A 144,179-nucleotide genomic window follows, 5' to 3' on the forward strand; every position below is an offset into this window, starting at 1 on the left:
TTGAAGGGACACCTCTCTTTACGAAGGGTTATGAGCCTACTCATGTCGGCTTGGACAGTTTGACAATTTTTTACATATGCAAATTTAAAAAATTGATTTTTTTTCAACGGTAAGGAATTAGGAGGCAAGTGAGTACTCATTGGAATAGCTTATGGCCTCCTCTATAAGCCAATATAGTATTCCCTTCAAGATATGACCTCTAATGATGGAAATTTAATTTTTCTTTCATCATATTCATATTTTTTCATAACAACCCTATTAAAGAATTTTTTTTTATGGAATTATAGAATCAAGTGGATTAGAATCTTTTCAATATTTTGACATGCTATTGCATGTGATCTTCATGCATTAGGATTGCATATAAGGACTAGGTTTTCTTTGACATATTCATATATCTAGGGTTACTATATTAGGGCTTCATCACATGGGAATAATGAGCATCATTCAACAAGGCTACTTCTTTCTTAGGGCATCTCCAACAAAGCTTGGGCAATGCATATAAGGGAAAGCTATTGGCTTGCCATCATTAATGACTAACATGGCTAGCTTCAACATTGCAAACATGATATCATAATGACATCATTGCTAGCGCTTCATTATGGCAAGTGCATCTAGAATTTCATTAATATACACATGCTCCTAGGGTCTATTCAAGTTGTTAGGGTTTAGGTCTCCTAGGGTTTTCACAATATCTAGGTTTTGTTTCAAAAATTCAACTATGGTGCTGTCAATGACAATTTTATTCAACAGGTTCTCCCCTGGAAATTGGTTTTGAACTATTGAGTTTTGGATTGGCCTTATGTTTCCTTCCTCAACATGATCATATGAGGTTGGTTACTCCTACACTTCTTGTAAGGCTTCAAACTTCTTCTTTTTTGGTTGCTTGTTGCGGTCCTCATTTGCCTTGAGTCTTCCTATTGTGCCTATTTTTGGGTCCAACCTTAGTGTAACCTTTTTCATCTAACTTATTTTAATCTTCAATTTTGTTTTGCTACACTTTTCTCTGGGGGCAGTGTCTAAATAAGTTCCCTTGTTCATGACATTTCCTACATCGAAAGGGTATATGCTCATAGTCTATATTTGGAACCAAAATTCATCAAGGAAGACTAACTTGATGGCCTCCGCTAGTGCCACTAAAACATCCATGTAAACAAATATTCTTGCATATGAGACATAGTAACAATTTCTAGTACCCTCTGACATTTTAACATATTACCCCAGATCATTCCAATTCCTTTTAGCACCGATGAAAACTCGTAGTCCATGGGTAGTGAGCAGAGTCTTACCTAGACAGGGACCCTGGTGAAGTGCTCCTTCTAAGGAGTGAAATTTTCCTTCCAATACTACATGTAAATACTAGTAGAATTAAAGAAGTATGGCCCTCGTTTGAAGATATGGTCCCTGACTTCCAGGAGGTCAAATATAATAGTGAATAATCGTTTAGATCTTAACCGTGACCGAATTTATCCCTTTGGGTGCCATTAATTTTGAATCCACCTGTTCAATGCTTTTTTTGTGGGCCATATCCCCATGAACTTACAGATGATGACATGCCCCTGCATGAAATATCTATAAGCTGCAACATCTGGGTCCTGAATCTACAACACTGGAATTTTTATTGCCTTAGGTTTGCAGCTGTTGTTGGTATTAGTTTGAGGGCTCTGAGTGTCTTCAACATAGCTTGGTTGGACCTTGCCTCAGCTCCTTCTTTCAAAGTTGAGACTCCCTTTGTTGTATTTCCATTTTATTTTTTGCTCGCACCTATAGCTTTGGTTTTCCTAGAGGAATTGATGGCTTTGTATGTTGTGAACCTTTTGAAGAACAACGTTTCAGGTTCCCTTCCCTTATCCATAACAACGTCTCGAAAGGAGGGGGCCTCAGATCCCCCCCTGCTTTTGTCATGACCTAACCAAGTTGAAAGCTGAGAAACCCTAGCGACAGAGAGAAATTTTTTTGCATCAAAAATCCTGTTCTGAACTTTGTTCCCCAATAAGGGAAAAATATTGTTACTCCCTATGGTAATTTGGTTTTAAGTTCTTGTATCAATCTAAGGTAGCATTAGAGTAGCATCATTTCCCTATAAGTTGGTTTGATCTAAGTTTTTAAATTCTATAATTCCCTTAACACATGAATTTGAGGAGGCAGGGACCACTCTACAAGTTAGGCATTATTATTATAGATTTTATTGTAACTATTCAAGTATTTTCCATGATTTCTTAAATTCTACAAATCAATTAATTAATTATGTTGCATATTTATTGTAATTAAATTAATTTTATTTCTGCAAATGAGTTTCCTAAAAAAGATGCATTCATAGGCTCTTTATTTGTTGAACATTGGTTTGTTGCTTGAATGCTAGATTTGTTGCATGTCAAATTATACATCTAACCCTTAATTGAGAATTCAATTAATAAAGTTACTTCCATTGAGGTTAATCCCATTATGGGTTATTTATTCAATATAATTCTTTGATTTCAAGGTTCATCAATGATGTTATTTACACTTAAACAAAATCCTTTGTCTTATTTTGTTCTATAATTGATTTGGATCTTAGGGGGAGCCCCCCAAGATCTACAAAATTGAAATGGATCTTGTGGGGGAGGCCCCCAAGATCTAAAAAATTGAAATGCCAGAAGAAAAGAAGAGAGCACACAATAACAAAACCAAAAAGAAACTTTTTTATTGAAATAGATAATAATTGTAAAGGCTACATTATGGTGGACAATCTGTCCTTTTACAAAATGTTTCTTGTTACTTATAGCCTTTTTTTGTTACAATACCACAGGTAGATTCCATGGGTTGGTAAATATAATGGGTGAATGAACACCATGGGTTGATGCCACTTATAATACCATGGGTGAATGAATACCATGGGTGGATGCCACTTACCATACCATGGGTAAATTCCATGGGTGGATAAATACCATGGGTGGATGAATACCAAGGGTGGATGCCACTTACAATACCATGGGTAAATTCCATGGGTGGATGCATACCATGGGTGGATGTCATTTTCCATTCAGATCATTCCTCCCTCCTTAAGAAGAAATGGTCCCCATTGCATGAAGTTTCCTCCTGAGAAGCCTTTGTTGAATATGAAGAACCACTAAATAGAAGGGTTTTGTGTGGTTAACACATAATTGATCTGAAATTAAACAGGAATGCAAAAAATTACAAATATAATCATAAACACAGAGATGCAGCAGAAAAACACTTCATTTAATTAATGGAAAAACACTAAACTATGCTTACAAACAGAATGGAAATAAGATAGCTCGGGTGATGTTATCTTATCTCTAAGGAGAGATGTGGCAACTACATGCCTCTGAACTGTGTTACAATGAGGCTCAAAGGGCTATTTATTATTGAGAAACAATGGAAAACCCTAAACATCCAAAAACCTAACCCTGGGAGATGAAGCACCAAAATTGTGGGCCACGTTTGGGTAAATTGGTACATCAACATCCCGGGGTCGTATCTTTGGCATATGATCTTCGTTTGGCTATCATAATACCTCATTTCGAAGATCTCAAAGAGAAGGCTAATAAAGAACCAATATGTCAATGTGGGACATTTCATATCTCTCTGTTTTCCTAAAAACTTCGTTTAGGGCCTCAAAATGGCTCTGGAAGTTTAGGACCCGAAAAACAGCCAAAAGTAGTAAACTATGCTACAATTAAGGAAACCAAAAAACTGAAAGAGACAGTGTTGGGGGTCCAAGTGGAATAGGCAGGTGGCCACTAATATCCACCTGGATCATTCCTCCCCCCTTAGGAAGCAATGGTCTCCATTGCGTTGAGTACCTCCATGAGATGGGGAAACTTCTGCTGAACTTGGTCTTTGGTGAACCACTTACCTTGGTGAAGGATTTGGCTGCCTTTGACAACTTGATATAGTTGGATCTTCTGTTGGCAAGTGCTCTTGATCTGTGTGTCTGTGATCTGATTAGTGGTGGCATGTTCCATGCAGTCTGGGTTTAGCTATGTTGGTGTGAGCTTTTTTGCAATGTCAAATGTGTCCAACAATGGTGGGAAGTATGGCCGAAAGCGATCTGCATTGAACACTGGGTGCAAACCAAGGAACAGTGGGATGTTGAGCTTGAAGGCATTATCACCGACGACCTTGGTGATGGTGTATGGCCCATCTTAGAGCTGGCAAAGCTTGTGATGGGGCCCATCAAGGCACTCGTTCTACAAATGAAGCCAAACTTTGTCACCCACGTGGAACTTCTGTGGCACTCGATGTTGATCATCACACTGCTTGTACTTAGCATTGGATATGTCCAATATATCATGGACCTGTTGGAAAATGCATTAAATGCACTCAATGAAATTTTTAGCCCTTTCAGCTTTGGACTACACGTGAGTCGAATCTACCTGAGTGGCTGTAAATGGTATGGCCACATCAGTGGGGCATAATGGCTGAAATCCTAGCCCTACCTGAAAGGGGCAGTGACCTATTGAGCTATGGAGAGCTCTGTTGTAGCTATGTTGGACATAGGGGAGACTTTCATCCCATGTGTGTGAATGCTTCGAGTTGCATAATGTGTATGATTATTCTGTTGACAACCTCTATTTGGCCATCAGTTTGGGGATGGAAAGTCGTGGAGTTAGTGAGTTTTGTATCCATCATTGACCAGAGACTTGACCAAAATGAACTCAGGAATATCCTACCCCGATCTGAGATAATGGAATGTGGAATCCCAAAGTGTAGCCACACTCACTCAAAGAAGATCTTGGCAGTGGCCTCTACTGAGATACTCTTCTTGCAGGTTGCCATGATGGCCATCTTAGAGAATTTATCGATGACCACGAAAAAACAATCGTTGTTGTGCTTAGTAGAAGGAAGGTCCAACATATAATCCATGGAGACAGATTCCCAATACCGGCTAGGAGTAGGTAGAGGAGTATACAAGCCTTGCTTATTGATGGTTGGTTTGGCAATGGCAAAGGCGGTGCAGGATCTAATGTACTTCCCAACATCCTGACAAAGTTTTGGCCAAAAAATACTTCTGCAACACTGCCACTATTTTCTCTACTCCAAAATGTCCAGGGACCTAATTGTAGTGTCCCATATGTGTCCCAAGTGGCATAACAATGCATCCTGAAGGTGAAAATTTGGAACTTTCTTCCCTTCCAAGAGTGTCTGGTATATGCTGTCGAATTCTGGATCGCTCTTGTAAACATGCGGCCACCTTGATGTCTCATGCCCATAGGAGTCGAGCACAGTGATCAGCGCCATGACTGGTGGTCTACTGAGGAAATCAGGGACATTATTGGTGCTTCCCTTCTTATACTTCATGATCAAATGGAACTGTTGCAGATAGGTGGACCATTTCTGATGGCGATCATTTTGCAGCTTCCCTTGTGTCTATATGAACTGTAGAGGCTAATGATTTGTGTGGATGACCGTTTCATTCCCCATAATGTAATGCTTCCATTAACAACATGCCTGCACAATGGAATACATTTCTTTTTGGTAAGTGGGGTCCTTTCGGATTGTTTGAAAGTGTCTCACTGTGGTAAGCAATTGGATGCCCATGTTGAATAAAAACTACCCCAATAGCATAGTCGGAGGCATCTGCCTCAATCTCAAATGGTTGTTGCAGGTCTGGTAACGTGAGCACTGCTGTAGAACAAAGGTAATTCTTCAACTCAGAGAATGCTTGCAGCTAGGTTTCTGACCAAAAGAAATTTTCTTTCGCTCCGCCCTTGGTGATTTGACTTAAAGGCCAAGCGATATGAGAGAATCCCAACACGAACCTGCAGTATAAATTGGCAAGACCCAAAAAACTATAGAGCTCTGTTAGAGTGGTTGGGACTGGCCAATCTTGAATGACCTGTATCTTATATGGGTCCACATGTACACCCTCCTCATCAATGATGTACCCCAGATATTGAACCTGGGTCAGGCCAAAGGTGCATTTCTCCAAGTTAGCACACAGCTTGTGTTATCGAAGGGTTTGAAGGACCTGCCGAATATGGTGGAGGTGTTCTTCCCAACTTTGGCTAAAGATTAAGATGTCATCTAGATACACCACCATGAATGCATTGGTGAAGGGCCGCAAGATTTCATCCATTAGTCTCATGAAGGTTGTAGGGGATTTCGTCAATCCGAACGGCATGACCAACCATTCGAAAAGGCCCTCCCTGGATTTGAAGGTAGTCTTCCACACATCGAAGGGTTCGATATGCACCTAGTGACAACTTGAATTCAAGTCAATCTTGCTGAAATATTTGGCATCCTTGAGCTGGTCCAGAAGGTCATCAATCTGCGGGATTGGGTACATATTATGGACAATAATCTTGTTCAGTGCTCGATAGTCAATACAGAGTCTCCAGGTCCCATCATTCTTTTGTACCAATACAATCAGGCTCCCACAGGGTGATGAGCTTGGCCTGATGTGCCCTTTCTTCAGTACTTCCTGAATCTACCTCTAGATCTCACCGTTCTCCAGAATAGGGCATCAATAGATCAATCCATTGGGTAGCGGTGTGATCAAGGTCAAATCAATGGAGTGCTTGACCTGACAATACAGTGGTACCCCTCTGGGTGAGGCGATAATTTCCCTGTACTCCTCCACGACCTTGTCCATCTATTGTTGCTATTTAGAGGAGCCCTGCGTGGAAGCCGTGGCCATAACCTTCTTCTTGCCTTGGGGACGAATCATAAGGAAAACGAATTTCCTCGTCTGGGAAATGATCTTACTACATTGTTTTGCAGTGATCAAAGAGATGGTTGTAGATGGGGCTACCTCTGGTATCCTATACAACTTATTAGCCAAAGTAATGATTATAGAGTAAGGTATAGACTCATATACAACATGACGCTTCCACAAGTATGGTTGTCCTAACAATACATCATAAACTTCAAGAGGAGCAATGTCACACAATACCTCATCTGTGAAGGGCTTGATGTTATAGGGAAGATGACACTGCTGGCTGACGCGAAGATCTCGTCCTTAGTGAAGCCACCCAATGGTGTATGGCTGTGGATGTGTTGTTGTATTTAGGCCCAGCCGCTTCACGACTTCTACTGAAATGAGGTTCTTTTGGTTCCCGCTGTTGACAATGAAATGCAGCAGAGAACCCTTCACCCACATCTGTGAGTGGAAGAGGCGTTCCCCCTCCTCTGGATCTTCAGGCTCAATTTTATGGATCTTTGTGGTGGCCACGGTGGCACTGGGCTCCGCATCAATGATCTGCTTCCCTTTGTCAATCCCCTTATTGGGTTCTGATTCAAAGTTGGAACATGTGTCTAATTCATAAGCCTTCAGCTCGGCCACTAGTGACTGCTTGGCCTGACACTCACTTGTGCTGTGAGTGGAGCTCTTATGGAACTCACAACATTTTCCCATGTCCTTCTTCATGCTTGTGGTGTTGTTCTTTGCTTGTGGCTTTAGAGGGTTGTCCTGGGTAGCCCCACCTTGACTTGGTCTCTTGTTTTGTGGTTTAGGGGCATCTTTTCCTTGCTTTGGATTCACAACTCCAAAGTCCCGCTTCTTTTGTTTAAACTTCTACTCAATATTTACAGCGTACCGATACACCTTGCCAAGCGAGAAAATGTCCAAGAACTCATGTCGTCCTGGATGTACTTGTGTATACAACCGTGGTACTTGAGCACCAAATGCCACTTAGTATCATTGATCCCCAACTTCGTGCGAAGGGTATGGAAAGTATTTGTGAACTCTCGCACATCTTGGTCCCTTCCCTACCGTAGTGTGGCCCACTTTATGTATTTATCTTCATAGCTCTTGAGAGGGTAATATTGTTCCTTGATGGTGTCTCGGAAAGAATTCCAAGTGGGTGCAGCTGAAAACAGCGAGGGTTCACTCTCTTCCTTTTGTTCACAGTAGGTTTCCCACCATTCCTCGACATGTGGGGTGGCTTTGAGAAGTGAAAATGTAATCTTTTCCCAATTGGAAAAGTCATGAACTAAAAAATATCCTTCCAATAGATTTAACCATTTATCTATGACATCTGCATCTATCAAGCCTTCGAATATGGGAATATCGAAGTTAACTTGTACCTTAAAGGGAGTGGCGCCTCTAGAGTGGCTATTGGATGAAGATGCATCACCTATGGGTAGTCATCAAAGGATTTGGGCAAATTTATCCATCATTGTGTCTCTATGTCACTCGAGAGCTTCTTCAAGCAACATTTTGAAAGGATCTCCTGCTCCCTCCTCTTTCTATTCTCTCGCCATGCGACGTCATCGGGTTTTGCAAGGCTGATCCTGCAATGGTTCAACTGGATCGAGCCCTAATTCCTTATACCCTGACCTCGTTGGGGACATGTAAATAAAAACAAAGAAATAGCAGACCGCTATGATACCACTGATTCAAACTTAAACAGGAATGCAACAACTTACAGATACGATCATAAACACAGAGATGCGGCAGAAAAACACTTCATTTCATTAATGGAAAAATACTGAACTATGCTTACAAATAGAATGGAAATAAGATAGCTCGGGCAATGTTAGCTTATCTCTGAGGAGAGATGTGGCAGATACATGCCTTTGAACTCTATTACAATGAGGCTCAAAGGCCTATTTATTATTGAGGAGCAATGGAAAACCCTAAACATCCAAAAACATAACCCTAGGAGATGAAGCGCCAAAACTATGGGCCTCGTTTGGGTAAATTGGTACATCAACTTCCCAGTGTCGTAACTTTGGCATATGATCTCCATTTGGCTATCATAATACCTTGTTTTGAATATCTCGAAGAGAAGGCCGGAAGAAAGTTACCTTGCTATATTGGGATGTTTCTAGTCTCTCTGTTTTCCCTAAAAACACTGTTTAGGACCTCAAAACAGCTCTGGAAGTTCAGGACCGAAAAACTACCAAAAATAGTAAACTAAGCTACAATTAAGGAAATCGAAAAACTAAAAGAGATAGTGTTGGAGGTCCAAGTGGAATAGGTAGGTGGCCACCAATATCCACCTCGATCAACAGTCGTGGTGAACGAAGCTCTGAGGATAGAGATACCCTGTAATGGTTGTGACCAATTGTGATACTAATAATGTGCAACCTAGAAAATGGACTTCGATGAAGTATGGGTTTTTGGATGACCCATAACCATGAAAAATGAATATTCGAGGATAGAGATACCCTATAATGCTTGTGACCAACTGTGATACTAACAGCGTGTCACCTAGAAAATGGATTTTGATGACAAGGATTGTGTTCGGTTCACCCATAACCATGATGTTGATAGTTGATGAAGTAGAAGGTGCCTACATAGCTTACGGTGGGAGGGCACGTCTCCAAAGAAACCAAGTTAGATGCTACTATGTTGAAACCGATGAATGTGAAGTAGGTGCCTACTGAAGTGGAGTGGGAAGGCACATATCCAAAGTGAACCCACTCTGAATGCTACTCTATATTTAAATTTGACATAACTCAGTCAATATAACTCAAAATATTTATTATAACTTGTTTTTGGAAACAAAATGACAATTCTACATCTTCCCGTGCATTTGAAATCCCTATCTAGACACTCTAAAAACTCAAATTCATGTTGCAATTTTTCTATTGTTACAAAAGTTCTCAAAACTTAGTTGATTTTAAATCAACGATATCTCCCACATCTAAACTCCGATTCGACCCATTTTTTTTCAAATTAGGTGATTTTTCAAGAGGAGCTCAGATATGCAATCGTTTTTTTGAAAATTTGTACAAAAATTGCAAAAAATTATAGGAGAGATGTCGTCCACGAATTACTGTTAGAAAAATTAATGCAACACAACTGATTGTAAATCAGCGATATCTCCCTCATCCGGACTCCAATTTGGCCTATTTTTTTTGAATTTGGGTATTTTTTCGAAAAAAATCTAGATATGTTATTTTTTTTTTGTAAATTTTGCACCCAAAATTTCAGATCTGATCTACAAACTTGCCGCCCAAAAAATTCCTGCAAAAAAAATGAAAAAAAAAAAAACTTCTCGCTTGCCCTAGAAAGTGCTTTGTGGAGGTCGTAGCACGTGCATGAATTTTTTTGAAGATTTTTGCAAAAATTTGAAACTGAAATATGTGTCAAACATTGATTTCCATTGAGTTGTAACCTAGCTCTGATACCACTGATCTGGATCTTGGGGGAGGGCCCCAAAATCAAAAAAATTGAAACTCCAAAAGAAAAGAGGAGAACATACAATAAAAAAACCACAAAGAAACTTTTTTATTAAAATAGATAATAACTGTACAGGCTACATTATGGTGGACAATTTGTCCTTTTAAAAAATGCGACTTGTTACTTAAAGCCTTTTTTGGTTACAATACCATAAGTAAATTCCATGGGTGGGTAAATACCATGGGTGAATGAATACCATGGGTTGATGTCACTTATAATACCATTGGTGGATTCCACTTACAATACCGTGGGTAAATTCCATGGGTGGATGCCATTTACAATACCATGGTTGGATGCCACTTACAATACCATGGGTAAATTCCATGGGTGGATGCATACCATGGGTGGATGCCATTTTCCATTCGGATCAATAATGCATGTTAGAAAAATCATCATTAGAGAATAAATAGTATCCTACACAGATTTTTCATGATCACTTAGAAAATTCCTTTACATACTCCAAATTAAAAAAGTAGAAGTGTTGATAATTAATTACCTTTTAAATGGTGGTTTGTTGGCCAAACATTTTCGACATTATTTCCAAGGAAGTGATAAAAGGTGCATAAGTAACTCTTCCACCAATTTTAGTTTTCACTTGGTATTTAATTTTTCAAGAAGGGTATTGGTTTTGAATTATTTGAACATTCCATACATAGTGTTTTCACTTATCATTATATATATGAATGAATAGAATAAGGAACCCCATTGAACCAATTATAGTAAGAAATAGTTGCAAAACTAATAAAGATATAAGTGAACTCGGAAAAAAAGGATGTCGAGCTAACAAGAATGAAAAACCTATGAAAATTTCTTATTGTAACTAATTGTTCAAGGCTAAAGTATAATACACCCTTCCTTGTGAAGGATAGAGTGATATAAGTGAACTAATTAGTTGGTAGCCTAATTTTGGAGCCAATTCCCAATATACTGGTTCACAATCCTCCACCTTTGAAAGAGTTAGTAATCGTCAATAAACCATCTTACAAAGAATTTTTGAAAATAAAAATGGATGAAAATGTTTCCCCAACCTCACGTTTGATTTTCCAATTAAATGTATTGGAGGAGAAACATCAATGAAAAATATCCCTCTCAATCCTTCTTAACTTTCATGGGTTATTAAGTGAAGATCTTGACACATTTCTTTTTGAGTTTTATTTCTTGTGTCAAAGCTATGACTACATTTTTATGCTAAAAAAATGATTTATTCCTTTCCACACTTAACAATGTAGCCTTATACTATTTCATGGGACTTGGAGAGAAATTTATTGAAACATGGAATGACATGAGGTAGAATTTCCTCCAAAAATATTAATATTATTGTAAAGGAAGATACTTTGACGAGGATATTTTCAAAATTACCTAGAAATAAGATTAAATCTTAAAATATTATGCGAAGAGGTTCCAATACGATTTTTAGAGTTCCAAGGTCAAACTAGACAAAAATACACTATGAACCATTCTTCCTAGAGGAATGAGGGGAAAATGCATACATTTGTTGAATTTAATTATTGGAGGATGTATTTCACGAGAAGAGTACGTTCACATTCATGAAATTTGTAGGGTATCTTCCAAAGGGATTTCCAAGCATGGCAGGAGTGCAAGGGATGTATCCATAAGGATTATGGAATCAACCATGAAAGGAATCACTTGTGTAGAAGTAGTTGACTTTCTAGATACTTTTAAAAGTGATATTTTAAGTTCACTAGCTTCACAGATTGAAACCCTAAAGGTCAAGCAGAAATAGGAAGAGGTTGAAAACAAATTATCCATATTCTACTCAATTGTATGGAAAACCATCCCTTAAGGGAATTTACATTCAATAATATTGATACATATATAATTTGTGAGTAGAACCATCCTACCAACAATTTTCATCCTCTAGTAGGTTTAAAACTAGTATTTCAAGGCACTAATGTGAAGATAAAGCAAAATTGTTTCCTTGATAAAAAATGACCTTGGAAGTTTCAACATTTAGGTATGGGATAAGATACTTCTAAATGTTTTAGTACTTACTAGCATAAACAACGATTTCAATGTCCTCCTCTTTCTTATCCTTGGTATCCTCCCACACCTTGGTAATAATGGCCACGACAAACAACCTCATGTCATCCATGGTTACAACGATGGAGAAGATTGTTTCCTAGAAGCCAAAAACTTTCTCAATAGTCACAATTTCCCTAGCAACAATAGTTACAATTACTTATGAATAGTCCCCCTCCAAGACCTCAGCTTCCATCACAACCCACACCTATCTCCAACAACAACAACAAAATTCTCAACCCACTTACACCACTAAGTGATCAGTTTTCCTACATATTCCATCTTCCTAGTGGAATGTCATGACATTAAGTTGTGACTAGGGAAAACACTCATAGATGAGGTTTCTATAATAATAAATAAACATGATGAAAAAGAATTAGATGAACCTATAAAAACCCACTCTAATGAACAAATTTCAAAGATCATTACCACACCAAAAACTTCCTCCCTTGAAATCACATGCGGGAATTTTTTTTTTTGAATATTTAAAAAAAAACTTCTCTTTGTTGGTCTTACGATGATAGTTACAATGTTTGTTATTGTCGATGATATAGTACATTCATCACAAAAAATTAGTTTTTGTTGGTCTGTTGATCCTAATTGATCTGTTAATATTTGGAATCATGTTCCTGGAGATGTCAGTAGAGCGTCTCCTATATCTTCCAGTCTTCAAACGACCTGATTCATCGAGTTATGTATACTTTCAGTAGTAGACTGACCACCGTTATCGTTGACCATGCGACATCAAAAGACTCTTACATCTATATGTATTCCTATGACAAGTTCCATCAAAGCATGTACACTTTCAATGATAGATCGACCACTTATGTCATTAATTGTGTGACATAAGAAGATATTCCTTTTGTCGGTTGACTGGCATGTGGTAGGCATCTAAATTATGAAGATTTTGGAAAACATTGATAATGTGACTATACCATGTTCCACATTTAGTAAGACCTCCTTTTGTCATTATAATGATGAAATGTCAAGGAAATAGCGACAAAAGGCCATCAACAAATAGCTCAGTTTTTATTAGTGTAATAATAAGGGTTACAATGGTAGAATACTCAAATTTTCAAGGTATCCCCTTGTTTCATAACTTTCTAGTATTGATAGCAAAGAGTAGGGCTTCAAGGGTTCTAAGGACACATGAGTTCCTTGTGCTATAACTCTCTCATATCTATGCAGGGTTTAATAATAGTATTGGATCCAATATCATAGGGATCTAACTAAGGAGGCTCTATTGTACCCTTAGCCATACTATGTAATTACAAAGGTACTAGAGAGTAACCTTCCCAACTGTTGTTTTTGGTTCCACTGTAATAGTAAGGTTGTTGAGTAATTGATCTAGAGTTGGATTTAATACACCTTCAAGGCTTAAAATATATCTAACGGTACATGGAAGAAAAATTATATATATAGGTGTTTCTAATGTGGTACTACTTGAAGGAACTTACCAATAAGGGTTACAAAGGTTTCCAACTAGGTGAAATGTCTTTGACTTCTTATATGTATTCTTCCTTTATTGCAAGTTTACCCAGTGAAAAATAGATTACTATGTTATTTATAAATTCTAGAAAACATCTCTATCTTGAAAATGAATTACTTTAAAATTGTGCTTAAGAAAGTTATTTGACATTGCTTGTGATGTTTAAATTATAAATAGTGAAAGAATAAATTACATTTTTTACTCAAATATGTTGTTGAAAGAAATAGATTTGCAAATACAATAGACAATAAGATCCAAATATTATACATTTATTGATATAGAAGCAATGTTCACTTGCCTCTTTGATGGGGGAACCTCTAATGGGGTAAAGCTAAAATTATGAATGATTTCTACAACATATTTTGTAATGCTGCTACATATTTATATAGGACTTTCTACCTCCTAAACAATTTCTAGAGAGGGAAATTTCTAGTAAGAAAAATCTTCCAATAATCCTTACGATAATTGTTTTCACATTACTACATGGACCTTATTCATAATTGGTTGCATCCATACATAGAAATATGTAGAAAATCATGTAGATTCACAAGCTCATGCAATTTACTAAAGCATGGGACAAGAATCAACTTCTACTTTCAACCAGCGGAAGCCAATAGATCAATGAAAACAATATGAACAAGAAGAATATAAATAAATGGCACATAACACAAGATGTATCTAGGGAATACACTGCTCAAAACGTCGCTATATGTATTTCATGTATTAGAAATATGAGTGAAGATAAAAAAATTGTTCTCACTAGAACAATTCTGCACAAGTATGCTCAACTCTCTTAGCTAACAAGTAAGCTCTTGGCCAACACTTTTCCAATTCTGTAGCTCTCCAAGCCCCTATTTCCTTGTGCAATTCCTATGGATAAATAGCCCATATTAATGGGAATCCAATGCATCCAAAACTGCACAATCCAAACTAGGTCCAGTTCCTGATTGCATGCATGATCTATACAACTTAGTAAATCATACAATTGATAGTACATTGTCCCTACACTCTAGTCTCAATTGGGTCTTTCTCTGAGCTAACATGCATGATTTTCTCATGAGGAAATCTTCAATTAAATGGAGTAGAACTAGTGGATGCATTAGTGCACCAACTCACTGTTAGTCCTCTATTAGTTCCAAAAATAGTTAGAACTAATTTAATTAAACTTAACTCAGTAAACTGAGTGATCTAATTTGCAACTCAATTTAAACTCATATTGAACCACAAAAACTTACGGAGAACATATACATGACTACAAAAATACTTCCAACTTGAAATTCCTAAGATAATTAAGTTAATTAAACTTAATTAACTATTTACAAGTTACTATGAGAATAGAATTCGATTTTAATTCTTAGTTTAATTCAAGGACAATAAAATCGAATTTATTTTTTCCATTTCTCAACACTCCCTCTCAACAAGAAGTGGATTGTCAGCTACCCCGGTCTTGTCTATGTGAAACTCGAATTTAGATCTTGACAATGCCTTTATCAAAATGTCAACATCTTTCTCCTCCATGGGAATGTAATCTAACAATATAATCCACCTCAATACACAATCTCTGAGATGATGATATCAGATATCAATATTCTTGGATCGATCATGAAAAATGTATTTTCAGAGAGTTTGATACAAATCCGATTATCGCAGTAAATCACAGTTGGATTTATCTGTTGACCAAAAAAACCAACTAGGATCTTCCTCGTCCAGATGGCCTCACATGTTTCCTAACTGGCAACCATGTACTTTGCCTCTGCTGAACTGAGTGCAATTGATCTTTATTTCATGTTGTACCAAGGAACTGTCACTGACTCAATACTGAATATCCCTCTTGATGTGCTCTTCCTGTTGGATGGACTCCCTACCTAATCTGCATTGGTGAAGCCTTGAAGCTTCACTCCCTCTTTCCATTTGTACCATAATCCATACTGAGAAGTGTCCCTAAGGTATCTCAGCACATGCTTTTCCACCTTCCAATACAACTTGGTAGGCCTAACCATCACTTGACTAAGCTACTTAACTGGACAGCACATTTCCAGTTGTGTGTTCACCAAGTACATGAGTGAACCCACAAGCTGCCTGTAAATAGTAGCTTCCACTACTTCCCCTAAAGTAGCATCCTCCTTCCTCCAGTTACATGCTAAAGGAGTCCCCATGGGTTTATTGCTCTCCATGGGGAATCTCCTTAGTATCTCGTTGGCATACTTTCCCTAAGATACAAACAAATCCCCATCTCCCTGCCATACCTCCATGCTAAGAAAGTAATGCATAAGCCCCATGTCCTTCATCTCAAACTCTCTTGCAAGGTCCTCCTTGCAAGATTTGATCAGCTAATCATCACCTGTTAATATGAGATCATCAACATAAAGTAAAATGATCAACAACTTACCTTCCACCACTATCTGGTACAGGTTCACATCCTCTTCACTCTATGCGAAGCCCAACTCGGTGAAGTAGATATCTATCCTGGTGTACCAAGCACGAGGTTCTTTATTCAACCCATACAACGCTCTCTTGAGCCAGCACACATGTGACTCATGGTCAAAGGTTTCAAAACCTTCAGGCTTCTCAATGTACACCTCTTCCTCAATCATGTCATTAAGGAAGATTGCGTTCACATCCATTTGATGTATCTTCCAACCCATCTATGCTGATAGTGCCAATATAGATCTGATTGACGAGTACCTTGCAATACGAGCAAAGGTCTCATCATAGTCAATCCCCTCTACCTGTGAAAAGCCACGAGCCACAAATCTAGCCTTATGATTCTCCACACTACCATCTGCAGCTAGCTTTACCTTGCAAAGTCAATGGGAGCTCACCACTAACTTGTCCTCCAATCTCTGGACCACATGCGAAACACTATTACGAATTATGGAGTCATACCCCTCCACCATGGCATCAACCCAAACTGGCTATTGCACTGCTTCCTTGAAGGAATTTGGCTCTGTCACAACACATTTGCCCATAAAGCCATGTATCCAGTGTACCTCTCAGGTGACCTCCTTTACCTGCGCTGAGAATTGGGTACTCCCACATTCTCTCGTGCATCATCCAATAATCTGTCAGCCTCTCTGGTGTGCTTTCTTCCCTCTCTAGAATATTTTGCCTGATCCTCTACATGTGGTTTCTCCACATCAATTTAAGACTCCTCAAACTTAGGAGCTAAAATCTCCTCATCCACATGTAGCTCAAGCTCCCTCTCAAGGGAAACTCGCATGGCCTTCACCTCATCAAATTTGACATCCCTGCGAACCATTGTCATCCTGTTGGTTGAAGAGTACACCCGATAGTTGTGAGGTGTATTTGTGTACCCCACAAACATCCCCAACTTTGCTATCAGTTCAAGCTTCTTCCATGCATCTTTGGTCACATGGAAATATACTGATGACCTAAAAATCCTGAAGTGTCCAACATCTGGCCTCTTACCAGAATAAGCCTCCTCTGGTGTGTTCATCTCAAGTATTCGATGTGGGCTACAGTTCTGAACATAAACCGTTGTGTTGCATGCCTCAGCCCACAAGTGTAGTGGTAGGCCCTGATCATGTAACATTTCCCTCGCTACCCCTACTTTGCTTATGTTATTCCTCTCAACCACCCCATTCTGCTGAGAGTTATGGGGTGTCGTCAACTCCCGTTTAATCCCTTCCACTGCACAAAAGTCCTTAAACTCATTTGAGACATACTCACCACCGTTATCACTCCATAGAGATTTAATCTTCTTTCCCAACTCTCTCTCCACCAATGATTTAAACTCACAAAACTTTGTGAAAGTTTGATCATTTTTCTACATGAAAAATATCCAACATTTATGAGAATAGTCATCAAAAAATATAACATAATACCTATGTTTGGTATGGATATTGTCGATAATGGTCCACACACATCTAAATGGACTCTCTCTAGAATAGCCTCTGCTCATTTGTCTCTGTCATGAAAGGAAGACTTGGTGTATTTTCCCAAAGTACACCCCTTTCATGTATCAACTGGCTCAAGCGTACCTTTCGGAAGACCGGTAGAGATCTGTTGCAATATGTTCAAAGCTCCCTTGTGCCACAACTTTCCAACATCTTAGCTCTGCACCCTTTCTTCTTTTTTTCTCAAAGTAGCACACTCCTCTACCTCCAACTTATAGAGATTCTTCACCCGAATCCCTATCTTCTTTACTTGACCCATGGCTATGTGTCGAAGGAACACCTTTCCTTTCGAGAAGATCACATCACAACCTCTATCTTCAAGCATGACAATAGATACCAAGTTCTTTTTTAGCCCAGGCACATACATAAAATTCTTCAATGTGAGTGGAGCCCCATGCTCCCTCTGAAAGGTAATCATGCTCAATCCAGTAACACTATACTTCCCATCATCACCCATCTCGATATGCATCTGGAGATCTTTCTCCTCCAAGTCATTGAATATGTCTTTGTCACTAGTCATGTGGAATGAAGCTCCACTATCTAAGTACCATACAATTCCCATCATTGATGACACCATGCATGCAATGAGGGAAAAGTCCAATTCGAATTGAGAGGCCAAAGCCTCACCCACCGCTCCTCCTGAGGACTTCTTCTTGGACTTCTTGAGTGGAAAATTTGTAGAAAAATGTCCCAACTCATGACAATGAAAGCACTTACTTTTGTCATGTATTTCTTCTTACCTCCATGATAAGAATCCATTTTGGAATGGGAATCTTTCCCTTTCCCCTTCTCCGCCTTAATGAATAAGGCATAGTTCTCTTCATCATCAGTGTTTGATGAAGAGCCATCCTTGGTGTTCCTCCTAATCTCCTCCTACATCAAATCTGACCACAGTCGTTCCCAATCTTGCAGCTTCTTCCGACCATTGATAGAGTCCTGATAACTATGCCAACTCTTTGGGAGTCTTAGAAGAGCAAGGCTCACCATATCATCATCAGCAACCATGATTCTAACACTTCCAAGTTCATCATGACATTGAGTGAACTTGGTCAAGAATTTTGGAATAGTCTCGCCTTTCTCCATTTTGATTTTTCGAAGTTTATCCTTTAGTGCCAATTTCCTTTGGTCACTGTTGTTCTGATACAAGTCCATCAATGCTTTCCACATAGCATACTAAGTTTTCTTTCCATGGAGACTCGAGTCAATGTGGTCTCGAACTCCCTCAAGGATTATCCACCTTTCCTTTGCCACACACTTCTTCCATTCAGCCAAATTTTGTGCATCCGATGCTGCTGACTTAGGAATTTCTTGATCAACGAATTCCTTTAATAAATTATCCTCTATCACAACCTCCATTCCATCCCTCTATGCTATAAAATTCGAGTTGCCTTCCAAGGCATACTCGAGCCACAAACCGTAGAATGCCATCTGCCAATCCTGAAGTATGTATTTCAAATTCGAATTTCACGTGTAACCCAAAACTAAAAACTTCTAAATCTCCTCTAGTATATTGTTCTCAGCTTTGATACCATGTATAAAATCCTATAGAATCACAAGCTCATTCGATTTACTAAAACATAGGACAAGAATTTACTTCTACTTTCAACTAGTGAAAGCCAATGGATTGATGAAAACAATATGAACAAGAAGAAGATAAATCAATGGCACATAACACAAGATGTATCTAGGGAAATCTAGTGCTCAAAACCCCACTATTTGTATTGCATATATTAGAAATATGAGTGAAGATACAAAGCTTGTTCTCACTAGAACAATTCCGCACAAGTATGCTCAACTCTCTCAGCTCACAAGCTAGCTCTTGGCCAACACTTTGCCAATTCTGCAGCTCTCCAAGCCCCTATTTCCTTTCACAATTCCTATGGTTGAATATCCCATATTAATGGGAATCTAGTGCATCCAAAACAGTAGAATCCAAACTAGGTCCAATTCCTAATTTCATGCATGATCTATACAACTCAGTAAATCATACAATAGATAGTACATTATCCTTGCACTCTAGTCTCAACTGGGTATTTCTCTAAACTGACATGCATGAGTTTCTCATGAGGAATTCTTTAGTTAACTAGAGTAGCACTAGTGGATGCATTAGTGCACCAACTGACTGTTAGTCCTCTATTAGTTCCAAAAACATTTAGAGCTAATTTAACTGAACTTAACTCGGTAAACTGAGTGATCTAATTTCCAACTCAATTAAACTCATACTAGACCCCTAAAACTTAGGGAGAACATATACATGACTACGGAAAGGCTTCCAACTCAAAATTCCTAATCTAATTAAGTTAATTAAGCTTAATTAACTATTTACAAGCTGCTATGAGAATAGAATTCAATTTTAATTCTCATTTTAATTCAAGGAAAAATTAAAATGGAATTTCTTGTTGCCATTTCTCAACAAAATACATAGTAACCTATCTATTTGCATAGGGGATTAGGGAGTTTAAGACCCTACAAACACAGTGAGGAAAACTTTCCAGGGTCCCCCACTCATCCATAGAATATCCAAATGAGGGGGTCTCAACTAAAAATTACAATAATGATTTATAACCTAGTAGGGCTTAGACTTGAAACTAGAGACCACACGCACAATGAGTAAAAATTTCTAAGCCCCCACTCTTCCATAGAATATCCAAATGGATGGGACTCAACTTCCAATTGCAATAATGGTTGATAACCTAGTAAGATTCATTTGGAATTGAAACTAGAGACCTCATGAACTCTTAGAGGAAACAATACATTCGAATTGGTTGAGTTGACTCATTGAACACACACATGCATATATACACAGATCTTAAAAGCATTAATTGGATCATAATCTTTAAGAAATACCATATAAAATTTAGTTATACTAACTAAACAATCTAGTTTTTTATCCATTATATAATTATCATCATTCTCAACATTATATTGAAATTTTACAAATTTTTATCTGATATCATTTTGGGATTCAACTGCGTTAAGTAAGATCATTCACGTATGACCATTTCCATGAGAGATAGTCGTAACTGACTAATTTCTCATGATTTTTGAATAGTTCACTTAGCACTCATTACATCGGGTGATGCTCACAGGGGTGAAGAAGTAAAACCCCCATACTAAATTTTTATCTATTTAAAAAAACTCAAATAGAATATTTTTATAACTTCGGATATGTGGATCATCCAAGGCACATTAACATGGCATACTCCTCTTGTTTTTTTGAACAAGGGTTTGGAATTCACTTGGAACGGAGAGGGAGGGACAATACGAGCAAAGAAGAAGGAGAGAATAGATAATATAAACTCTATACTTAACCTAAATTCCTCTATTTTCAATTGATATTTATCTTTTGTATTATTTTATTTATAAAAGCAATGCTTTTATAATAATTATTTTCAAAATTAATTTACAAACAATACTTTTTAAATATAATATTCACCTCACTTTTAATATAATAATCACATTTCATTTTTCTAAAATAGAATAATTTTATCTCTTTTCTAAAATAGAGACTAAACTTTCTGGTAAGGAAAATTTTCCAATAATCCTTACAATAATTCTTTTCACATTACTAAATGGACCTTATTCACAATCGATGACCTCCATACATAGAAATACTTAGTAACCTATCTATCTACATAGGGGATTAGGGAGTTTAAGACCCTACACACACACAACGAGGAAAACTTTCCAAGGTCTCCCACTCTTCCATAGAATATCCAAATGGGAGGGGGCTCAATTACCAATTACAATAATGGTTGATAACCTAGTAGGGCTTAGACTTGAAACTAGAGACCGCACACACAATGAGTAAAACTTTCTAGCCCCCCCCCGCTCTTCCATAGAATATCCAAATGGAGAGGGCTCGACTTCCAATTGCAATTATCGTTGATAACCTAGTAAGGTTCATTTGGACTTTAGAAACCTCATGAATTCTACGAAGAAACAATTCATTTAAATTGGTTGAACTCACCCATTGAACATACACACACAAATGTTAATAGCATTAATTGGATCATAAGCTTTAAGCAATACCATATAAAATTTAGTTATACTAACTAAACAATCTAGATTTTTATCTATTATATAATTATGATTATTCTCAACATTATCTTGAAAATTTACAATTTTTTATCTAGATCGTGAGAGATTTTTTGGGGTAAATCACATGAAAAACCATTTGTCGAGACGTTTCCAACCAACTAGTGTGGTTCATCGTCAGGAACGCGTAGACAAATGGTTTTTCATGTGATTTACGCCGAAAAATCTCTCACAATCTGGATATGGATCACAGAAGCCTCAACTCTATAATTTTTTATCTATTTAAAAATCTCAAATAGAATGTTTTTATAACTTTGGAAATATGGATCATTTCAGGCACATTAACATGGCTTACTCCTTGTGTTTGTTTGACCCAAGGGTTAAAATTCAATTAGAATAGAGAGAAAGACAATATAAACCAAAAAAAACAATATTGACCCAATTAATATTTATCTTTTATATTATTTTATTTATAAAAACAATGATTTTCTAATAATTATTTTCAAATTTGATTTGCAACGATTTTTTCAAAATATAATATTCACATCACCTTTAATATAATGATGACATTTCCATTCTCTAAAATAAAATAATTTGATATATATATATATATATTCTTCCAAATATACTATTCTTGCGAGAACAAGATGTACTAACCCTTTCTTTTCTTTTCTAATACAAAATGATATCCTAGTTAAGTTAAGGCATAATAACATTACGTTATTCTTTTCAATTTAATAATAAAAAGTAATTGCGTGATTGCGGTGCAAAGTAATTCGTTATGTGGTAATGAGTTAAGGAATCTGGAATGTCATTAACGGCGGTTTGCCTACAAAGTGATTCGCTGCGTTGTATTGATTTAAGGGGCTGTGCTTTAACTCGGCATCACAATTCATAATCAGAATTCATTGGTAGCGATCATAATCAGAATTCAGAATTCATGGGCAGCGATCATAATCAGAATTCATTGGCAGCGATCATAATCAGAATTCATTGGTAGGTGAAGCAGATTTGGGCACATTGGTAGGTGAAGCTGATCCAGCTATTCTTGCAACGTTGAGGCGATAGAATGGAAGTAAGGGGCACACCAGCTACCAGTGGGGTGACGAATCTGGTATTGGTAGGGAAAACCGGGAATGGTAAAAGTGCAACTGGTAATTCCATCGTTGGGCGCAAGGCCTTCAGGTCTCTTTCCGGACCTTTCCCTGTTACAGGAACTTGTCAATTGGAACAAGTGACAACCAAAGAGGGCAGAAAATTGAATGTGATCGATACTCCAGGTGAGTATCTTATTTGTTTATTTATTTATTACTTAATGCGCATGCGCTTCGATTGAACATTTGTATTAATAAAGAGATTTTCGGATTATTTCCTTCTTTTCTTCTTTCTCTCGCTGCGTTTTAATGGTTGAACATTTTCCAACCTTAGAAGGTTCTAGAATTCCTCTTTTGCTTTGATTTGATATCATTTAGACATTGGTAAGAGCAAACGAGAAAGGTTTTTTGGTTTGTGATTTTTTATTTTGGAAGTGGGTCTAGGGATAAAGTTTTTCTCCAATATTGTAGTGGAGCTTTATCACGCTATCAAATTCATTTAGGAGTATGAAGATATCCAACCATGTGGTGTTCTACGTATGGACCATGTAAGGACACTACCAAATGTCACAGATCTAGATTCGAGCAGAGATAAAGGCAATTGATCAAAGTTTTAGCTAGTTGTGATTTTAGGAGTGCACTTATCATCTAGCATCTATTGGTCTCGATGTGCATGCACCATTACCAAATTTGTAGATTTGGATTCTATCAAAGGCAGGACTCATCACAGTTCCATTGTGTTAAACATTTGGGCATCCAAGGGTCAGGCCATGCAAGTGTTTGGTCATTTAAGTATCAAATTCTTAGATCCGGATTCTATCAAAGGCAGGACTCATCATAATTCCATTGGGTTAAATTTCCATTGCATTAAACATTTGGGCCTCCATGGGTCGGGCCATGCAAGTGTTTGGTCGTTTAAGAAAGACCTAGATGCGAGATCTCTAGATCAAGGACTTAGCATAGTTATTAAGACGGAGGTGGACCCCATGCCAAGATATATAGTATATCTAGCTTATCTATGCATCTAGGGGTTGAAGGATGCACAAGTTGTTGGTTAGTTTATAATACGCTGGATACTTGATTCTAGATTGGCACTTGGTTATAGTACATGGTCACACAGTTAGGTAGCATAGCTCCTAGAGCTTACAAAGTTGTGACATAAGGTTAAAACAGTTAAGTGCCTAGTCAAGAGGGAACAATTCCAACCCTAGGTTGCATGAAGCAAAGGGCCCAATGCTCAGTGCTGAATAAAAGCTAAAGAGTGACATTCGGGCATCCAAGATCCGCTTAGTAAAGAGTAAGGTTGTGAAAAAAAAACTAGATATTGGATTTGGTTTCCAATAACATGTTAACCCACGGTATCATTGTATGGTTATATGGAGAAAAAAGCCAAAGAAAAAGGAGCTTAAGTGCTCAAGTGCCATTGATGAATTTGTGGGTTGACAAGCATCAACTTTTTAATACAGTCAAGCAAGAATTTCCATGGGCAAATACCATGGATTGATACCTATACTAAATAAAGGGCCAAAACCATCAAATAATAAGAGAAAAATGGATGAAAGGTAGGCCTAAATGTATGATCAAGTGATGTAATCCCTGAAAACATATAAGAATAATAAAGTAGTTGAGATATGATAACTGTAATTGAGCATCAAATCTGTGTGATGTGATTTGTAGGGTTTAGGGTTGATATGGTCAGCGAGGATGGAAATTCCATTATCAAAGCTCCTCTATTCACTAGAACAAATTATGTGTTTTGGAAGATAAGAATTAGGACTTACCTAATGTCCCTTGGTGAAAATGTATAGGATGTAGTGTTGAATGGATATGAAAAACCAAATGTATTGGTTGATAGAGATGACAAGCTCAAGTTTTCTTATAATGCTAAAGTAATGAATGTAATCTTAAGTGGATGGTATAAATATGAATTTGTTAAATTCATGCATTGCAACACAACCAAGGAGATATAGGATAAGTTGCAAAATTAATATGAAGGCGATAACAAGATAAATAATGTTAGACTCTAAGTTTATAAAATGCAATTTGAATCACTGAAGATGAATGAGGATGAGGACATAGCTAAATTCTTTCTTCATGTAGATGAAATGGTTAAGGCTATAAGAGATGCAAGACCTCAACACAATAACAATGGATCAACTACGTGAAACATTAACTACCTATGAAATGAGAATTGCATAAGGTATATATACATAAAGGGAAACAACCTTTAGAGTTGATAAGAAGATAAAGAAGACTCAAGTTATGGATCTGATGAAGAAGAAGCCAAATTTGTCAAAAGATTAACGAGAGGGTCCGAAAAATACAAAGGTAATTTTCCTTTCAAGTGTTTCAACTGTGGAAAATTTGGTCATTATGCATCTAAATCCCCACATAAGAAATAAAATATGAAAATGATAACAAATAAAAGGATAAGTTTGGGATATTTAAGAAAGAAATAAACTTAAATAAGAAAAGCTTTTATACCCAAGAGTACAACAAGGATGAGGATGAGCAACCTTCTAATGAAGATAGAACAAATGATTTCATTCTCATGCATATAGAAATCCAAGATGAAAGGAAAGATAATTATAAACTAGATGAAGAAGAAGTTGTAGTAGATCTAGAATGAAAATTATTGATTTCCTTATAAGAAATACATAGGATAAGGAAGAAAAACAACAACAAGAAAGGGTTGTTGATGAAATATGAAAAATAAAGGGATGAAAATAGAGACTTACCTCTCCTTCTTCTAAAGGTAGAGCTGGAGGAAGCCAAGAAAATTAAAGACACTTTTTTGGAACAACTAAAAGACAAAGAGAAGGAATATGAGAAGCTATAGGAAGAACTTGTCTCTATTAGGAAGAATTTGGAGAGGCCCAAGCTTATATTAACCAAAATCTAAGATTTGTTAAAGGATATACCAAATTAGACGAAATTTTGAGTGTTTAAAGATGTTCCCTCATAAAAATTTGTCTCGGCTACGAAGGAGAGACAATATCTAAGAAACTTGAAGAAAAAGAACTAATCAGCTTCATTGAAGCATGCAAAGGACATAATGACAATGAAATCCAAGGAAATGATAGCAATCAACAACAAAAAAGAAAAGTAAATGACAACAAGGAAATTAAGGGAAATGATGGTCAAAGTCAACAACAACAAAGAGAAGAAAATTACAAGAAGGAAATAAGAGACATTAATAAAAATCAATGGCAACAAAGGAGGGAAAATTACAACAATTTGAACAACCAAAAAAATCAACGAGAAATAAACATAAGCCTTATCCTCCTCAAAAAGAAATCCATCAAAGAATTGGAAGATCATATCTTCAAAGGAAAAGTTCTCCCAGGTACCAAAATATCTTTTATGGTTATTTATATTCATGTATGAATTTCAGTCATAAGGCTCTAAATTGTAGATCATATTTTAGAAATAATTAGATAAGCTATGAATATTTTCTGTCAACAAGATATAGAGATAACAAATTTGTAAATCTACATAGGAATGAAGAGACAACAATCCCTTTGCTTCTTTATTTGATTATAATGAATGCTATAATTTTCATAAATGTGGATATAAAGAAGGTGATTGTAGAACCAACAAAATCAAATTAGCTCCTCAGATCAAGTAAACACAAGAAGAACCCAAGACATGGAAGAAGAAAAAGGAAAAAAGGAAAGAAGAATGTGGCATTGCCTTATATTCCAAAAACCAAGGTAGCCATTAGAATGTGGAAAATGGTTCCTCGAAACGTATGACTGGTGATAAGAGTAGATTCTTATCACTAAGAGAAGGTAAGACAAATAGTGTTACCTTTTGTTTCTGGGAAAACTAGTGTCTTTTCGATTGACTAGCCCTCTAGGTTTGGCAGCTACCCTAGAAACAACAGTTTAAAGCAATTTGTGATTTCTTCTATGTATAATAGATAAGAGAAAGACAAAGGAACCAACCTGGATCTTCCGCTTAACTCCTTGCTTGATCTCTCTCCCCCTTGATAGAACTTGCAACTCCTCTCCATACTTATCCCGCTTGGAGAGTACCTGTAGAAACACAGTAACAAAGAATCGTCAAAGCATCTTGATCTATTATATCATAATCATTACAGAATCAGAAATATAATGAACATACAATGGCATTCACAAATAATAACATTCACAATTGCACAATTATATGGAAGAAAACTTGAAGAACTTTATTAAATAGAAGGGAGAATTACAACCCAGTTGTCTAATCTAGCATCATCCTCCCAGCATCAAGCCCTTCTTCACCTCATGAAATAGCAAGATCACACCAACAATACAATGCTCTTTCCTCAAACTATCAACACTTACTTACAATTCACAACATTCCAACCTCTGGATCTCTTAGATGAGGGATCCATTTATAGATGTGTGCAAGGGTGTGAGTCATCTCTGGGGTTTGATTAGTGTCATTCCATTTGTTACATTTGGTTTCACAAGATGGGAGATAACTGAAGTTTAGATCTCTTACTCATCCTTGGGCGAATTCAGAGAGGCAAGTATCAGAAGGGAAGTTTCTAGAAGATTCTATGAGCATCCACTTAGCAAATTGTCCCGGACATTTGTCCATCCTCGTTCATCACACCCTATAGAAGGCCTCATCAATATGCATCACACCTAGCTAGTGTAGAAGTCAGTATGCATCGCACCCTGACAGTGGAGCAGTCAGTATAGTCTAGTTTAGGCTAGTTCTAGATGGTTTTTCAGGTGGAACTTTTGGGGAATGATGTAATCAGATGACCATGTTCTTTTAGGGTATGAAACAACTCTTTTAGGGGTTAAAGAGCCCTAGTTTATCGACATATAATATTGGGGTTGAAGTGCCCAAATATGTCTATAACAGTTGCCCCCTAAAGCATGAAGTTGTAAATCTTTGATGTCGGGTGAAATGCTTTAACATGAGGATCTGAGGTTTCGAACTGGAAGGTGACCTGTATAAGATACAATACAATACATCATCAAAATATAATTTTTCATGATCTAGCTAAGGCGGGCATTCCCATGCTCAGCTTTATAAATTCATTTCATGTACATAGAACAGATAATCATCTGCAGTTGCAGACTGGTGATTCTTCAAATGTAGAGTCATCATCCCTGGCTTGGATGACTATCTGGGTAGCTTCTGTGTACATTTGATGTCTTTATATCCCTGAATATATCACAGCCCGGATGGATAAAACTAGATCCAGGGTCTTCAAACTCGTTCAATCCTCGCCCGATGTACAAGTCAATCCATGTGAAAAGATGTTCTGAAGTCGAACATGGAAAGACATCGCCTGATTACCAGCCAATAATGTAAGCTGTCAACAGATGTGAGAGGAATCACCGATAATGATAATGACCCTTAAGGTACTACGGTACAATTCACGTGGTGTGAATATATGATCTGATGTTGAACACCACGCAAAATCTTTCAGTCGAAGGCCATTGATGTCAACCTGTCACCAGAAGTGAGAAACTTGCCATTGAGGCATGCAAGCTTCAAAGCACTAAAAGGGTTGTTTCTAAGTCAACTTCTTGGATAATGAGCTGATGTTGACAAGAAGTGACTCGTCGTAGGAGGGCCTTAATGTATCCCACATCTACAACATGAAATGAAGCAAATGATTTTCTAGAGGTGAAAACGATCTGACGACACAAGGTTCAGGAATGGCGGTCATGAAAAATGGAGGTTGAAGGTATTGCAGTGGATGAGGCATTAACTGGATGGTGAATTCTTAACTGAATGACTTCTCTTGAACATATCGGTGACACTGAGATGGATTGGTAGTGTTAACCTCAAAATTGATGGTGTGAAAGACCAATGGTGAAGTGACCGGTGAACGAAATAACCCAACCCGACTCAATCATGGTGATGGAGTGAAAGTGTCATGTTCAAGAGTGACCTGCTACCATAAAGTTTTCAAGTTTTCTTCCCTTTTTCCCCAGTCATTGCTGACCAGTACCTCTTTATTTTTGTCAAGCTTGAGGAGGATAACATATGCTTGTTCTATAATTTTCCCTTCGGGAAAACCTGTCGCTATGTTTTAACGAGTCTAGTGACAGTGAAACTCGTTCTTGTCTGGGTGGACAAGTTTGTCGCTATTGTTTTAACGAGTTTAACGACAAGGATAACTCGGTCCTTTTCATGTTTAGAGAGTTTGAAAAGGGATGAAAAGGAAACTCCAGCAGTTCTTTTTCATAGGATAATCCCTTAAGTCCAAAAAAGATTAAAATAATACAAAAGGGATGACTTTTCAATCACTTTAACGAGCTGAAAAAGACAAGCGCTAGAAATTTTTCATGAGATAATCTCTCAGGTCCGAAAAAGATTAAAATATACAAGAGGGGTGGCACTTCCAATCACTTTAACAAGCCGAAAAGGCCAATTGCTCGACAATCTTTTCATATTTAACGAGTCTGAAAAGGGTTTAAAGAAGGCTCATTTTTTAGGAACGAGTGGTGTTTAGGGTAGCAACTGGTTCCGGGTAAGCTTGGAACTTCTCAAAAATGGTGATTTCTGGGAAGAGGTTGGCTAATAGGACCACTCGTTGCAGCTGTTCCTCAAAATGGTAAACAACCAAGTGGAAGCGTATGATCAGCCAAAAGAATGGAGGTGATGAGAGGTACACAACCAAGGCTCAAAAGGCTGATAGCATGGCAATCACAAAGTTATTTACTCAAAGATTCATTTTTTAACAAGCTTGAATCCTGGGGGAACTATGCTCGGTGTGGGTTTCATTGTTTTTACAAGCTTGAAACGAACAAACATATGCTTGGCTAAGTTTCTATTTCTACACAAGCTTAAAACTAAAAAGCTAGAAACAACAAAGCTAAAAAAAGCTAGAAAATGACAAAGCTAAAAAGCTAGAAAATGAAAATTGAAAAAAGAAATGAAAAGTTTGCATGCCCCCAGCATGGTGAAAAGGAGAGTCTCCAGTAGCTATATGGAAACTTACTATGGTTATGCAGGATGGTTTCGTCCATAGAGTAGACAAAACACTTCCTTGGCTTCGTCCGCAGAGTAGACAAAGGTGAATGGTGTGTCAGACCAATCACATAACCTATAGGGAAACTTATCTCTATAGGGAAACTTATCTTTTTAGCTGGGTTCATCCGCCAAATAGACAAGGGTGCATGCCCCCTAAGCTTCATTACATTCCCCAGAATACTCGCAGTAATTAGGTGGATGGAATGAAGGTTGAAGAGACAATGTTGATATACAAGGAACATTTAGGGATGATGATCGACTTGGAGCTACGATTGAACCGGGAAATGAAAGCTGGTCAACAGTGACAATTTTTCCTTCATGCAGGAAATACATCACTCAGAAGAGTGTTGAAATGATAGCCTCCATGTTATAAACATAGTCACGTCCAAGGAGTAGATTGTAATCTAACAGTCCTGGGACTACCATCACGTTCAGGTGAACGGTTTTCCTTCCCAAAATTATCGGTAACTTAGGAAGGATCCCTAATGGTTGGCTGGTTCCTTTGTTAAATCCTGACAAATTCTGTGTAACAGGCATAAGCGATGGCGGACCAAGCGCTTTCCAAGCAGTTGAGGAAAGAATACTCACTGATGCCCCTTCATCTATGATAGTGACAGATACAATCATTTTGTAAACTTGTACTACGATCGGAAAGGCACGTAAGATGGAAGGCGAGATCTTGCTAGATGATTCCAATCAAAGGATGTGACTAGACTACTTGGAGGGGGTACCGAATAAACGGTTGAATTATCCCCTTGAGTAGCGGGAACTGGGGGATTTTCCTCCTATTGTGAAGGAACAAGCGGATTGCCCCCAAGTTCTTCTGACTCTGAAGTAACAAAAATAATTTGAACGGTATCATTCTTACTCTCTTCGGGAAGGGTATGATCTTCTGAAGGTAAAACTAGGTCAACTATCACCTCGACCTGTTGACTTTCGTCGAGTACGGACTCAGAAGATTCGCTTTAAGCGATAGGTGCTTCGATCGACTGTTGAGTTAAGTCAGTCGGTTTTTCAACTAGTAAAAGACTTGGGGAGAGTTTCCTGTATCCAGATGTGAGTCGCTGTGGTGAAGCAGGACGGTTATCCAAGAATCTTTTGGCTTGATCCAAAAAGGGACAATGGTGAAGGGTATGGTCTCCTTCACATAACCTACATGGAACTTTGACCTTTCCTTTCTGTCCATGAATTTCATTATTGCTAGTTGATGGTGTACTATCAACATGATCACTAGAGGTTGATGACACCTGATGGTGCAAACAGGGAGACCATTCTCTCAAGATCTGAGGAAGGCAAGGACAATCTCGATGAAAATGGTCTCCTTTGCAAATTATGCAAGGGAATCTGGGTTTAGGAGATCTAATGTGCGGATTTTCACCAGATGATTCATGGTTGCCCCCTTGTTGAATTAGCTTCTTCTTCTTCTTCTCCTTCCCTTTCTTCTTCTTCTTAGCAACCTAGTTGCTAGCATCACTATTTCCACCAAGCGAAGAGGAAGAAGGCGAGGGAGAAACAAACGAAGAAGAAGGTGAAGGGTCAACTTCAGTATCAACTGGATGTTGATTCGATTGTGGAGGAATCATGGTATTTTGAACCATAGAGGTTGAGAAAAGTCATACTGGTAGGCCAATTGTAAGTCCTGGAAGGGACAATGTGGCCATATGAGGAGCACCAATATTTGACCAAGAAGTAAAAGGACTAGGATTCCCCTCAGAAGGGATTCCTTGATTGGTGGATTCCATTATCTCAACCTAAGATCAACGAAGGAATAGGGCTGTTATTCTGAATTTAATAAATTTTAATGACGCTTTGACACAACTTTGCTTTTTTCAATTTTTAAGAGTCGAGAAAAAGCTAAAGATGACTCTAGTCCCCTTCAATTTTTAATGAGCCTGAAGTGACAAGTGCTCAGATGGAACTTTTCTTTTAAAGAGTCGAAAAGGAATGAAAGTGACTACTCTGGAAATCTAGACAGAGGGATTACCAAACCAATAGAAAAACTGCAAAATACACCTTGCTGATAAATTAAAGAGAAATTACCAAGGACTTATGTATGGCAGTCAATCTTCCCGAATGTTGTGTTCAATGCATTGCGATCAATAGGGCACAGACTCGGCTTCCTATGGATAAAGGATATAATCCTATTGTGGTCTCCCAATATATACTCAACGGTACGGGGAGGAGAAGTCCGTGCTAGCACTTGTCGTATCAAGGAGGAGGAATCACCCAACCTTCAATGAAAATGATAGTTACTAGATTTTACGACGCTGGAACATGTCTCTAGCCTAGACCTCTAGATGTGTTGCGTTAAGTTCCAAAGCGTTGTTAAGTTCATTGAAATTTATTTTAGAGTTGATCTTGTTTAAAGTTTTCCTTTCAATGGTTCACCGCGCGATGTTGATTGGAAATTCCTAAAAATGCAATCTACAATGATAAACAATCGTTGTTTATTTTGAGCAATGAAAATCCTAGCTACTAGGGAAAGAAGATTACAATTTCTTTCAAACAAAGAGAAAAGAGCACACACTAGTGCATTTTCCTAAATCATATTTCGCACACAAACTAAATGCAAATGCAAATGCATGTATTTGTTTTTCATTCTCTTTAATGTGAAAAATGCCAAAAAAGAAAACTAAATGCAACAAAGATCTGAAATATTTCTTTCAAAGCGACATTTTCGACAATTTCTTCTTCAAAAGAGAAAGGAAGACTAAACGACACTTTTCAATTTCAAATAGAAAATGCTAACTAAATGCAACAAAGATCTGAAATATTTCTTTCAAAGCGACATTTTCGACAATTTCTTCTTCAAAAGAGAAAGGAAGACTAAACGACACTTTTCAATTTCGAATAGAAAATGCTTTCGAGACTTCAAATATCAACAAATCAAATCAAGTACACGACAGAAAGTTCAATCCACTATCCAGGGAAGGAAGACTCATTGACACTTCTCTTTTTGACACAAAACGACAGTTATGACACTTTTTGTACCAAAATGACAGATTGATTTAAGCAACTTTTCGACAAAGGATTGTAAATGATGGACAAATACATAAAACATTTACTAATCCTAATCAGTGGAGGCTGATCTATGTGATGTAAGAAGGTTTCAGTATGGAGGCACTGTTCATAAGCAGCAAATCAACTAAACAGAACTAAAAACAAGGACAAAAACCCCAAATTTCAAGAATGGAAATAGGTTCAGTCAGTCATCACACCTGGGCTTCATAGAAACAGGGATGCATTGCACTTGCTACACTCGAGAAGTACGATTCATACTGGTTCATAGTGACAGACAATGCGATGGGCCAGGGAGCGCAACTGAAATGGGTTTTGGCTCAAAATTGCGGCTGATTTCAATGAGTTAAGCTGAGCTATGATGGACAGTAAAGAGAAAAGTATAGAGGAACGATCTTGAGAGGTTACTGAGCTACCAAAAGGGCATCTAGGATTCTTGTAAGTCAAATGTTTAATTCATAAACTAAACCGGAGATTGACTGAAAGAGCATTCATCTACTATGAAATTGCAAAGCAAGAGCAGTTCGAAGGCTACCTGGCTAACTTCAGGGTATGTCTATAGTTTATAAAACAAACAATAACAACAAACAAACATCTATTCGATCCCCAGCGGAGTCGCCAATTTGTTTCTGGGAAAACTAGTGTCTTTTCGATCGACTAGCCCTCTAGGTTTGGCAGCTACCCTAGAAACAACAGTTTAAAGCAATTCGTGATTTCTTCTATGTATAATAGATAAGAGAAAGACAAAGGAACCAACCTGGATCTTTCAATTAACTCCTTGCTTAATCTCTCTCCCCCTTGATAGACCTTGCAACTCCTCTTCGTACTTATCCCGCTTGGAGAGTACCTGTAGGAACACAGTAACAAAGAACCGTCAAAGCATCTTGATCTATTATATCATAATCATTACGGAATCAGAAATATAATGAACATACAATGGCATTCACGAATAATAACATTCACAATTGCACAGTTATATGGAAGAAAACTAGAAGAAATTTATTAAATAGAAGGGAGAATTACAACCCAGTTGTCTGATCCAGCATCATCCTCCCAGGATCAAGCCCTTCTTCACCTCATGAAATAGAAAGATCACACCAACAATACAATGCTCTTTCCTCAAACTATCAGCACTTACTTACAATTCAAAATATTCCAAACCAAAGATTCTGGGTTCGATCCCCAGCGGAGTCGCCAATTTGTTTATGGGAAAACTAGTGTGTTTTCAATCGACTAGCCCTCTAGGTTTGACAGCTACCCTAGAAAAAACAATTTAAAGTAATTCGTGATTTCTTCTATGTATAATAGATAAGAGAAAGACAAAGGAACCAACTGGATCTTTCTCTTAACTCCTTGAGTGATCTCTCTCCTCCTTAACAGAGCTTGCAACTCCTCTCTGTACTTATCCTGCTTGGAGAGTACCTGTATGAACACAGTAACAAAGAACCGTCAAAGCATATTGATCTATTACATCATAATCATTACGGAATCAGAAATATAATGAACATACAATGGCATTCACGAATAATAACATTCACAATTGCACAGTTATATGGAAGAAAACTCGAAGAACTTTATTAAACAGAAGGGAGAATTACAACCCAGTTGTTTGATCCAGCATCATCCTCCCAGCATCAAGCCCTTCTTCACCTCATGAAATGGCAAGATCACACCAACAATACAATGCTCTTTCCCCAAACTATCAACACTTACTTACAATTCACAACATTCCAACCTCTGGATCTTTTAGATGAGGGATCCATTTATAGATGTGTGCAAGGGTGTGAGTCATCTCTAGGGTTTGATTAGTGTCATTCCACTTGTTACATTTGGTTCCACAAGAGGGGAGATAACTGAAGTTTAGATCTCTTACTCATCCTTGGGCAGATTCAGAGAGGCAAGTGTCAGAAGGGAAGTTTCTAGAAGATTCTATGAGCATCCACTTAGCAAATTGTCTCGGACATTTGTCCATCCTTGCTCATCGCACCCTATAGAAGACCTCATCAATATGCATCACACCTTGCTAGTGTAGAAGTTAGGATGCATCGCACCCTGACAGTGGAGCAGTCAGTATGGTCTAGTTTAGGCCAATTCTAGATGTTTTTTCAGGTGGAACTTTTGGGGATGATGTAATCAGATGACCATGTTCTTTTAGGGTATGAAACAACTCTTTTAGGGGTTAAAGAGCCCTAGTTTATCGACATATAAGATTGGGGTTGAAGTGCCCAAATATGTCTATAACACCTTTGGTAATGATGCTCCCAACAAGATTATGGGAAAAGGCACATTTGGCATGGACAATGGAAGAGGAAAAGCTAAGAATTTTCTTTCTAGGGATGGATTCAAACACAATTTGTTAAGTGTGAGTCAGATTTGTGATTAGGGGTATGCTTTTACTTTTCACTCCAAAGTTTGTGAGATAAAGACAACAAACATAGGGAAGGTCAGTAGCAAATTTTGTGAGAACTTTGAATAATGTGTACATACTCAATGAGAAAAATGAGAATTGTTATTTGAGGAAACTTGATGAGAGTTGGTTGTGACATAAGGTTGAGACACTTAAAATTTGATCATATAGTGAAACTTAACAAAAAACAAGGTGTAAACGTCTTACCAAAGATTTCATATCCAAGCAATACAATTTGCAAATCATGTCAAATTGGTAAACAAATTCGAGTACCATTCAAGAATAAGGAAAACACATCAACTAGGGTCTACAACTGGTTCATACAAACTTATGTTGGCCTTCAAGAATTGAAACATTATGTAGAGAATGATATTTTATGTTGATTATTGATAATTATATGCGATATACTCGGGTTGCATTTTTTAAAGAGAAATATAGTGTTTGACAAGTTCAAATTCTTCGAAACCCTAGCTAAAAATAAAACTGATTTTAAATTGAAATGACTAAGGTTTGATAGAGGTGGGGAGTTTACCTCAAGAGAGTGTGATGATTTTTGTGAAGAACATGGAATAATAAGACATTTCTTAATTGGAAACGCCCCACGGAAAAATGGTGTGGTGGATGTTAGAAACTAGGACAATATTGAGAGGGGGGTGAATCAGTATTGTGAGAATTTTAAACTTTCTTTCAAAAATTAAAGAATACTAGAAACACCAAGAATCTCTTTAACAAAAATTCAAGTAGGAATCAACACAAGAATCTTGTATGCAACACATAAAGACTTCAAACTTCTTTTCAATTACTTTAACAAAGGTAAGCTTCAACTTGATTTTACAATGTTCTCTCACTCCGCCCAGAAGAAATCTACTACTCCCTAATTTATTAGCTACTACTGAAAGGAGCTACTACCCCTGGTTTGTTAGCTACTATTGAAAGAAGCTCCAACCTGTGATTGTTTACTAACCACTACTTGAAGGAGCTACAACCCCTAATTTGCAAGTTTCCACTTACTTGACCTCCTTGATTCATATTTCATTCCATTTTCAAACTCAGATCATGAAGGTTACTCCTTTTCATAAAACCAAAACAATTTCACCTCAAAATCACACCATAATCACCACAAAATCACCTTCAACAATCTAGGAATATTGATCAATTCACCACACACACCAACAACAATAACAACCTTCTTACTAATTCAATTCTACTTATAAAGAATTAGAGCTTATATTTTTAGATTTAGAACTTTAGTTAAGTTCAACTCCTCACCATGCATGTATTTTTAATTTTGTTTATATACTACTTCTATTAAGTTTTCTTGATGTGTTCATGAAGTCTTCATACTCCGATCTACTTGTTATGAGGTCAAAAACTGAATTTAATTGCTAATTTCCTCAGTTTTGGAATTTTTTTACAAGATTTAGCTAAGGTTGTATCTGTAGTTCTAAAACTGGCGAACTGCCAGCTTTGGCCAGAACTGCCAAATATGTCGCCAAATTTCTCCATGCCACCAAAACAACCGCCAACTCATTCATGTGATTTATCCAAGCTTTTAGAAATCTTCCAGTAATGGTGGAATCCACCAAATATGGCACAAAATGACAAATATGTTGTTGACTCGTTCATGTTAGGCCTATGGTATGAAAGTGTTTGCATATAACGAAGTCTCAGAGCGTGCCTTTAGCCATTGACCATGTTTCCATGGAAATAAAAATTAACACTACAATGTAAATCATCGGGGTCAATCCTTCGTTATTACGTGTCCTGTGGCGTCGTCCCACCTGCTTACTTGCACCACTATGATTGTTTTTCCACTCACCAACCTGTATGTCACCATGTCCTAGTGCTCTATCACCCCAGTGAGTTGTATCCATTTAAGCCACTTGCATGAACATATAATTTAATATTTTGTCCTTAAAATGGCTCCAAATCCTTTACTCTTTGACCAATCTTCTTGCAACCACTTGAGTTGTGCCACTCCTTTAACATTAATGCCAACATATTTTCAGCATTCTCTCCCTTTAGCATTGATGGAAACACAAAAAACACTACTATCAATCACCAAATTAATTCAATTACAAAAGAAAGAAATGACACATGGCAACACTTGTAATGTGAGTATTTCTTCCTTACTTGCCTTAATCTCCCCAAATTTTCACATTATAATTAAGCAATGTTTTTCTTACTTCTCTCCCCCTTTGTTTACTTCTCCTCCTTTGACATTGATGGAAAAGAAAATAATATGCTCCCCTTGTAACCAATCTCCTCCTATCTTACTGATCCTATGGACGTGGCAGCGCCCTTTTAATATCTTGAGTGCTTATCAATTGTCTTTCTTGCTCTTGGAGAAGATTTAGTGGTGGGAGGTAAGTGGAACTACTCCCAATCTTTGCCTTAAGTACTCAAAGTGATCTCTTGGGAGAGGATTGGAGAATATATCAACTACCTACTGTTTTGTAGGTACATACTCCAACTTGACAATCTAATTTGCAACTTGTTCCCATAGGAAATGGTAGTTGATTAGAATGTGTTTTGTCTTGGAGTGAAAAACATGGTTCTTGGACATGTTGATTACACTTGTGTTATCATAGATGATTGGTATTGGCTGATCATATATTACTTTCACATCTTGTAAAGTATACTTCATCCATAATAGAAGAGTGTAACAAGAAGTTGTTTCTATATATTTTTCTCTAGTAGTAGAGAGAGAAATTCATGAAGCTTGCTTCTTGCTCAACCATGAAACAAGACATTCACCAAGAAAGAAAGCACCACCACTAGTTCTTTTATGGTCATCCATATCACTTGCCCAATTAGCAACAGTAAAATCAATTATTGAAAATTATTTACCTCTTGGGTGTAGAAATTCCTTGTAGATTCAAACTGCTAATTGTAATTTACTAAAACAATAGACTTGAATCTACTCTACTCATCAACAGAAACAATTAAATGACTTTGAATTCATGAAGAATAAAAGAATGAGAATTAAATCAACACATTACACAATGATTTCCTAGGGAAATCCATAGCTAAAAACCCCTACTATCTGTATATTGCATTAGTAAAAAAATATGAGAAGATTACAAGGCTTTTCTGAAGCTCGAGCAACCTTTGCACTATCTCTATCTGTCTTACAACTTCCTAGACAATCACAGGCCAATACTTAACCAAATTTATGCTTTCCCGAGTCCCTATTTTCTTGCGTTGTTTCATTGGGAATTAGCCGATATTAATTAGGGAAATTCCTCAATTGGAATTGTGAAATCCTCATAGGCCTTCCTATGACTGCATGCACCATCTATACAATTCAGGTGATTATACAATTGATAGTACATTGTCCCTGAAGTCCAATATCAATTGGGTAACTCTCATATTTGACATGCATGAGTTATTTATGAGTGAATCATTAGTTAATTGGTTGAACACATGAACTAGCACCCCACTATTTGACCTCCTAGTAGTTCCTCCATTAGTTGGAACTAGTTTAACTGACTTTAACTTAGTTAAACTGAATTAATTAATTACAACTCAAAACAAACTGAACTAGGGCTTCTATAATGGAGGAGATACTCTACATGACTCTAGTTAGACCCTCAACTCGAATTAACTGAGCCAACTAAGTCAATTTAACCTAGTTAACTCGTATAAGTTGTCTTGTGATGTGGAATTACAATTTTATTCCTAATTTAATTCAAAGACAAAATTAAATTAGGATTTTCTTGTTGCATTTTCAACACTCCCCCTCAACAAGAAAGGGATTATCAGATACCCCAGTCCTACCTCTATGGAACTTGAATTTATCTCTTGACAGTTCCTTAGTCATGATGTCTACATTCTATTCCTCTGTAGTAATTTACTCCAACAACATGATTCTCCTATGAACACAATATCGTAGATGGTGATACCAGATGTCGACATCCTTAGACTAATCATGAAAAACTGGATTCTCAGAGAGTTTGATACAACTCTGGTTGTCACAGTAAGTCATTGTAGGATACATCTGCTAACCAAATAACCCAACAAGGATATTCCTCATCTAGATAGCCTCACAAGCTACTTGACTAACATCAATGTACTCTTCTTCTGTCGAATTGAGTGCAATTGCTTTCTACTTCCTGTTGTACCAAGAAACTATTGTTGACCCAATACTAAAGATTCCCCCTAATGTGCTCTTCTTGTCGGATGGAATCTCTACCCAATCTGCATCTGTGAAGCCTTGCAACTTCACTCCCTCTATCCTTTTGTACCAAAGACCAAACTGAATGGTGCCTCTGAGGTATCTCAACACTTGTTTAGATTCCTTCCAATAAGTTTTGTTGGCTTAACCATTTCTTGACTAAGATGGTTAACTACAAAACATATGTCTGGTCATGTGTTCACCAAATACATAAGTGAACCCACAAGCTTCGTGTAAATAGCAGCCTCCACTATGTCACCTGAAGTATCATATTCCTTCCTCTAATTCCCTGCTAAAGGAGTCTCCATGTGTTTTCTACTCTACATGTGGAACTTCTTCAGTATCTCGTTGGAATATTTTCCCTGAGAGACAAACAGTTCCTCATCTCCTTTCCATGCTTCCATACCAAGAAAATAATGCATGAGCCCCAAGTCCTTCATCTCCAATTCTCATGCAAGATCTTCTTTGCAAGATTTTACCAACTTATCATCACCTGTTAGAATTAAATCATCGACATATAATACTATAATCAATAATTTACCTCAACCAAAATGTTTGGTCAAGCCCAACTTGGTGACATATCTTTCAATCATGGTGTACCAAGCATGGGGTGCTTGTTTCAGTCCATACAAAGCTCGCTTGAATTTGCATACATGCGACTCTCTGTTGAAGGTCTCAAATCCTTCTGGCTTCTCAATGTACACCTCTTTCTCAATCACTCCATTGAGGAATGTTGGCTTCACATCCATCTAATGTATCTTCCATCCCATCTACTCTAAAAGTGCTAGAATAGATATGATTGAAGAGTACCTTGCTACTAGAGAAAATATCTTCTTGTAATCAATTCCCTCCACCTGAGAGAACCCCCTGGCCAAACATTTGGCATTGTGTTTCTCCACACTCCCATCTATTTCTTGATTTACCATGTAAAGCCATTTGGAACTCACCATTGACGTGTTTGCTAGCCTTGGGACCACTTCCCAAACACTATTTCTAATAATGGAGTCATACTCCTCTACCATGGCATCAACCCATACTGGTTTTTGCACTACTTCCTTGAATGAGGATGGCTCAATCTCAATACTCTAGCTCATTAGAACCATGTAGCCAGTGTACCGATCTGGTGACCTCCTCTACTTCCATTTTGATGTGGGTGCTCCCACATTCTCTCTAACATCATGTATCAATCTGTCAACCTCTCTAGTGTGCTTCCTTCCATCTCTGGAAGTCTCTACATGAGTGGGTGATTCCACTCTCTGCTCCTCTACATGTGGTTGCTCCGCATCATCTTGGGGTTCTTCCTTTGGAGCCAAAAGTTCCTCATCTGCATGTAACTGAATCTCCCTCTCAAGGGAACATCTCATGGCCTTCTCTTCATTGAACTTCACGTCTCTATGAACCACTGTCATTTTGTGAGATGGCAGGTACACCCGATAGTTGTGAGGTGTATTAGTACACCCCACAAATATGCCCAGCTCAGCTATTAGCTCTAGATTTTTCCTTGCATCCTTGGTAACATGACAATAAATTGATGAACCAAAGATCCTGAAGTGTTCCACATCTGGTTTCTTACCTGAAAAATCTTCTTCTGGTGCACTCATCCAAGAATTTGATGAGGACTCCTGTTCTGCACATATACAGTTGTGTTGCATGTTTCAGCCCATGAGTACAATGGTAGGCCCTGATCATGTAACATCACCCGTGCATATCCCACAATACTTTTGTTCTTCCTTTCAGCCACCCCATTCGATTGTGGCTTATGGGGTTTTATTAACTCCCGTCAAATGCCTTCTGATGCATAAAAGTTATTGGATTCATTCGACACATATTCTCCATCATTATCGCTCCTAAGATCCTTCACTTTCCTTCTACCGTATTTCTCAACAAGTGATTTAAATTCAAAAAAGTTAGAGAACGTCTGATATTGCTTTTACATGAATAAAATCCAGCACTTACATGAGAAATCATCTATAAATATTACGTAATACTTGTTCTTGCTTGTGGATGTTGTCAAAAATGGTCCATACACATTTAAGTGAACTCTTTCAAGGATCACTTTTGCTTGACTATCCTTATCATGAAACGTGGCTTTGGTGTACTTCCCCAATGTACACCATTTTCATGTATCTCTCTGCTTTAGCGTACCCTTGGGAAGTCCTGTAGAAATATGTTGCATTATCTTCAAAGCTCTATGGTGGAAGTGACCCAATCATCTATGCCACAATTTACCGATATCTTAGCTCTGCATCTTCTCTGATTTTGTGCTCAAGGCAACACAATATTCTACATCCAATTTGTAGAGGTTCTTCACCTGAACCCTGATCTGCTTCACTTGTCTTGAGGCTATGTGATGAAGGAAAACCTTTCCTTTTCTAAAGATCACATCATAGCCACGATCCTCCAACATAGCAACTGAAATCAAATTCTTCTTCAGACCTGGAACATACATGACATCCTTTAATGTGAGAGGAGAACCAAACTCCCTATTAAAAGTAACAGTACCAATGTCAATTGCGCTATACCTTCCATCATATCCCATTTCAATGTGCATTTGGAGCTCCTCCTCCTCTAAGTCACTGAAGAATTATTTGTTTCCATTCATATGGAATGAGGCTCAACTATCGAGATACCACACACTACCCATCATTGATGTCAACATGTAAGCAATGAGGGTGCAATACAACTCGAACTGTGAAGTAAGATATTCACCTTCTACTCCTCCTGAAGGATTTTTTTTGGCCTTCTTGTGCAGTCACTTCATGGCATAGTGTACTAGCTCGTGATAGTGAAAAAATTTAATCTTCGACAAGTCCTTCTTCTTGCCACATTGACTAGAATTTGATTTGGAATGGATTGACTTCCCTTTCCCTTTCTTTACCTTTCCATCTAAGGCACAGTTCTCCTCAATCATCATTCTTGGATGAGGATCCATCTCTGGTGTTCCACCTAATCTCTTCTTGCACCAAGTCGGTCCGCAAACACTCCCACTTTGGTAGCTTCAACCTCCCGTTTATCGAATCTTGGTAGCTATGCCAACTCTTGGGAAGGCCTAGAAGTGTTAGGCTGACCAAATCATCTTCAAAAACTATAACACCAACACTTCCAAGCTCATCCCGACATTCGGTGAACTTGGTCAAGTACTTTGGTATTGTGTCGCCCTTCTCCATCTTTATTTTCATGAGATTGTCCTTTAGTGCCATCTTCCCATGGTCACTGTTGTTCTGGAACAGGTCTGTCAAGGCCTTCCACATTTCATATGGATTTTCCTTCTCATGGAGGTTTGAGACAATATGATCTCGAACTCCTAGTATGACCCTTCTCGCCTTTGCAACACATTTCCTCCACTCTACCAGATCTTGAGCATCAATTGTTGGAGGCTTAGGAACATTTTTTATTATGAATTCCTTTAGCCTATTCTCTCCATACACTGCTTCCATCTTGTCCTTCCAAGCAATAAATTTCGAACTACCCTCAAGGGCATATTGGAGTCTCAATCCGTAGAATGACATCCTGCTGACTCTGAAGAATGATACTGCAAATTCGATTTCACTTGCAAATGACAAACTAGTATTCTCCTCTTCTAGAGTGATCTATGCTCTGATACCATGTAGAAATTCCTTGTAGATTCAATGCTAATTGTAATTTACTTGCTGGGTGTGGAGCCTGATTATCTTTTGTATTCAAAGGTCTCAGCTGGATGTATACCCCAGGAAGATTGTACACCCCTCCATGTGGGGGGTTGCAGGGGGGACTTGTCCCCCCCGCAGGGGTTCAGGGGGGCCGATCCCCCTCAGTTAGGGGGTCCAGGGGCTAGCGGTCCCCTGGCGGGGGTTCGGGGGCAGTGCCCCCAAAGCTAAAAACAAATGTAAAATTGCCTTGTAAAAGAATAGTAATTTCTAGTCAATCTGGGCCGTTCATTAGGCAGATGATCTGACGGTAGAAGTTATGTTTAGTTTAGGGTTTTTTCCCCTAGAAGGCAACCCCTCATTATATATGAGGGAATTTTATTGTGTCTATGTATATCTATATTCTGAGTGAGGAAGAGAGAGAAGATTGAGAACGAAGAGGGAGTTACAATGGATCTGTTGTAGGTTGTATCTCTTCATTTTACTGGATAATATAATAAAAGAAGGACTGGCTAGTTCTCCGTGGACGTAGCCCAAACTGGGTGAACCATGTATTTCGGTGTCTCTCTTTGTTTTATGTGTTTTCTGTGTTTATATTTCTGCAATATTTTATGTGTTCTATTGCTCTGTAATATATAATTTTCTAACATTACTAAAACAATAGACTTGAACCTACTCTACTCATCAACAAAAACAATTAAATGATCCTAAAATCACGAAGCATACAAGAGAAAGAATTTAATCAACACATTACACAATTATTTCCTGGGGAAAGCCACAACTAAAAACTCATGTTATTTGTATATTGCATTAGTCAGAAAATATGAGAATATACAATGCTTTGCTCAAGCCCGAGCAATCTCTGCACTATCTTTATCTATCTCACAGCCTCCTAGACAAGCCTAGGCCAATACTCAACCAAATTTTTTCTTGCCCAAGTCCCTATTTCCTTGTGATTTTTCCATGGTAATTAGCCCCTATTAATTAGGGAAATTCCTCAATTGGAATTGCGCAATCCTCATAGGATTTCCTCTGACTGCATGCACCACCTGTACAATTCAGATGATTATACAACTGATAGTATATTGTCCCTGAACTCCAATATGAAATGGGTAACTCTCAGATCTAACATGCATGAGTTATTTATGAGTGAATCATCAGTTAACTAGTTGAACACATGAAGGAACACCCCACTGTCTAAGCTCCTACTAGTTCCTCCATCAGTTGGAACTAGTTTAACAAAATTTAACTCAATTACACTGAATTAATTAATTATAACTCAAAATAAACTCAACCAGGGCTCCTATAATGTAGGAGACACTCTACATGACTCTATTTATACCCTTAACCGAATTAACTGAGCCAAGTAAGTCAATTTAACTTATTTAACTCGTACAAGTTGTCTTGTGATTTGGAATTACAATTTTATTCCTAATTTAATTCAAAGAAAAAATTAAATTAGGATTTTCTTGTTGCATTTTCGACATGGGGTGCCAAATTCCATAGTCCATTGTGGCTCTTAGATATTTGATAATCCTCTTTGATGCTAGGAGATGACTCTCTCTGGGGGCTACTTGAAATCTTCCAAAAATACCAACTGCTTGTATAATGCATGGTCTAGAGGTTATAAAGTATAAGAGGTTTCCAATAATATATCTATATAAATTTTAGTCCACCTCTGGTGATTCATTAGTCTTGTTGAGTTTGCAACCTATAACCATTGGAGTGCTTACCTAACAACATTCCTCCATACCAAATTTCTTCAAAAAATCCTTGAGAAAATTTCTTTGTGAGATACAAATCACTTTTGAAGATTGTGCAATCTATAAACCAAGCAAATGAGAAAGTACTCCAAGCATAGACATCTCAAATTTAGCCTTCATATTAACTGTAAACTGACAAGTTAGAAGATCTAAATCACTCGAAAAAAAAATATCATCAACATAGACAACCACCACTAACAGTTTTCCATTATTGAATTTCACAAATAAATTATTTCTATTGTGCCTTTGTTATAACCACACTTCAAAAAATAACTATCCAACTTAGAGTACCAAACCCTCGTAGCTTTCTTAAGACCATACAAGGCCTTTTTCAACCTGTAAACATAACCAATTTTATTTTATAGTTGAAAACCATCAAGATTCTTAATGTATAATTCTTCTTGCATTTATCCATTTAAAAAGGTAGATTTAACATCCATCTGATATATCTTAAATTTCTTAAAACAAGAAAAAGCCAAGAACATGTGAATTGCTTCTAATCATGTAATAGGAGCAAAAGTATCATCAAAATCCAAACCTTCAATTTGTGCATAGGCCTTGCAAACTAACCTTGCTTAGTTTCTTACCACTTCACCATGTTCATTCAATTTGTTCTTGAAGACCCAGTTTATACCAATAATGTTCTTATCTATTGGTCTTGTAACAAGCTCCCAAGTTGATTTTTCTCGATTTGATCAATCTCTTCATTCATGGCCTTTAGCCAATTTTCATCTTGACTAGCCTGAGAAAAATCCTTTGGATCCATCATAGATAAAAAAAAGCTAAGCACTTGAGTAGGTGGATTTATTAGCCTTCTTGTTTGAACACCTATATTCAAGTCACCATCAATTTGGTCAGTTGGGTGGTGTTTTGCACATAACTTGCAGGATTTTGGATTGTGGACTGAAGGGTTATTCAATGTCTTCATATGTAAATGGCTCATCATTGTCCTCATCGTGGTTTACTTGATCATTATTACTAACATTTGATGGTTGTTTGTCTTCAAATTCAATGTGCTCATCAACTTTAACATCAATGCAGTCAATTATTTTTCTTGTATTCTTATTGTAGCATCTATATCCCTTATTATTATGAGGTTATACAAGAAAATACCTTCATAAGCTCTTGCATCAAACTTACCAAGCTTTTCATTATTCTTCTTGATTAACACTTTCTTTCAAATATGTTGAAATTCTTGACTATGTAAGTCTACCATACCAGAGCTCATATGGAGTTTTATCATTGTGATATAAAGTGTAACTTTTTTATAATCACCACTGTTGTCTGAATGGCTTCAGCCCAAAATCTTTTTCATGTACTTCTTTCACCCATAATGGGTCTAACAAACTGTTGGATAGATCTGTTGGATTTCTCCACTACTCCATTCTATTGTGGAGTGTCTGCTATAGTAAAATGCCTTTTGATGCCCCATTCTTTGCAAAAATCATCAAATTCTTTAGAGGTAAAATCACCACCATCATTAGAATTGATGCACTTTATTTGAGGGTTTGTCTCATTCTCATCCATGGCATTAAAGTTCTTGAACTTTTCAAAGGCCTTTTATTTTTCACTTAAAAATGCTATCCAAGTCATTATGCTAAAATCATCAATGATAAACATGAAATAAAATTTTCCTGAGGGTGTTCAAGTTCTTAAAGGACCACACAAGTCCATATGTACCAATTTCAATGGCTTAGTTGATGAGTTCTCCTTAGATATGAATGACACACACTTGTTTTCCAATTTGACAAGACATTCAAATAATGTTCTCTAGATTTGAAAGCTTGGGCATATCTCTAACAACATTGTTTTTACCCAATTTTATGATCTGATCAAAGTGCATATGACCTAGCCTTTGATGCCACAACCATCTCTCATCAATATGTTTTTAACAACACTTATCTGTATTTCCTTTTAGAACATAGACATTATTGTTTTTTCTAACAACTTCAACTATTATCTCTAAGTGCTTGCAAGCTTGATTTGACAATTTTTAGATTTGAGCAATACATCACAACCTTCATCACACATCTGAGACACATTTAGTAAATTATGCTTCAATCCATCAACAAACAACACATCCTTGTCCTTAACTCTTCCTTTAGCTAGACTAACAATTCCTTTACCCACAATCTATAAGGTGCATTATTCCCAAAGGTTACATTACCTTTGCTGACAAGTTTCCATGACAAAAACATGATTTTATCTACTGACATATGCCCATAACAATAATTATCAACATACCATTGACTCCCACCATTCTGAGCATATAAAACCAAATCACGTTTCTCTTCATTTTTCTTTTTCTTCCATTCTTTGGATTGCTGATATGTTTGCTTTATTTTTTGTTTAGGCCTTTTGTCTCTAAGTCTACAATCAACTACTTTGTGACCATAGTTTTAATAGATGTAACATTGAAAAAAGTTATTCAGTGGGGAAACCAAATTGCTATACCTAGGTCTTCTCATCCTCTGCCTAATAAATTGGTTATTAGGCTAATAATTTCTTTCTTGTGGCCTAAGTTGTCTAAATGATAGACTCACCTTGCAATTTGTTACCTTGTTCCCATAATTAGTACAGGTAAACATTATCTTGGAAAGATTCCCTCATACTTGGGAGAAAAATGATTTTTGAAAGGTTTATTTCTAAAGGTTGGCTAAGTTACTTTTTGAGATATTCAAGTTTGTTTGAGACACGAATCTCTCTATTTAGGAATTTGATTTGCCTCTTTTGTGTTTTTAGTCATTTGCTGAGTCAAATTGCTCCTTTTATTTTTCAATTATTGATTTTCCTGAGAGTTTCTTGCGGCGGTTCATTGATTCATAGCTTAAACAAAGGTAATAACCTTCTTACCTTTCACATCAGCGCCTGAGCTTAACTCAACATCAAATTCAAGACTTGTTTTGTCATTTGAGACCCTCCACGCTTCAAGAAGTTCACTTAAAATTTCAGTCCCTTTTCCAATTTTTTCATTAAAGCTCGGCTATGTTTTATCTTTTTCAAGCTCTTTCCTCAGAGAAACAATTTCTCCTTCAAGCCTTTCACGTGGTGGATTCTTCTCATTGAGATGTTGATTCAGAGTTTATTAGATATTATTTCCTTCTACAATTTGCAGGATCAGGGGTTCTATTGCTTCAACTTTATCTTTGGTCAACAATTCCTTTTGTGTTTTATTGTTCTTTCTCAGCTTTTGAATTTACTAAAAAGCACGACTCAACTCTCCTTCTATGTCAACTTTAGCCTCTTCTCCATTAGGGTCAATATCTTCTTCTTCCAAATTTTATATGGCCATGAGCATAAATTCTTTTGAGGTTTCTTAGGCTTCGTCCTCATATGAAGATTACCTGCTTTCACACTCAAAATAACTACAGTGTTGGGTGTAGAAGATTTTCTTCTTAGACTTCTTTTTGTCCTTTTGCACTTTTCTAAACTTCTTTTTGGGGTCATATTCATTCTTCTTCTTTTCTGGACACTTAGAAGCAAAGTGACCTACTTTACCATAGTTAAAGCACTTAAAAGGTAGATTACCTTTGTACTTTCCCAATCCTCTCTTGAGCTTTCTCACACACTTAGATTTATTTTCAATTAATTCATAACATGAGTCAATCTGTTCTTCCTTGGGCTTATTCTCTACATTGAAGGTTGATTCCTTTGATGTAGAATCGCCATTAGAAATCTTCATCTCATAGGCAGTAATAGTTCCAAGTAGTTGATCTAAAGTGATAAATTTGAGATTTTTCTTCTCCGCAATGGTTGAAACTTTAGGATTAAATCTCTTAGCGGAGAGATCTCAAAACCTTTTGAACTACTATTGGCTCTTTTAGCTTTTCATCAAGACATCATCTTGTATTCACAATTTCATCAACTATAAGAAAGTATTTAGAAATATCTTCATCATCATGCATCTTAAAAGACTCAAATTTCATTCTAAAGCCTTAAATTTTGGCTTACTTTACCTTGCTATCACCTTCATAGAAGTTTCTCATCTTTTCCCATATTTCTTTTGCAGTAGTGCAATCCATGACCTTGACTAGCTCTGATTCAGGTAGACCAACAAGTAGAACATTCATAGCTTTTGCATTGCATGTAAATTCCATCTTGTGATATATAGTAATCATGGTTGGAGGCTTTTGATATTCTTCTTCCACTGTGTCACATACATCAACACCAAGAGATTGAATATAGGTTTTCATCCTTCTTTTCCAAAAAATGTAGTTTGTTCCATTAAATAAAGGTCCCCTATTGGTGAATCTTGTTTATTGGTTTTCTTTTGTCCATTATCTTTCCTCTAGATATTAAACCCATCTTGAGGTAACTTTTCTATGATACCAATTGTTAGAAACCAGAAAAATATTGAGACAGGGGGTGAATCAGTATTGTGAGAATTTTAAAAATTTCTTTCACAAAGTAGAGAATACTAGAAATACCAAAAATATCTTTAACAACAATTCAAGTAAGCATAAAAATGAGAAGCATGTATGCAACACATAAATACTTCAAACTTATCTTCAATTACTTTCACAAAGGAAAGCTTCAACTTGCTTTCACAATGTTCTTGGGCTCCCACTAGAAGGAAGCTACTACTCCCTATTTTATCAACTAATATTGAAAGGAGCTACTACCCCTAGTTTATCAATCACTACCGAAAGGAGCTACTACCCTTGGTTTATCAACTACTACTTAAAGGAGATACTACCCCTGGTTTATCTACTACCACTGAAAATAGATCCAACCACTACTTGAATGAGCTACAACCACTGATTTGCAATCTCCCACTTTCTTAAACTCCTTGATTCATATTTCTTTGCATTTTCAAACTAAAATAATGAAGGCCACTCCTTTTCATAAAAAAAAACAATATCATGTCAATCACACACCCTAATCACCACAGAATCACCTTCAACAATCTCTAATTGTTGATCAATTCACCACACACACTAATAGTAGTAGCAACAACAACAATGATGACCTTCTTGCTAATTCAATTCTAATTATAAAGAATTAGCACTGATATTTTTAGATTTAGAACTTTAGTTAAGTTTATCTATTCACCAGGCATGTATCTTTGATGTTGTTTGTATACTAGTTTTTTTAAAGTCTGCTTGATGTGTTCATGAAGTATCAATACTCTGGTTTTCTTGTTATAAGGTGACAATTTGGGTTTAACTGTTAATTTCTTAAATTCTAGAATTTTTTATAGGGATTAGTTGAGTTTCTATCTGCAATTCCAAAACTGGTAAACTACCATATTTAGCCAAAATTTCCAAATATGTCGCCAAATCTCTTTGTGCCACCAAAGCAACTGGCATCTCATTCATGCGCTTTATCCAAGCTTTTAGCACTCAACCAATTCTAGCGGGAACCACCAAATATGGCACAAAATGCAAAATATTCTACTGACTTGTTCATGTTAGACCTACAATCACAAAGCCTTTGCATATAACCAAGTCTCAGAGTGCGTCTTTAGCGCAACCTTGTTTCCCTGGAAATAAAACTTAATACTATAATGTAAATCACTAGAGTCAATCCTTCGGGATTACTAAAAAGTGAGTATGGCTTCGTACTAGTCATAAGCATAATGAGTAATAGAAGATGTCATGCACTTAATAAGAGTAGTGTAAATCTACAATCATTAAGAGTGATTAGTTGTATTCATTGATTTGGTAGAGTAATAACCATTGTTTTTGGGGAAGGACGGTTGCGAGAAGGACTTTCATCTGCATTTCAGGGAACTTCATGGTGGAATTATAGATTGAACAATGTGGGGCCAAAATAAGTACTTTGTTTCAAGTTCGAGGTCAAGGAAATAAGGCGTACTTCGTGGAAAAATCTAGTAACCTCTATTGATGAATCTTTCACTTTAGGTAGTTTCTTCATTATCAAAATCTATTCATCTTTGGTAGTTGTAGTTGCTTCAAGGAAAATTATTGTCGAGAAATCTAGGGCATTCAATGTTAACGATTTCTCTACTTGATAATTTCTTGTGATATGCTTGTTCTTCTTTTACTTATGATATTTCACTTTGTTAGCTTATTAGTGTGTTATTTTCATCAAGACAATTATCAAAATAAAGACAAGTGACACAAAATATAGGCTTCTCCAGCCAGGGCCAAAACCTCTCACCTCTTGAGAGGAAAACCTGATAAAATTCTTCTTCTAGATCTTCAATTGATAAGTACCAAGACCATGACATTGAACCCTTGACTATAGTATCCTTCCAAGACACTTGTCACCCACCTTGATATGCTTCTCCCTTCTTCGTCTTTCCTCCTAAAGAAACTCAATCTCTATCTCGTTGTACTGCACCTCCACAACTTCCCTAGAGAATCTTGGTCTCTAGTTCTTCTAGAGAGAACCTCAGCCTCTACTTTGATCACTTAGTAGAGTTTCTCTCTTGCTGCCCCAGAAGAATCTGTTGCCCAAACTTCACACTTCCCAAAAGAATCTATTGCAAACTTCACACTACCCAAAATATTCTGCTACCCAAACTTCACACTTCCAGAAGATTCTTCATTGTACCCAGTAGATGATGACCCAGAAGAATCTTTGTCCTTCCCTTTTTGCTGCTCCTTCTTCATCCTTCTTCTAGCCTTCTTTCTTTTGTCTTTCCCTTCACACTTTTCTAGTGAATGCTTTTTCAAATTGTGTGTTTCCAAATGAGGTCAAGTAGGGCTATATATACCCTTCTCGCTGCCCTTTAGGCTGACTTGATAGCTGGAGTTTAGGCCGACTTCATCTTGTAGCTTTCTTATAGTTTGTAGGCCGACTTGAAGGGGTTTGGTGACAAGTTCTTGGATGATACTTTACATAGACAATATTGACCTTTTTCTAAGTGTAACATGATTTCATTTACATGACAATGACTCTTTTATGACTAGATGAATAAACCATAAAGACTCTCAATGGGAGTCTGGACTAAAAAACAAAATTACTTTCTCATGAAATCCATGAAGCAATTCAATATAATAATTTCATTTTTCTTATTTACATCTCTTTACATAAAATCATAATTACATGTCATTATGAAGACTAAACCTAGTTACACTTTTTCAACACCCCCTCTTAACTAGGGAGGTATTCATAATGGTACCTTCGACTTTCTCAATCTGAAGAATTTCTCTTAAGAAGAATTCGGATTTGTAACTCATTTGTATAACATCATACCAACTGACATTTATATAGCAAGGCCTTGACTAACATCTCTATCTCTCCATAGAGAAAAATTCTAGTGAGACTAATGATTTATAGACATACTCATCATGGTCTCTCTTAGAACATAACGCACTCAGGTTCTCTTAGGATATGCCCCATAAGAACTATTCTTTTCTTGGAATCCCCAGTCCCCAAAAGAATATCGGTCCTCCATGACTACTCTTTCATGGGATTCCCTACTTCATCCCACAAGAGCATCGGAAGCCAAATTATTACACAATCCTCCATGTCTATTTCTCCTTCTTATACCAGGAGGTCTTATTCCATTAAAGTAATGTAGTCATTCCTATCACATAGGAATGTACCTAAGCTTCCGACTTAGGAATTCCAATTAAGAAACTTCTTCTTAGGCTCCATCTTAACTAGGGACCTATAACACCAATCAGTTGTATGAAGAACTCCTTTCTTTGATGTCAGGATTTTCCTTTAAGGAGTCTTCAACTTTTGGGAACTTCCGTATAGAGGGCACAAATCATCCATCACTTTTTTTCCGTGAGTTAGTCATGTCCCTAACTCATCAGAAAGTGATCCATCAATTTTTCCATCTGGATTTGCTTCATGTCATTCTGCTTTCATGCCATAGTTCTAGAAGAACATTACATCCTTCCATATTGTCTGCTTGGAAGTCATTCACAGATCTTCCCTTTTACAGTTCTACATCAGGCCAAATAGATGTTAGTTCAAAATAATCAATGTACACTTCAAATTAGAATTACCTTTGTGATGATATTTCACAATGACATATTCTTGTAAGTATCATCATCCTACATGTAGATTGACACATCTTCCATAGATATTCAATGGAAAGGGTATCTATCTTTTCCGACTTCTTCCGGGAGATATTCTAGTCAAATGTTCTTGGACTTTGAATGCCTTATATCATAGATGTATATTATCATGATATCTTCCTTAATTTTCACACACTTCATTCCCATAAGCTTCCAATATTGATTGTAGCCAACTTCCTTATGTTGCATATATTATGTTGATTTCATCTAGTGTGACTTATGCTCTTATGCAATACTTAGGAGGAGGAGATCATTTCTTCTCTAGATCATATTGTAACCAAATGAATTTCATAATAATCCATGTGAGCATACCTCATTTTTATTTCGGTCATCCAAACTTCATATAGTAGCTTCATCTAAAGGGAATTTATCCTTCATACCTGCTTTCCTTGTTGTGTCATCATATTATTCATTGAATCCCACAATCTGGAATTCCTTAATGAAAAACTTTTTCTTCCTTTCTCTATTGATGAGTCCTTTGATGGGAATTCTATTAGAGAATATTGAGGATATTTTATGTCCTCATCTGGCAGATGTTTTCTTCTATGATGATCCCAGTCAATGATAATCTTTTTCTTCTTATAAATACTCATGAGGTTTCCTAAGAGCTTCCTAATTAGTAGGATTTGGACCAAACATACTTTCTTCCCATGTCACGAGCTCTTAATTCTAATGCTTTTATCGTGATGCCTCCTTCTAATGCATCCTATCTGGTTTACATTTATTTCTACCTATAACTTACAACTGAAAAATACCTTTTAATGAAGAAGTTCACCTTAGTCATCTTTTAGCTTCTTCCTTCTTATGCTTCTTTGTCTCAAGTTCTTTTACTTCCTTAGTAGAGTAGTCTTCTTCCATGCCCCTCTTGTGATTAGGACAGTCTTTTATGTAGTTTCCAAAGTTGTGACAACCATAGCATCTTACTTTAACCATGTTCTTCCTTTTCTTCTTTCGAATACCAAACTTTTCAAATCTTTCTTTTCATTTTGACACTAATTGTTTCCTTATTTCTTCACTTTCATTCTTCATATTGTCTCCTTCTTCCTTGACGAGAGACCATAACCTGATATATGGGATAACTTCCTCTTCTTTAGAGGCAATGAGTTACCTTGTTTGTTAGTTAATGCATTTATAATTTTTGAGAGTATTTCATTATCTGATACACTCTCTCCTAGATCCTTCAGTTGTTATTTTATTTGAGATGCCTTAGAGAGGCATGATGATATCCCTTCATCTATGTTCAACTTATGAAGTTCAGATCTAAGAGTTAAGATCTTTTCTACCGTGCTTCTAGAGAAAATTTCTTTCATCTTATCATATATTTATTTAGATGTTTCTAGCTTTGCTACAAAGGAAATAAGTGAATCTTTGATGGATTCCTTGACAAACTTTTGAGCCTTAAGATCCTTTTTCATGTATTTCGATAATGCTCATTCTTTGGATGGCTTGGAGACTTTCCCATGAACATGATCAATGACTTCATTTACTTCAAGGACAATGTCTATCCTATTTTTCCAAGCAAGGAAGTTTGATGCCCCAACCAACTTTTGATCTTCCTTAAAACATGAAGTCATTTTCCTAGATTGTATTATAATAAGAGGTACTTACTTGAGAATATCAAATATTCAACTTTGATTATGAAATTGTTGCTTCTTGCTTCAAGTATTTTGGAGAGGGAGGACTGCCTTCTATGAGATCTTTGCTTTAAGAGAGAGAGGATTGAATTTTAATTCCATCTTCCTTAGAGCCTCCACTTCTTTTGATGATGTGATAATATTTGAAATGCTTCTAGGGTTTCTACTTCCTTCTTGAAGATGATTTCAATATTATTTCTTTCGATCTAGGGTTTTGGTTTGATGAGAATCTAGATTTCCTTCTTGATAACCTTCGACTTACTTTGATTCCTCCTTTGAAGATTGATTATTATTTGTCAACTTGCTTTGTTTTCCCCTTCTTGTCTTCAACACCTTAGCTCTGATACCATGTTGAGAAATCTAGGGCATTCAATGTTAACAATTTATCTGCTTGATAATTGCTTGTGATATGCTTGTTCTTCTTTTACTTATGATCTTTCACTTTGTTAGCTTATTAGTTTGTTATTTTCATCAAGACCATTATCAAAATAAATACAAGTGACACAAAATATAGGCTTCTCTAGCCAAGGCAAAAACATCTCACCTCTTGAGAGGAAATAAAATTCTTCTTCTAGATCTTCAATTGATAAGTAGAAAGAACATGACACTGAACCCTTGACTATAGTATCCCTCCAAGACACTTGTCACCCACCTTGATCTACTTCTCCCTTCTTCATCTTTCCTCCTAGAGAAACTAAGTCTCTATCTCGTTGCATTGCTCGTCCACAACTTCCCTAGAGAATCTCAGTCTCTAGTTCTTCTAGGGAAAACATCGGCCTCTACTTTGATTACTTAGTAGAGTTTCTCTCTTGATGCCCTAGAAGAATCTGCTGCCCAAACTTCGCACTTCCCAGAAGAATCTGTTTCCCAGACTTCGCACTACCTAGAAGATTTTGTTGCCCAAACTTCACACTTCCATAAGATTCTTTGTTGTACCGAGTAGATGATGACCCAAAAGAATCTTCGTCCTTCCCTTTTTGCTTCTCCTCCTTTGTCCTCCTTCTAGCCTTCTTTCTTCTATCTTCCCCTTCACACTTTTCCAATTAATTCTTGTTCAAATTGTGTGTTTCCAAATGAGGATGAGTAGGGCTATATATACCCTTCTTCACTACCCTTTAGGCTGACTTGATAGCTGGAGTTTAGGTCGACTTAATCTTGCAGCTTCCTTATAGTTTGTAGGCCGACTTGAAGGGGTTTTGTGACCAATTCTTGGAGGATACTTTACATAGACAATATTTAGATCCTACCAAGTGTAACATGACTTCATTTACATGAAAATGACTCTTTTATGACTAGATGAATAAACCCTAAAGAATCTCATTAAGATTCTTGACTCAAACACAAAATTCCTTGTTGATGAAACCCATGAAGCAAGTCAATATAATAATTTCATTTTTCTCATTTACACATCTTTACATAAAATCATAATTACATGTCATTATGAAGATTGAACCTAGTTACACTTTTTCAACAATTATCTCTACCTATAATAGAGAAGATTAGAAATGAAATTCATGATTTCTTGGGGAATTGAATTGATTTAATGAACCTGAAACTGAGGACATGAGGCGTGTTGTTAAAGAAATACTTTGTGAGCCTTAAAATGATTCCCATATATTAGCTACATGTTTAAATTACCAAGATAATTGCAACTGATTGACTGAAAGGAAGTTCCTAATTACTCACTAACTCAAAGGAAAGGATTGGCCTTCAGTTCTATTTCTAAGTCTTTCCTTAGCTTTTATTTCTTGGGCATGACCACAAAAACCTGCCTTTCATTAGAAAGGTCAGTCTCTTTCCTTTTAGGTAGGAAAATTTCTTGATAAGTTTATCCACATTATCAATCACAATTAGAAGGCATTCATACCACTACCACAACCTAGTCAACAACTTATTCAACAAGGAAAAGTTGCAGCAAATCACATAATAGGTTCACATGACAAAGCATCAAAGCAAAGCATCGTGGTAGGGGATTGAGGGCTGAGTATTCTAGATGATATCTAATGATATGAGAAATTCATGCTCACGATGGTTAATATTCAATCTCCAAGATCCATGAAATCATGAGTCATCATTACTCTATTTTGAGTTATCGCAATGAAACTTTGAGTCTATTGTTACTTTTAAACTCTATAAATATTGTAGTTCATTTGAGAATAAAAAAGTTAAGTAAGTTTTATTTATATGAATCTTATGCTATTAATATAGTCTTGATCCATAAGAGTTATACCTTCTTTATGCATAAATGTGTGTTATGGTGTGATTGAAGTTAACAGTTGTAGGTTCTGAATTTTCTCTAGCGCATCTGACTCAACTAGGAGAGACCCTATTCTAGGATGCACACCACCTCTTATTTTAATGAGTTAGTTTTTATTTTAATGAGATTGTTATAACCTTTATCACAATTATCTACATAGGAATAAACATATATGAGCTTTTAGACCCAAGACTGTATTGAATTCTTTCCATAGATTAGAGTTACTTTTGATGTCAATTTCACTAGATTAGATTAGAAAGGAAATCCTAGAATATAATTTACATTACACTTAACAAGCTTACAAACCCAAATTGATAATTTAATGTAACTAAATTCTAGTACAATTGAATTAACCATAGGAATCCAACCATTACAAGGATCGAACTTCCTCATATACAAGCAATATTTTGAAACGAAACTGGTAGGGAAATCTGGGCCTTCATAGAGGAGTTTCTACTTGCCAAGCCTAGATATCCCATATTCATATTGTGTGCTAATAAAATAAGAAGAAGGAAAAATTGTTAAGGCAAGGGGATGACATCCCAAAATAAAAATTTTCTTGGAAAACATAGTCCAAGGCTAGACCTCGATCTTCAACAAATCGCCATCAGGTTTTCATCCGACTCACACAGGCTTGCAACAACTCTTTTGCAATTTATCATTCATTTATTAATATAAAAAACTTTTGTGTGTGTAAATAGATTTTAGTATGAGTCATAGTAGTAAAGTAAGTGTTCGGAAACTAATAGCATGTCTCAACATTCATAAGGTAACTACATACCAACACAACCCATGTATACTCTCCACTCATAGCATATAAAATAGCCTATAATTATTGAATATGGTAGCAACTCTACATTGCCACCATTCATTCACAAATGAATATACAAGGTCATATTAACATAACAAGAATTCCATATACAATCTTTGTACACTCAAAATGAATATACAAGGTCATATTAACATAACAAGAATTCCATATACTGTAGTCCAAATATGCAAAACTTTTATACTTATCTGAATATGATATAATAGCTAGAAACTAAAAGAGGGACTTCCACTCTCCACCAAACAATAGGCGAGCTAAAAAGAAACCTTTCTTACAGCTGACCACCCCGGAGTCGAATCGAAAGTATGAGGGAATGAATTTTCTATGGAAACTTCACACCAATGGATTAATTAGGCACTCAGAGACGAAATTCACTATCCAAGTGGTTTATAAACTATCCTCTGATAGTAAACACCATAGTAACTCATTATACCGATTCCATTCGCTAGGCTTCACCTAGGGTCTAGATGGCGTATTGCTTAGGCCAGAAGGTTGAATCCACTATCTAGGTGGTCAACTCCCTTTTCATAGTAAGCACCACAAGGGTCTACAGTCCACTATCCAGGTGGTTTATAAACTCTCTAACAAGCACCACAATGACCCAAAATACCTTGTCTAGGTTGTTTATCAGTTATATAGTAAGCATTACATTGATTCGGTCATCCACTAAGCCTCACATTGGCCACTCAGGAATGGGCACATAGCCTGGTGACTATAAACAAAAAACACTAGGAATAACACCTAAAATTAATAGAGCACAAGGCTCAAAAAATTTTCCACAATGTTGAGAAATGGCAATAAGAAATTTCAGTTTAATTTTTCCTTGAATTAAACTGTGAATTAAAATCGAATTATATTCTCATAGAAACTTGTAAACAGTTAATTAAGTTTAATTAACTTAATTAGCTTAGGAATTTTGAGTTGGAAGTCTTTCTATAGTCATGTATATGTTCTCCCTAAATTTTAGGGGTCCAGGATGAGTTAATTTGAGTTGTAATTAGATAACTCAGTTTGAATGAGTTATGGTCAGTTAAACTAGTTTTTTCTATTTGCGGAACTAGTAGATGTCTAGAAGTGAGTTGGTGCACTGGTGAATCATCAGTGCTACTCCAGCTAACTGAAGATTCCCTCATGATAAACTCATGCATGTAAGTTCACAGAAAGGCCCAGTTGAGACTAGAGTGCAGGGACATTGTACTATTAGTTGTAGAATGATCTGAGTTGTACATATCATGCATGCAATCAGAAGAGGACCTAGCTTTGGATTACACAGTTATAGAAGAAGAATTCCCAATTAAATATGGGCTATTCATCTTACGAATTGAGCAAGGAAATCAGGGCTTATTAAGCAGTAGAAATTGGCTAAGTGTTGGTCAATGTGAGCTTGTGAGGTAGAGAGTTGATCAAACTTGTGCAGGAATTGTTCTTGTGAGAACAACCTTTATATTATCACTAAGATTTATAATTAATGAAATAGATAGTCAGGTTTGAGTAGTGGCTTTCCCCAAAGAAACAATTGTGTTATGTGTCTTTGGTTATCTTCCTCTTGTCGATTATTGTTTTCATTGATCATTGGTTTCCGTTGTTTCAAGAGTAGAGTAGATTCTTGTCTTGTGTTTTATTACATTACATGAGCTGTGAATCTATAGGAAAATATACATGGTATCATAGTTGAATACAATATACTAGAGTAGATTTTGAAGTTTTGAATTTTGGGTTACAGGTGAAATTTGACTTTGCAATACATACTTCAAGATCAACAAATGACTTTCTACAGTTTGAGGCTCGAGAATGCCTTGGAAGGAAGCTCAAATTATATAGCCTGGAAGGATAGAATGGAGGCTATGCTGGAGGATAATGGCCTCAAGGAATTCTTTGATCAATAAATTCCTAAGCCAACAACATCGGATGCACAAAATCTGGTTGAATGGAAGAAGTGTGTGGAGAAGGCGAGGTGGATAATCCTTGAGGGAGTTTGAGACCACATTATCTTGAGTGTCCATGGGAAGGAAACTATGTATGCTATGTGGAAAGCATTGATAGACCTATTCTAGAATAGCAGTGACCATAGGAAGTTGGCACTGAAAGACAAACTTTGAAAAATCAAGATGGAGAAAGGCGAGACCATTCCAAAATACTTGACCAAGTTCACTCACTATCGTGATGAGCTTGGAAGTGTTGGAATAACCATTGTCGAGGATGATATGGTAAACCTGGATATCCTAGGCCTTCCCAAGAGTTGGAATAGCTATCAGGACTCTGTCAATGGGAGGGAGAAGCTGCCAGATTGGGAACGACTATGGTTGGATTTGATGTAGGAGGAGATCAGAAGGAACACCAGAGATGGTTCCTCATCAAAGACTGATGATGAGGAAAATTGTTCCTTAGTGAGTAAGGCAAGGAGGGAAAGGGAAGGAATCCCATTACAAATCGGATTCTTTCCATGGAGGTAAGAAGAAAGACATGTCGAAATTTAATTGCTTTCATTGTCACGAGCTAGGCCATTTTGCTCCAAATTGTATGCTCAATAATTCCAAGAAGAAATCCTCAGGAGGAGCGATGAGTGAGGCTTTGGCCTTTCAATTCGAACTGGACTTTACTCTCATTGCATGCATGGTGTCATCAATGATGGGTAGTGTATGGTACGTTGATAGTGGAGCTTCATTCCGCATGACTAGTGACAAAGAGTTATTCACTGACCTAGAAGAGAAGGATCTCCATATGCATATCGAGATGGGTGACAATGGGAGGTATAGTGCTACTGGATTGGGCACATTTAATTTTTAAAGGGAGTAAGGTGTTCCTCTCACCTTGAGAGATTTTATGTATGCCCTTGGGTTGAATAAAAAATTAGTATCGATCGCCATGCTTGAGGATAGATGCTATGATGTGATTTTCTCAAAAGGAAAGGTGTTCCTTCAACACATAGCCATGGGTCATTTAAAGAAGATAGGGGTTCGAGTTAAGAATATATGTAAGTTGGAGGTAGAGGATTTTGTTGATTTGAGCACAAAAGAAGAGAAGGTGAAGAGCCGAGAGGTTGGCGAGTTATGGCACAAGTGACTGGGCCACTTGCATCACAGGGCTTTGAAAATCATGCAACAAATCTCTACTGGTCTTCCCAAAGGTATGCTAGATAAATTTGATACATGCAAGGGGTGTACTTTAGGAAAATACACCAAGTCTTCCTTTCACAAAAAAGACAGTCAAGCAGAGGTGATTCTAGAGAGAGTCCATTTAAATGTGTGTAGACCATTTGCGATAGCATCCATGGACAAACATAGGTACTATGTTATATTGTTGATGTATTTTCTCGTAAATGTTGGATATTTCTCATGCAGAAGAAGATCAAACTTTCACAAAGTTTTGGGAATTTAAAGCATTGGTCAAGAAAGGGTCTGGCAAGAAGGTTAAATCTCTAAGGAGTGATAACGGTGGTGAGTATGTCTCAAATGAGTTTAAGAACTTCTGTGAAACATAAGGGATTAAACGAGAGTTGACGAAACCCCATAACCCACAACAAAATGGGGTGGTTGAGAGGAAGAACAAAAGCATTGTAGGGGTAGCACAAGCGATGTTACATGATCAGGGCCTACCACTACACTTGTGGGTTGAGGCATGTACCATATCGGTTTATTTGCATAAACGTAGCTTGCATTGGATACTTTGGATAGAGACACCAGAGGAGGCTTTATCCGATAAGAGACTAGATGTTGGTCACTTCAGGATTTTTGGGTCATCAGTGTATTTCCATGTGACCAAAGATGCATAGAAGAAGCTTGAGCTGATAACAAAGTTAGGGATACTTGTGGGGTACACTGATACAACTCACAACTATTGGGTGTACTTACCGACCAACAGGATGACAGTGGTTTGCAGGGATGTCAGATTAGATGAGGAGAAGGTCATGTGAGTTTCCCTTGAGAGGTAGTTTGAGCTACATGCGGTTGAGGAGACTTTAGCTCCTAAGTTTGAGGAGCCTCATATTGATGTGGAGCAACCACATGTAGAGGATCTGAGAGTGGATACATCCACTCAGGCAGAGTCTTCTAGAGATGGGAGAAAGCACACCAGAGATGCTGATAGGTTATTGCATGATGCACGAGAGAATGTGGGATCACCCACATATCAGTGGAGGAAAAGGAGGTAACTTAAGAGGTAAACTGGATACATGGCTCTTATGAGCATATTTGTTGAGACAAAGCCATCTTCCTTTGAGGAGGCAGTGCATAAACCGGTTTGGGTTGATGCCATGGTGGAGGAGTATGACTCCATAGTTCGTAGGAATGTTTGGGATGTGGTCCTGAGACCGGAGGACAAGTCAGTTGTGAGCTCCTGTTGGCTTTACAAGGTAAATCAAGCTACATATGGTAGTGTGGAGAAGCATAAGGCCAGGTTTGTAGCCCGTGGCTTTTCACATGCAGAGGGGATTGACTATGATGAGACCTTTGCTCTTGTTGCAAGGTACTCATCAATAAGATCCATATTGACACTATCAACACATATGGGTTGGAAGATACATTAGATGGATGTAACAATAACCTTCCTTAATGGCAAGATTAAGGAAGAAGTGTACATAGAGCATCTCGAAGGTTTTGAGACCTTTGACCGTGAGTCGTATGTGTGCCAGCTCAAGAGAGCATTATATGGGCTAAAGAAAGCACCCCGTGCTTGGTACACCATGATCGATAACTACTTCACCGGGTTGGGCTTCATCAAGAGTGAAGAGGATGTGAACGTGTACCACATAGTGGTGGAAGGTAAATTGTTGATAATTGTGTTATATGTCAATGATTTAATTTTGACAAGTGATGATCAGCTGATCAAGTCTTGCAAGAGATTTTGAGATGAAGGACATGGGGCTCATGCATTAATTTATAGGCATGGAAGTATGACAGGGTGATGGGGAACTGTTTGTGTCTTAGGGAAAGTATGCCAACGAGATACTCAAGAGGTTCCACATGGAGAGAAGAAAACCGATGGAGACTCCTCTAGCAGGTAATTGGAGGAAGGAGGATGCTACTTCAGGGGAAGTAGTGGAAGCTATTGTTTACATGAATCTTGTGGGTTCACTCATGTATTTGGTGAACACATGACCAGATATATGCTATGTAGTTAACCAGCTTAGTCAAGCGACAGTTTTTCCTACCATGTTGTATTGGAAGGTGGAAAAGCATGTGTTGAGATACCTCAAGGGAACTACTTAGTATGGATTGTGGTACAGATAGATAGAGGGAGTGAAACTTCAAGGCTTCACCAATGTAGATTAGGTAGGGAGTCCATCTGATAGGAAGAGCACATTAGGAGGGATGTCCAATATTAGGTCAGTAGAAGTTTCTTGGTATAGTAGGAAACAGAGATCGGTTACACTCAGTTCAGCAAAGGCAGAGTACATCGCTGCAAGTTAGACAACATGTGAGGCCATCTAGATGAGGAAGATTCTAGTTGGTTTATTTGGTCAACAGATGGATCCAACTTTGATTTACTATGATAATCGAAGTTATATCAAAATCTCTGAAAATCTAGTTTTTCATCATTGGTCCAAGCATATTGATATCCAATATCATCATCTTCAAGATTGTGTATTGAGGTAGATTATGTTGTTGGAGTACATTCCCATGGAGGAGGAGATGTTAACATTTTGACAAAGGAATTGTCAAGATGTAAATTCAACTTTCATAGAGACATGGTCAGGATAGCTGAGAATCGCTTTCTTGTTGAGAGGGAGTGTTGAGAAATGGCAACAAGAAATTCCAATTTAATTTGTCCTTGAATTAAACTGTGGATTGAAATCGAATTCTATTCTCATGGAAACTTGTAAATAGTTATTTAAGTTTAATTAACTTAATTAGCTTAGGAATTTCGAGTTGGAATTCTTTCCATAGTCATGTTTATGTTCTTCCTAAATTTTAGGGGTTGAGGATGAGTTTATTTGAGTTGTAATTAGGTAACTCAGTTTGACTGAGTTATGGTCAGATAAACTAGTTCTAACTGTTTGTGTAACTAGTAGTGAGTTGGTGGAATGGTGCATCCTTAGTGCCATTCCATATAACTAAATATTCCCTCATGAGAAACTCATGCATGTAAGTTCAGAGAAAGACCTAGTCGAGACTAGAGTGTAGGGACAATGTACTATCAGTTGTAGAATGATTCGAGTTGTACAAATCATGGATGGAATCAGAAGAGGACCTAGATTTCGATTGCACAATTATGGAAGAAGGAATTCCCAATTAAGTATGGGCTATTCCTCTCAGGAATTGCACAAGAAAATAGGGGCTCAATAGGTAGCAAAAATTGGCTAAGTGTTGGTGAGTGTGTGCTTGTAAGGCAGAGAGTTGATCATACTTATGCAGGAATTGTTCTTGTGAGAACAAGATTTGTATTATCACTCATATTTCTAATTAATGCAATAGATAGTCAGGGTTTTGAGTAGTGGATTTCCCCAGAGAAACAATTGTGTTATGTGTATTTGATTATTTTCCTCTTGTCGATTATTGTTTTCATCAATCATTGTTTTCTGTTGTTTAAAGAGTAGAGTAGATTATTGTCTTGTGTTTTAGTACATCACATGAGCTGTGAATCAATAGGAAAATATACACACAATTTTCCCATCTTCCTTCTATCATGCTCAACAACTCTTCACTCTTCACACAAGTCTTTTGTGTTGAAAACCCTACAAGAAACTAAGGAGAAGAAGGAGAAGAAAAACCCTTGACCCCCCTTCGTTCTCTTTTGTTGTTCATATATGTGTTGTTTCCCCTCAATGTCTCTTAATGTAGTTGAGAGAGCACCCTTTGTCTCTTTGATCAACTCATGGAACTTGGAACCATCCTATTTCTTTTATTGTCTCCTCGATTTATGAGGGGGAATTGGCACTTCCTTGTGCCTTTGAACACCCTATCCAATCTATTGAATTCCTATTAGGTGGAGGCTTCTCTTCAATCACCTCTTACTAAAATATATTAAACAATGTGATTGGCTTGTAACTGGTGGCTTACTGATTTAATTAGGCTAGGTTATGGATTTCAATGCACACAAACAAGCATGCTTCCCTCAAGGTATAGATCCGAAAGGCAGCCTTTCCTTTAGTTGGCAGTAAATTTTTTTTAAATGATTAATCAACGTATAATCCAGCCAAGGCTCTCCACGTTGACACTAAGATTATAATTTAATATTACATAAGTGTGGGATGTTACACTTTTCATGCTTAAGATGGAGTTGATTCATGGCACACTTGCACAAACACACACACACAAGCACACAAACACACAAATTCAATCTTAACAATAGGAATATACATGTTTCAATACTTGAGGGACTCCCATGCAACAAGGCTTGATACTACTACAAGGATATAATCATTACGAGTTTAAAATGTCACATGTAGGAATTGGCCCTCGGTAGGGAGGATAAGAAAATTTCTCTAACAACCCAAGTTCCTTCCAATTTAGTTTAGACACACAGAAACACTAGTTATTAATACTTTTAATTTTGGTGAATTTGAAAAGGGATTTTTCCATAGTTTATTAAAAGATATTTCTATTTTCATGGATATGAAAACTCTATAATGAATTTGAATAAATATTTTTAGGGCTAGGATTTTCTAGGTAGTCAAAATAATAGTGGAGATAGCTGTTGTATTTCTTTTTAATCTTTAGCTTTGACTGAGGCTAGGGTTATACTATGCAGTTCATACATAAGGTGCCTAGGTTTCACTTCTTATTTATTTTTCTACTTTCAACTATGAGAACTTCATTATTAGATGTTAGGCACTGGATTTACAATTTTTATCCCAAATTATGGAAGCATCAAGTGATCATTAATGATATTTACCAATCTTGAGCTCTCTTTATGTCCAATTTTAGGGTCAACTTGACATATAAACCAATCTAGACAATAAAGAAACATAAACCTTTAAAATTCACATGAGAGAAGTTAAAGAATACAAAATAAACAATGGCACAACATAAAGATTCACATGGTAGATACATATTTTCCCTTGAAAATCCTTAATTGGGAAAACTAGCCAAGATTTTAGCTTCATCATTCTTATATTCTTCACTAAATATTTAGCTAGATTACAATGAACATCAACCTTTGTACACACCTAAGGCCAATGCACTCATACATCACCTAATATTACCTATCATTAGTTTTTCATTATTCTCCATCATGCTTTATTTATAGGCACAAAAAACCCTAATTCACAGGTTCCAAATTAGTTATAGTTGGCTAAATCATATTGGCCAAGTTCCTAAGTATTTTTGGATTCCTAACCATTTTTTACATAGTTAAATTATAGTTGGTTGTCATTTAACCTTTAGCTAACCACCATTTTTGGTTGACTAATTATATGTGGCCCATTATGATTCATTCCACTGGACTAGTCTATTATTGACTTCCTTCAACTACTCAACTTCTTATCAATTTCAACTATGGTAACTTCTCTCAACTTCACTATTGACCCATTAAATCAACCATTTGCTGATAAAATCATTGAATTAACTTCGATATTCTATTCACTTTACTATCCTAGTTGATTGTCCTTGACTAGACATATTGAGGTTTATCCCTACTTGACTTGCCAAACTAGTTGGTTAATTGACTGAACTCCATTTGACTAAGATTAGTTGTAAAGAATAAAATGCCTCAAAATTATCCCACTTGTTGACTTAGTTTCATGAATTTTTGATACTATATTTAGTGAACTAGGGTACCTAAGACCAACTCCTCTCTGCACCAAGAAAATTTCCCAACAATCACCAACTTTGTTACAAATTACATAATGCTTCACTCTGTCTACTTCTAGTAGCACTTGTTTTTCTTCCACCAAATCTCTCATGAAATGGTACTTTAATTTTAATGTTCTTTTTCCTTGAATGAAAATTTGGATTCTTTACTAGCAAGATATGCTATAGCTACCACAACACTTGTTGAGCAAACTCAATCTCTAACGACAACTATGAAAACTAGACTACCTTTCTTGGATGAGTGCCTTCCATGTATGCAACCTCCATCATGGATATTCCCATGATGGATTACTACTTCCTTATCTAGATAATAGCTATGATTGAACAACTTGAATACATATATGCTAGTCAACCATCTTCTATTTAGATCACTATCTTAGTCAACAATGACAAATCCATGTGTAGTTGATTCATTGTCATGGTATATTAGATGATCACTTGTGCCACAAAAATACCTAAATACTTTTTGGATAGTGGTCTAGTGCTCTTTATTGGTGTCATCATATACCTACTCAATACTCCCACTGCATGATAAAAGTTTGGTTTTGTGTGGACCATTGCATAAATTATACTACCTACAGCACTTGCATAAGGAATATGGGTCATGTCCTCTATCTCCACATATTTCCTTGGACATTGATCAATAGTTAGCCATGCCTCAACATGAATTGGTAGCTTCATCATCTTGTAATTCTACATGTCAAAATGCTTAAGAGTCACCTCAATGTAGTTCCTTAAATTCACCCAGATTTTCCTAACTATGTGATCTCTCTTGAGCTCCAATTCCAAATATTGTTCCTTTTTAGGTGTACATACTCTTTCCTCTCTATATTTGAACCTGTAACCTCTTATGAGGAAGCACATTTTCTTAACTATTAGGCCCACTCAATGTGTAATAGTTGCGAACTTTTCACCATTTCAAGATAGACTTAAAGTGTGGGTTGAAAGGCTGTAGTAGTATGAACTATGTTGTGATATTTGAGAAGTGCCATCCATGCTCAAAAACTCAATACAATTGTTTGAATATTTAGCTTTTTTTCTACTATTTTTATTTATAAAATCAAACAATTGACAACAATAACAACACATTTGACTTTCCATGAGAATAAGGAATTATTATGTTTTTTATATTCAAATTATTTTCTTTATTTTTATTTTTATTTTTTTATAGAAAATTATTAGATGAATTACAAAATTTATTTTAACTTATGGTTACAATCATGTAATCACCTTTATTAGTTGTAAAATATTTTTTAATATTCACATAAATATAGTTGCATATGTAAAGGATAAAAACATATAGAAAATAGTGTGTATATATATTTTCTCTTCCTCAAAGCAACAATAATATAAATATAATTTGAATAAACAAAAGGATCAAACCATTTGACATCCTTGATGAATAGAATATATTTTTCCACTAACTTCATATGTACCTCCTCTCTTTATGTATAAAGAGCTATTTTCATTCTCAAAAACACATTTTCACTAAAGCTTGAAAAGATTAGAGGTTTCTGTCAAGGATTTTCCCTACGTTTCGGGTGAACCCTTCATGAACGCTTCTGGAGAACTGTGTGTTTCTCTCAAGGATTTGGATAACTGTTCTCTAGGAGCATTCATCAACAATAATTTATAGACTGTGGAAATATTCATGCTAATATTAGAGGTACTGAAATTATTAAGTAGCTTCATCTATCATCAAAAGAGGAGAAGACTAAAGATTTGGATTCTCTTAATAGAAATGCGCTTTGAAGAATGACTACAAGCCTTACAAGAGGATAACCCCACAATAAATGCTTCACCATTTCCAACTTAATCCAATAAGTCAAGGACGATCAAAGACACCATTCTTAGTTAGTTGAGCTTTGGAAGGAAGGACCCATTAAATCACTAGCCAAATTCAATAGTCATAGTTTGTAAGATACCCACACTAATCATACATTGTAAAACCATTGAATCCATCAAACCTGAGCATTGAATGAGCCCCACCTAGTACTAAAAACTAGACCAAATTGATGAGACTAATGCAAAATTCAACACAACTTATGAGATTTGTATTGAACTAAGCATTTCCCATAACTCTCCCAACCACACCAAAGGGTCTTTGGCATGTCAATATTCATTCTACAAAAGTCCTTTTGCTGGATGAATCTAACTATCTCCATGATAGTGGGATTAAAAAAAGAAGAAATGGAATACTCACAAACTAGGGAATACTCACAAGCTAGTGATCACCAATCCTTTCAAGAGCTAGTATTGGCATTCCACAAATCCTGCTACAATAAAATCATCTTCTTGTTCAATGAACAAAATTGGAAGCAGGGAAGATCCATTATATAGATGCCTTATAATTTCCAATCCAAATTAGTTTTCTAACCAAATACCATCCCACACAACTTCTCAAGATATCCCACCTCACCAAACCCGATACCATTCTCTAAGGGGGCATATACTCATGAAAATAAGTTCCTACAAATTGAAAATGTTAGAGTACTAAAATGACATCACATAGCCAAAAGATCCATGAACCTTGCCAAGATGTTTCACGATGTGTAACTTGTGTCTTAATAGGATTGGCCATGGGACAAAGACCTCCAAGTATCCGCCCATTTAGCTACAAAAATACTCTCTTGAGTTTCCACATCAATCAAATAGAGACCTCTCTCATTTTTGTTGAGATTGCAACAAGATGATGGAGCTTAGTGAAAAGAGTCACCTTCACTAATTGGGCCCGCAGGCTATTTTTGGCGCAAGTCTATTTTTAGACTATGTCTATTTTTAGACATATGGATCATGTCTATGGATTGCAGGTTGCTGTTTATGGATGATTGATCAAGTTGGGAAAAAATAGATGGACTTCTATTTTTGATGAAAGTGTGAGTGATCACAATGTGAGTGATCAAAGTCTATTTTTGGACTGGCTGTCAAAATTAGAAAAGTCAAATATTATTATCTCACAATAATATTTGGACTATAAACTTAATCGTATTCTCTTGGAGCACTTCAGTTTGAGCTACAGAGGTGACACATGCAGCTGTCAGAAGGAAATACGCTTTTCTTATGAGTCAGTTGAGTTGTTGCATGCATGACTTCAGTTAGAACTCAATCAGTTGAGTTTGGTGGAGTTGATTGTGGAGTTGATGGAGTTGTGTTCAGTTTAGCTTTGTTAAACTGGTTGTATTTAGTCTAACTGGCAAATAGACTAGAGATGAGTTGGGTGAATTAGTTATTAATTAATTCACAAGTTATTAACTCATAATACAACTAATGAATACATCAGTTAACTCAGTTGCATGTCAGTGCATGTTCAGTTCAACAGGGACAGGTGGTAGAGAATCAGATTGCTATCAGTTGTGACTATAGTTGTGCACCAGATCTTGCACAATCAAGGGATTGAGTATGCCAATGAGTTTGCTCACGTATTTGCCCACATTATAGCTTGTGCTCACGTCCAACAAAGTGTGAGTGACTATTTTGCAGGTGAAAAACGAGTTTGGTGAGTCATTCTCATCAGTTCTTGAGCAGGTATTGAGCAGTGGAGGCAGGCAAGCAGTGGAAGAGATTTGGAGATCAGATCTGAGCTGTATTGTGTGTAACAGAGGTGGAGATACTTGTGAGAAGTATTATGCTGTGTAATGTTACATGACTCAATCATTAATATACAGATAGTTGGGGTTTTTAGCGAGATGCTTTCCCCGGGATACATACTGTGTTAATGTGTGAATGCTCTTGATGTTTTATTGTTATTGATGCTGCTATATTGATGATCAACGTAGAGGAGCTTATGTATTGTGTATGTATTCCGCAATAGTACATGATCAGGATAATCTCCATTGAATATGTGTTAAATTATTCAAAATTTCTACAATTTTTGGGCATAGTATAGACATCCTATATCACCATCAACAACCCTTGAGCCCCACAATACATGGCCCACAAATACGACTATAAGCATTGATCTAATCTATGAAAGTGATCTTTGTTGGCTAACTAGTAGGTCCATGCAAAAATGAATGCTAAGATGGCTCACTATATCTATTATATGTGTAAAAGTATATGCTAGGGAATTCCAACCTTGGAGATCATCAAGGTTGACCAACTAATTGTTGGTTTTGTGATCAGTAACAATTTCTCCATAAACTTCACAAAAAATGACCAAAAAACCTCTACCAACATCCACTATTTACTATTCATAAAAAAGAAAAAAATGAGTCATCTACAAAATGGTTGTTCAATATTTTTGAACTATAAAGAAAATAAACACGTCTTTACAACCATTGCACCCTTTACTAATATTGCATGTGAAGAGATTTGAACAAATAACTCAAGACATTTTTTATCGACACATAAAGATATGACACCAAAGAACACCCCTACTCATTAAAAGGACTAGAGGAAAACAAGGAGTTATCTACCGAATGGAAGAAAGTGTTTACCATCCAAATATACACCTTGGACCAAATACTAACAATTGATTAAAAAGAATAAATAAATTGTCTCTTCGTGGAATGACTGAGTGGTTGGCACAATGGAATGTTATCCCCACCACCCCATTTCAAATCATATGAGGGAACATCTTTGGCCCATCACCCATCATCCATCACTGTAACGAGTTACTGATTCACCATCATAAAAAAAAGAAGAGAAAAATTAAAAGATCCTAAATATTGATTAAAAAGAGAAGGTATAGTTTTAGTTTCTCTTTATAGGTTATCTATTATAATCATTTAAATGTGCGGTATTATGGTTTCTTTTATGGGTGGTTTTTTTAGGACTTGTTTGTCTTTTTAATATTAGTAAGGTTTTGTGCCAGAATTGATTTTGTAGTGAATGTGTTTTCTTAGTCAATTAAATATTGAAAAATGGCAATAATCTAAGTTACAGAGCTTCCGTTACAGGTCTCTATAACCCTACTGTTACACTAGACTCTCTCAGCCAAGAAATTGTCAAATGTATGGATCTGGCAAAAGAGGGGCTCCACGGAGTTCTTTTGGTTCTTTCCGTTAAAGATCGATTTAATGCCGAAGAAGCGACTATTTTAGAGACCTTGCAAACGTTATTTGGTGAAAAAATTATCAGTTACATGGTGGTTATCTTAAGTGGGGGTGACGAGTTGGAAGAGAATGAACAGACATTAGAAGACTACTTGCGTGGAAGCCCACGTTTGGTTCAGGTTAGTTTTTTCACTTTTCTTACAAAAGTTTTATTTCATGAAAAACGATATAGTATTTGTAAATGATGTTATCATTGGTGGGTGGTCAAGCCATATTTAGCTATTTATAAAAAGTGTCTTAACCAAAGAGTCATTGTCTTGAACATGAATGTAGCAATTCAATCTATTCAAATGATTTTGTTTGATAGTTGAAATCTCCAAAATCACACCACCACATAAAATATAATAGCAGTTTGAGTAAATGAATTTATACAATTTATACTGTGTTTAAAATTTAAAGAAACATATCACTAAGGTCACTAACCGAAAGTCTCTATGTGCTTATTTGTAAATTATTTCTCAAATTAATTCAGTTTGGATTTCATGTGACTTAATATTTATGACAAACCAAAACAATGTGTGTAATTGTTTCAAAAATGAAAATACAAGGGGAAATAAAATTTTCTCAAAAATATATTGATTAACTAAATAAATTTATTTATACTTGAGTTTGAAATAAATTGTAAAAGGAGAAATTACTTGAGTTTGAAATAAATTGTAAAAGGAGAAATTACTAACTTATATAGAATTATATGAAGGGTTCAAAGAAATAATATGAGATTTGCTCTCTACCCTCTACTTCATGATCTTAGGTGTCTATGCGTGTGAAGCAAGAGGTGGTGCACATATATCAAACAATTGGATTTACGACATACAAAACATTGCATGCATATTAACATTATAGAATACCTTATGGAGTGCCTTGAGGAAGTTAGTGCATCCATGGTAAGAAGGGTTAGAGAAGTTTGTCTTTAGGGCTCGAATAGCAAAGAGGGGCATGGTTGCATTATGGTGGGTGTAGATATTGAAACCATTTGGGAAGTTGAGTAAGATGTGGTAGAGCATTACACTTCAAAAGCATAGAATCAAATCACAGATGTCATGGGTCTTCATAGCAATTTCCAACCAATTCATACACACCTATTAATCATCTAAAAGGATAGGCTACATGTAAAAGGATGACATGGGAAATGTTGCCCCTTGGAGTGTCATCCATATGTAAGCAACATAAAACCAAGCGTCCAAAATAGGGTAGCAACTACTCCTATCAATAAGTTCCTTTCAATCACAACATGCCTCCTTCACACCTCTGGCACGTCTCCTTTCCCTGTTAAATAGGAATTGAAAATACCACTAGTAAAGCCTTAGTTTCGTTTGTTTCTTGAAAGATTTCATGGAGACTAACAACCCTTGTCTCTTATACCTATGGCTCTAGTGGAATCAAGTTCCTTAACCTATAATCAAGGTGGTTGGCCATTTAAATAATATGATGACACTTAAGGTAATACCTTAGTAGAGTAAGTGCATTATATTTATTCTTCCAAAGCCTGGGCTCTACGTTAGACTAGAAATTCAACTCACCCAAGAAATAAGTAAGGTGAACAAAAACCTTATCTTCCCCTCATTTTCTTCCTCGAGTATGTGAAAAATTCAACCTAACAACCTGCACTAAGGAATGGTGTATTATAGGGAATAACTCATAGCCATTGTTTATTGATATGTTGATAGACAAGAAGAGTTCCATAGGAATGCTTCCCAAGCATGACACACATATTTAAATAGTATTATATGCATGGTAATTTGTGTACATGTACATGTATGTCTCTGTCATTCTGTACTATAAAGATGGAAAGCCACCAGAACAAAGCTTATACAAGCAAAATGCTCCAACCCAGGTACTTGCAACATAATGAATGAATATTTTTACAAAATAATTATCCCATTTGCATTATTACAGTTTAATTTCAAATTTGAATAGTTTATTTTCTAAATATCTATATCTCTCTAATAATTGCATTGAGCATAATAGTGTTACAATAACTACTTTATGTATAAAAAACAAGTTCTTATTTTTTGAAATATTTATATCTCTCTAATAATTGCATTGAGCATGATACTCTTACAATATATACTTTATGTATAACAAACATATTCTTAGAGAAATGGATAAATAAACTACACCATGACATTTTTTTCTTTATACTTGCATATGAAACAGATAGTTCAAGAAGACAAGTCAAACCTATAAGAAGATGCAATTCTTTTCCATGGTTGAAATGACATCAAAAACCAAGCTCTGGCACTAATCATAGTCATGAACTCCAAATGGGGGAGACAAAATTGTTTTTTCATCCAAGGCCACTTGGTTTTCTTAACAAACATGAATTATCATCGTAGATTTTAGGTTCCTATGGTGTATTTTTGTAGGTAAAGAGCTTGGATTCTACATAGTGATGTTTGAAGGATATAAACATTTCAAATCCATAAGAGGATCCATCTTTGGGACAATGGTCCCTATTGGAGTGCCTCCTTACGTCCGAACACGCACACTTTCCAGTTGCTTACTATTAATTATTCATGACTCATTTTATTACTAAGTAAGCCCCATATATTTATTACTAGAACTTCAGAAATGGCATAAAGGGTATCACTTCGTCTCCAAGATCTCTCATCAATGTGTGTAGTAGTAGATGTGAAAAAAAAATGTTTAAATCTCTCACCTACCATCTTGGAAGGTTGTAGGTGCATGAAGGTTGTAGGTGGAAATTTTAGGTAGCAAGTTGATAACCATTGTCTTTGAACATTGTATGTGCATGGAGGTTGTAGGTGGAAATTTTAGGTAGCAAGTAGGTAGCACCTCAACCTTGATTGCATAGTAGTTCTAGTTCCAAGTAGCACTTCAATATTGACTGCATAACCTGCTTGCAACAATGATAGAACATGATTATTCATCATAATTCAGAGCTCATGATTACTCATTGTAATTCAGAGCTTGACGAGTTAGAGTCCAACAATGTGCAAACCAAAATGACGAATGGAATTTTTTTTTAATTGATTTATTACAGCGGACAAATCAAAGAAATAAATCTCACACACTAGGGAAATAAAATCAAATCAACATTCTCTTAACCAATTTTAAATTTGATTTACAAATTTTAATAAATGGAAAAATGAATTTGTTTCAAAAATAAATGTAATTAAAATTTTAACATAACCTTTGGGTGTCACTCCAAATTTTAGTTAAATAATATAAGGTCAATGCATTTTGACCAAGATGCTATAATTATAGTCTATGTGGGGCAAGGACTAATAATACATATGTCTAAACAAATGGTGAGTCAATATATCCTTTGATATTATACCATGAGTTATGCACACGAAAGTATTAGGAGTGAAACATTAATTTAATTTTGCTCCTTTCTTTGTTCTTCTAAGACCAAGGTAGAAAATGTCACCATACCCATGTTTCTATGGCTGACTAATAATGTCAAATAGATTCCTTTTGCTTAGATTTAAGTTTCAATTTGATTTTTAAAGTGTCGACATTTATGGTATGCATTCCTATTTTTACTTATTCCTAATCCTAATCTTGTACTAAACATATTACATTCAATTATGTTCTTAGTTTCAACCTAACATAAAACTTATGTTTAGTAGTTGCCTTGAGCTACCCATGGCCCTCTATTTCTTTCTGATGAAGCTCATTAGAGTCTCCTCCCCTTTATATTCCAAGAATAAATGCTTTCTTGTAGCAATTTCCTAGGCTTTTCAATTTCTTTAGTTTTCTAGCTATTAAATAAGTATATTGTTTTGCTCTTTTTCTTTGGGATTTATTCTTTTTGGGCTACTTTAATTTTAATTTTGAATGGACAAATGATATATCCAATATTGGATGGAAGAACTGTTTTCTTTAATGCATGATTTTGTCATTAGGATTGTGCTATTGAACCTAGATACCCTTTGGGATGGTGTAATCCACATAATTAACTCCTACCCTTGAGCTCTCCTTATGAAATTTGAACATGAAATTTGAAATTGATAGGGACTAAACCCCACACAAACTAATTAGTTTTAAAAACATAGGTCATTGATCATATAAATAAATTTTGTATCTTATTTTCTTCTCGTCCTACATATTCCTTTTTGGTAGTGAACACATAGAGAATTGATGTATGAGTTCTTTGACTTTATTATTGTAATATTCCCTAGTATAGTTATGTATTCCTTTCTATTTTAATATCAATTTCATTTATTTTCTCTGTGCGTATTAACTAGAGTTGAGGTGATTTAATTAATATTAGATTGAAAATATATGAGGAAAAGTTTCAACCTTAAGGGATTTACTTCTTAGTAGAGCATGATAGTTGTGCACTTAAGATATTTGTTATTTCTTGGTGCATCATAGAATCAGAGTTAGATGGATCTACACTTTTTTTCGTATGACATGTCAAATCCACGTTAAACATATAAAGAACTTGTAACTCCCCCTCCCAGCCCCTTGGACTTCCCAAGCCTAGTGGGAGGTGTTACTTTTAATTAACCCGAACCTCATGATCTCACCAAGAAAATGGTATTACAAAATTTATTCTCACCAAACATGTGTGAAACTCACTTTGGATAACACCATTGTGTTCAACTCATCAAGAAATTTTTGGCAATATGGAATTTTCCTCAATCTGACCTCTGGATTGAAAGTTATTCCCATTTAAAGTTTGGCCCCTAAAGCCCTCTGACATCAACAAATATTTTCCATGTGGCACTCACATGAAACTTCTACCTCATGTGAAGTCCACCGTGGAAGCCACCATGTCACAACACCTTAGCACCACCAAGTCCTGTGTCAGTTCTTAATAATGGAACCCATTCAATCCTCCACTGTGAACCATACATTTTAACATCACTAACAAAGATGAATTGTCATCCTACGAATTGTATCTATCCCATTCCCATGGTAGGAATGCATCGCTTGAATATCTATTTTTGATGAAAATGATATGGACCATTGGATGCATCAAGTAATTTTTCGCAACTTAAATCTTGACCAAATTTTCACCCATTGTAATATAGAACCATCAAATCTAGTGGATGATCAACATTAGATCATATCAGCTTTCAATGTCTTATTTAACTCTCATGAAAGTTCGGACTCGATACATAATCTCAATTGTTGGATGAATAGGCACTAATCTCTACCTCTGCCACCTGTCTTTTAATGGCATGTGAGTTAAACCCCCACGTTACCCAATTACATAGCGTCATGCTACCATTAAGATGACGTTAGGGTGACACCACCCATCTACATGGTATCCTCTGGTAGTGCAACATGTCATTCAAAAACTAGCTACTTGGACATCCAAAAGGTCCATATATGCTTGCCACATGTCTCACTGACAATGTGCTATGTTGGAAATTGTGCCATGTCCCAGGTACACATTGTTCATGTCCTATGTGGCATTCACCACCTTAGCTAAAGCCCTAGGACCCACTGGGCCTCGGACCACCATGCAAATATCACATTTCCATTTAACAATAAAAGGGCATTCTATCCCAACCTCTATCAATAGTTCCAATGCACTCTCGAAATGGGTGAACCCTTGTCTTCCTCCATGGCATGATGAAATTTTTTTACGGTAGGAGACGAAAAATTTCCCCTCTCGTGCCTCCTATCGACAAAAACCACTTCTTCCCAAAAACCCTTAGAGACCTTGGCACAACATGACATGAATATCTACAACAGATGACATAAACCTTCTTGTTCTATTCCTTTTGTTAGTTTACATATTGGTCATTAAACACCAGCCTCTTGTCCCATGAAGGTACATCTTCATTCCCCAAGATGTAAATGTATCTAAAAACAAATGTAAATCATTCTATAGTGACCAACTTATAAGTATTGAATACTTCAATGGCGTTGGAACACATTCTTGGTGACAAGAAATATATGCACCATTAATATAACATGCAATTTCCTCACTAAAATCTTCATCATTTTAGGTCCCTCGCTCCCTCACTAACATCTCACACATTTGACATAGACAGAGTAGGGAATTAAAACTATATGCATGCCTAGCAATAACCATTTATCAGATTCACGGATATGGATTACCATATACACATCGACCATCGACCTTCAGCATATATATATATATATATATATATATATATATATATATATATATATATATATATCACAAATGTCCATATTATTCATGGCATAACAAAAAATAGAAATCACCCACAGTGACATTCAGATGAACTCAACAACAATCATACATACTAGATAAGTATCCATGCATTCAAGAGATTATCATCAGTCACAGGGATCTACAATCCATCAACCCATGAGAACAATCATACAAGCATCTCATCATAGGAAACCAAGAATACACCATTCCTCCATAAACAATATTCATACATTTATTGTTGTAACCCATAACAATAGCATTTAACATTCATGACATAACAAAAGTACAATTAGATACACTTATCTATATAACTTGATGAATAGAAGTTGAGGGAAGGACTTAAACTCTCCACCCAACTATAGGTTAGCTACACTACAATATTTCTTGCAGCTGACCACCCCTGAGTTGGATTCAGATTCTAAGGAGGTAATTGCTTAGGATTTCTCTTACCAACAACTAGTCAACACATGGTAAGAAGAAAAGTCCATTTCTTAGGTGATTTCTCAATAGCTCGAGCTATAACACCATATTGACTCTTTATTCAGTAGAACACCAACCACAAGGGTTCATCCAAGGCTCAGTGATTTTAAACTCAATTATATGAGAAGGAATATATATATTATTAGGGAGGTTTATCAACTCTATTAGTATTGTAGGATTAAAGATTCCACTTCCAAGAGATTTATCAACTTACTGAGAAAATATCTAAGTGTTTTATCAGTTGCAAGGCTAGTCATTACCCATGTGTTTATCAACTCTCAAAGAAAGCACATAAAATTTTTAATAGACCTGTCTTGAACTTGAGTGTCTCAACTCCACTAAAATTTCTTTGGACAATCAGTTCATGAGAACATTCCCAAGCCTTAGAAAACATAGGGAATACCATCCCTAAACAAAACATAGGTTATCATAGGCTATCTCTTCTTTTTATGTTCACATCCACTTCCAACTCACGCTCTACATTCTCCTTTCTAACAAGCTTTATCTCTTGCTCATATCCATGTGTTTGTCTACTTGATTGTTTGAATGAATGCCTCCATAATGCTAGAATGTATCTCCTCTTCCACACCTTCTCTCCAATCAGGCCTTTCTTCTCCTACCGTTCCATGTTTTTTAACCATGCCCACATATTTATGAGAACCAAAATTGCATGCTCATCCTTTTACTCAAGAACCCATTCGCTCAATTCAATGTTGCACCAACAATTCCAAATCCATTAGGGAGATAGGTGGTGAAAAAAATATATTGGTTCGATTTAAAAGAAACTCCGCCTCCTCGGTCCTTTGAATATGTGTCCACTTCCATCATCCAATCAATGTGTTACATTTCCACATTATTTACATGAATTATAATTCATAGCAATGTTTACAAGATGGATTAGAAAAAAGTGTTGTCATAGGCCCCACCCCATTATAGGAACACCGTACTCGATGTTCTATACTTGAATATGACATTCATCATTGTTTTATGCTTGAGCATGAAACTCAATAGTGATCTATGCTCGAGTAAAAAATTCAACAATGAGATTTACATACACACAACTTTTGTACATTCATTTACATAATGAATAGAAATGGGAAAGATACCCTCATTCAATTAGTCATTTTCTCAAGTGCTTTCATCTAGTTCATAGTGCCTTTAATGCACCTCGTCTTACTTGATTACTTTATTTTCGAAGAGTTATCCTCTAATTTCCAATCATGCCATCCATTGTGCCCAGTGCTCCTTTAGGGAATAATTCCACTCATTTCTTCCGAAGACACACCCATTACATCTTTGATCATAATCAATATGCTCATTATTATTTAAAATCAATTTACTTTCCAAGTTTGACATCCCCTTCTATGCTTCCCTGGCCCCTTAGGCGATCCATCCTAATCCAGGATTGTCTTTGAAAGGCCTAAAAGTAAAAGTGCTCAAAATCTGATGTAGACAATGCCATGTGAAAGATCTTGATGAGACGATTCCAATGCAACTTGAATCATGTTGAACAAAGTTCGTATGCAATATTTATGCAAATCTAAAGCTTGTGCCAAATAATGAAAAGGGAGTTTGCAGGGCTGCCACATGGCAGTACTAGGAAGCACCATGTAGCAATGCACAGGTGATGGTGTGGTAGCTTGTATGATGATGTGGTAGGTGATGATGTGATAGATTCGGTGTGATGAAGTGGAAGGTTGAAAAATTAACACATGGAATTGAGTTAGTAGTGACGTGGCCAGCTGAAGTGGCGACAAGTTGCAAGGTCATGGGTTGACATGTGGCAAGAAGAGGTTGATGTAGCATCGAGTTGGGTGTTTACTGGGTTATAGCTAGACTAGTGAAAGGCTTCCATGTGGCCCAGTAAAAGGGTGCAACATGGCACCTAAAAATGGGCTAGAAGGTTTGAATGTCAAAATTGTTAAATGGTTGGATACCATGGGGTTTGAACCCTGACCTTAGCAGAGATCAACCAACAACTTAACTGTTGGATCAAAGGAGGATGTTGTAATAATGGCTAGCATGGTTTATATTTAACAATTATTATAATTGGGAAGGCTAAAAGGGGGTAAGGCCGTGGGTTTTCCCCAAGACCTCCCTGAGAGTTGTCACTTTATCAACACAATGTTATATTATGATGTGATATGGTTGACCCCGATATCATATCATAACAACGTTGTTGTGCTAGATTGGAGTTATCATTGCATCCTTTGGGAAAATAGTTGGTTACAATTGTTTCCAAAGAGGGAAGCTTGAGGGTTTCACCTCGTAAACCCCTCAAAACAGACCGACAGTGAGTTCAATTAATATGACACCATGTGCCATATTCATTGGACAATGTATTATATTGTTTAATATAATTTTTATTTACAATGTATTTGCAATGATAGTTTTGAAGAAAGATCATGATAGCCATGGTGGTTTGACCTTCCGCTGATTGTATCATATGTTCTTAAATATTAAAATACATACCATCACACCAAGACATTGGAAGGTGAGAAATAAATATGGCCAAGGCTTTCTATTGTGTTTTTAAACCTGTGTAATGTTTGTAAAAATAAAAATATTTTAGAGCTCATTTTGTAATAGCTAAGAAGGAGAATTTGATGGTGTTCGGAGATCACTTCCTAGTGGTAGAGAGATGAGCTTTTGTGCAAGTTTTGGGAGGATTTTTATGATGCAACAAAGTGATTTAATCTTATCATATGATTGATAAAACAAGGCCACTCCCTTGGAGATGATACCCAGAGACATAGTCCACACTGGATGAACTTCGTTATTAATTGGTTGTTGTGCTTCCTTTCTCTTCTTCCTGATTCTATACATTTCTTCTTAATTTTTAGCTTCATTCAAGTCCTTTAAAACTTGATTTAAGTTAATTATGATCATATTTTAAACTAGTTAAAAGTAATCATTCACACAAATATTTTAATGAACTAAGTCATTAACGATCCCATATCATGTGGTATCAGAGCAGTTTGATGTTGGTTTGTTAGTGTGCATGATAACTAGGAGAGAATTAAAGCAAGGTGAAGGATCACTTCTTAAAGGAAACCCAAAAATTGGATCGAGAAGCCTCACTTGAAGAGAAGAAATGTCGTCCCACCAAGGAGAGGAAAATATTTTTAGTTTTGAGGCAGAGTTTCATAAAATTTTCATGGTAATGAAGGCCATGGTGGATGAAATGTATTGGGAATGGAAAAAGACTTATTATTATCCTCCTTCAAGTTCTCATTCTTCTCACTCTCCTCATTCTCTTGATGATTTTGAGAAAAAAATCTCAAGGTGTTGGGTTGAGTTTGTTAACCAAGATGGGTTATGAGGGAAAGGACCTTGGAATTGATGGCCAAGATATAATTAAACCTTTAAACGTGGAAGAAAGACCTTGCTATGTGAGATTGAGGTATGGTGAAGGGGAATGCAAAGCAAGAAATTCTCCAAAGGATACACCATCACAAAAACAACTAGTGAGTAGTAGTGATGACCATCAAAGGTATAATAAGCATGACTATTATAATTTTCCTTTTGATTACATGAAGATTGGCATTGTTAAAATTTTATGGCATAGGAAACCATGCAATTTTTGAGGGTTATCTAACCATATCATTTTCAAGTATTGGAAGAGGATGGATGTATACAGGAAATATATGTCAATCAATAAGGGGACATGACATGAAGACCCATGTCCACAATAGAAAAAAGAGGGGTAAGAAAGGTTGGATGTTGAAGAACCTTTGCACTTGTTGCAACAAAGGTGGACATGAGGAAGCTAAGTGTTGGCAACTCCATCCAAATCTTTGTTCGAAGAAGGGAAAGAATATTGTACATATACAAACAAAACAAGAGGAGCAACTAGATGAAGAGAAACCATTGGGCCAGTGTGGCCAAAAGTGGATTCAAATATTCATTATAGTTTTCTTCCCTTACTGAATTTTCTATGTGAATCTGTCAAGAGGATGAGAAATATTGTTAGCTCATTTTCATTGATATCATTGTATTTGTTAATTTTTATGATATGTTGTATGTGGGTAGTGGCTAGGGTAACATATGCAGAAGGATGTGGGAAAATGAAAATGGGTAGAAATATGGTTTTAGTTGTCATAATTGTTGTGCAACATTTTTTGATGAAAAAAGTGCACAGAACAAGGTGGACAAATATTAAACAAGTGGGGAGGTGTTTCCCTCACTTGGTGCTTGATTAAAAATCTTTTAGAGGTCCAAAATCCTATTAATGGGGAGGAATGATCTAAGAGGATCTTAGAAAGGCCAAAAATTCAAAGTATTCAAAACCTTATGAAAATAATTCCATGTTGAATAGATTGATGAGATGATTCCAACAAAACTTGAATTGCATCGAACAAATCATGTATGCAAAATTTATGGCAAACTGAAGTTCGTGCCAAACAACAAAAAGAGAGTTTGTGGGGTTTCCATGTGGAAGTAGTAGGAAGTTCCATGTGGCACTATATGTATGATTACATGGTAGTCCAAATGATGATGTGGTAGGTGCTAATGTTGTAGATTATGTGCGATGACATGAAAGGATGAAAATTAACATGGCATTGAGTTGGCAATGATGTGGCAAGATGAACTAGCAAAAAGTGGCAACATCATGGGCTAACACGTGACAAGAAAAGGTTGATATGACATTAATTTGGGTGTTGAATAGGTTATAAATAGATCAATGAAAGGATGTCATGTCACCTAGTCAGAGGGTGCCATGCGACACCTTGAAATGGGAAAAAAGATTCAAATGTAAAATTCTTTGATGACTGCAAATCACAGGGTTTGAACCTCGACCTTGGCAGAGATCAACCAATGGACTGACCATTGGACCAAAAATGTACATTTTAATAATGGTTGGAAAGGCTTATATTTAACATTTTTTATAACCGGGAAGGCAAAATAAAGTAAGGTCATGGTTTTGATCTCGTGACCTCCCCAGTAGCTGTCATTTTATCGACACAACCTTATATTTAAAATTTGATGTGATATGGTTGAACCTGAAAGCATGCCGTAATAGCACCATTGTGATAGATTTTATCATCATAACCTTTGGGATTAGAGTTGGTTACAAATGTTTCCAAAGAGGGAGGCCTGCAAGTTTTGATGACCCTCAGTATTACAATAAGAATGTTGAAACTCTTGAGGGACTCAACTTCAATTATCATCCTGAGGTTTGTACAAACTTAAGAGACATCAGAACTATAAGTGCAGCAGGAAATATATTCTATTTTGGTTGATATTGTGTGATTGAAGAGAATTTAAAATGCATAGAGACCACTTTTTCTATATAGTCTATAGGGAATGCTCAAAAAACCAATGAATAGTAAATATATTTATTATAACTTGCAAGAAAATAAACAATAGAAATAAATCCTATTCTATTGTAGAAAAGTAAATGACAAAAGGTAAACCCTAATCTAATTGTAGGAAGGTAAATGACAAGGAGTAACTCTACCCTGTTTTTCCAAATGTAAATATATGCTAATGTAGGAAAGTAAATGACTGAAATAAACCTATAATACTGCATGAAAGAAAAGCAAACCACTTCAAGAATACTAAAGGAAAATAAATCCTACTCTATGGTACATGATAAATCCGTTTTGCAGCTAAAACAAGACATACAAACAAAAAACCTTAATTGCATAAAGAAAGATATAAATACTAGGGTAAAGTTATTAAGGGGTCTTTCAACCCCTAAACTCCATCTCTAGGGTCTAATGAACATTTTGAAATGCTGAGGAATGATAAACAAGCTTCTGGTGCAAATCTATAGGCATTTTAAGGAAATATGTGTATTGTTAAAGGATGACCCTGTTTTGCTACAAGAAACATACAAGGGAAAATTTATGAGGTCTAAATGTGGTTTGAAGAGTGGAAAGGTGGAGGAAAGTTGTGGAAGGGTAGATAGGTCCTTTCTAAGCTTAGGTACATCCAATGGATCAACTCATGTAAGGAAGAGTCAAAATCAGGGGTTTCTTGTAGCTTGGATAGGAAAAATCTAGCTTGCTGGAAGATTGCTGAGATGTATAACAATGGGTGAAAAGATGATGTTTTAAGTGAACTAAATGCATCAAAATAGCACTAACTTTTCGTATGGAACACTAACATATATCTAAAAGCAAAGTGCATGGTTAACTAATTAAAACAAGGTACATAAACAATTGATAAACTATTAATGTGCACAAAAGTAAAATGATGGAAATGATGAGTTGAACTTTAAATAAATATTACAATTACATAAAAGAAACTGTTTTTGTGTTTATTAGAACAAACTTAGAAATAAGCTTATTCATAAACCCTACAAAGATAATACTTTTTCAGAGATGAGATTTGCAAAGAAACATAACTAAGATAAATGCAAGAGAAGTAAATGTATAAGAAGGTGGCTTGAGCACCTGGGTTGGGCCCTAACCCAATGAGACTTAGGCCCCTTAGAAGATTATCAAATTGAGAACAAAAGAATGATTTTCATTAATATTTAAAAGTGCTCATACAAGAAACACGACAAACTGAAATAATAGGAAAGAGCCTTTCTCTAATGTTAACTATCTTCCTGTAGAGTTTTGAATCCCTATTGGGTTACTAAGGCCTCCTATTTGTACAAAAAATGCTTGATGGGTAGCTTCCTTAAAGAGATGATTGATTCCCTCCAAAATCCCTAAAAGGTTGGACCTGGTTCCCTAGTGGCCTCATAGCTACATGGAGGTGGTAAATGTATTTGAGCTAACCAAGTTGTGATTATCCTTTAGTAGAGGACAAGCCCCATATTATTCTCTTATTTGACTCCTACGTGATCTGCATAAGGTATCCTCAATATCTTGCATAATTAATGCATTAGGCACACAAGATATATAAATTATATCTTAACCCTCCTAAGAATATATTAGAATTGAAAAAGAAATTATAAAGTGAATAATAAAAGGTTAAATATGCCAAAGGATGGTCAGATGCACCTTAAATTATACCTATTTGGGAGGCCCATCGGGTTTCACCTCATAACCCCCCCATAACAAATTAATTGTGCATTCAACCAATACGTCATTATGAGCCATATTCATTAGACAATATATTATATTTTTTAATATAGCTTTGATTTATAATATATTTGCAGTGATAGTTTTGAAGGCAGATCATGATAGCCACATGGGGTTTGACCTTGGTTTGATCATAACATATGTTTTTAAACATCAAAATACATACCATCATGCCATAAAATTTGGAGGTGAGAAACAAATAGAGCCCAAGCATGTTATTGAGTTTTTAAACCTATGGTATTTTTGTAAAAGAAAAATTATTTTAGAGCTCATTTTGTAGCAACCAAGAAGGAGAATCTGGTGGTGTTTGGAGACCACTTCCTAGTGGAAAAAAACTCAGCTTTTGTGTAGGTTTTGGGAGTATTTTTGTGATGTAACAAAGTGATTGAAAATTATCATATGATTAATAAAATCATTCCACTCCCTTGGAGACAGGACCTAGAGATGTAGTCCACATTGGATGAACTCTATTATCAATTGGTTATTGTGCTTCTTTTCTCTTTTTCTTGATTCTCTACATTTCTTCATAATTTGTAGCTTCATTCAAGTTCTTTAACGATTTATTTAAGTTAATTATACACATATTTTAAATTGGTTAAAAGTAATCACTCACACATGAAAAATTTCATGAACCAAGTAATTTAATGATCCTGGATCACATCCTTTGGCAAGGCTTCCTCACATATGAATAATTTTCTGAGCCAAGGCATACCCTTTCCTTACTTGAATAACAAAACACATGTCATGACATACATTATGTTGATCAACGCATATCACAGGGTTCCAGTGTCACTAAAATGGCCTAGTTCTGGAAGTCTTCAACTCCATCATGTTGTTGTACACTCTGATATTATTAACCTGATGCTCTTTGCCTTGTACTTGACCTAATGCATTCATGTTGAAAAACTCAATAGTTCTCCTGCATCAGAAGCAAATGAGTCTTATGAGTTCCATCATTAGAATTCTAAATCAATTCAAACATGCCTTCAACAAAAAATTTAATTACGAAGTTAACCATAAAAATTTTAAGTCGATTTCAAATCACAACTTAAATAGAGAATTTCTTCAAACTGAAATTAATACTTATCTTTGGTATATCTTTGTTTTCCTAGCTTACAAGAACTAAATGTTTCTTATCCCTAAGCAAAGCACTCAATGTTGGCTATTTTTCTCCACATAGCCTTGAATCAACCAGTTTTGTCTTTGACTATAGTTCACTAACTGTTTCTAACCCTAAGGCAAGAACTCAGTGGTGTTCATACTACTCAGTGCAATATTTTTGTACAGGTCTAAATAATCCCCTCCTCTCACTCAACTCCTAGTGAGTGTGAACACTACCATCCAGGTATTCTTCTATCGACAAGAATATTATTTACCACCACAACTCCATTCAAAATCTCCATTATCATAAAAAATTCCATATCATCACACCTCCAACAAGGCAAGTGTGATTATTTGACAAGCATATAAGTGGCTAGCTAACACTTTGATGTTGGTAATAGATGAACTGTTTACATTGAGTGGTTTCTCCTCCCTAAGAAAACACTCAGAAAACTGTAAGCATTGAGTGGTTTTATGAGCTTACTTTGGAAATAACTCAATGTTTATCAACTTACTTTGGCAAGCACTAAATGTTTATCATCTTACTTGGTAAGAATTGAGTGTTTATTAGTTTACTTTCGCAAGCACTAAGTGGTTTATCAGTTTACTTTTGAAAGAATTTAGTGTTTATTAGCTTACTTTGGAAATCACTGAGTGGTTTATCAGTGTAGATTGGCAATAACTTACTTTTTATTATCTTAATTTGGCAAGCACTCAAGGGTTTATTAGTTTACTTTGGAAAGCACTAAATGTTTATTATCTTACTTTGGCAAGCACTTAATCGCGTTCGTCTGTTTATTTTGGAAAGCACTGAATGTTTATCAACTTACATTGGAAAACATTTAGTGGTTTATCAAATTACTTTGGTAAGAAATGTGTTATTATATGCTTATTTAGGAAAACACTCATTGGTTTATTAGTTTACCTTGGCAAACATTGAGTGTTTATTAGCTTAATTTGGTAAGCACTCAGTGTTTATCAACCCGCGCTAATACTCAAGGGTGTATGTGCCTCATCATTTGACCAAGAAATCTAGTTAGTTGTTAGTATTCTTTTTGATACAACATTTCAACATTTCCTTTTCATAAACATAATATAAACATGGCACATAAATGTCATAGTAACATGAGAATAATAATAGCCAACAACAAGATTTCACACTTACTCGATGGATCCCTTACATGATAGGGAATCTTATCGGATAACTTTACCATGTTATCCCATACATGCCATTCATATAATCATCAGATTTTTTAGATCATTAATCAATCATCCTTCCACTGGGATGATTCTTAACAATGAATTATCAAATGGAATGAAATTATATACATTCACTCTAGTGAGAATTAGAAAAGTCATTGCACTAGTTCACATCAAAGGTTCCTTGCCTTCAACATGCCACTTCTTGGTATCCATTCAAGTCTGCATTAATTTGAAACAATAGTTTTCACATTCAGCTAAAGGAATTCTCACACAATTCCTTTCATATACCCCAGTACCTAGGCTTACTTCCTGCCTTATTTACTTGGCTATCACTACTAGCACTTTCAATTGAAGTATTTTTAAATGTACAACTTGTTGGAAAGATTGTTGATGTTGCAACCTTAATTAGTTCATCAAGTTAGCCATTCATAGATTTCAATGAGAACCTCGTAATGACATCTTCATTTTCATTCAATTTCAGCATGTCCTCATCTATCCTAAGAATATGTTGTCAATTCCTATCCTTTATCATTTTCATTCAAGCTCACAGCAAACATGAGGAGCACTAACATAACATAGTAATAATGATAATTATCAGTAATGGGCCGCTCTTACCCACTTTCCCAATGATGTTCCATACAACATGGAATCCATTAAGTAACCTCTATGTGTCAGCCAAAACATGGTAAGTAACAATTATATTTTCATGTTTTTACCACTAAAACTAGTTGGGGGCCTAAGGGGAATCCCTAAAGGGAAAATGCTAGGCCAAGGGAAATAAATGGAGTCTTAACCCATTGTCACCTAAGCTAAGACTCCATGCTCATTATGGACTTTCATTGATGGTAGGAGGCCCGGTAGTTAGGAAGTCACTTATAAAGTATATATCAATGAAGAGGTGTGAAGTGACCTTATAAACCCTTTCCCTAGGATAGAATGAAGAGTGGAACTTGCTCGCCCGTTAAGCAAGGGACTTGATCTTCTAGGGGGAGAAGATGAGGATTTGAGGGTTGAGGTAGAAGGATAAGACCTATAAAGGAGTTTCTCAATCCCTAAAATCCTTTTGAGAACTTAGATTCTTGAATAATCCTTGATTAATAGGCTTTGGTGAAGAATGGGACCACATGAGGCCAAGTGGACCCAGCCCAGGTTAGGGGATAGATTTTAGCAACCAATGGTGCTCTTAACCTTGCAAAGGTGAGGGAAAAGGAACAAACGAGAATTTTCTTTCGTAGATGTCAAATTGATCCTACTAGGTTCTATCCTTGGGAACACCTAGAAAAAACTTGATCCTAGAGTTAGGGCTTGGGATATCTGGAGATTCCATCATTGGAATTACTTCAAATTTGGAGGAGAGAAAGGGGACCCACCAAAACAGTTGTATCTAGGAGATCAAAGTTTTATTCTAGCTAGTTTCCCAGGAAATTGATGCCCTAGGTGACCTAATGGGGCCAGACATAGGAAAAAAAGGAAAAAAGTAGAAAGAGGGTTAAAATGATCACCCATTTTGAGGGAGCAGTGCCTGATTCAATTGGGGATATGGATTCAATGATAATAATGAAGAAGGATTTAGTTTCTTGTTCATGGAGGCTCCAAAAGTCAACTTCGTCCAATGTTAGAGGAAAGAGAAGAAAAGTGACTTTCAAGCATTTATACTTCATACAAATGGTGCAATATTATCAATATAACATGATATCTAGGAAATTTCATTCATCTAACAGTGGACCATACAAAAAATAAGCTAAATAGACACATAATTCCACATTTCGTACATGTAACAATTAGCCCTAATCATAGTGAAATTCAAATGTATGCAACGACAAGAAAAATAGTGTTAAATTTTCACTTAAAATGTTAGAGAGTATATCCAACTAGCATCACATTTGTAAATAAGAAGCTCCAAGATAGAAATAGCCCAAATCCATACATCAAAATTAATCCATCATCCAAAATAATCCTCCAAGGAAAAAGTGCAAAGTTCTCTAAAGATAGAGAGGTCCCAAGTTAAGTGATCATACAAATGAATCCAAATAACTCCTATTTATACACTAATCAGGAGTTCAATTTAGCTAATAAGCATACATTAGCCCCTAAAAATAAAATAATATGGAAATGACCTAATTTTGGTGACAAGCCCACCAAACTAGATCACAAATAAAAAGGTAAGCCTCTCAAGAGGACAAATAATAATATATGCATGTCGTAGGGCCCTCTAAGAGGCTTAATGAGGTCCATGGGTACCACAATGAACAATAGGACCCTCAAAAGAAGTGGACAAGGGGTTGGACCCTTGTGATAACCTGTGGTGCTTCAAATGACTGTGGGGGAACACAAGTGTCCTCATGGGTCTCCAAACAAATCGAAGTTGCATGTAGGTTTCCCTCAAGGGCTAGGATGATAATGTAGGAGATGCCACATCATTGTAGAATTCTTGGATCACCTTCCAAGTGTATGGTGTAGATCTGGGGCCAACTGGGCATGATGGATCAGGTGCATCCTCCTTGTCAAACAAGTGACCCACGAGAAATCTATGAATGGTTGTGGGGATCCATGAAGTGTAATATGCTACTGTGGAGGACCATGACTCTCAATGCTCACCCTATATGTGCCAATTTAGCCCTCCGGAGGATTAGGACCCTGTATAAGGAGACCAAACCCCAAATGGAAACCATCTACAATATTGCCTAAGATCTAATGCATCCCCTAGGCTTCCAGTACAGCAAGTCATTAGAGAAATTGAGCAAATAAGCTTACCTAGTCAGGGACTACAAGTGGGGACTTCATAATGGCTTGCCCTTCGATAATGGGCTTCAGGATGTGCCAATGTCTCTTAAATGCCTAATGGGGTTAACCAAGTGCCCTATTAGATGGTTCCTACTTCTAAAGGTGATAATATAGTCAAGGTTATTCGTCAAAAGGTGGTGGCATGTGGCAGATAGGTGAATGAGGTAGGAAATGAGAGCGGGAAGCCCTGGGTCACATGTTAGGGTATAAGGATAGCTAATAAAAGGGAAGCCCACACTTGGGTTTCTAAGGTGTAGGATGGAGAATTCATGGTACATGAGTTGCCCTAACCTTGATTTTTCCACCCCTCTTTATATGCCTTTTTCCTTTATATGATTTTCTGTGATTAATTGCGCAGGGCTCAAGGGGTTAGAGAATGATGTATAAGATATAGCAGTGACTTCCCCCCTTTAAGGTGGGGCAGTTCATTTCCCACAAGGGTTGGGACAATCATGGGTTCCTATATGATGAGGAAGGTTCATAGAACCTGTTGGAACTAGGGTGATTACCATAATGGTGGGGTAGAGCTTCATGTAATGGATGTTTTCCACGTGCTAAATGTTTTTGTCCCGACCATATTTTGCATTTTGTGGTACTTTTCTTGTTGAATGTGGCCATATGTGCTTTTAACTTTCATTTTAGTTGCATCAAACCCCAGGCTTCATTCCAAGCCATGGGCAAGGGGAAGGGACGAGCTGACCTTATGTGGACCCGATGGAGGAATGTAGACCCAGGTGGGAGAAATGATGGGTGAGGTAATAATGAGTGGAAAGAGGGTAATAGAAGTTGATAATGGAGCAGGACCACACAACCAAAATCAGGGTTTCCCATGAAATACCATCCCTGAAACTAGATGGCCATTAAAAGAGATCCCACAGGACTAGAATGCAAGGTTAATTCCTAAAGGGATCTAGGGGACAAAAGCAAAAACCTAGCCCATTCTTTCTGCTAAATCCCCCCATCAATCCATGCCCAGAAGTGTCCATGATAAGCAAACTACAATACTCAATTTCAAAATGACAAGGCATACCTTAGGATTCAAGAGACCCACCTTCAAACATACGATTATGGAAGATGGGTGAAGGACCACATGAATGGCTCTAGTGGTGGAGAAATGGCACAATGAGCTAGTTGATGGCTACAAGGGGCTGCTAGCTACTAACTAAGTACAATTTTGGAGAAAACATTTCTCCTAGGGATATTACCCATAAAATGGTGGGTAACATCTGGCTCCAACTGGGACGTGATCTCTCAAAGAAGTGGGTGAAGCTGCTCAAATGAGAGGTCATGAGAACTCCAAGAATAGCCCGGTTATCGTAGACCTGTCACCTACACATATAATAGATGGAAAAACATGGGGCATAATGCTTTCATGATGTCTCATGATCGCGCATGTTAATATGTTAGGCCATAAAATCAACAGAAAATAAAATATGAAGATTTTAATTCAGATGCATCTAATCTACCATGAAAAATATCATATGATGTTAGTTCTAATGAGAAAATGAACATGCAATGAATCCTACCCTAACATGCATATAGTAAGGCTAAAAATAAGTATAATCATAAAGCCAGTGCAACCAACATATCATCATATCATTGTACATATGTTTTCCAGTATGATTACTCATGTAGCAACCCCCAAATCGAATGTGGACATAGTCATATGGAAGATGACATGGGTGGGAGGTGGGAAAATATGATCTCCATCGGAGGTAGAAGGAGGTCTTAGGAGAAAGAAAACCGGTCATTATAGAGGTCCAGGGCTGTCCTTCTAGGTACAGAATGAAGGAATGAATGATCACTCTCGATAACTCTTTGAGGATGTCACATGGTTGGGATGAGAGGGGAATGAAGGGTGAGAGGAAGAAGGAATGCAAAAAATAGGTCTCTCAATGTGATGGTCACAACGAGGAGGGGAGGTCACAGAGTGATCATAATCATAAGGATGGGTCAAAGGGGATAAAATATATTCAACGAAGTGTACTTCCTTGACACCATATTTAGCAAGGGGAAAAGTGGCATTGTCATTGGAGCTCATATCAAAAGAGACGAGGGAATGACTTGAGGAATACTCAAGGTGATGAACATGAGGGAAAGGCAAAGGGGAGGGTGAAGTGTCATATTCGACAAGATTTCCTTCCCCACAATTTAAAGGCTCGAGTGATTTGAATTCATATTCATAAGGTGGGTAGGTGGGAGCCTCATTTATTTCCTCATTATAAGCATCAAAGATTGGGCTTTCATTAAAAAGACAATCAATCACTCCCAATTGTCCTTTTCATGCAAGGGAAAATGATAATTCTCCTTCCCAAAGGTATCGATGGATATGTCATCATAAGGAATGTCCGGGATAAAGGAATAACCAATCTCAATCTCATCTTCCTTGTCAGTATAAAAAATGGGAGCACAATCAAATTGGGACCCAACGATCTCCCGTTTCTCCTTTTCAATGAAGAAATAATCTCCAATGTCATTCTCCAAGGAGCTCACGGGATCACCTTCCTTAAGGTTTTCAAAAGGAGAGTCATCAGGAGTGGTATCCTTGAGAAAGGTAAGGTCAGTCTCGGCCTTACTTTCCATAACTTCATTTTCCTCAACACATGTGCTCTTGAAAATTATCCTACTCGTATTGTAGCCCCAACAAGGATTCGTCTTCTTGCTCATCACTGAGGCCCTCAAGTTCATCCTCATCTTGGTTGGTTAACCAGCAGTACCTTTCTTCTTCTCTCTTCTCTTGAAGAACAATGACTAAGGTATTTGTTTCATGATTCTAGTAGTATGCTTCCAGGAGGAGAGCATAAGTGGGGTTCTCTTTATACTCACATTTCATCTTATGAAACTTCACTTCTTCATCATATAAGAAGGAGAAAAATTCATTAGAATTATATTCCTCACTACCTCCCTGCATGACTTAGTATATTCATCCATTATTTCTTGCATCATTTGGAGGCTTGCGGGATCCAATTCTTCATCATCATCATAGGAGGTACTCCCTTTTGCATTGTTATTGATGAGGTTATCCAGAATCTTCACTACACAAGTTATGTGAGCAATTTCAAGGAGATGACTAGGATCTTCTTCATAATAACACCTTACTATTTCAAGTTGTACTTCTTGCAACCTATAAAATGTGATCATGAGTTCCATACCCATGCTCTCCAACATATTTTGAAATTTTTTTGCATATTCCACCATTTTCTTTTGGAGTTCCTGAATCTCTTGGTTATTGAGTTTTTCAAGTATAGGACCAAGAGAAATCTCCATTTTCTATGATTTTTCATATTAATATTATAATGGAGATACCAGGGTGAATTAAAGTGCCTTGATAGATGCTTTCGTCACCCTACAAGCATTAATTTTAAAGTTCAATGAAGAACTAGGGATTTGTTCTTCCAGTGGAGTTGCCAATAATGATATGTCGACATGTCGTTCGGGGAACAAAACACACGCCTCTTGTCCTTGGAAATTGTGCCAAAATGTTACCACTCAAGCTACCAGGGGACCTAAGGGGAACCCCTAAAGGGAAAATGCTAGGCCAAGGGAAACAAATGGAGTCTTAGTCCACTGTCACCTCAACTAAGACTCCCTGCACTTTATAGACTTTCACTGATGGGAGGAGACCCAGTAGTTAGGAAATCACTTATAAAGTATACGTGAATGAAGAGGTATGAAGTTACCTTACAAACCCTTTCCCTAGGATAGAATGAAGAGTGGAACTTGCTCACCTGTTAAGAAAGGGACTTGATCTTCTATGGGGAGGGGACGAGGATTGGAGGGTTGAGGTAGAAGGATAAGACCTATAAACAAGGTTCTCAATCCCTAAAATCCTTTTGAGAACTTGGATTCTCGAGTAGTCCTTGATAAATAGGATTTGGTGAAGAATGGGACCACATGAGGCCAAGTGGACCCAATCTAGGTTAGGTGATGGATTTTGGCAACCAATGGTGCTCTTAACCTGGCCAAAGTGAGGGAAAAGGATCAAAACAAAATTTTCTTTCGAAGATGTCAAATTGATCCTACTAGGTTCTAGCCTTGGGAACACCCAGGAAAAACTTGATCCTAGAGCTAGGGCTTGGGGTATCCAGATATTCCACCATTGGAATTACTTCAAATTTGGAGGAGAGCAAGGGGACCAACCAACTCAGTTGTATCTAGGAGATAGAAGTTTTCTTCTGGCTATTTTCCCGGTAAATTGATGCCCTAGGTGACCTAATGGGGCTATACCTAGGAGAAAAGGGAAAAGGGCACAAAGATGGTTAAAATGATTACCCTTTTTGAGGGACCAACACCTGATTCACTTGGGCATATGGATTCAAGGACAATAATGAAGAAGGATTTAGTTTCTTGTACAAGGAGGCTCCAAAAGTCAACTTCATCCAATGTTAGAGGAAAGAGGAGAAAAGTGATTTTCAATCATTTATAATTCATACAAATGGTGAAACATTATTAAGATAATATGATCTCTAGGGCATTTCATTCATCTAACAATGGCCCATACAAAGAATAAGCTAAATAGACACATAATTCCACATTTCATACATGTAGCAATTAACCCTAATCATAGTGAAATTCAAATGTATGCAACAACAAGAAAAATAACGTTAAAATTTCGCTTACAATGTTAGAGAGTATATCCAACCAACATCACATTTGTAAATAAGAAGCTGCAAGATAGAAATAGCCCAAATCCATACATCAAAATTCATCCATCATCCAAAATAATCCTCCAAAGAAAAGTGTGAAGTTCTCTAAAAGTAGAGAGATCCCAAGTCAAGTGATGATACAAACGAACCAGCTAACCCCTATTTATACACTAATTTGGAGTTTGATTTAGCTAATGAGCCTACATTAGCCCCTAAAAATAAAATATGTGCAAATGACCTAACTTTAGTGACAAGCCCACCAAACTAGCTCACAAATGAAAAGGTAAGCCTCTCAAGAGGACAAATATAAATCTCTGCATGTCATAGGGCCCTATAAGAAGCCTAATGAGGTCCATGGGTGCCACAATGAAGAAGAATACCCTAAAAATAGTTGACAAGGGGTTGGCCCCTTGTAATAACCTGTGGTGCTCCAAATGATTGTGGGGGCACACAAGTGTCCTCATGGGTCTCCAAACAAATCGAAGATGCCTGTAGGTTTCCCTCAAGGGCTAGGATGATAATGTAGGAGATGCCACATCATCGTATAAGCCTTGGATCATATGAGAAGTGTATGGTGTAGATATATGGCCCATTAGGCATGATGGATCAGGTGCATCCTCCTCGTCCAACAAGTGAACCACGAGCAATCTCTGAATGGCTGTGGGGATCCATGAAGTGTAATCTGCTGTTGTGGAGGCCCATGGATCTCAATGCGCACCCTAAATGTGCCAATGTATCCCTCTAGAGGATTAGGACCCTGTATAGGAAGACAAAACCCCAAATGGAAACCATCTGCAATCTTGCATAAGATCTAATGCATCCCCTAGGCTTCCTGTACAACACATCATTAGAGAAATCGAGCAAATAAGCTTACCTAATCATGGACTATAGGTGGGGACTTCATAATGGCCTTCCCTTCCATAATGGGCTTTGCGATGTGCCAATGTCTTCTAAACTCCCAGTGGGGTTAATCAAGTGCCCTATTAGGTGGTTCCTGCTTCTAAAGGGGATAATATAGTCAATGTACATCCATGAAAAGGTGGTGATGTGTAAAATAGGTGAATGAGGTAGGGAATGACAGGGGGTAGCTCTAGGTGACATGTTGGGGCACAAGGGTAGCTAATAATAGGGAAGCCGAAACTTGGTTTTATAAGGTTTAGGAGGGAGAAATCATGGTACATGAGGTATCCCAGTCTTGATTTTTCCACCCCTCTTTATATTCCTTTTTCCTTTATATGATTTTCTTTGATTAACTACTTGAGGCTCAAGGGGTTAGAGCATGATGTATAAGATATAATAGTGAATTCCCCCCTTTAAGGTGGGGTGGTTCATTGCCCACTTGGGGTTGGGACAATCATGGGTTCCTATATGATGAGGAAGGTTCATAGAACTTATTGGAACCAAGGTGATGACCATGATGATGGGGTAGAGCTTCATGTAATGGATTTTTCCCATGTGCTAAATGTTTTTGTCCCAACCATATTTTGCATTTTGTGGTACTTTTCCTGTTGAATGTGGCCATATATTCTTTTAACTTTCTTTTTAGCCGCATCAACCTCCAAGCTTCATTCCAAGCCATGAACCAAGGTGTGGGTAAGGGGAAGGGGCGAGCTGACCCTATGTGAACCCGATGGAAGAATGTGGACCTAGGTGGGAGAAATGATGGATGGGGTGATAATGAGTGGAAAGAAGGTAATATAGGCAGATAAGGGAGCGGGATCACACAATCAATATTGAGGTTTCTCGTGAAATACTATCCCTGAAACTAGATGGACAGTAAAAGAGATCCCGTGGGACTAGAATGTAAGGTTAATTCCTAAAGGGGTCTAGGGGACAAAAGCATACACCTAGCCCATTCTTTCCGCCAAATCCCCCCATTAATCCATGCCCAAAAGTGTCCATGATAAGAAAACTACAATACTCAATTTCAAAATGACAAGGCATACCTTCAAATTCGGGAGCCCCACCTTAAAACATACGATCATGGCAGATGGGCGAGGGACCACATGGCTGGCTCAGGTGGCAGAGAAATGGCACAATGAGCTACTTGATGGCTGCAAGGGGATTCAGGATGTCGATTGAGGACCATTTTGGAGAAAAAGTTTCTCTTAGGGATATTACCCATAAAATTTTGGGTAACACATACCATTCACACAGTCACCATATTTTCAAATATTAATCGCTTATTTTATGAATATGATGGTTCTAAACTAATGACCTTTCAGATTAACGTGGGGGCTTCACTAGGAGAGAAATATCATACCATGTGCATTCATATTGGAGGATATATATTGAGGGAAAAATAACATAATGTATTGAGCATATAATATAAGGTAAATGGTTTTTATATTGACAGGTATAAAAAAGGACCTCAAAGTTAATGGAAAAATATAAATGGGTATAAAAAATGTTAACGAAGAAATGGACACTTACAATATCTAGTGAAATAGTCGTTTTTTAAATTGGGAAGATGTATTGCATTCGTATTGGTAGGGGGTTAAACAACGCGATTTTTATAGGTATTTTCCAATATGTAGTCAAATTAAGGGTATTGTTTAGTATGCCACGAACGCACGTGATATGTCAATCATTGAGTGAAGCCCCCGTGCAGGCCAATTAGCATCCTCACAACCTTATTTCGCTTTCCCATATTTCTCGTGTTTATAAAAGACAAAATACACATATGTATATTAGTCATGCATGGTTCCTAGTTACAAGAACTATGATTTCTCATGCTATTTTCATAGTTTTCATGTCACTGTCCTTTTTATTCTTGTGGACTCATCCAATCCGCCTATTTGTCCTATCATCTTCTTATGCCTTCCATTATCATTTATCTTATTTGTAGGGATTAATTAGGGTCTCACACTTCCACTTGGGTTTTATTCAGCTCTTCAATATAGCTCCTTTTATTTCCTTTCCTAAACCCAATCAAACTATCCAAGACCAAACCACAAAATTCAAGAAGAAAGAAGAAATGAGACACAATGAAAATACCAAAAAAAAAACAATGACAACATAAGGTACCATGGCCATGCTCAAAGTTAATAGTCAAAACAACAAATAAAGTATGAATCCAACAATAATAACATAACATGTAGTAAAACATTCCCATCATTCACTAGCCCACAATAACTTAGTCCTTTGAGTTATGGAGTTTGATGTGTCCTTCACCACTATATATATATATATATATATATATATATATATATATATATATATATATATATATATATATATATATATATATTAGACCAAGCCTTTTCCAAGATTTGTAGCAACCTAAAAATTCCAGTGCCCCTCTAAATAATCCAAGAAGGGGCCTTTTAGAATCTCAGAGAGCTTGAGGGGATGCTCCATCCTCTCTTTTTTTATTACAACTTGTAGGTTCATGTGCCTGAGGCTCAGATGAGCTATTATTCTTCTTATTTCTTTGTCTATTAGGACAATCTCTTCTCAGTTATTCCTCTTCATAGTTCCAACATGAAACTATTTTTCTTTTTTGTCTAGCCTCACAAGGTTTCCCTCTAACCTTCTCATCATGACTTTCCTTTATGTCCTTAGGGGAATATGCTTTTCACAACAAATCTTACATGTATGATAGGTGTTTCACTAGAATTGTATTTAGCCTTTCCTACTCTTTTTCCTTTCTAGTAAGCCTTTTATTTTCTGCCTTGCAACTCTCCAACTCAACTTTCAAGCTCCTTAAGGTTTCTGCTCTATCGAGGTAACTTTCCCTTTCTTGTTCATGATGGACTTGGTCCATGCTATGTTGCATCAGATTGTTGTCTACCCTTTTATTTCTTGTTGCAAATGGATCTTATTATGTGTTACGACATACACATAGTTGTTAGTTATATCAGCATAAACAAATTGACTTGTTACCTTGCCATGCCAACACTAAGCTTGTTGATCTAAAGCATGCCAATCTATTGTTTTTCAAACATATTGAATTCATGCAGCCACATATTCTAGGAAGCCAAAGTGCATATTAGTATGTTTATATTCATATCATCACTAAATTTGAAATCATCCTTTTACGAAGACTAGCAGCCAAAACAATTACAAGCTTAAAAGTTAATTATTAAGCAAACTAATATATTAGAAATTGGAATTCTTATCCTTTCACAATTTTGATATCAACATTGATATGCATACAACACATCATCTACAATCAACACATAATCATAGTCATAGTGCTATAATGAGAACCCACTTGCACACAACAAACAATTACTAGAAGATGTTGTACCCTATAACAAAGTTCTAGACTTTTATCCCCAAAGGTCCATTGTAGAACCTTCACATTTTCATTTCATTTGTCTTCAGACCATCGATTCCAAGTGTTGAACGTGGATGCTCTAATACCACTTTGTAATTCTTCCTCACACCTCCTTGGACTTTCCAAGCATAGTGGGAGGTGTTATTTTCAATTAACTCGACCATCATGGTCAGATCATGAATATGGGGTTATGAAATTTCTTCTCACCAAAAGCGTGTAGAACTCAATTTGGATAAAATCACCGTGTTCATCTTGTCGAGAGATTTCCAATGATATAATATTTTCCTCAATCCAACCTCTGGATTGAAAGTTATGACCATTTGAATTTTGGGCCCCATAACCCTACCACATTAGCAAGGATTTCCATGTGGCACTTCTACCTCATGTGAAGCCCATTGTGGCACCCACCACATCATAAATCTTTAGCACCACCACACCCTGTGCTAGTTCTTAAGAATGGAACCCATTCAATCCTTTGTGGCATGCCACACATTTTGGCCTCAACTAACAAAGAAGAATTGTCATCTTGCAGCTTCTATCTACCTCGCATCCATGGTAGGAATGCACCAATTGAATATAATTTGTTTGATTAAAATGATACATACAGTTGGATGCATCAGGAAACTCTTCATGGCTTAAGCCTTGATCGTTTTTCACTCGACATAATATACAACCATCGGATCTAGCAGATGGCCACTGTTAGATCATATCATATTGTAATGTCCTACTTAACCCCTATATAAGTTTGAACCTGATACACAATCTCAACCATTGGATCAACAAGAACTACTCTCTACCTCCACCATGTGTCTTTGAATGGCACATCAAATCAACCACCACTTTACCCAATTGCACAGAGCCATGCTTCCATCAAGATGACATCAGGGTGATGCCACCCATCCAAATGGCACCTCTAGTGGTGCCATGTGTCATTCAAAAACTAGTCACTTGGCCATCCAAAAAGGCCATATCCATCTTCCATGTGTCATGATTACAACATGACATGTTGGAAACTGTGCCACATCAAAGGTACACGTCGTTCATTTCCTATGTGGAATTCACCACCTCAACTAAAGCCTTGGGCCCACTAGGTCCCAGATCATTTTGCAAATATTATTTTCCTATTTAACAACAGAAGGAAATTATATCTTGGTCTCTGTTAATAGTGCCAACACACTCATAAAAGGGGTGAATCCTCATCTTCCTCTGTGGCATGGCAGAAAGTTTTGGTGGCAGGTAACAAACATTTTCTCATCTCCCGCCTCAAGTCAACCATGGCCACTTCTTCCTGAGTCCCTTAGTAACCTTGGCACGATGCGACATGAACATCTATGACAGATGATTGAAACCTTTTGATTTTGAGGGCTTGTCACTTCGTGCCTTTTGTTTGTTTACAATTTGGTCATTAAAGACCAATTTCCCATCCCGTGAAGGTACATCTCTGTTCACCAGGATGTAAATGTATTCAACAACAATCGTTAATCATTCTACGGTAACCAACTTAGTAGTCTTGAAGACTTCAATTATGTTGTGAGCCGATCTAGGTGATAATCAATACTTTGCACCATTAATATGATATAGATAGGTCTCTCATTCCCTCAAGTTTTCAACATCGCCACAACTGAGAATAAAACTATCTGCATGCCTAACAACAATAATTATCACATTTACTGATATGGAGTACCATATACACATCGACCATAGACCTTCACCTATATATATATATATATATATATATATATATATATATATATATATATATATATATATATATATATATATATATATATATATATATATATATATATATATATATATATATATATATATATATATATAATGTCCATATTATTCATGGAATAACAAATAATAGAAGTCACCCATAGTGATAGTTAATTGAATTCATCAACCATCATACTTGATAAGTATCCATGCATTCAAGAGATTATCATCAGTCACAGGGATATATAATCCTCTCTCAAACCATGAGAATAATCATACAAAAATCTCATCACAAGAAACCAAGAATACACTATTTCTCCATAAGCAATATTATTACATTCATTGTTGTAACCCATAACAATAGCATTTACCATTCATAACATAGGAAAATTATAAGCAAATACACTTATATGTATTACTTGATGACTGGAAACCAAGGGACTTCAACTCTCCACCTAACTGTAGGTTAGCTACACTGCAATGTTTCTTGCAGTTGACCACCCCTAAGCCAAATTCAAGGATTTAATTGCTTAAGAGTTCTTTCACCAACAACCAGTCAAAAGATGGTAAGAAAGTCCATTTCTCAAGTGATTTCTGAACAACCCCTAGTTGTAACACCACAATGACTCTCTGTTCAGTAGAACATCAACCACAAGTGTTCATCCAAGGCTTAATGAGTTTTAGCTCAGTGAGAAGGACTATATATATATATGGACGTTTAGCAACTAGATTAGTACTGCAGGAGTAAAGAGTCCACTTCCAGGATATTGATCAGCTTCTAAGAAAGTAACTAAGTGGTTTATCAGTTCCAAGGCAAGCCACTTAGGGGTTTACCAAATCTTTCAATTAATTCCTGGGTGTCTTATCGTATCAAGTAGTTTTTCAACCCCAACTAGTATCCCAATGTTTTATCAACTCTAAGGCTAGCCACCACCTAGGTGTTTATCAACTATTTGAGCAAGTACTTAAATAGTTTATTGGCCTTGGCTAGCACCTCAGTGTCTCAACTCAATTGAACTCTCTGTGGCCAATCAATTGATCGGCACATTCACGGGCCTTATCAAACACAAAGAATACCATCCCAAAGAAGAACACGGGCTACCACAAGGTACCTCTTCCTTACAGATTCACATTTGCTTCCAACTCACGCTCTGTGTTCTCCTTTCTAGCAAGCTCTCTCTCTTGCTCGACTCCTTGCATTCATTTGCTCGCTTGTTTGAATGAATGCCTCCATAATGCGCAAATGTCTCTCCTTTTCCACACCTTGTTTCCCATCGGGCCTTTCCTCTCATACCTTTCCATGTGTGTTGATCACGCCCATGTCTATACAAGAACAGAGACCACATGTCTGTCCTTTTACTCACGGAGCCATTACCTCAATTTAATGTTGCACCAACAATGTCATCAATCCGCGAGGGAGATACAAGATGAAATAAATACAGTGTTCCATTTACAAGAAACTCTTCTTCCTCAATCCTCTAAATCCACTTCCTTCAACTAGTCAATGTGTTACATTTCCACATCATTTACATGAATTACAATTCATAGAAATTAGTAAAAAAAGTTGTCACCTAACTACACAATCTCTTTCATTCTGAAATGTAGAAACAACCTATAATATCACTTCCATATTAAAAACAAAAAAATATATACATATCCTTTGAAATATAATTTTGTCATTATTATTTATTATTATTTTTAAATATAATTTCACATATACTTTGGAATATAATTTTGTCATTATTATTTATTATATATATATATATATATATTTTAAATATGGTTTCTATTTGCACACATATCTTTCTTTAGGTATGATGTATGAGCTACTAAAATGAAGCATACACCTACGCAGGAGCTTTTACCCAAGTGCAATAATCGAAAGGTCCTTTTCAATAATAAAACCAAATCAAAAATAGTGAAGGAAAGACAAGTAACGGAATTGCTGAAGCAGATAGACATTGTAATTTCCGAAAATGGAGGACGTCCTTACTCTAATGAGATGTTCCGCGAAGCTCAAGTATGGGTGCACTTTTCAGAATTCAAAGATTTATTGGAAATATATATATATATATATATATATATATATATTATATATATTTATTTATTTATTTATTGAAATCTGGTTTCTTATTTTGTTTTATTTGTACAGGAATCGTCAAGGATGCGCAAGGAACAAAAACATTTTTCACCGGAAAATATGGAAAAACAACAACACGCTGAACAACTTAAGAAATCGGAAAAAGCGGTAATAATTTTATTCGTAGCCTCAAAATTGTTTGGTTCCTTTTATAATTCGTGACAAACTAGTCCATATTTGGATATTGTAATGTCAATTTCATATATAAATTATTCATGTTCCTGCATAAACCTAATAACATAAATTTGTTTCATGCCTTCATTGTTCCATTACTAGACCATTTAAATTGATTGAAAGCTATGTAAATCGTCAAATTCTCCTACTTTAGATGCAAAACTTTAATACTTTTTAAATTGGAAAAATTTGTTTAACTTATATCCGGAAATTAGTGTGTTACAACCGTGAATCACTTACAAATAGCTCAAAATATAAAATAATCGAGTTGCAGTTCTTGAATTCTAATTAGTTGAAATGGAATAACAAATAGACATAGTAGCGTGGAGGGATCTTGTAAAAGAATTTTAGAACGTTCATAATGACTAATTTTAGTTCTTTCATGTATGCTAATCTTTTCTAAATTTAGGCTCTAGGTAAATACCAAAAACTATGTCCAATATAAAAGTAATTAACAGGTTCTAACATTTCTTCTTAATTCTAAGCTCAATTTATAACACTTGAGATGAATTAAAAATCTTACTTCTTCTTTATTCTAAGCTCAACTTATAACACTTTGAAATCAATTAAAAAGGTTATTTACTTCTTCATGATAGTGAAAGTTGTTAGTAGCTCCATATTGTATAGACTTTTTTCTTTACTTTGCTTGAAGCTTTATATTATATGTACTCTTTTTCCTTTTTCTTCATTTTCAAATTTTTTTGGTATTTTTCTTCAATATTTCCTCATATTCAATGTTGTCTTTATTTGGTCTTTATTTGGTTTTTCTTCTACATTTGTTTGTACCTAGCTATTATTGATTGAACTTTTCTATCAACCCCTCTAAGTTTGGAAACAATATCTTTGTTTTCTTTCATATTTTCTTCCAAGACTGCAATAACTTCAACAGCTATGATGGCTACCTTCATTTTCTTTATTTCTTCTTCAACTACAATGATACTAGTTTTTTTATATTCACATTCATCTCCATCATACCTTTACTCTAATGCAACTTTCATTACGAACTTCTCATCTGTTGCTACTGATACAAAGTTGGTTTCATTTTCATCTTCAACTTTAATTTCATTTTCCAAACATGCCTCTTTTAGAATTTGAAGACTTTTTTTTGTTCAGATTTCGATCTTTTATTGTTTAAAATGTGATGGATTCACAACTCAAACTTATGATTCCAACAAATCTTGCCAAATAAATTTGACCAAAAAATATAAAAAAAAAGCCTCCAAAATTTGTACACTATTTCTTTTTATAACTGATTCAACAAATCTTTAGTAAATTATAAACATATTTAACCAAAAAATATATGCCCAAATTTTATCAATGTATATTTGACTACGGTTTCCTAAAATCTAACCAACTATAAATTTTACACTTTAATTTAAAAAAAAACTTAAATCTAAAAACTATTAAAATTTTAGATTAAGTATGCCCTTCTTTTAATATCTATTGTAGAATAATTTTCATTTTATGTTATTAAAAATCCAATGTTAAAATGGATGAGATTATATTATTGTTAAAATGGAACTGATTACATTATATAAAATGAATGGTTTTTTTCCTGTTTTACAACTAATTATAAGTATGATTATTTATTTATTTGATTTAATTTTAATTTTATAATATTTTAATAATAATTACTAATCAATGGTAAAGTATGAATGAGGTTAATCAATATGACATGTATGTTTTTAGGTTGGTCTATTTTAAAATAGAGTTTTTTAAATTTAAATTTTATTATTAATAATATAAAGATGGATGGTAGGGATTTAAGCTTAGAATATTGTCAATAGTGTACACATAGGTAAAGTAGTTATGTTTTCTTAATTAAAGTGATTAATTAAAAAAATGTCATATAAGTATAGCTTTTTGAACATGTAGTATTAATAAGTGAAAGTATTGGATTATGGTATTTGCATATTCACAAATTAAAAATCTAGATAGTAAAAGGGCATAAATCTCTAGAGGTAAAAATCTTCTTCCATATTTTTTTAAATGTATATATATCTAACTTATATATTAATTATTTTTATAATTAATAATAATAAAAATAATACAAATAAAGTTATAATTTAATTAGTTTTTATTATCTTTTAATTTTAGCACTGTTTTTATTGAGGTTTATTTTACAGTCCAGTATGATGTGTAAGCTATCAGTCATCAAAGTTGAAATTTTGCTCTTATTAACCAAAATAATTTTCTTTAAAAATCTAAAACTTAAAAAATTAAATAACCATGCAAAATATTTAAATAATGTGAAATCATGAAAAATTTTACACTAAAGAAATTAGATCTTTTCTGCAAATGTTAAATCCATATTTAAAATGAATCTATATTAGTTATTATTTGGATTAAATATTGACAATATTCTCTTGATATGTATATTGTAGAGTTTGGAATTTGAAGGGCAGTTGGCAATTGAGGATGAACAGGTTGAGAGAGATTCACGTAAAATAATCAGTTTACTTGAACAGAAATTTGAACAGCACATGCAATCCGAGCAGTCTGCACGAGAACAGATTGAGAGAGATTCACGTGAAAACCTCCGTCTGCTTGAACAGAAATTTGAAGAGCGGTTGAAGGCAGAGAGAGATTTACAGGAAAAAATGTGGGAGCAAAATAGGTGGCCCAATTGTGTGATTATGTAATTGTGAATAATTTTGTTTCTACTACATACAGCAACATATATTATCCAAAGGATTCTTTAACATATTTTCAAAATCTCTAAATGTGCATGTGTTCTAGAGTTACAAAATTATTATGATTGTTTTTATGTTCTCATTTTTGATATTGATATAGTTTCCAACTATAACTATGTGATTGAGTAATGAAAATTATTACTCACATGCATATAAATCAAATCCCGGTAAATTTTGATAGGCATTATTGCTTTTTATTTAATGTTTTTTAGTTAAACATTTTGTATGTTTTTATTTTTGAGATTTATAAATATAATTATGTGATTAATTAAGTTTCCTCTAAGACTTCGCAAGAAACCAGTGATGGGTCTCTCAAGACTTCGCAATAAACAAGAGTAGTATCTCATATACCAAGTGGTATCTATAATAACTAAATTAAAACTTTATTTTAGAGAGTTATATACCAATTGGTATATAATAACTAAATTAAAACTTTATTTTAAATTATTATTATAATATTTTTTTATATTAATTAATTTTAATTAATTAATTTTAACTTTTAATTTGTAATTATTATTAAAAATATTTTAAAATATATTATAAAATTAAATCCCTATTATCTATATTAATAATTAAATTAAAATTCTAAAAATTTTATTTTAAAAAGAACATTCTTATTATCATATAATAATTTAAAAAATATTATTTTAAAACCGACCTTCTTATTATCCTATAATAATTTAAAAATTATTATTTTTAAAATAAATTTTTAATCCAATGAAAAATCAAATCATAAATCTTCTATTGAAAAGTATAGCACGATTTTATTTTAAAATGTCGACAAGTATACCACAATTTTAGTTTAGATGTAATCTTATATTTAGTGTATTAAATGCAACAGAATAGAGAGCACGTATAAAGAGTGACATCCTGTTTTCTCATGGCTATTATTTTTTTTAAACCGTTCCATTTCATCTATATATTTATGAAAAGATGAGATATTTTCAAAAAGAGTGATCCTATATTTACTTGTTTCATATTAACTGGTAAATTTGCATTATAATATTATTGATTGATTGTAAATGACAAAGTATGGTGAAAGATATTTCATTAATTCTTCAAGCATTTATGCTTATTATTTTGATTTAATAAATCTATAGGTTAGCTTTTTATTTTTTTTAATGTCAAATGATTTATTTTTCACTTTCCTTTTTGGTTGGTTTATTTGTATACATGAGTTTTAGAGTTTTTAAAATGTGCTAGCTAATGTTTTAATTCAAAACAATTATACATTAAACTTTGATGTGAAATAGTTATTTTTTTATAGTATAATTTAGTTATTATTATAATGTTTGAAATAATTAATTTTTATAGGATATTTTAGTTTCTATTATAATGTTTAAAAATGTTTGTGCTTTATAATTATTAATGTTTTGACTTTAAATCTAAGAAGTGTTAAAGATATTAAATTTTTTTTTTTTTTGTGTTTAGTATTTGATAATTTTTATTACATGTGATTTGTTTGTAATATTTAAGTGGTAGTTAGTTATTTTTATTTGAGATATTAAGTCCAATTAAAATCTTTTCTATTTCAGTGTTTGGTTGAGATATTTTCTCAACTAGTTCATTGTGTGGTGAAGATAGTGATTGTATGTATATGTGAACAATTATTTATCCTTAATAAAATAAAAATATAGTTTGTGTGTGTAATTGTTCATATAGAGAAAGTTTGAGTGTCACTCCCTCATGGGAGGGGCCATAGACATGTAAGATTCTTGATAGCAAATCCTTTGCAATCAAAACACAGTTGCCATTGTTCTTTAGATCATATTAGTAGAGGGATTCTTCTAGCAATTATACAACCTCAAAATGAGATACTGATGCTCTAAATTCATGTTGTTCTTCTGGCCATGCCACACTAAGCTTTTAGTATTCGAAGCTTTCAACATTGGCAAGATTTGACATCAGAGCTTGGAACCCAACCATTGTAGATAGAAAATTATTCAAAGAGTATAATTTCACGAAGATCTCAACCATTGGTATAATGACATGCCACATGAAAGGAGTTGTAGTGATGTTCAAACATAATCATATGAATTCAAGTACATCGACTATTCTTTCCACTATGATGACAACTACATCAACGACAAATTGCTTCAGAAAACCAGTTCGATGTGGAAGAGTATGTAAAGGTCATGGAAAGGTATGAGATATAGATATTGTAGCTCATGCTAGAATACAATATGTTTTTTGAACTAGGTTATTTCATGGGAATAGGGGGCAACGATACTAGTTTCATTTTACTAGAGTAGATTAACAATTTTTCTTTAGTTATGTGCTAGATTTATTCATTAAATAAATAAATAAATAATGATGAATATTTCCAAAGTTAGATTCAAAGGTAATGATGTAAGGCCTACTCAAGTATATTCAATAACTAGATTTCTTTCCTAGATAAATGAATAGTAAAATGGATGACACCCATGTATCTAAATAGATGGAAGTATATCCATAGAATGACTAGTGGTTCAATGATTAGAAATGGGGAATAAATTTAGTACCTTGAAGCAACTACATCTTCAAAGGATCAAGTGGAAGTAAAGCTCAACATGAATGGTTTTCCAATTAGTTTGAAAGTTGTGGATCTACAGAAGGATCCCTCATTAGTTGTTGAAGACATGAGAATGGTATGCTAGTGAATTTATGCAACATCTTGTATGTTAACAATTGAGTTCAAGATATCTGTGATTCAGGAGTTAAAGAATGGAACTCGATAATTTAACTTGGAAATACACCATTACAAGGGTTACGAGACAACATATGGAGTTCATAATCTACAATATTTCTAAATGGTTAGAGAAGCTGATGAAGATCAAGACAAGTACCTGTTAAGGGAGACTGTTAGAGATATTAACTCCTACTTGTCTTGTACTTAATATTTGATATTCCTCATCATACATGACTGGTTTGTTTGTATTTTTGTATTATTTAGGAGATTGTTAGTTAGTTGGACTTGAGAGACTTAGTCCAACTAAAATAGCTCCTAGTTTAGTGTTTGGTTGAGATATTCTCTTACCTATTTTATTGTGTGGTTAAGATAATGAATAAAATTGATTGTATTTATATGTGTACAATTATTGATGTTTAATAAAGTATAAAATATAATTTTTGTGTGTAATTATTCTTTTTATAAGAAACATTGGATAATTCGTAAAATCAAAATTTGTGATTTATAGTTCCCTCCTTATTCATTTGTACAAAATAATTTGGATATTGAAGTGCGTCTAGTATTTATATTGACAAATTTTCACTTTTTAATGTGCTTCTAAATTAAGCTTCATTATGCAAATTCAAAATTAAGCACAAAAAATATATACTTAAAACATTCTAGAGGATCTTAGAAGAGACCTTTCCCTTCCTTTTTAAATTTTATTATTATTGTTGTTGTTTAATAAATCAAGTGAAAATTACATCAATGGAGTATTTAGGCATCTGTTATCTTTGCAATCCATAAATACCAAAAATAAATCCATACTCTATATACATATTGTTTTTTTTTTAACAAAATAGATACTTTCTGTTATATTCAAAATTTGTAATTACACAACGAGATCTGCTTTTACAAAACTTTAAGAAAATTAGCAACAATTTGTGCATCTATTTCCAGGTCCCAATACATCCATATTTCTAATTTCTTCCTTCTACATGCCTTTGCCACTATTACAAAACACTAATAATACCCATAATTTTTAAAGAAAGGGATTAATATAAACACAAAACGACATAACATATGACAAACATTAAAATAATTGGACTTCTCGGCCTCCTCGCATTCCTCCTTTTTTGTCCACTTGGCCTGACACCTGCATCTCCTTATCCTACTTGAGATTACAAATGGATCATGACCTCTTTAGGAAACCTTGCAATAATATCCTTCACCTCACTAAAGATGTTGTTGCTCATAAAATTTGAATTGGAGGTCAGTAGATCTATTTCCAACTTCAAAATTTATCTTTCTAGTGTGGCTTCCATGACTTCAAACATGGAATTTAAGCGCTCGTCATTTGCTGCCCGATATTTCTCTAGGAGCTCTACACGATGGGTGACAAAGTCCATCCTGCCCACAAGCAACTTGAACAAAAAATCAACAACCCTTTTCCATCGGGCTAGGTCCTCCACCAGGGGTTTCTCAACCTGCATTTTTCCAAACTCCATCACTATATCTTCCAAGATTATACTAGTTTCACACAAATTCTCTTTGCTTAGTACAACAATTGAATCCAAAGGGGGTTGTGTCTAGTTATAAACCACATTTTCCTTCTTCTCCATCACCTCTGATCGTGCCATGATCGCTTGGAAATCCTAGATCTGAAGGCCCATTAAATATTCTTGTAATCTGATGGATCTTCCAAACCATCCCTGAAACTAATTTGTCGGTGATCAAGATGTTAGCCATCGTTTCACCATAAAAGCACCTTTACAATATAAATGCTCAATTCCTTGCTGAAATGACAAGGTTGTTGCTCTCTTTATGAAATTAAATGATGCCTTATGCAAACAAATAGAGAGAATGCCCTTAGGATCCTCGGAGGTACCATGCATTAATAACATTCCTTACTTACACCATATGTCCTGCCATGATTTCTCACATTTTCCAACCCTTAGCCCAATCAAGGGAGACATTAACTTCTTTGTCCGACATTTTCCAATGGAATTGGAATGAGGCCAGTTGATCTCACATTTGTCTTGCAATCACTCTCACCCAGATGTACCCTGTAGTTCTCTAAGAAATCGATGATGAAATTGAGGTGACGAAGAATATAAAACAATTCATATTGCTCAAAATTTTCAAATTGATATTTAATTCTTAGCACAAGGGCATATTTTTGTTCCTTTTGTTTTAGATTAATAGGAGTTAACATCCTTATGGATATTAAGGAATCTCCTACCACTTTCATTTTCTTTATCCTAAGAGATAGAGCTAGATCTAACCCTTTCCATATTGCTAACAATTTTGCTTTATTATTTGTTGCAATCCCTAAACCCCATGAATATTTTAATTCAACTTGTTTGCCAGGGAAAAATAATACCCCTCCCGCTCCTGCCACCCCAATATATACATATTGTTATCAAACAAATGAATGTCAATATTTTTCAAAAGAAAATTCATACTAGATTCTAAAGATTATTGATTAGAATTTATTTGTCTACCATCATTGCGAGGTTCTTTATATCTATGATATAACATGACATAATTCTAAAAGAGAAGTCCATGATTACACACCATTTTTGGGCTAACTTATATGCTTTCTTCATCTATAATAATTTCATACAATTGAGTTTTTTTTTATAAATTGAATTCTTGATTATATTTGCATGTATCTTATGTTTCCTAAACATCTTTAAAAGAGGCCCTAAGTGATCCTTGTGCTTATATTCTAGAAGCACGTCCTCAAATTCTTGTAATATTGAGAAGTCTTCAAGCCTAGGGGATTCATCACAAGGGTTTAACACATAATACAACCAATTGTCAACACTTCCTAAACCACTTCTTAAATGGCATAAATCCTATCTTCCATATAATCCTAGGAATGTCATCAATATTTCTCACATATTTTTCATCATTGTTGCAACCAAAATATTTTCTATAGCAATGGATTTTGACTCTATGGATTCAATTAGTCCATGGTGATTAAGAAATTTTATCCAATGAACATATAAATCACTATCTCATTTATATGCCTCTTCAATTCAACGGCTAATAAGTCTAATTACAACATGTTATGCTCCACTTGCTTACCACTGAAAATTTTTGTTAACTTAGGGTCAACATAACTAAGACTAAATAAAATAATATTAGTTCTAAATCTTACATAGAATCTCTAGCATGGCAGCAGGATCATCTACTTGTCAATCTTTAAGAGTTGCATACATGTGAGGCACACTAGAATTATTTCATAAAATAAATGCTTGCACACATTGATGATACCTTTATATTTTATCTCTATTCCAAAGAAATGTGTAGAATAATGACTCTTTCTTAGTGTAGAACATTGTATAGTTCCAAACCTTCTTTCATTTGTATTTGCAATGTGTTTGCGTTGCACTAGTTAATTTGGATGTGGAATACTGTACTTAGCGTTGAATAAGGTTCAACCCCCTTTTTCATATTTTGTTGTTTCTCCCTATTCTTATATTTCCATTTCGTATGTAAAACTTGCTTATCTTTAGAGTGGATTTTGCAAAAACTAATATTGATGCATTTGGTTCCTGGTGAAAAAAACAATTCACCTCCCATTTTTCATCTATGATGTAGGGGATGTATTTCAAAAATTTCATGGGCTTTCATCCATACATCATCATTGTTTACACAAAATATATTGCTTTTTTGGGTGAATTTTCATTCTCTGATCATCTTCACCTTTCTATGATGCTTCCACCACAATGAGGCTTTCCTTGTAAGGTCAAAAATTGTTAATTTTGCATGATGGCTTCCTATGTATTTACACAATTGGCAGTATTTATGTATTCTTAGCCAATTTACCTCTACTTGTATAGTTTTCATGTCTCTATCAAAGATAAATGAATTTTCCTTTTTCATTTTATGTTGGATAACATCTTATTGTGTCTACTTCTCTTTTCACTTTCATGAAAAATCGCAAGGGATTCTAAGAGTAGAAGTATTGTATAGTTTCTTTGATCTTTAAGTTCTCTTTAACTTTATGATGTTTTTTTATTTCACTATAACGACTTATACTGTTCCACCAATGTCCACAACAATTGACATAGGTTTTCTCTTTATCTTTCATCATATAGTCAATGAGACTTGGAGACATTTTTATTCACTTGATATATTATTTATTTACTTCATTTTATTTAGTATAGGGGTTAATTTCATTTTCTAATCATTTATCTCTACACTTATTAATCACTTCATTTTATTTAGTAAATGGGTTATTTGCATTTTCTAATCATTTAGCTTTAAACTTATTTAATGAGTTCATGTTCTTTAGCAGATATGCCTTAATGCATTGATTATACATAATGGGTCTTAGGAATTTTTTGTGCTCATTCAATAGTTTTTTTTTCCTTAATGGGATTGAATAATACTTGGGAATATTTAATATTTCTTTCTCTTTTGAAAGCTAATGTTAGTGCCTTCATTGTCATTGGGATGGAAGGACATGTCAAATCCTTTATTATATAGAATGACATTCCTCTTCTTAGGATAGAATAGGACTTACATAAATCCATCAATTTTTTAATCTTCATAATAAACCTTAATAATTTCATTTTTAAGGAACTCAAAATGTCATTTGAAAATAGTTTCTCATTTCTTAGAGGGCTCCCAACAAAGTTACCAATCAAACAGGAACTGTGACCTCAAAATGAGAACTCTAACAAAAAAAACCCCAAAAAACATGAAAAAACAACTAGAAAATGAAGGTGTGTATGTTGGGATGGTGTTTTTTAACTAGAGTAAATTTTCAACATTTTTTTAAAATGGTAGTGGAAACCAAATTTTTAACATGAAAAAACACCCTAAAAATGAAAAATGTTAATGCTCAAACAACATCTTTTTTTTCGGGGTTAATTTTCAACATTTTTTAGTAATGACATGAAAGGTAAATATCATGACTTCGAAAAACCTTAAAATTCCAACAATTTGTAGCAATGACATTAAAGATAAAGTATCACGTCTCTGAAAAGCCTTAAAATTCCAACAAATTTAAAGATAAAATATCATGACTCCAAAAAGCTTTAGAATTTTGACATTTTTTCAACCATGGAATTAAAACCAAATATAATGACTACAACCTTAAGTTTTCTACATATTTCAACCATGACATTATGGAAAATTATATGGCTAAAAAAACTTTAAATATGAACACCTCAATGAAAGAGTCATTATATCAAGAGTAATTTCTTTTTTAAATGATAAAAGTATAGCTATTTTAAAATCTTAGCTTAAGGCAACTTGACACATTGCAACAAAAAATTTAAAAATCAACCATCAAAATGACACACAGTGGAGGTGAACTTGACCTATTACATTGAAAACTTACAAATCAACCTTGAAATTGATACATTGTACGGGTAGACTTGATCCATTATAACGAAAACTTTAAAATCAACTATCAAAACAACACATAATGTGATGGAGATGCTAGTTGAGAATCAACATGGACCATGCAAAATAATACTAATAATAATAAATATAAATAGAAATATAAAATGAAACAAAAATTAAAACTAAAACTCAAAAAATAACAAGTGCTACGTAGTAGCTAGAACATGTCACTTTGTTTAAATATAGCTAATTTGAGTATGAACTATTGATAGGATGTGATATGATCAATTAAAGCCTTCATAAAAAAATAGAAATGAAAATGAAAATGTTGTGCTAAAATGTTTCTTTTTGGTGACTACCCTACCACATTGGTTGTAATGAAACTTTGTAACTTTATTTCTTTGGCAAGGTTTGGTTCAAATTGATATGGAGAAACTTAGTTTCAGCTCATCGAGATGTCAATTCCAAGAAACTTATTTTGCACAACTGATTGTCTCCTAAAAAGTTCATGGGAAGTGTACATGATTGACATAGAGTTGAATGCAAACATGTTTGTGGTAGTGAAGGCATGGGAATATGAAACAAAACTTTTGATGTTATCTCTCAAATGGTGTCCCATTTTAAACAGGACTTCTTTCTTTTGCAGAGGAAAATGAAGTTCAGATGATCTATAATTTGTGATTTAATATTAAATTAATTTTTAAATTGAATTGTAAAGACATGTTAATTAATATAAATGAGTAATTCATAATAACAATTGTTTTACTATTAATTTAACAACTAAATTATGACTAGCGCAGTTATATAAATTGAATCACTAGTAACTATAGATGTATATCAAAACAATTAGTTTCTAATAAAAATAGTTAGTTCCTAAAACATTTCTTATCGTGAAAAAAACATTAAAACATGTAATTATTAAAATAAATAAAATATATTACTAGCCATTTTCAAATATTTTCTAAATATTATACTTTTGTCTATGATTTGTGATTTATTATTAAAATGGATGAATTTGAATAAATAGTCACTGCTTTAACAAAATTCACACATTAACTTTTTGCATGATAATTAAGATCAGTGTTCTATGTTTGGTTCAAGGAAAGAACATAAAACATCTTTAACAAACCAATTCAAATAGATGAGAAATTGAAGGCTAATCTCCCAATAAATTTCGAGCAATCTCTAGCCACTTGAACCTCAAAGTGGGATCCTAGAACCTCAAAGTGGGATCCTAGTAATACGCAACATGAGTTGAGTTTCAAATCCTTTGACCTGGGAGAACAACAAACATTAATCACAAACACACAAAAGGATAAAAAAAATCTTGAATTCTTGAATTCAAGAAGATCAATTTCTTGAATTCTTGAATTCCATCCTAAAAATTAGTAATTATACATCAATAAAATTTTCTTAATAACATTAAAAAAGAAATAGTCAAGATTCTAAAAACTAATACTAATTATCATAATAGTTATTAATTATAAAAACTATGTGTAAACAAGAAAAAAAAATATGATTAATGTAATTGGAATTGAAAATAGAGAAAAAAAAGTAAAGGTCAAATTAAAAAGTAATAAAACTTTATATATATATATATGAAAAATAATTTTTTAATTATTTTACCCTCTTTAAAACTTGTCATCTTAAAAAAAAATAATAAATAAATAAATAACCATAAAAGAAAAGATAGATAAAAAGTAATATAACTAATTATTTGAAAAAAATCATTTAATTATTTTTTCCTCTTTAAAATTTGTCATCTTAAATTGAAAATATGGATAAAAACTATAATTCATGAAAATCTCAATAATAGAAAAAGGATAAACAAACAAAAGGTTAAATAAAAAAGAAATATAGCTAAAAATAAAAAAAATTACTAAATAATAGAAATCCAAGTTACTAAATTGTCCATAATAAGACTTCAACCAATCACTTACAAATAAATCAATTTAAATAATAATAAAAAATAACAACAAATGAATTCCCAAGGTTACACTATGGATAAGCAACATAATTTTTTTGTCAAAGAAAAACTAATAAATTGTCAAAAGCAGAACTGAATGTGTAATACCATGCCTACCACAACTATAATAATAATAATAACTACTAAATAAAAAATATATTAAAACATTAAAAAAAATCAAGCATAAAAAACCGTTAAAAACACTAAAATTAACTATTAAAAAATAAAAAATATAAATATAAGAAATAGTGAAAAAACTAAGCAAATCATAATTTTAAGAAAATTTTAAAATTTTAACACAAAAAAAATAAAACACAAATTATATAATTACAAAAAGCAAATTAAAATAAATTAAAATAAAAAATAATATAAAAAATTATTTAAATCATAATAACTAATATATATATATATGAATTTAACCAAAAAAAATCATTAAAAAACTAAAATAAAAAATAAAAATAAAAATAAAAAATTTCAAAAAAAATGCATGGAAATAAAATTGAAATAATTCTTTTATTAAAATAAAATATTAAAAAAGAAAAATAAAAACATAAAATTCATTAAGATAAAATTCAAAGCCCCCTGCATCAGCCTTTCGGCTCCTAACTGGGGGCCAAAAGGCTGCCACAAGGCCGGCGGAGTGAAGTTCAGTGCAAGTCTATCGACTCTACAATGGCCTTTCGGCCCTCTCGCGCGGAATTGTTTTTTTTTACTATTTTTTCAAAACTTTATTTTCATGGTTTGTTTTAATATTAATTTTTGTTTAATATTTTTTAAAATTATTATAGGTTACTTTAACGTATTTTTTAATTATTTTTTAATGTTTTTTATTTTTTATTTTTATTTTAATGTTTATTTTAATTTTTAATTTTTTATATTTTTAATTTTTTTAATTTTATTTTATTTTATATTCTTAATGTTTATTTTTAATTTATTTTTATTTTTTATGTTTTATTTTTAGTTTCAACGTGGCTTTTTTTTACATTTTTTTTTTGTTATTTTTAGTTGAAATTTTATGTGAAATTTTTATTTTTTTTATTTTTTTTTATTTTTTTTTCGAAAAAAAACCTTAAATATTATCATACTTGATATAAAATTTATAAAAAAAGATATAATTTGCTAATTTTTCAATTTTTTATTCTAAATTTTCATAAAAATCTTTTATTTAACATGATATTCTTAGTGAAAAGGTCTTGTATTTTTTTAATTATTTCTATATGCAAAATGTGGATTTTTTGTCGAGAGGTCCGTATTTTTTTTAATATTTCTATATGCAAAATGTGGATTTTTGTCGAGAGTTTAAAATTATTATTTTTTAGTGACAAGTATTTTTTTTGTGTACTAGAGTATTAATTAACGATATATAAATATATATAAAATCCTAACTTCAAAATATTAATTTTATTATTATTTTTAATTTGCAAAAAAATATAAAATTTTCATTATAAAAAAATATTGCAAAGAAAACCAAAAGCAAAAGTTTGGAAAACTCTTAAAAATAAATATGTTTAGACTAAAAACAAGAAGAGGAATATGACAACTTGAAAAATGGTTGAATAATCAATATTTAAAAATCAAATTGTGCATACCTACGACATAAGAAAATTTAAAGTGTCAAAAATATGCCTAGAAAAAAGTCATTTTCAAAATCTGCATGAAAATCACCATCTTTTAAATTTCTTTATCTATGTTTAATATATCAAAAAATTTAAAGTGTAAAAAATAAACAAAAAAAAAGGGTTTGATGTTGCATCAACACTTTCAAAATTTGCATGAAAATCACTAACATATAAAAAAAATGTGCACAAGGAAAATTTAAAGTCTCGAAAATATGCTCCGAAACGAAAGGAGTATTTTGAATCAACACTTTTCAAAATCGGATGATTTTTTGCTATCTCTAAAAAATTGAGAACTCGGTCAAGTTCCCATTTGATTTGTAACTATGTTTCCCTAATTAGTTGAATTTATATGTACACAAAAGTGTTTCTTAGAAATTTATCGATCATTTTTTTTACCTTTCCATGAATTCTTACTATTCGTCCTTATTGCTCTAGCATGCCCTTGTACACCTAGAAAGTATAGCTAGGCATGTAATTTAAAAGTGTATTAACTTAGAATGATAGATTCACAATATAGAGGTAATTGTTGAATAAATATTTTTTGAGAGCATAAGAACTTGAAGGTACAATTTGTAAGTATTCATAACTATAAATGATGTACAACATGCTATTTTCATGGAATTTTCAAACATATGGATTTGCTATGGAGGATTGTGTAGGAATTTACAAGGTAAGTTCCTCAGACAGAACACCAAAAGACACCGCTCACAAACAGATCACAGATCAATACACCAGTATTTTGACATGGTTAAAACCCTCAAAGAGGGAAACAGTCCACGGCCTGAGCCAACGCGGCCACTTCAGGCAATTTATTAATAAGAGAATGAAAATTTGCATATGCTTCTCTCATAGACGGATTACCCTACAAATGACCCTCCATGCTCTTTAAATAGAGATCATGGACCAATCGGGTGTTAATCCACGGATCAAGTGTCGGTAATACCGAGGAGAGAATGAACCGTCGGATCACTACATATCGTGACCGTCGGATTGTAAGTTACAAAATGAACATAGTAAAGAAACACACTTTACCTAACTCTATACTAGACCAAGTTGTACTTAACTATTTCCTATGTGTCGGAATATCCTGACATCCCCCCTTAAGAACAACTTGGGATAGGATTGAAGGATTTACAAATATGACACAATAGGAGAAGGAAGGAGGCACTAGAGCCTATCCCCCCTTAGTGACAACTTCCTGAACTCCAACCATAGATCGAAGTTTAGTGAACTTAGCCTCTGTGAGAGCCTTTGTAAAGATGTCTGCGACTTGATCATCTGTTGAACAATATTGTACTTCAAGAACATGGTCGTGAATGAGCTTTCTGATGAAGTGCATGTGCAATTCAATATGTTTGCTGCGCTAATTTTGGACTGGATCTTTGCATAGCTGAATGGCACTTTGATTATCACACCAAAGTGTAGTCAGATGCTGCTGCTGAAAGCCAAACTCTGACAGGATCTGACGAAGCCACAAGGCTTCCTTACTAGCTTCTACGGCACCACGATACTCTGCTTCTGCTAAAGAAAGAGAAATGGCACCTTGTTTCTTGCAAGCCCATGTAATAGGTCCTGAACCAAGAGTGAACACATAACCTGCGGTAGACTTCCGATCATCAGGGTCACCAGCCCAATCGGAATCAGTGAAACCAACCAATAGAGGAGCTGCTTCGGCACTGTAATGAATCCCAAACTGAACTGTACCTCGAACATAACAAAGTATTCTTTTAGCTGCTTTCCAATGACTTTCATGTGGGTTTTGCATAAACCGAGCAATAAGGCCAATGGAAAAGGAAAGGTCAGGACGAGTATGGGTTAGATACAAAAGTTTTCCTACAAGTTGATGGTATAAGGTAGAATCAACTTCAGGAGAAGTACAAGTGACTGAAAGTTTGACTCCAGACTGAAAGGGAGAAGGGGCTGGCTTACAGTCTTCCATGTGAAAATGGCGTAGAATATCACAGGCATACTTGGATTGGGAAAGGGAAATACCTTCCTTGGATTGCAAGACTTGAAGACCAAGAAAATAATGTAAGTGTCCTAAGTCTGTCATTTCAAACTTCCTTTTAAGGCTAGACTTCACATGGTTTATAAGGTTGGGATCACTACCAGTCAGGATAAGATCATCAACATAAAGAACAAGAATGATAAGAGACTTGCCCACTTTCTTGGTGTAGACAGTATTATCAGAATGACACCTAGAAAAGCTTTTTTCTAAAAGAAAGTTATCCATTTTGGCATACCAAGCTCGAGGAGCTTGCTTGAGACCATAAAGGGATTTCTTAAGCCGACATACAAGGCTGGAGTCTGTTTGTATAAAGCCAATAGGTTGTTCCATATAGATTTCTTCATGCAAGTCCCCATGCAAGAAGGCAGATTTAACATCCATCTGATGGACTTCCCATTTGAAAGAAGCAGCAAGGGAAAGAACAAGGCGGATAGAGTTCATTTTGGCAACAGGGGAGAAGGTTTCAGTGTAGTCAATGCCTTCAACTTGTGAAAAACCCTTAGCAACAAGACGAGCTTTATGTTTATCAACTTTCCCATCTGGTCCATACTTGGTTCTGTAAACCCATTTGCATCTAATAAGTTTTCGTCCCTTTGGTAGAGGAACAAGATCCCATGTATCATTTTCTAATAATGAATGATATTCTTCATTCATAGTTGCTTCCCAATCTGGATGGCCTGAAGCTTCTGCAAAGGTGTCAGGATCATAATTCACTGAAGCTTGAGCTAGTAAAGAAGAGGCTCTATCGAACTGAGAACGTGTACGTCGCTGATCTGTAGGATCACCGGCAAGATCACTTGCTGCATCCCGAGTAGCACAGACCCATTTTGGAAGCTGAGGAGCTGAAGGAGGATCCTGAGAAGGTGGGGGAGGATTTTCATCCTCGCTTTCATCATCTGAAGAAGAAATATTTTCAATAGTAGAAGAGATAGGGAGAGGTGGCACATCCGCCGAACTAGGCTCGCAGGCCGATATATTTTCAGCAAACTTTACATCTCTTCTAATGATAACATTTTTGGACTTAAGTGGAATAAGTCTATATCTTTTTACATCTTCAGAATATCCAACAAAAATACGTTTTTCACTCTTAGGTTCTAAAGCTTTATGTTTCTCATCTGGAATATGGGCCCATGCTTCACTTCCAAAAACACGAAAGTGACTTACATCTGGTTTGATTGAGCTCCATGCTTCTTCTGGAGTGATATTCTTTAAAACCTTAGTAGGAGTGCGATTTATTATGTAATTTGCACAATTAATTGCTTCTGCCCAATAATTAAGACTAAGTCCTTTAGATTGAAGCATACAATTAGCCATTTCCTTTAAGGTGCGATTCTTCCTTTCAGCTACACCATTTTGTTGTGGAGTATATGGAACAGTATGTTGCATTTGAATTCCATTCTCAGTGCAAAATTTGATGAATTTGTTTTTAACATATTCTCCGCCATTATCAGATCTTAGCTCAAGAATTTGATGTCCATATTGTTTTTCAACAAAGGCCTTAAATGCCAAGAACATGTTAAATACTTCACTCTTGAGTTTTAAGAAGTATACCCAAGTGCGTCTAGAGAAATCATCAATGAAAGTTAAGAAATACTTGTAGCCAGAGAATGAAGCAACTGGAAGTGGACCACATAAATCACTATGCACGAGCTATAAAGGGGCTGAGGCGTGCTAAGAGGCACGTTTTTCAAAACTGTCCCGATGATGTTTTCTGAGTGCACATCCGGAACAAACACCATCTCTGCAAGATACCATTGGAAGACCTATCACCATATTTTCTTTACATAGATTCTGAAGAGAGCGATAGTTTAAGTGACCAAATCGCTCATGCCAAAGTTTGCTCACTTCATCATTATGAGCAACAAATACTGAGGGAAGATTTGATGACCCAAAGCTGTGAAACTTATACAACCTTGTAGAATCATCAGCAATGCCAATAGCTAAAATCTGTCTAGGATCTCTTAGGTCCTTAATTACAACATCGTGAGGTGAAATTTCAACGATTTTACCTTCACCTGAATGGTTATCTGATATACAAATAGAAGGTTGCAGGATAAGGTTGGAACACATAATACATCATTAAACTGACCAATGTCTAGATGAACAGTTCCAGTCCCTACAACACTAAGAGATCTATCATCACCAACATATATATTTTTGGTGTTACAATCATTTAAAGAAGAAAACATGGCTTTGTTTTTGGCCATGTGATAAGAAGCTCCAGAATCAATGAGCCACTCATGAGAATGAGAAGAAGAAGATACATTTAGTGCATATCCAGACCGAGATGCTTGACAACCACATGCAGAAAGTGTCATTCCTGAAGATGAAGTTGAAGTTGAAGAGTGCTCCAAATGGATGTTATGCTTCTTCATTGCTACTTCCAAGGCTTCCATCTTCTTAAAGCATTTGGATTCTAAGTGGCCATCTCGATTACAAAAGTTGCAATGTCTATCAGTCTTCTTCCCTTTGTTTTTATTTGTCTTATCATTTTGTTGAAATGATTTTTCATTTTGAGGCTGAAATTGCTTAGGACCCTTGTTTGGTTTAGGACCATTCTTTTTAGGATACAACTTCTTAGGATTCTTTGGATTTGGTTGCTGCTGGGCGGCTAACGCTTTCTTAGAAGAGTTTCCAAGATGAAGAAGACCAAGGTGTAAGAGTTTTTCTTGTTCTCTTATTAAAGAATCACAAAAGGAATCAAAGGAAGGGGACTTGTAGGTTTGTCCTTGAGAAATGAAGGCTTCTCTTGTAGAATGGAAGGTGGAAACAAACACAGAATAGGCTGGTCCCAACTTAGTAAGAATGGAGTAGATAAGGCTACTATCTTCTTTCTTAACCTTAACACCTTCCAAGAGAAGTCTAAGGGTCTTGAACTTGGAGAAAAAATCTTCAATGCAAGAAAAATTATTGGGGTCCAATGTAAGCAATTCATTTTCAAGTTGATGGGCTTTAAGTTCATTTTTAATTCCAAATACTTTAGTAATCTGTTTCATTGCTTCATCAGGAGCATCAAGTTCTGCAATATGGAATCTAAGATCTGGAGAAATAGACATCCCTATCAACCCAGGTGCTTGGTCTTGTCTATTTTCCCATTTAGCTGCCTTGTCTTCATCTTTCGGTTTGGTCTCTTGGCCTGTGGCTATTCTCTAAAGACCTTTACTTCTAAGTAAATCCACAATGTAGGACCACCATTGGAAGTAGTTGGTGCTGTCAAGAATAACTTGGCATGGACTTTCCATTTAAAAAAAAAAAACTGAAGCTATAGATGCTGAAACTAAGTGTTGCAATGGAAAGATCTCGAAAAATTAGGCTGTTTAAAAAAAAACGGTTCTGAAAACGGCTTCCGGATGAAGAAGTTATGGCTTTTTGAAGAAAATTTGATGAAGTCACCGATGAAGTGCGGGAATGTGCGGAAATAAAAAAATCCGCCCCCACAAAATGGAGACTTGAACCCAAGACCTCTACTCTCATAAATTAGCTTTGCACCAAGTGAGCTATACAAAAAGTTTGAGAGACAAAAAGTTTGAGAGAGAGAGAGGGGGGGGTTGATGCTTTGGGTTGCGTGCTTACTTTGAGAAAGCTCTTTTTCCCTACAAAACAAAAAACACAAAACCCAACACGAACATACAAAAAAACAAACCTTACGGCTCGAAGTTAGCTTTAGCCGAAAACCAAATATTTTCAAAAACGAACCTTGCAGCTCGAAGTTAGCTTTAGCCGGAAACTAAATATTTTCCTCAATGTTTCTGATTTTTTGAGATCACACTAAGGCGCAGCGGAAAAGAGCATACGCATGAGAAAAATCCTTCCTTTCTGTTTCTGATTTGCCTAGATCGCACAGAGTCGCAGGGCAAAGAGCATACGCAGAAATGAAAGGTATAGATCTGGTAATAAAAAAAGCTAAATAAACCGAAAACCGAAATAAACAAAGAGAAAATAACTGTAAACTACAAATAAACACTGTATACCTCCATATCTTAAAAATGACGCAGCTAGGGCTACCGGAAACCTTTTCGTGTGAAACGAAAGGGGTTCCTCACTGGAACAGATGCTCCCAACACAACAGAGCGGTCCTCTCAGCCCGAAAATAGTCAGAAAAAGTAGATCTAGGAAATGGTTGTCAGATGCAGTTCTACCAGCTTCAGATTTGGATCACCAACGTACGCGGCCCTCAAATAGCTCTGATACCATGTAGGAATTTACAGGGTAAGTTCCTCAGACAGAACACCAAAGGACGCCACTCACAAACAGATCACAGATCAATACACCAGTATTTTGACGTGGTTAAAACCCTCAAAGAGGGAAACAGTCCACGGCCTGAGCCAACGCGGCCACTTCAGGCAATTTATTAATAAAAGAATGAAAATTTACATATGCTTCTCTCATAGACGGATTACCCTACAAATGACCCTCCATGCTCTTTAAATAGAGATCATGGACCAATCGGGTGTTAAGCCACGGATCAAGTGTCAGTAATACCGAGGAGAGAATGAACCATCGGATCACTACATATCGTGACCGTCGGATTGTAAGTTACAAAATGTACATAGTAAAGAAACACACTTTACCTAACTCTATACTAGACCAAGTTGTACTTAACTATTTCCTATGTGTCGGAATATCCTAACAAATTGGTTTCCAAAACTATGTGCAATCCACATTCAATTGCCAACCATGAGTTGATTATATGGACAAACAAGGGCAATGTGCACTCTCACAAGCATAGAACCTCCACAACTCACTCATCATTACTCTTTCTTAGTGTATGAACTAGAAACAAAAGAGCACAATTCTTGCACACTTTGAAGATACACTACAACAATCAACTAAGAATTTGTTATTATATATGTTAGAAAAGCACTCCCATACCAATATTCTTAATATACAAGATCCCATATTTTTTTATCTTACTTGTGAGGTTAGAAAATCATAAAATGCCCGATAACACATTTTGATTTTTCTCTTCACTACCATCTATCTATAGATGTAGGAAACCTCATTGTGTGCCAAGTCACTTCTGAATTATTTCCACATAGTTGGGGATTCTAACTTGCATACCTTTTTCATGCTCATTGTTATTCACTCTTTTATATTCAGGTTCCAATAAGAAACAATGATCACAATGCCCCTTCTTGATAACATGGGAGTACACTTATATATGATGGTATAATCCACAATTTCGTAATAATTTATTTGGAGTGGATCATTTTATATTTTTTTATCTATCTTGATATGTTTTGAGGGGAAGAAATGGAGTACTTGGATTGCAAGACGCATTTTAGTGGAAACTCCTAATTTGGAGGTTTGGGGTGTGAAACTTTTGAGAGATAGTTTGAGGCATCAAATGGAACTTTTAGGGATAACAAAAAATTGCAACAATGACTCTAGAGTATAAACCTCCCAAAACTATTTTGCACATTAATATCTTTACAATGATGTTAAAATCACCTCAATCAAAATTCATATGTGAAAGTTATGCATCCTATAAGTTGACCTACCTTATTAACCACTATGGTACAGAGTAGATGTCATGATATCCATGATTAATTATGTTTTGATCCATAAATCACTATGGATATTCTACTTGATACTTTGTCACAACAGACATGATAAAGCTATATTTAAAAATAAAAAATCTACTATATTAGGGTTTTATTTCTTTTTAGATTTATGGATCTATAGATTATTAATAGTTGCATATGCATGAAAATTAAAATTATGTAAAAAATAGTGATAAATGAAACAAAAAATCATAAACCATGATCTAACATGAGATATGACCTGGGAAAACCTTTTAGGAGAAAACCGAGTTGGAAGGTGAGGTTGCTTTACTCTCTTTCTTTGAATAGAAAATTTCTACGAGTACAAAGAAGTATGGCATGTGACTGTTGGGCTACTATAGTGCAAAAAGCCTATATATTTGTTCTATCTCCTATCCCTCTCAACTATTTTTTTTCATCTATGGAAAAAAATGCACTTGAAAAGAATGAAACTCCCTTTTCCTCTTAGAGGCCCGGTTACAACATATTCTGATGGCCTATTAGTGGTTATGTTTGACTACTTCAACTCTTAACCAAAGTTACAATATGGTCTCTTCTACATTCTTCTTAATCATAGTCACATGGCTAGGCCCTTTTCCATGAATGATGAGGGCTGACATGGCATCCTCTCGAATTATGGTGGTGAAAAGAGGAAGGTCAACTTCTAAGTGGCATAACTTTTGCAAACGGTCTCCATTTGATCTGATTCTTACACAGTTGGAAAGGTACCTTTGTGTAGAATATGAAAATGAGATGAAAATTTATGAAATAGTCTTATTCTTGTTATTAGGAGATATGAGATGGAAAAACATGGAAAGTTAGAACACAAATGCCTTTTTGTAGTAGGATGCTCCCTAAATAAATAAATAAAAATTCCTTGTATCGAATGCCTAAATCTAGAGGAATATATAAATATCTAGGAACATTTGTAAGGGTACATTGGAGATGTGGAAAAGAAGTGCATTATAGGAAACATTGTAGATCCAAAATTGTTGAGAAAGGGAAGGGATCTGATGATGCTCCTTTCATAAAAGAAAAAACGGATGATGTTCCTTTTACAAAAGCAAAAACATCCTCAAATGAAGGAGGGAATGTGTACTTCGATTCTTCAAGTAAGCATGTAGATCATGAGGCATGGCTAGTTGACTCAAGGGCATCCTTTCAAATGACTTCTTACAGGGAATGGTTTTGCAAGTATCGAAGATATGATGGTGCTGATGTTTTCCTAGTATATGACTCGAAATCCAGAATCAGGAGATGAGGAAAATTCAAGTTGAAGCTCATGGGAGGAAGGATTAGCACACTCCCTAGTTTTCTGCACATCATAGGATTGACTAGAAATTTGATTTATGTGTAACAACCCCTGATTGATTTTCGATGTAAATAATAAAAGAAGAAAGTCATGGTACACGTATTCCAAGTTGAATGGTGGGAAAAACATTATAGTGGGCATCACTTGTGGTTTATTAATGGCTATGGAAATTGGCAAAGGAAAAGAGGCAATAAATGGCATTTAATTAAAAAAATAAAGGAAAATAGGAGAAAAGGAAGATGAAGAGATACAAATATGCATGCAAAGGAAATTAGAGAGAAATGAGAGGAAAATGAAGAAAAAGGAAAAATGAAAGGAAGAGACTAGACATCATTGATAAAAAGGCATCAGAGAAACAGTTCACAACTTTTGTTAGTTTAAATTTTGAATCTCTTTTTCCATACTCTTAGTACACTCTTGCACACTTAGAGAATTCTTAGAGCATCCTAGAATTCACTTGGACTTGGAGAGAAGAAATCAAATGACAAGCAAAGGAATTGGGAGCAGCGAAAAGAAGTTTTGATCAAAAACTATAGCTGGAGTTCATTACAAGTAACAAGTTGCATGTGTGATTTCCTTGCTAAGGTTTGGATGCATGGTACATGCATTTGGTTATTTTTTTGTCATTGGCATGTGAATTTCCTAGATTGACAATGGTTTCAGCCTTGCCTTGCCATTTCCCATATATTCATGATATAGTGGGTTCTCTCTTTGATTAAGCTTTGGATGACCAGTAGACTTGGATCTTGGTTGAGGTGGTCTCGGGAAAATTCTCAAGGGTCAAGGGTGGAGATGCTCTTTCTTTTGAAACTCTTGATGGATGGGTGGAGACAGGAAAATTCCTTTGGAACTAATGAAGGAAGTCAAAGGAATATAAGATTTTTTTGATGTTAGTGATTTTTGGATCGGTTTTAGTGAAATCACTGTGGTTGGGGGATGAGGTGGTTTGGCCCTTGTAAGCCTTGATTGGTTCTATTTTGGTTTGAAACTGTATTATTCCACATTCATGTTTGTAATATGGAATAGGGGTGATTGGATGAAAGAGAGATTTGGTTCATCCCAATCTATGGTCAAGCGGTACGTGGAAGTCCTTAACTTGGTTAGTTTTTTCATATGTTAATATAAGTGATTTTTTTATTGTGATTGATCGCGATAAGTATTGGTTATTATGTTGATCTTATGGCTTGTTTTTCATGGATTCTATGATGATTATATGTATGGTTATATTATGTTCTCTTATTATGGATCTTGTTCATGATTTCATAAGTTATTGAATGATTGATGAATGCATGGGCTAACAAGTGTTGTTACAACTAGCTTGAGAGGGAATTGAGCCTTCTTGATGGCTCTTTGATGAAGTTAAAGAGATCATGATCATATATGCATTCATGACATGTAGATTCTATGTTTACCATATGTTTAAAGAAATGTCTATTATGTGACTGACATGTCTTAAGCAAGATCTAGATGTAGTATTGATTATTTAGACTTGTTATCACCTGAGACTTTACTCTGGAAAGTTCTGGGAAATTTTGGGGAATGGCCTATAGGCCATCCCTGAAAAATTGACATATATCTCACCATCACATTCACAGAAATATAATATTTCGATCATAACCACATGCAGTAAGGATTGTGGTGCAGTTGGGGCTTTCCAACTGCATGCATAATGTGTCAAGGGCGTGGTTGGGAGGTAAATCTTGTGAAAACAAGTTTTAGCTTAGGGATTGATTACTAGGGGTGGTTATTAGACTCCTAAGTGATCTGGTGTCCCTGATGGGTGGTAGTAAGAGTTTCATTTAGTAGGCCCCACTTCCATAACTTGAACCTCAAGGTTGGGTCATGTCATAGTAACTCTCAACTCATGTTTACCTTAGAGGTCTTGTAAAAGTGGGTAAATGTGGGATGGGGTGGTTACATTATGTAAGCAAGACAAGTGTTGTAGTTATAAAAATAATATTTTAAAATAATACCTGTATGATGGTTCAAGGAGAAATGGTATTGCTAAGCAGAGTTTAGACTCAAAATCTATATAATATGTTGGGATGCACTACTAGTAATGGGTGCAATAGTTCCTTTGTTCCTGAAAGTGGAGCAAAAGAAGGAAAAACTCTTATAGTCTCTGGAGAAAAGACTATGTTGTGGCATTAAAGACTAGGAAATATTGAAGAGAAGGGCCTTCAAGTACCATATGATAATGGTATGAAAGAAAGTATGTCTAATTTCTCTCTTGATTTTGATTTTTTTATATGGGAGGAAGAATCAGGTAAGATTCTACTCTAGTGCAATACTGCAGAGGGAATATTACATCTTGTGCTATGTGAAGTTTCTAGAATTGTCTTGATTCCATTACTAGCTAAATTTATGTACTATGCCTCATTTATAGATGACTTCTAGAGAAATACATGGATTTATTTCCTCGGGAAGAAATCTAAGGTCTTTGAAAAAATCAAATAGTTTAGGGATCTTGTGGAAAACTAGAGAAAGAATAAAATTAAGGTGTTGAGGGTAAATAATGGTGGAAAATTTTGCAGCAATGAATTCAAAGAATGTTGTAAAAAGTACAATATAGATAGATAGAAGACCACTCCATACACACATCAACAAAATGGAGTTACAAAAAGGATGAATAGGACAATTATGGAGAAAGAAAGAAACAGGCTTAGTGGTGTCAAATTAGGATAGGAGTTATGGGCAGATGTAATAGATAATGTGTGTTACCTGGTAAATAGATCACCCTCATCAACATTGGATGACAAGACTCCACATGAGGTGTTATATGGAAAATTCACTTCTGTGAACAAAAATTAACTCCCTAGATCTAGTGGCTTTATGTAGAAACAATCGTGACAACAAGAGCTATGTTTTCGTTGAAGAGATCAGAATACAGAAAAGAAACCTACCTGGAATCTGTAGTAAGTCCTCTTCTTCTCCTTGCTTGTAATATCCACCTCTAGCTCCAAGTGCTATAAATGGAACCTACAAAATGACAAAAACAAGAAAGATAACTACAATATCCACATAGCATAAACTAATGTCCCTAATCAATGTGTCAAATGACATTGAAATACATAAGCATCAACATGGACATCAGACTTTTCAATCGTACGATTAGTAGATAGCACCCGACCGGGAAAGAGATTTCGTTCCACCACGCTGTGAGTGAAATAATTACGTGAAGTAGTAGATCCTTCGACATAAGATTCTTCATTCAGTCGCAGAAGTTTTCACCTCTTATGATTTAGCAACAGAAAAGGTATCTGATACTGGTTCAGCTAAATAAGTTCTTTGTCGATGGAAACCCTGGTTCAGGGCAAGCACTAACTTTTTGTGGATACCTTTTCTCTCTTGGTGCACCTCACACTGCTACATCATCCGTCCGTTGAACCGCCTAACCTCACACTACGTGGGCTGTTGTCCGGTGGACCGCCTAACCTCCACAACTAAGGTTAGGAAAACATAATGATTTTTTTATTAATAAATGAAGGAGAGAGCTACAACCATTGATAGATGCTTGACTTTATAGATATCTCCCCGATTGTATTGTCCTTCCTTTCCACAAAGAAAACCTTGAAACTCAACCCTAATGCATTAAAGGAGGATGATTCCTTAAGCTCAAAGTAACAACATGAGGGCACTAGTAATCTCCAAAAGCCAACCCAAACTCTAAGGGAGGCAGTGAATTTATAGGGTAAAAATGGTAGTTTAGGATTTACCAATCTAAGCTTGAGATCCGCATATGAAAAAGGATAAGATCTAATGATAAGAGATAAGACCTCTAGTGTATGAGTTCAAGATATCTATCCATGGTAAATGGTTAAAACCACCTTAGAAGCTTATGGAATGAGAAGATTCGTAAATATTTTTTATTTTTCCCTAAATTTTCAAAACATTACACCTACAAAGTAGAGAAATTTAGGTTGGTCAGTGCCACTTCTCAGTTATGCAACATGCAACCATCATAGGTGAACTAAAGGTAGAGTGCATTGGTGCCAAAAATGACTTTTTAAGATAATAAACCCATAATTCTTGGAATTTTTGGAGAATCAATGCTTGAGGCTTTGTAAATGGATAATAACAAGGTGTCAAGGATGTTGATTGATCAAGTTTCTAGGACATTTGAATGAATGAGAAAAAATGACCTACAAGAGATTGCCCCATAAAGTACAAAGTTAGAAGCGGTGGCTAAGGACTGGAGTGCTTTACCTTGTGACAAGTTTGGATCAAGACCATATTGGTCAATATCATCATATGTTACAATATATATTATCATCATGATATGCCATGCCCATGCTCAACATATAAGCAAATATTACATGTACAATGATCAAGAAATATCATTCATTGATGATAGAGTGTTGACTCATACTTGGATGAATGTTTAAATGATCATAGCCATCAAACTTTGTAATCTTGTACAAATCCTGAAATCACAGCCTAGATGGATGGAACTAGATCTGGGGTCTTCTACCTAGTCACTCAATAGTATGAGTCTAACCATGCAAATAAATGAGTTGGAGTCGAATATGGTAGACACCATTTTATTACCAGCCAATGATGTAATTCATTAACAGACACAAACGATGATGATAATGTCTCTCAAGGTACTATAGTACAATCTATGTGGTGTGAATGAATGAACTAAAGTTGAACACCACACAGAATCTCCCATTCTAAAGCCAATGATGAGAACATGTCGCCGAAAGCGAGGAAAATTTCCATTGAGGTATGCAAGCTCCACGGTACCGAAGGGAGTTTCTAAAACAACTTCCTGGATAATGTGTTGATTCCGATAGGAAGTGACCCATCACAAGAGGGCCTTGATGTATCCCCCATCAACAACACGAAATGGGTATCGTGATTTGAGATAGAATGTACAAATGCAGAGTTGGTTCAGGAATGACAAACATGAAAGAAGGCTTAAGAGTATTGTAGAAGATGTCAACTGAAGGAATTATCTGGAGCATATCAGTGACACTTTATGGAGTTCACAGCATTGACACAAAATCGATTACGAAGGATTTCAACATGGTGTTATTAACCAAAGAGGTAAGAATATTTCCCAACCCAACAATCACACAAAGTAAGTGAAAGAGTATCATGTCCAAGAGCAGCACGCTACCGTTAATAGGTAAAATATTTTGTTTTCTTAATTTCCCCAACAATTTATGGTCAGTGCCTCTTTGTTTTTTACAAGCTTGAGGAAGATAACATATGCTTTATCTATAAGTTCACCCTTTGGTTGAATCCTTCCAAGTATTTTTAATGAATCTTGAGAAGGAGTGGTTTGGTCTTGTCATGTTTGAAGAATCCAACATTGTTTTATGATTTGACGAGTCCATCGAAGGTGTACCTTGACTTATTTTTCATGTTTTAGAGAGTTTGGAAAAGAGGCGAAAAATAAAACTCCATCGGTTCATTTTCGTAAATTTAGTTTCTTGAGTCTAAAAATGCATAAAATAATACTCAGGAGAACCTTCTAGTCATGTTCAACTAATGTATTCATTTTTCATAATTTCATGTTTTGGGATTCTGAAAAGAGCTAAAAGAGGACTCCTTTTAGAGGAACGAGTGGTATGAAGGGTAGCAACCAGTTCCAGTGACGATGGAACTACTCAAAACACGTAGATGTCATGAGGTAGGCTAATAAGACCACTCATCACAACGGTTCTTCAGGAGGGGGTAGAAACCAAGTGAAAGTGTACAATCATCCAAGAAGATGGTGACAATGGAATGAGAAAACCAAGGCTCATCTAGAAATAATAGGCTAATGAAAATTGAAATCACGTGGGATAAAATGTGAGTGGTTTCATTTTTACACAAGCTTGAAACAGAGGAAAACTATGCTTGAGATTGGTTTCATTTTTACACAAGATTGAAACAAAGGAAACTATGATTGAGATAAGTTTCCATGTCCCTAGCAGAATAACATGATTCTAGGAACATGCCCCCCCCACCCGAGCTTCATTTCATTCACCTGAGTAGATTTTTGGTTACTAATAGATGGATGGAATGAAGGTTAATTTAAGAGATCAAGTGAAATACTCGACTCAAAATTTATGAGATCTTTTCAAAGACTTTAATTTGAATGGGATATGTTTCATTTTTTAGCGATCTTGACATGGGAAAATAACTATGGTGATGGACCTTGTTTCATTTTTTAATGAGATTGACATAAGAAAAGGAACTCTATTCCAGCCCCTAGGTATATTAGTACCCTTGTGGGAGAGGGTTAATTACTGGTGAGGGATATGCAGGATAGGATAGGATGGGTTGGGCTACTGACATTTTCATCCCACCTCGATATGGATTGTTTTGATAATTAGGATAACTCATACCAGGTTGTCCAATCCTAGGAAAGCCTTAATATTGTTGAAAAGGTTGACCTTGGAAATATTGGCATGAATAAGGTTGTTGCATGGTTGTTGTTTGACCAACAAGAACTTGGGGTATTCCTTGTAATTGTTGCCCTGACAGAATTTGCTTCATTCCTAGAGTAGGATGACTAATTGCACCTATGGCATGCTATAAATGGGTTGAATTACTTGTACCTATTGAATAATCTTCCCAACTGAATCATTACTTAGAGAGGGCTCCATGACAATAGGAGAAATGTCCCCTTGTTTGACATGATCTAAAGAATAAAGAACATGAGCAGTATGAACCTCACTCTCTATGGGAAACTAATGATCAACTGAAGGTGGAATCAAGTCAACCATTTTCTCAACCAGTGGTTGGCTTGTAATGGACTCATGGGATTCACGTTTAGAGAGAGTGGGATTGACTGAAGATGGATTCGAGTCAATTACTTCATCAACTAGTGGAGGATTGGGAGAAAGCTTCGAGTAACCAACCGAAATTTGTGGCGAAGAAGTTGTAAGGCTTTCCAACACTTTTGAGGCTTCATCCATATAAGGAAAAAGGTGAATAGGATGGTTCCCTTCACATAACCCACAAGGAAACTTAACTTTACCCTTTCTCCTGTGGACCTTACTATCACTAGTTGATGGTTTATCACTAGCATGACCTCTAGAGGCTGATGGCAAGGGATGATGTTGTAGAAATTATGGTGTAGATTTGCAACTACGCATGAAATTTTAATCAAAATCACACGACAAAAATATACTCTACTTCTCTATGGAATTCAATTAATAATTTAAAATATCAATCACAAACATGTAATGAGAAATAACACACATGCACATAGTATTTTTTCCAGGGGAAAGAAATATGCTAAGAACCCTGTTTCTTGCTTGCATTAAACTAATGAATAGAGATGTATTACAATTGCTAGCTCAATATAACCTCAACCTACAAGTGAATAGCCTATCTCTTTGCTCACTAAGAAGATCTGACTCAAACTTAGCCAATTTTTGCCTTTGCTTGAGCCCCTATTTCCTTACCCTATTTCCAAGGAAATTAGGCCACTGCTATTTAGGAATTTCCTCCAAAATGATTTTACAATTCCCAAGGTTGATCATTTGAATGCATGCAACACCTATACTCTGAAGACTAGTCTGCAAATGATGTTACACTACCTTGGAATCTCCAACACAATTGGGGAACTCAAATTCTCTACATGCACTAGCTATTTTGGGTTGATTGATCAATTAACTAGATGATCACTAAGTTCAATTGTTATCCCACTGCACAACTGAGATTCCATTAGTTCCTCCAATAGTTAGAACTAGTTTAACTAAAAAAAACTTGAAATAAATGACCTTGATTGCTACAAATTAGTAATCGCACCTTCTTAACTAAAATCCAAACCCTCTAACTCAAATTTACTGAGAAAACTAAGTGACACAAGCCATGTCACACAAGTTAACTACATCCAAGTTGTCTGTTGATATGGAAATTTGAATTTTCTCAATTTGACCAAGGCTAAATCAAATTGATACTTTCTTGCTACATTTTTCACCACTCCCTCTCAGAGAGAAAGGGATTATAAACCACTACTATCCTACACATGTGGAACTCGAACTTCCCTCTTGAAAATGCCTTTGTAAAAAATTCAACATCTTGTTCTTCTATCGGAATGTATTGTAGAAACATTATCCACCTCTACACACAATCTCGTAAATGGTGATACTAGATATCTATATCATTGGATCGATCGTGAAATTTAGGATTCTTAGAGAGCTTAATGAAACTATGATTATCACAACAAATCATAGTTGGATCCATCATCTAACCAAACAATCCCACAAGTATATTTCTCATCCGAATTGCCTCACATGTTTCTTGACTTGAAACCATGTATTCTTCTTCTACCAAGTTGAGTACCACAGATATTTTCTTCATGTTGTACCTGAAAATAGTTGCCTACCCAACATTGTAAATTCCACCTGATGTACTCTTTCAGTTTGATGGACTCCCCGCCCAATCTACATCTGTGAAGTCACATAACTTCACTCCCTCTTTTTGTTTGTACCATAGTCCAAACTGGGTAGTGCTTCTGAGGTATCGTAAAACATGCTTAACTTCCTTGCAATATAATTTGGTAAGCTTAACCATAGCTTGGCTCAGGTAGGTGACTGCATAGCACATATATGTTTGTGTATTCACAAGATATATTAGTGAACCCACTATCTGTCGGTAAATGGTAGCATCCACCTCTTCACTTGAAGTGCCAGTTTCCTTCCTCCAGTCATTCGCTACAGGTGTCTCCATGGGTTTGCAACTCTCCATGCAAAATCTATGAGTAGCTCATTTTCATACTTCCTGTGAGACACAAATGGTTCACCATCCCCTTGCCATACTTCCAACCCATGGAAGTAGTGCATGAGACCCATGTCCTTCATCTCAAATTTCCTTGCAAGGTCCTCCTTGCAAGATCTCATCAACTGATCATCACCAATTAAAATAAAATGATCAACATATAATACAATAATAAGCAATTTACCTTCTACCAATATGTGATAGAGGTTTTCATCCACTTCACTTTTGGTGAAGCCAAAACCAGTGACATAGTTGTCGATCCTAATTTAGCAAGCACATGGTTCTTGTTTGAGACCGTACAATTCTCACTTGAGTCTGCACACATGAGACTCCTCATCAAATGTCTCAAAACCTTTTGGTTTCTCAATGTACAGCTCCTCCTCAATAGCCCTATTTAGAAAAATTGTCTTTACATCCATTTGGTGAATCTTCCACCCCATCTGTGAAGCTAGCGGAAGAATTGATCTAATGGATGAGTAACTTGATATAGGAGCATTGGTCTCCTCGTAGTCAATTCCCTCAACTTGAGAGTATCCCTTGGAAATAAATATGGCCTTATAATTCTCTATGCTTTCATCTGTTGTGTGCTTAACCTTGAAGATCCATCTCAAACCCAAAATTGATTTATTTGTTTGTCTTGGGACCACTTGCCAAACACTGTTCTTTACAATGGATTTATATTCCTCCCTCATTGCATCAATCCATACAGGTTTCTCTATTTCTTACACAAAAGAGGATGGCTCAGTCTCTACAAGCTTAGTCATTAGAGCCATGTATCTAGTGCACATCTTAGGTGACATTTTTTTCCTATGCAAATTTGAATTAGCTCCCATGTTCTCGCTCACATCCTACTCTAATATATCAGCTTCCTTAGTTATTTTCCTACCTTCTATGGATATTTCTGCTTGAGTGGATTTCTCCACTATATGCTCCTCTACTTGTAGCTGCTCCACAACTTCTTGAGGATCCTCCTTTGGAGATAAAAGCTCCTCCTTTGGTTAGATTTGAAGCTCTCTCTCAAGAGAGCACCACCTCACTTTCTCCTCATCAAACTTTACATCCCTTTACACAACTGTCATTTTGAGGGAAAGTATGTACACACTCAGTTGTGAGGAGTTTATGTGCAACCCAAAAATACCCCAAACTCTATTGTCGAATCAAGCTTCTCCTTTGATTCTTTGGAGAAATAGTAGTAAAAAGAGGCTCCAAAATCTTGAAGTGCAACACATTCAACTTTCTCCCCAAGAAATCCTCCTTCAGTTTAATCATACCAAGAATCCAGTGATGACTCCAATTCTACAAATAGACTGTTGTGTTGCATGCCTCAACCCACAAATGTAGAGGTAGGCCTTGGTCATGCAACATAGACCTTGCATCTCCCATAATGCTACAATTATTTCTCTTAGCGACCTCATTTTTTTTGTGGTCCATCGGGTGTTGTCAGCTCTCTTCAAATGCCTTCTTTCACACAAAACTCCTTCAATTCATTCGAAACATACTCACCTCCATTGTCACTCCTCAGAGCCTTCACCTTCTTACTGGTCTCTTTCTCAACTAGTGCTTTGAATTCTACAAACTTTGAGAATGTATCATCCTTATTCACATGAAGAAGATCCAACATGTCCTTGAGAAATCATCAATAGAAATAACAAAATATTTTTGTTTGGTAGTGGAGGCTGTCGAGAAAGGTCCATAGACATCAGAGTGGATCCTTTCCAAGACTGCATGTGCTTTGTTGTTCTAATCATGGAATATGGATTTTGCATACTTCCCCAAGGTAAATCCTTTGCATACATCCTACTGCTCAAGTGTTCCTTTGGGGAGGCCAATGGTTATTTGTTGCGTAATCTTCAAGGCACCCTAATGCAAATGGAAAAGTATTATGTGCCAAATTTCACCAAAATCATGGCTCTGCACTTTATTTGCCTTACTTCTTAATGCAACATAATCTTCCACATCTAGCTTATACAATTTTTTCACATGAACCCTCATATTATTGACCTGTCCCGTGGCTATGTGTCTTAGAAATTATTTCCCTTTGCTAAATATTACATCGTAACCACATTCTTCCAAAACTGAAACAAAGATGATATTTTTCTTTAGGCCTAGAATGAACATGACATCCTTGATTCTGAGAGGGGATCATGACTCCCTATGAAAGGTGACTGTATCAATATCGGTCACGTCGTACCTTCCGTCGTCCCCTAGCTCGATGTGGATCTAGAGATATTTCTCCTCTAGGTCATTGAAAAAATATCTACACCCTATCATGTGGAACGATGCACCTAAGTCCAAGTACCACATGCTCCCCATCATTGTGCTGGTCATGCATGCGATAAGGGTGAAGTCAAGCTTAACTGTGAAGTCAAAGCTTCACTTGCTGCTCCTCCTAAGGTATTATTGCTTGAATTTTTGTGTGGAAACTTCATGGAATGGTCCTTTGAATTCATGAGAATTGAAGCATTTAATTTTGGACAAATCTTTCTTCTCCCCCCCTTAGCTAGATTCTGGTTTGGTTTGAGATTTCTTCCCTTTTCCCTTGTTTCCCTTTCCAACCAATGCAATTTTTTCTTCATCCTCACTCTTGGATGAAGTCCCATATTTGGTATTCCACCTTATTTCCTCCTGTACCAAATCAGATCATAAGTGTTTCCAATTCGGTAGTCTCTCCCTCCAATTCACTAATCTTGGTAGTTATGCCAGCTCTTGGTAAGGCCTAGAATGGATAGGATCACTAAGTCATCATTTGCAACATTAATACCAACCCCACCAAGTTCATCATGAACTTGTGTAAATATGATCAGATACTATAGGATAGTTTCATTTGAAGATAGATTTGAAGACAGGCATGGAAGATTTGAAGACAGATTTGACAAAGTTTCTACAAGAAATGTTTACTAATGGTGAAAGGGTAGTAAAGGAAACTCAAGATGAGAACAAAAGAAATGTTAATCATGATTTCATAGACTCTAATGTTGGATCGAAGACCCGCCATATTCCAAAAATCGATGTGAGGAATTTTTATGGCAAGGATCCCGCAACATGGATATTACAGATGGAGCAATTTTTCGATCTCAATAATGTGAAAAAAACACAAAAGGTATGTATTGCAACTTTATATTTGGAACCAAATCAGTTTGTATGGTATCAATGGCTTTTCTCTCGTAAAAAAATTATCACTTGGGCAATTTTTATGGAAGAATTGACAGCACATTATGAGGATACAAAAAGCAACACTTTTTTTAGCCAATTGATAAGTCTCAAACAAAAGGGTTCAATAATGGAGCACATTGAGGAGTTCCAAAAATTGAACATAAGGGTAAAAAATATTCCAGAGGAGCATAGGATTGATGTGTTCATAGGGACTTTAAAGGATAATATCCAACATGATGTTCACCTTTGGGAAAATGATTCATTAGAGAAGGCATTCAGGTTAGCAAGAAAAATGGAAAGCAAAATTATGGCAACCAGGAAGCATACCACTCACAACTATAAAGATGGAAGTGTTATTGCCCCTAGCCTTCCACAACCTATAAGGTTGACACCATAACAATTGGAAGAAAAAATAGCAAAAGGGCTTCATTATCGTTGTGATAGCAATTACACTAAAGGTCATAAGTGTGTTGAGAAGAAATTATTCTACATAGATTGTGAAGAGGAAGAAGAAAAGGAGCAAGAAAGGTTAAAAGAAGAGGATATACCCCAGGAACAAAGCCTAGATAAAGAAGAAATAAATCCGACCATATCTTGTAATGCATTGGCTTGAATTACCACTCCTCAAACCATCAAGATAGAAGGACAAATCAAGAAGAAAAAGGTAATAGCGTTGATTGATTCAGGAAGTACCCACAATTTTATTCATTGTAAGATGGCAAAAGAATTGAATTGCTTCCTATATCCAGCACCAGAGTGTCAAGTGATGGTTGTAAATGGAGGAATGATAAATTGCTCTGGAAAGTGCCATAATATCAAGCTATCCATGGGAGAATATGTATTTACTAGCCCAATGATTTCCATTCCAATGGGAGGTGCTGATGTTGTACCAGGAGCCCAATGGCTACAATCCTTGGGTACAATAGCTTTTAATTTTCAAGAACTTTTCATAAAATTTTCTACGGAAGCAAAGAAAGTTGAATTAATGGGTATTGCAGGGAAACCAGGAAAGATAATCAGCTCTAACAGTATGACAAAGCTTTTAAAAAAGGAACAAAGAGGTGTAATTGCACAATTATGTTCGCTAGATGTTTCCACATTGAAATCATATATTTCTCCAGATCTCCAAAATGTCTTGGACAATCATTCCAAGGTATTTAAGACTCCCAAAGGTCTCCCACCATTCGTGATCGTGATCATGATCATGCTATTCATCTGATTCTAGGAAGTGTTCCTCCAAACATCAGGCCGTACAGATATCCCTATGCCCAAAAGAGTGAAATTGAACGTATGGTTGTAGAAATGCTAGAGGCTGGTATAATTCAACCTAGTCAAAGTTTTTTCTCTGCTCCAGTAGTATTGGTGCACAAGAAGGATGGATTATGGCGCATGTGTCCGGATTATAGGGAGCTCAACAAGCTCACTATTAAAGATAAGTTTCCCATTCCTATCATTGATGAATTACTGGATGAATTGCATGGATCAATTTACTTCACCAAGTTGGACCTTCATTCAGGATATCATCAAATCAGAATGAAGACTGAAGACATTCCGAAAACAACATTTAGAACTCATGAGGGTCATTATGAATTTTTGGTCATGCCTTTTGGCCTTACCAATGCACCTTCTACATTTCAAGGTTTGATGAATTCCATTTTCAAACCCTTCCTTAGAAAATTTGTGTTAGTATTTTTTGATGATATACTAATCTACAGCAAGTCTTGGAAGGATCATGTTGAACATGTTGACAGGGTGATACAACTATTGGAGGAGAAAAAATTATATGCAAAAAGATCCAAATGTTTCTTTGGAGTACAAGAGGTGGAATATCTGGGTCATATTGTATCTCATGAAGGAGTTAAGGTAGACCCTAGCAAAATTAAAGCCATTAAGGAATGGAAAATCCCCACATCCATAAAGCTGCTGAGAGGATTTCTCGGGTTGATAGGGTATTATGAAAGTTTGTTAAGAATTATGGGAGAATAGCAGCACCTTTAACAACATTATTGAAGACAGATGCATTTTCATGGACTCCAGAAGCAACAAAGGCCTTTGAACATCTTAAAGAGGCAATGTACCAAGCACTGGTCTTAGCTACACTGGACTTCAAAAAAACCTTTATTATGGAATGTGATGCTTCAGGAAATGGAATTGGTGTTGTTTTAATGGAAGATGAAAGACCCATTGCTTTTGAAAGTCATCCAATCAAGGGAAAGTTTTTACACAAAGCTATTTATGAGAAGGAAATGTTGGCAATACTACATGCACTTAAGAAATGGCGACCCTACCTAATGGGAAGACACTTCAAGGTAAAAACGGATCATGATAGCCTTAAATACTTTTTAGAACAAAGATTATCCTCTGAAGAGCAACAAAAGTGGGTCACAAAGATGTTGGGTTATGACTTTGAAATCATCTACCAAAGGGGAAGAAAAATGTGGTGGCAGATGCACTCTCAATTAAGGATGAGGATGTGGAAGCATTGTTGTGCGCCATTTCTATTATCCAACCAGATTGGATAAACGAAGCAAGGGAGGAATGGAAGAATGATGAAGAAGTGTGGGCACTTATTCGAAAGCTACAACAATATTCCAGTACATCTAATACATTTAGCTGGCAAAATGATTCGTTATGGTACAAAGATCGCTTATACCTATGTAAGAATTCCCAACTCAAACAAAAGATTCTTATGGAATTGCACACTTCTCCGTTAGAAGGGCACTCAGGATTTTTAAAAACTTACCATAGGGTTAAGAAGGAATTTTTTTGGTATGGCCTTAAATTGGATATTCAAAATTTTGTGGCGGAATGTTTGGTTTGCCAACAAAATAAAGTTGAAACAATTAAGACCCCAGGTCTATTACAACCTTTATCCATTCCAAGCCAACGTTGGGAGGAGGTTTCAATGGATTTTATCACAAGTTTACCCAAGTCTGAGGGAAAGAGTGTCATCAGGGTGGTAGTTGACAAAATTACCAAGTATGCACACTTTTGTGCACTATCACATCCATTTAAAGCCAGTACAGTTTCTACTGCATTTATGGAAACAATTAAAAAGCTACATGGAAACCCAAAGATTATTGTAAGTGACAGAGATCCCATTTTCACTGGAAATTTTTGGACAAAATTATTTTCTTGTCTTGGTACTCAATTAGCTCATAGCTCATCTTATCATCCTCAATCTGATGGGCAAATTGAGATAGTAAACAAATGTTTGGAAGGATATCTTTGTTGCTTTGTATCTGATAAACAGACACAATGGGTCAAATGGTTTCCTCTGGCTGAATGGTGGTATAACACTTCCTTCCATACAGCAACAAAAATGACCCCATTTATGGCACTTTATGGATATCAGCCACCATCCATCACATCATATTTAAGAGAAAATTCTAAGGTTCAAGCAGTGGAACATCACATCGAGCATCAACAACAAGTCCTCCAACTCTTAAAGGATAACCTCGTGTTGGCATAGAAAAGAATGAAACAACAGACATATCAACATCGCAATGAAAGAAGTTTTGATGTAGGTGATTGGGTATTCCTATGGCTACAACCATATAAACAAATGTCCCTCAAGAAAGCCAAGAAGGATAATAAATTATCACCAAAGTATTATGGTCCGTACAAGGTGTTGCAAAAGATTGGTACTATGGCATACAAATTAGAGCTTCCTGCAGCTTCTCGAGTGCACCTAGTTTTCCATGTTTCATGTTTAAAGAAGGTTATAGGCGACAAGCTCCCAGTTCAAACAATATTGCCAGAACTTGATGAGGAAGGAAAAATTATATTGGAACCGGAAGCACTCATAGAAACAAGAACTCAACAGCTACGAAATCGATCAATTTCGGAGTATCTCATCAAGTGGAGGAACTTATCTGCTAAAGATTCCACATGGGAGGATGAGAATTTTATACAAAAGCATCCAGAACTACTCAAGAATTGAGGACAACACTTTTTTGAAGGAGAGGGGCATGTTAGGTCCCTATAATACTAGTGATTACCCCATTACTATTGTAGTTGTATCCCTTATTAATATTGTTGTGCCCATATTGTCCCCATATTGTTATTATTGTGCCCCATAGAGTCCCTCTATTGTTATTTTTGTGCCTTTATATTATTATTGTTAGGTCGGTTGGGTTATTTTGTGACTCCTTAGAATCCTATATATAGAAATGAGGTTTTCTCATTTGAATCATCAAAGAATCATTCATTTGTGCAATGTAAAGGAGGTTGCCCCCTCGAAGAGGCTAAATTCTAAGGCGTTGATCTATCTTTTCTATATTTTTGTGAGCTGGTTTCATAACAAAGCACAAGACCCTCAGTTTTTTCTGATATAACTTAGGTTGCGTGGAGTTATGTATTATTCATAATTGTATACATGTTTCCTCTATATGGATGGTTGTGACCATACCATGGGACCTTATATCTATGATGATGATGATCCTTCTATATCATGTGGCTATGTCCATATCGTGGATGTTTTCACATGGTCCTTTCTATCCAGATGGTTGCATCTATACTGTGGATTCATGTTTTGATATATATGGAAAAGGTATTAGATATGTATATGTATATGCTTCATTGATTTGTAGGTCTCCTGACGATGTTTGTTTTATTCCTTGCAGTAGATCGTAAAGCATCTCAGCCATCACTCCCTGTTTTTCCTTCATGCTTTAGGGGACATCTGTTACACAGTATTTTTTCACACCTCCTACACTTCTCTGAGTCATACCTTGGAGTTCCAAAACCTTGAAAACTGTGCGGTGTACCTATCTTGATATGCAGTCCAAATCCTCCTTGAAGAACTAATGAAAAGTTTCCTTGAACCTTTCCTGAGAAAATGAGCTCAAAACCCTAATTTTTGGGTCAGTGCGACTGTGACACGACCCTCTAATGTTGATGATAGGTTGCACCATATGAGCCTCGCACTACCAGTGTAGTTTTTTCCTAGATACTCATGTTGAACCCTAAAAGACAAGTTTTCTCAAAGTGGAGGAGAAGCTTTGCAATCTAGAGGCTTCTAGAACGACGAGTTGGATGATGTTCTTTGTGGATGTGGTCGAATTCTCCCAATATTACCGTATGATCTTATTCCTATGAGCTTCCTCCTTGAGATAAGGACCTTCCCCTATATTTGGTGAGATCTTCACTCCCTCTCCCTGCCTATAAATTCATCCTCCTCCATTCCTGAATGGTTGGTCTCTAATTATTTTCACCCTTATGCTAAGATAGTGCTTACATGCTATTCATTTTGGCTTGGAGAGGGAGTGCTTGGAGAGCTTGAGCTTAGACTTGGACATTCACTAAAGGAGGGATTCCAACATCAAGGCCTAGGTTGTATGCTTCCTCTTTTATTTATTAATATATACAACTATTGGTTCACTTTCCATAAATGCTTATGTCAATGCTTCATTTATCTTTGTGCTCCTTGATCTGTTAAGTGGATTACATTTTATTATGCTTGTTGTAATTTTATGCTTTGTCATGTCTTTTCCCTCTTGTGCAGGTATTCAAATTCTATGAGCAATAAGGACTTAGCCTGAGGAGCAAGTGATCAAGGTCTTCGACAAAGGAGTGCATTATAGCATCAAAGTGAGGTAGGTGTCCTTCCTCTTCTCTTATTTCGATTGTAATTTAGGAAAGTGTCTTGTAGATTGTATTTTTTGTTGCTAGACCCACTCATTGGTCTAGAGCGATTGTCTTTGTCCGCAGAGAGGATTTACCTACACAACAGTCAAGATGCCCAAGGCTCAATTTTCTTTTAAAGGTTCACTTTTCTCTCCCCTTCGGTAGAAGAACCTTGATACATTGTGCAATTGAACATTCAACAAGGCATACTCACTTGTTCATCCAAAACTACATGTACATTACTCTCTTGTGTTGACCATTGTGTTATCTTCCAAAATGTCCCAGGCTCATGAGGAGATCGACGGAGGTAACCACAGACCAAACTTTCAGTTTGGTAGCTAGCCCAACCAAGCCAAAGAGGGCTCTCTCTCTGAAATCACAGCCAAAGAATTGACTGGAATGCAAAAGGATTTTAGGCTAGATAGCTAGGCTTAGATTGGTTTCAGAATTTAGGGTTTGGGTGCTGGATAAGGGAGAAAAACTAGGTAGCTAGGTCAGAGGATCAAAGGGTTTGATCCAGGTGGCTCCAGACACTTGCAAAAGTCCAAGAGGGCTTCGAAATCGTCAAAATTCAAAGTGGTCAAATTGTGACAAACCGAGGACCAGATTAAATTGCT

At 35.8% G+C, this 144,179-nt stretch overlaps 1 protein-coding gene across 2 annotated transcripts; it reads left to right on the plus strand.

Moving 5' to 3' along the window:
• The first annotated feature begins 22,479 nt into the window (after positions 1–22,479).
• Positions 22,480–105,665, plus strand: LOC149263156 (immune-associated nucleotide-binding protein 1-like). Of its 2 annotated transcripts, XM_089387253.1 has the most exons (5): positions 22,480–22,896; positions 71,057–71,331; positions 102,450–102,614; positions 102,747–102,842; positions 105,293–105,657. In XM_089387253.1, the coding sequence occupies exons 1-5, from the start codon at positions 22,686–22,688 to the stop codon at positions 105,548–105,550; spliced, it is 1,005 nt and encodes a 334-aa protein (XP_089243379.1). In that variant the 5' UTR covers positions 22,480–22,685; the 3' UTR covers positions 105,551–105,657. The 2 variants fall into 2 exon arrangements, with proteins under 2 accessions (XP_089243379.1, XP_089243382.1); XM_089387256.1 differs by lacking the exon at positions 102,450–102,614 and having other exon boundaries at positions 105,293–105,665.
• Positions 105,666–144,179: the final 38,514 nt, after the last annotated feature.

This window comes from Pinus tabuliformis, chromosome 6 (genome assembly GCF_031772625.1).
Source record: "Pinus tabuliformis cultivar Carrire ecotype Pingquan chromosome 6, CPIR1, whole genome shotgun sequence".
Lineage (NCBI taxonomy): Eukaryota > Viridiplantae > Streptophyta > Pinopsida > Pinales > Pinaceae > Pinus > Pinus tabuliformis.

Excerpts from the sequence above, each read along its gene's own strand:
- LOC149263156 (XM_089387253.1), top strand. The coding sequence starts at position 22,686 with ATGGAAGTAAGGGGCACACCAGCTACCAGTGGGGTGACGAATCTGGTA. Across the intron at positions 71,332-102,449 it reads GAAGCCCACGTTTGGTTCAG|GAGCTTTTACCCAAGTGCAA; the intron begins GTTAGTTTTTTC and ends ACACCTACGCAG. Across the intron at positions 102,843-105,292 it reads TTAAGAAATCGGAAAAAGCG|AGTTTGGAATTTGAAGGGCA; the intron begins GTAATAATTTTA and ends TGTATATTGTAG.